General features: G+C 32.7%; 8 protein-coding genes across 9 annotated transcripts in view; 3 read left to right on the top strand and 5 right to left on the bottom strand.

Moving 5' to 3' along the window:
* The first annotated feature begins 1773 nt into the window (after window positions 1-1773).
* On the top strand, window positions 1774-6569 carry LOC111697738 (uncharacterized). The gene is made up of 6 exons (XM_023467842.1): window positions 1774-1890; window positions 2867-2940; window positions 3145-3184; window positions 4620-4694; window positions 5889-5973; window positions 6227-6569. Exons 1-6 carry the CDS (start codon window positions 1774-1776, stop codon window positions 6526-6528), a joined length of 693 nt encoding a protein of 230 aa, XP_023323610.1. The 3' UTR covers window positions 6529-6569.
* A 6316-nt stretch (window positions 6570-12885) lies between these two features.
* On the top strand, window positions 12886-17162 carry LOC111697748 (uncharacterized). The gene is made up of 4 exons (XM_023467855.1): window positions 12886-13411; window positions 13625-13672; window positions 14139-14304; window positions 16908-17162. Exons 1-3 carry the CDS (start codon window positions 13081-13083, stop codon window positions 14273-14275), a joined length of 516 nt encoding a protein of 171 aa, XP_023323623.1. The 5' UTR covers window positions 12886-13080; the 3' UTR covers window positions 14276-14304; window positions 16908-17162.
* A 4194-nt stretch (window positions 17163-21356) lies between these two features.
* On the bottom strand, window positions 21357-28176 carry LOC111697709 (uncharacterized). Its single transcript, XM_023467801.1, has 6 exons — window positions 28083-28176; window positions 24309-24390; window positions 22981-23063; window positions 22150-22218; window positions 21853-21913; window positions 21357-21550 (listed from the first exon to the last, which is right to left on the bottom strand). The coding sequence occupies exons 1-6, from the start codon at window positions 28120-28122 to the stop codon at window positions 21469-21471; spliced, it is 417 nt and encodes a 138-aa protein (XP_023323569.1). The 5' UTR covers window positions 28123-28176; the 3' UTR covers window positions 21357-21468.
* Window positions 28177-44443: 16267 nt separating this feature from the next.
* On the bottom strand, window positions 44444-48907 carry LOC111697714 (complex III assembly factor LYRM7). The gene is made up of 6 exons (XM_023467807.1): window positions 48823-48907; window positions 48192-48253; window positions 47474-47506; window positions 46929-47013; window positions 46129-46205; window positions 44444-44662 (listed from the first exon to the last, which is right to left on the bottom strand). The coding sequence occupies exons 1-6, from the start codon at window positions 48853-48855 to the stop codon at window positions 44569-44571; spliced, it is 384 nt and encodes a 127-aa protein (XP_023323575.1). The 5' UTR covers window positions 48856-48907; the 3' UTR covers window positions 44444-44568.
* LOC111697713 (39S ribosomal protein L41, mitochondrial) lies at window positions 48872-54410 on the bottom strand. Its single transcript, XM_023467806.1, has 8 exons — window positions 54239-54410; window positions 54043-54112; window positions 53445-53492; window positions 52969-53049; window positions 51124-51153; window positions 50088-50169; window positions 49502-49547; window positions 48872-49246 (listed from the first exon to the last, which is right to left on the bottom strand). Exons 1-8 carry the CDS (start codon window positions 54373-54375, stop codon window positions 49159-49161), a joined length of 582 nt encoding a protein of 193 aa, XP_023323574.1. The 5' UTR covers window positions 54376-54410; the 3' UTR covers window positions 48872-49158.
* A 42-nt stretch (window positions 54411-54452) lies between these two features.
* Window positions 54453-62390, bottom strand: LOC111697712 (cyclin-K). 2 transcript variants are annotated; one of them, XM_023467804.1, is made up of 11 exons: window positions 62325-62390; window positions 62081-62160; window positions 61482-61556; window positions 60127-60166; window positions 59574-59696; window positions 59043-59108; window positions 58814-58861; window positions 58136-58219; window positions 57438-57535; window positions 56732-56795; window positions 54453-55590 (listed from the first exon to the last, which is right to left on the bottom strand). In XM_023467804.1, exons 1-11 carry the CDS (start codon window positions 62349-62351, stop codon window positions 54655-54657), a joined length of 1641 nt encoding a protein of 546 aa, XP_023323572.1. In that variant the 5' UTR covers window positions 62352-62390; the 3' UTR covers window positions 54453-54654. The 2 variants fall into 2 exon arrangements, with proteins under 2 accessions (XP_023323572.1, XP_023323573.1); XM_023467805.1 differs by having other exon boundaries at window positions 62081-62157; window positions 62325-62372.
* On the bottom strand, window positions 62369-84217 carry LOC111697722 (splicing factor 3B subunit 2). Its single transcript, XM_023467817.1, has 21 exons — window positions 84197-84217; window positions 75313-75398; window positions 74939-75013; window positions 74040-74612; window positions 73346-73479; window positions 72808-72921; window positions 72210-72270; window positions 71668-71778; window positions 69991-70118; window positions 69670-69777; window positions 68547-68598; window positions 68111-68215; window positions 67561-67718; window positions 67143-67224; window positions 66575-66739; window positions 66165-66248; window positions 65578-65664; window positions 64801-64963; window positions 64090-64215; window positions 63395-63551; window positions 62369-62639 (listed from the first exon to the last, which is right to left on the bottom strand). Exons 2-21 carry the CDS (start codon window positions 75376-75378, stop codon window positions 62498-62500), a joined length of 2691 nt encoding a protein of 896 aa, XP_023323585.1. The 5' UTR covers window positions 75379-75398; window positions 84197-84217; the 3' UTR covers window positions 62369-62497.
* Window positions 84218-98925: 14708 nt separating this feature from the next.
* Window positions 98926-106673, top strand: part of LOC111697754 (uncharacterized) — a 16951-nt gene continuing 9203 nt past the window's right edge. The window contains exon 1 of the mRNA XM_023467859.1: window positions 98926-99233. Coding sequence (XP_023323627.1) covers window positions 99131-99233 — 103 coding nt within the window. The 5' untranslated portion in view covers window positions 98926-99130. The remainder of the gene's footprint in view (window positions 99234-106673) is intronic.

Genomic DNA, 106673 nt, shown 5'->3' with positions numbered 1-106673 from the left:
ATGTAAGTGAGAGAAAAAGAAAATGCTCTAATACTTTTATGTACTTTCATTTCTTGAGAGTAAATAATTTTATTTCAAAGGAATAAATATTTAAATAAACATAAAAGGCTGAAACCAAAGTTAGGCATAGATAGGCCTACACACGACAGAGATAGGCAACATCTTGGTTAGTTTTTAAATACAGGGTGTCCAACGAAACATAACAGTTGGTGAATAGTTTGAAATGTCTTCTTCCATGATTTTTTAACTTGTTTTTTAAGTTGTTAAGAGACTAATAAAAAATAGTAAATGTCAGTCGTATTATAGTAAAATTGATTTCAAGTAAAATATATTTTAATAACAGATTTTTGAACTAAATAAACTGCACATTCAAAACTATTCACCACTGTCATGTTTCGTGGAGCACCCTGTATTTTAAGGTAAACGGACTGTTGAAATGTACTACAGAAATATGTGAAAGTTCATATATTTCATAACTGTATCTATATATATTAAGTTGTTATCTCTGTACTTGTCTGTTTGTTTGTCCGATCATAACTCAGGATTCCTGGACCGATTTGCCGAAAAATTTTATTGGGGAACTCGGAAGACCCACGGGAATTTTCTTAGCTTGGTTTTGAGATTCTAAGTTGAGTGCGTCGACTTTAATAGCGAACATTTAGTTTCCCGGTAAAATCGTTCAAGTGCGGGTAAACGGCGGGAGTAACTTTTAGAAACCTGGGCAGAGCGCTGGGTTCCAAAGCTAGTTTAATATAAGATTGCTTTAACTGAATTATAATTCCAAAATTCTTAAGAAGATAAAAGTTTATGAAAAGAACCAATGTATATACCATAAACCATAAACATGGACCGACTAGTGTCAATACCTATTTTATATAAATTATTCAGTGATTAGAATTCCTATAAAGCATTGTTTATCATGTGTGTTGCCACAAAATGTTTTAGCCAAAAATGTACAAAAAGCGCCCTCCTTCAGAAAAAAAAAATTTTGCGCTTACATGTTGCCTTTTATTCCCAGTCATTGTAAAACTCAAAAATTTGCGGATTTTCTGAAACATTTTAAAAAATCAACATTTTTCTCCAGAATGTAAATTTTCTGGGGATATGTGAGTTGTCACATAAAAATGTTTGGTTCAGCCGTGTTAACGTCTTATTTTATAAAAGCAGACAGCACGTATATACCTCAATGGAATTTGAAATGTTCAAATGTTAAGTTCGTATCAAAATCAAGGTGGGGCAAAGACAACCAACCATCTTTATCTCTGAACCGTCCATTATCTAAATTTGTTTTTGTTAGTTTTACCGAGGTACATTTTGAATGATCTAACATCTATGTTTAATAGGAGAAAAATACAGTAATAGATTTCAATAGTAGAGGTGGGTGGGTGGGGGGTTCATATTCAGGATTGGTCAAGAGGACAGAGGGAGGGATAAATCAAAAGGAAAGAGAGCATTTCATGATTTGAAATAAACTCATCATTGATTTTAATTTAACAGATTGATGGTATCGATTTCCATCTCTTAAACACAACATTTTACTATAATTATATATCGTATCTAAAAAATATTTAAAATAATGTTTAAGCTACGCTATATTTGAGATGAGACCTTTCCGAGATCACTTCGAATTTACGAACCTTTTGTTCAAAATTGCGAACAGAATACTAGGAATGTAAGAAGATATTCTTAACGTTTTCTTTATTATTTTGGAGAAAAATTTCGTCATTTTGAAGAAAAAGTTCTTAATTTCGAACAACAAAATTTGTTTTTTAAATGTTTATTAATTTAAAGGTGGTTTCGAATATATGGGAAGAGGAAAGAGTTTGGCTGAATGTATGTTTGAATGGTGTTCAACCCATCCTTGGTTTAGCCGTGGACCCACCCACTCAGGTATACTTCAGTACATAGGTCCAATAGTTCATAGGTCATACAGTATATAGGTCAAATAATACATAGGTCAAACAGTTCATATTCAAACAGTATAAAGGTCAAACAATATATAGTTCAAATAGTACACATTCCAAACAGTACACAGTTCTAATAATACACAATTGCACAGTTCAAACAATGCACAGTTCAAACATTACACAGTTCAAACAGTACATAGGTCCTCCATTAGATAGCTCAAACAGAACTTAAGTCTAAACTCGAACCTAGTTCAAACAGAACATAGTTCAAACAGTACATATTTTAAACAGTACATAGTTAAAACAGTACTAAGTTCAAACAGAACATAGGTCATACAGTACATAGTTCAAGTAGTACATAGTTTAAATAGTACAAAGTTTTAACAGTACATAGATCTAACAGTACATAGATCTAACAGTACATAGTTCAAACAGTACAAATTTCAAATTATACATAAGTTCAAACAGTACATAGAGTTCAAAGAGTACAATTACATAGTTCAAACAGTACATATGTGGTTCAAACAGTTCATATTGGAAAAAATACTTAGTCATTTCATATTCAAAAAATACAGTATAGTTCAAACTTTACATAGTTCATGCTGTACATATTTGAAACAGTACATCATTTTTTAAAAGTACATTGCATAATTAAAATTGTGGAGCTTAAATTGTAAACAATATCAACAGTGCAATAGTTTGCAATTGCATTTCATTTATTTAGATAAAGCAGGGTAAAAGTTTTTTTCAAAAGTTCATCAATGTAGAAAAATTAAAATTTCAATACGTATTGTTCAGAAAAATAAATTGTTAAAATGTTACACAATTGTTAAACAGTATCCACAATCGTTAAAAAAGTCGGATTTCGTGTGAAACTAAGTATATAAACGTCATCAATTGTCGGCTGCCATGAACATAATCATGCAAAAAATACTAAAATATGTTTTTAATATTTTTAGAATATATTTTATATACTGGAGGGCGAATGTATTCCTATGAAAGAATATTTACAAAAACTTCCATCGTATGAAAGGTATTTTTTTAAATTAAAGATTTATAATTTGTCTTGAAGAAGAACTTTTTAAAGTTAATCCAAGCATGAAATATGATTTTTTTCAAAAAAAATTTTAAGTTTTTTGTCTATAGTAATTTTTGAACTGTAATTTTAGGATTTTTATCGATCAGCAAAATTGCAAAATAGATTCAAAAGTTGGTAAAAAAAAAAATTTTATTTTAGAAAATGTTTATCCAAGAAGGTATGCAAGTCGATAAGCCAGGTATAGAACTAAAGAGTAAAAACTATTTTCCTCATCCCTCAAAGATTAAAAAGGATATATATTATATATAGAATAGCGGCTAGTGGGTCGATCTGTACTCTGTAGATTGAATAAATTTTCATTCAGTGGTTGGCGTTTATAATAATAAAGACGATTTTTTTATTTAAAATGTGATTTCTATCAAGGTTTTTTCAAATTACAAGTTTACAAGTAAACATTTAAAGAATCTGTTAATCGACAGCTTCTCTTTAATTCCATTTTAAAGGGTACCACTACCCAAGCTGTTTGTAAGTTGGGAGTAATCAAAATGGAACTAGAAAGTCGTCTTCATTGTATTAATATATATATAGTTCAATAGAAAACTACAGACCCTTGAGCAACATTTCATAATAGCGTACTTTCAAGAAACCTTCCAGTTATTCCAGGGATATTTCCGATTCACAACAGTACCCCCTAAACTCAAAGAGATAGAATATATATTAGAGGGGAATTTAGACAATCCCTCGGCATGAATTTTGTCAATCTCTTTCAGCCTGAAAGGGAGTTCAAAGTGTACAAATCATGTAAATGTTCACAAATTATATGCAGTAGAGTACAATAAGACAGAATGCTCCCTAGATTATTCATTTCAATTTCGAATTTTTTAAAGCTGTTAAATAAACTTTATAAAATGAATTAGGTGAATAAAAAACATCATCGTTTACAAAGTGAAAGGCATAGAATCTATGTGAAATGATCATTGGTCAATTATGAAACCAGCCTATTTCATAATTTGGTTTTCTTTTAACAATAATTTTAGATTTTCTATAAAATGATGTTCCAGGGCCCAAAATGTTATATAGCATAAATATGTGAAGTACACCTACAGTATGGAAACAGCACAACAAGACGGCTGTTTTACACTTTTTTCTAGTAAATTACACTATCTATATATAAATTTGGCTTGTCTGTCTGTTTGTCTGTCAAAACGGCTGAACCGATCGGGCCCAAATTTTTTGTGGGACATCATGTGACCACAAGGAAGGTTTATGAATGATAAAAAAAAAATTTTAAAAATGTGTTTTAAAGGTTTTTAATTTTGTGAAGAAATTTAATTTCTTGAAAATCTGCGAATTCTTTTTTAAAATCCGCACAAATTTCTTCTTCTTTTTTTGAAATGTAAACAAAAAGAACATGTTCACAATTTAAATAGAAGATGGGCGCGAAGCGCCCTAAAAGCCTAGTAATATATATTCTATTCTCTTTACCTAAACCATACGATCATGGTCTCTTAAATGATATGTAAAAAGCTATAAAATTGGAGTGCACGCTAGCGTACTGTGTGAAATTACACTTACAGTCCCTTTATAAAAAGCCGATGAAAATTTCACTCTTTTATGGCTTGCACTGTAGGCTCACTTTAAATTGCATTATGAAAAAATATTTTTTATTCTAGACCCTTGTTGATCTTTTCAAGATAAACTTAACGATAAACCAGCTGGAGATAGAGAATATATTAATAAATAAAAAGGTAAAGAACTTTCAAATCTTTTTTTATACTCTAACTAATTCTAAAAGGCATACACTTACACTTAAACTTTGTTGGTTCTAAAAGTAAGTGTATTTATATATAGAAAACTCTCCAAGCTTATGAAAGATAAATTCGTTTATTCTCAAAGCTTTTAAATTTTTAATGTTTAATAGGAATATTTAATGTAATTGTAAATGAATCTAAACCTATTAGCAGGTGTGTCCTTTAAAGTTACTAAAAATAAGTTTATCTGCTAATTTCTGAAAATCTTGACCTCAACAGAGCATAGAAAAATAAATAAATAAATAAAAATGGCGATTGGATGACTTAAAGGGACCGTTCACTTATTTGGGTAATTTCAGGGTAAACTAAACAGCCTATTTGCTGTTGATTAGTAATAGTCTTACTTTTCAAAGACAACTGTGGCAGGAGAAAAAGCCGATTTTTCGTTCAGAATTCGAGCGCAAAGGGACGGTCCCTCTCTATAGACACTAATTGATGTTTTTTTCAGTATGTTGTGGATCAAAATAAATTTCGAATATAAAATTAAACTGTAGTATCTAATCGTTTATTGTTAATGTCATTATTTTTTTATTTTTGTTGTTTTTTAACTTTCTATTTCTAAAATAACACTATTTTATCGCATTCAAAATTGTGTATTGCCTGTGTAAAAAGCTGAATTGAACGCGGCATGACAAATGAAAAGTTGTGCACATGCGGGAAAAAATTTACAAAATCTACGAACCTAAATACGAGTAATGATTAATTGATTGTCGTAGAGACGTCGTCTTTGTAAACACATTTTACATGTTTTAATACGAAAAATGTAATTTTCTTGCTAACTCAAATATCAAAAGTTTTCATATTTTAGTACATAATAACGAACACATAATGACATTCAAATATAATAAATTTAAATGTTATTGGGCTGCTGTTACTGAAAAAAAAAACATCAAATAGTGTCTATAGAGAGGGACCGTCCCTTTCCGCTCAAATTCTGAACGAAAAATCGGCTTTTTCTCCGGCCACAGTTGTCTTTGAAAAGTAAGACTATTACCAATCAAGAGCGAATAGGCTGTTTAGTTTACCCTGAAATTACCCAAATAAGTGAACGGTCCCTTTAAGTTCAAGATGTTTGCTTTACAGATATGTCTGCAAAAAAAATCTATGAAAAATAAAAAAACACGTTTTTAGGGTAATGTGTTGTTAGAAAACAAATTATTGATGAAGAACAAACCCTTTCTACAGTCTTGCCAACAAACAAGATTCCAAGTTGGAGGTAAGGCTATGTAATATTCTGTTAATAAACGGTATTTTTTGGAAAAAAAAACTTCGTTTAAGAATGGCAAAATTATTAGTTTTGAGATCATTAACAAACAGATATGGAAAGTAGGTCTGGTTGAATTAACTGATAAGGACCATTTAAAAAAAAAGTCACAAAGCCCAGCTCTAGTTGGACGATATATACATAACCCCAATGATGTAAACCCACAAACAAGCTTGTTGAGACTAAAATAGATTTAAATTTTTAGATTCTGAAGACCTTAGATTAAATTCAATCTGCTGTTCTCTAGAAAAGAAATATTGCACAACCTTGAATCCTGGAAATCCGCAAACAGAAGACTGTGAGAACCGGTTTTCAAATGAAGATTTGAACAGCTCTTTTAAAACAGCTGATTCTGGGAATTACTGTAGACAAAAATCAGCTGTCAAGAACACAGACGCCGAATTGTATTTAGACGAATTAAGTCTTCAACAAATTTTCCCCGAACTAATTTTAAACCGCTATCATAAATTTATCAAAAATATTGTAAGCAGTATACTTGAAGTTTAGAGCTAGAGTTATATTATTTATGAATATATTTATTAAAATTATTATTATTATTATTTTAAAATTATTAAAATTATTAAATGATCATGATTTTTTGTATGTTTTCAAATTAAAAATTAAATAAATTTAAACTTTACTTTTATGTTAGAGAACAAATTCGAACTCTGATCTTGTTAAATTTCATATTAAAGTTTTATTATGCAATTTTTTCTCTAAAAGTAAATTTTTATCGTTTAAAAGGACAGCGAAAAATTTGTTTTACAAATTGTAGAGAGTTATTAAAACAAAAATAAGAAATATTAGACCGAGAACGGGTCTAAATTACGATTTTCGGGACTAATTAGAAAATTTCATTAGAATGAATCATTTTGAAAAATAACATAAGGCTTATATAAGAACTTTCTTGCGAAAAATGATTAGTTTTTCGAGTATTAAGGGTTTATTTTGGTGTTAAAGATTGGAGGCAATCTAATATGATATGGGACGCTCTGTAGAATTTTTTAATTTTTATACAGCCCAAACAAATTATCAAGTACCATAGGTGGCCACCGAAAAATGAACCATTTATGCATGACGTCACAAATGTCAAATATTACAAAGAAGACAAAATTTTCTCCGGGCCGTTAGTTGACATGTCAGATTAAATGAAATATTGTAAAAACAGAAAATAAAGAACACAAAATTGCACTTATTTCACTGTAAGATAATCACTTAATCATCACTATTATTAATAATTTTTTAGGACACAAAAAACTGTTGATACTTGTGACGTAAGAATAAATAACCCTGGGACAAAATGATTTTTTTCTTAAAAAATACCAACACCCAGCAACATTGTTCAATTAAACTTACAAAAATAAATTTTTTTTTGATTTAAAAAAAATGGGTCAGCGCAAGAACTTTTAAAAATCAACAATCACATATAGGTCGATTTTTCAATTATTTCAAAACATGGCGATTGGGGTGTCTAAAGTTGCGCCTCTAACCACTGAATATTGCCCAGTTGTTGGTCTTTTTTAAATTGTTTAAATTGGTTGATTTAGGACCAAAAACTATTATTTTTGGAAGACTGTCAAATTTCCGCTGAAAAGTTGTTTTTTTTTGCCTAAACTTAATTAATTTTTAATCGATTTTACGATTTTAACATTTTTGAATATATATAATATATTTGTAATTGCACTTAGAGTAACTTATTATTTACAAAATCGTGATGCGCTGCAAAAATTTAAAAGTGAGAAGAAAAAATTTACATTAATGGAACTATCCAATCTGAGTTTAGCTCCGGGTTCGTATGAGAATTGAAGGGGTTACATCAATGGAACTATCCCTATTCCGAGCTATTGAGCTCACTGTTACACTTTTTGATTAAGCCTATTACTTTTCTCTTGCAATTTATTTATGAAAATGCTTAACTTTCCTTTAACAATGAGGCAGTTGTATTAGCAAAAATAAAGTTGGCTGCCTGAAGGTAATAATTTTCTTTTCCACTATATTAATAGGCCAATTAGGGCTGGACAAAGTTCCGTTTACAAAACGAAGGATTTTGAAATAAACAGAAGATTCTGTTAATGAACAACCGAAACGTTAGTTTCTAAACGAATTAGCAAAGCCGTGTTTTAAAAAAATAACGGTTAAAAACGTAAACGAGTCGGATTTTTTCAAACATAGTGAATTTTTGAATAGTTGAATTTTTTCTGCTTAAAATTGCATTAAACTTGTAAAAAAAAAGTTATATAATTTTACATGTTTTTATGTTTTAAATTTTTTTTCATGTGCTAATTGAGCTGTCAACACCGTTAACGCCGTTAACGCCACCATTAATGGCGCAGAACTGCTGCCCATTTGACGATTTCATCAACTAACAGTGATTTTTAAAAAACGAAAAATGTTATTAACGAAACGAAGTTTCTTTCTTTCCCTCTAAAACTATAAGCGTCTACCTGAGATTTTATTTTAAAACGGTTGGAACGAACCGAAAACGAAATGGCTTGAAAAAGTTTGAACGTGTCAAGCCCTATTGAAATGTATGTCAAAAAGATGTAAACTGTGTTTGAATAGCCTAATTCATGGAGTATATAAAAATGGATAGGAAGTGGTGCAGATCCTGGAATAGCTCATATTGGAGAGGAAATTTACTGTATCATACATTTTTTACATTTTTTGTCTCTGTAGGACATGGAAGGCAATATAAAATAGATTTGTCTTATCTTATGATCTTGTTTTTTAAATTTGGCTGCCGCGTCACGGATTTTGACACGTCACTTGGCTGCTATGCTACAGATTTGGACATGTCACTTGGCCGCCATGCTACAGATTTGGACACGTCACTTGGCTGCCATGTTACAGATTTGGATACGTCACTTGGCTGCCATGTTACAGATTTGGATACGTCACTTGGCTGCCATGTTACTTAGGGTCAACCCAGACCGAAATATATTTTCAATAAATGTGGAACTAACATCTACTTTTTTACTCTACAGAGGTTTGGTCCATCACCATCACTAAATTTTAAATTTACTTCTAGGGTAGGTTAGGTTGCGCCGCAGGCTATGGAGGGGGCCGAGCGCTGCGGCTAGGATGGGCTAGGGGGATGAGTGCTGTGACTAGGACAGGCTAGGGGGCCGTGAGCTGCGGCTAGAACAGGCTAGGAGGCCGAGCGCTGCGGCCATGGCTTTGAATCGTTAGAATATAGTCTTTTTAATTTTAAGTTGAGAGAAGACGACATTAAATTAGTTTTATGATTCTGTTTTTTTTTAGGCATTTCCATGTTGAGGCGTTTCTGTGTTGATGTGTTTCCATGTCACCCAGACAGTAGAACCTACATTGAGAACTAAAACCAGTGGGATAGGAAGCCAACTTTTAGGTTGTGATTTTTAATAGTCCAATGATGAGACAGAGCAGTTCTCCTGTTTGCCCAGACTAATTTCACATAATACTTTTAAGCTAGATATAAGTTTTTTACTTTTTAGTAACATAAAATACAATAAATAAAGTTTTAATGTCGTCTTCCAATTGCCAGATTTCCGGATTCCACAGTAGTCAATTGTATTTCTTCTAATAAAGATTACTTAAGAATGTGTTTTGACTTGCACTTAAAAATATTTGTATTTCATTTTTTGGTTGAACACACTGCACTTGGCAAAGAAAGGAAAGAACTTTAAATTCATGTTTACTTTTGTAATCAATATCTTTTCTTTATTGTTCAAAGTTTTAGTTGGAGTCTGTAAGTCATGAACGCGAGCACTATTATTCTCGTTCTTATTAAATTGAGACTGCTTCCCTTAAAAGTAGAGGGGGAGGAGATCAAATTCAGTTTAGGATTTATATTTTGGAGTATTGCAATCTTTGGATCAATTGGTGTTTGTACTTGGAGCTGGTGGAGTTTAGTCCCAACCAGTAGTGACAAGGTTCTCTGGCTTGTTCTTAACGTGAACATGTTAGGATCAGGAGGCCTTTTCCTTTTTGTCATAGGCAAGAATTTGTGTCATTAATGTTAAAAATTCTGTTCTCATAATTTAGATCGTGCCCATCCATTTAACGAATTATCAAGCTGTCGCCAATGCTGGACACGTTCCAACTTTTTTCTATCCGTTTCGTTAACAGTAATTTCAAATTGGTATAAAAGAAAAATTTACCGCTAGTTAACGATCTCAATTTTATGAACAGCAAGTATTATTATTACAGTAATAACGGTGCGAACACAGAAAATGAAATTTAAAAACATCAAAACACATAAAAAAATTTTAGTTTAATGTAATTTTGAGCAGCAAAAAAACCGTTTCGTTTTCGTTTTCAACTGTTAATAATTTTTTCAAAAACGGCTTATCTGTTTCGTTAACGATTTAAAAATTAACCGTTTTTCCCATTCGTTAATGGACTCATCCGCTTATTTTTGAAAACCTCCGTTTCTTTAACGAAACTTTGCCCAGTCCTATAGGCGCCACTTGTAATTACTTGAACAGCCCCATTAACAGCTCTGGAAGCGTATTTTAAAGAGACCTTACATGAACAGATGGAAATACCCGATTCGCAACAGATAGGGATACATCGTTTTCACTTTTTGAAAAGCAATAATCATTTCGTTTTGTTATCCACGATAAACAAAAAAGTCGTTTTTTAAAGTTTTAGTACGTCGTTCCATTAAAAAATTCAGGTTGTTTCTTATTTTGATGATCGTTAACGACCGTTAACGACCACCCTTTGTTAAAAAAATTTTAAGACAAAATACAGTTTTTAGTTAAAAAACCCTTGGATCAGAAAACATCAGATAATTTTTCTCAATAAAAAAAAACATATAAGACAGCCTGCAAAAACTTTTCTTATTGTAAAATAAATTAAAAATAAATGTTAAAAACTCATAAATTTCTGTGAAACTTTTTCAAAAACGTTTTTTTTTCAAGAAAAAAGCAGTATCGTTGTTTCGTTTTTAGTTTTCTAAAAGTTCAAAACGAATGCATTGTTATTGGATGTCACCACAGGCGTATTCAGGGGTGGGGCTATGGGGGCTCAGCCTGGAAAAGTGGTGGCTTTGATTTTCAGGGGGGTTTCGCCCCCCCCCCCCCTTGTTAAGAAGTGGCCAATTAGCACAGCCCCCCCCCCCGTATATTCATGAATGACAGAGCATAGATTAACTGATTTGGCGAGAATGCACATTCATCCTGAAAGACTGTCTAAGGTGTCAGACACGAGATTTTTAAGCCTCGAAGACAGGAGACTAAACGTCTTCAGGATTTTGTCGGTAGAAATAACAACTTTTTCTTCTTAAGCCATCAAAGAATTTTTTAAATTTTTTTTAAAACATGATCTCAAAAAGTATGTATCTTATACATTCTAAGTACGCCTGAAGAAGTAAATCATCTTAGTCTCAATCTTCCTATTCATTAACTTTGGTCCCTGGACTCTGGAGTTAAAACTAATGAGAAATTATTTTTTTTGCATTTGCTAGTTTATTGCATTCACAATTAAACTCATTTTATATTTTTGAGTTACATTTATAGGAGAAACTGTTGTTATTTTTAAAGGTTAAAGGGAGTGTTCGCGAAAAATGAAAGGGGGTATAGGCTTAATGCGATAAAAAATCGCTTTTGATCGCTACTAATCTTACTTCTAGCTGTTGCGTCTATGAGGAGAAAATTGTTAAAAACGACTTATACCGTAAAACGTAGTGGCCATACAAATTCAGAAAGATGATCTTATTTTTTAAAATAATATTTAGCTTACAACTTGTTTTCGAACATTCCTGGAAAATATGAAAATGTTGTCTTCATTACCAAAAATACTTGAAACAGGAATAAATGTTTTTAGAAGTAACTCTCAGATCATAACAATTAAAACATATTATGAAAAATCAACTATATACAAATGTGGCGAAAGATAATCGATAACTATAGGTTGTAATATCTGAATGATTTGTTTGTAATTAAATAGATTTTTTTATGGTCTATGTCATGTTGCATATTTCTGAATTTGTATGGACACTATAACGTTCTTCGGTATTAGTCCTTTTTAACAATTTTCTCCTTATAGACGCAACAGATAGAAGTAAGTTTAGTAGCGATCAAAAGCGCCTTTTTATCGCATTAAGCCTATACCCCCTTTCATTTTTAAATATCTAATTTTCTTAATTCGATATGTAGTATTATCATGATCTGTATTCTGTGATATATATAAATTAACTAAATTTGTAATTTCTTATTTTTTAAATATCAAAATGTCAAAAATCTTTCAGAAAATTCATTGTGGTACTTAATTTTCAGAAAACATCTGCAGTTTTAGGTTAGTTTTAGCAATTCAGGGGGGGGCTAACCCAAAATTTTTTTGGCCATTCGGCCAAAATTTTTAAGTCCCCCTGGACAAAAACCTGAATACGCCCTGGATGTCACCCATCTTTTTTTCTAAAAAGAATATGATTGTTTTAAGAATAACGAAAACAAATGTTTTTTCGATCGTTTTTAAAAACGATTTACAATCCTAACACAGTACCCTTAAAAGCTATGTCTGATTAAGTGTCACTGTAAACTGCTGTTAATTCTAAGTACAGTACAGGACCAACTTTTAATTAGCTAGTGCACTTTGTACAGTACAAATTCAGACTGTGAAAGGCAAAACGGGACGATAAGGCAAATGAATGATCCCGTTTTAGTGATAATAAAAGTAGAATAATCCGAACTATACACTTTTAAACCTAGAAAGCGAAAAAAACTTTAACATTATTGAACAGATAAAGGTTAAAATTGATACAGTTGAGAATCTTCGCATGAAGGTTCACTATATGCTAACAGTCCACTGAAGATGTTTTCTGAACTAGGATAACTTTTTTATTTCGTGTCAACAATCCTTTATTTAGGTATATCTGTGAAAAGGGCCGGAGACTTAGCTGTGAGTGATACATGCTGTCCAATAACTATTGGGTTTATCATTCGGAAGACCGTTACTATATTTCTCTTCCTCTCTGGAATATTCTTGACAAATATAGACTATTTAACAAAACTGGATCCAATTAAAGATTGTATTACAATTATATCCATCATTTTAACTATTCTTTTCAATTTCATAATGTTTATTGCAATCTTTAGTCATCAGGAATCTTGCATTGGAAATTTTCAGTACAAATGCAAGAAGGCGCTAGCTTCGACAGTTCTTACCGTAGTTGATCTTGAAGAAGTTTCAGAGCAGTATAAACTATTAAAGCTTGGAATAGAGCTGGTCGCATTTTTTTCCATCACATTTTGTCAAACAGCAATCACTCTCACCATTTTCTTCTTGGTAAAGGATCATAGGAAATGGACCATTGGATTGGGAACTTCAGGACTGATTTTGCTTGTTTACGATTTAGTCGAGAGCTTTGAAGGTGTTTATGAGTTGGTGGCTAAGGTTGCAGCTAAAGGTAAGGGTTTATGTTTTCAAAGAATGTCTATTTTACCATGCCTCTACATAAATTAGATTCTTCTCAAAGCACAACTTGTAATTTTTTGTTCTTAGCACAAGCCCAATTCGAATGAATCATTTTTAAGGGAATATGCATATTCCAAATATCTAAATTAAAAGTATAAATTCTCTCTGTATATATAAGTATTAATGGAAAACATAAACCCAACAGGAAAAGATGATGCTTACTTCAATACCAAGTTAGAAGATGTTCTGAAAGGTATTTTCACAATTATTTGTAATCCACAAATTTGCAATGTCCAACTTTAACTGGTTTTCTTCGTCAAATCTTTTATATACAATTTAGTATAAGACAGTGTTTTTCATAGATTAATTAAAATAACAGATAGGACACTAGATGTTGTCTTTTCAAGATGTCTTCGTGTTTCGTTCACAATAACCCTGGAGCAGAAGCCCAAAGGAGTTACGTGTAATCGGCGTAGAACAAAGACAGAGATTGAGCCTGTTCTACGCCGACTACACGTAACTCCTTTGGGCTTCTGCATCAGGGTTATTGTACATAAAACACAGAAATCTTGAAAAGACGACATCTACCGTCCTATCTGTTATTTCAATTAATATGGTGTTCTTGTTTATTTTGGAATTAAATTGAATTAGTTTCAGTTAATTGAAATGATAATATTTTGTTTAAAAAACTTAAGAAATATTAACAATATTGTGAAAAGTCCGAGATGCTGCTGATGAACTGCAAACTAGCAAACCTCTCACTGGTGCCGGATATTTCAATGTAGAGAAGACGACATTGACTGCAATGGTTTCCACAACAGCAACATATGCTGTCATTCTTTACCAAATGGCATAGGCTTTGAATGGAAAATGACGTGAAACCAAGTAACAATCTATCTATATGGTGTTAGGTATTCTCCCAACGGATTTTCCAAGTGGACAATTTCTGAATTGGCAACTAAACTTCCTAAATGTTTAATTTCCTAAGCAGCCACTTCCGAAATGGACATCTGATGCACATAAGGCTGCAATAAGGGCCAAGCACTGTGGATAGGATGGGCTAGCTACATCCTAGCCACAGCGCTCATGGAAGTTTTTCCTTAGGAAAATGCACATTCAGGAAGATGCCCTTTGGGAAAATGCCATACGCAAAATCACCAAGAATTGTTCAGTCCGCAAACTCATACTTCTAGGGGTCAAAGTGTACTTCAAAGCGGGGTGGTTTGGTGTTTTAATGGATTTCATAATAGAGTGTAAAATAACTTCGGTAATGGAACTATTTAAACAACAATATTTCACTGAGCAATATATCATATTGACGAGAACTGAAGAAGGACATGAGAAGGACTAAACTAACTTAAATTTCTCTCTACAGAACTCATGTACACCACAATGACATAAGAATAGCCAAGGAGAATTAAATACAAGGAGGGGGCAATAGGGTTTCCGTACACTTTGCTGTGACGTTTTTGGACTGCTGGAGAACTAGTTTTTGAGATAATAAAGGCAGCCGATTAATGTAAACAAACATGAGTTTATACGGTGAATCTTCATCTAACGCCAGAGATGCACCAAATGTCTGTTTATCAGTTGTGTTATTGTTTACAATCTTTATTATTGTTGTTACGCAAAACTAGTTCTCCAGCAGTCCAAAAACGTCACAGCAAAGTGTACGGAAACCCTATTGCCCCCTCCTTGTATTCAATTCTCCTTGAGAACATCCAATGTTCACAACCGACCTAGTTAATCTATATAATAGGAATATCTTTAAAACATCTCTGTGAGTCTGTACATTTATATCGTTCAAGATGAAAAATGTCGTCTTATGCGCAATCTATCTTTATCTATGGAAAATGCCCGTGGGAAAGTGCCGCTTAGGAAAATGTTTTTGGGAAAGTACCTAACATCATTTACATATATATAGATTATGGGCAGAAGAAAATATGAGGCTAAGAATATAACCACCAAAAATATCAAAGTGAATAAATACAAAAGTTGAACAGACAGAATAATTACGACTAGTTGGGCCATACACAATTATTTGGTTTGGTATAATTTAAAATTATTGTTTCGGGGCCCAATTTATGATGTTAAGACTAGAAATATTTTACAATTATTAATGTCATCATTACAAAAACTTTAAATTTAACTAATTGAAAAAAAAATCTAATCAAACTTCACAATATGATATACAAGTTTCATTCTTAGCTACAGATATTACCATGTTACTCATTAGTTTGATATCTTTTAACCCGTTTCATAAAGCTTCATCTTCTGAAATTCTACTTTCAACTTTAGAAGACTGAACAATTGGTTTCATAAAAACTTTACAAATTCAAGATTTTCTCCCTAACTACAACAAACATGTAAATTAGGAGTTTAAAAAGCATTTATTATTAATATATATTTATTTCATTTGTGATGAACATATAGATGTTTATTTCAAACTTAAAAGCAGAAGACTGTAAAAGTAGTCGTCTATTAGAAAGTTAATAACAATTGTCTTATAGTCATGCAGAAATTATTATATAAAGATATAATTTTTTAGCAAAGATAAGTCTAATTAAGAAAACTTCTGTTAATTGCCGGTCACTAAAATCACATTTATATTATATGGATCATCTGGATCATCAGCTCAGGCGTTTGTGTTTGTGTCTGTCTCTCTAACAGTTTGCTTATTTGTATCACAAGAAATTATGCATTCTTCGGTTAATAATTGTGCAGAAGGCAAAACAGACATATTATGCACTATTATTTATTGGCACTGTTTTTGTACTTTCGTGTTTCATAATTTCACGTAAGTGCTAGAATAAAGTTTATATAACAAATGGAGTTCATGGAGTACAAACAGATTATAAGGGCCCCGCAATATTATTCTAAAATACTTGGGACATAAAATGATGATGAGATGATGATGATGATGAAGATGATGATGATGAACGGACTAGTAAATGATATTTTAAAACCGGAGTACGCCAGATAATAGTAGGGCTGGGTAAAGCTCCGTTAACGAAAAAAAGGTTTTCAAAAATTAACGGAAAAGTCCGTTAACGGATGGCAAAAACTTGCAATATTTTAATTGTAAACTAAAAGGATTGGCCGTTTTTGAAAGAAAAAGAAAAGAAATGGAATATGTTTTTATTGTAATAAATATAATATTATCTTGATATATCTTTGTACCCTGAGTATGCTAATCTATATAGTTGTAGGCAATAAATCACATTTGAGACCTTGTCCATGAAATGTAGTCTTTACCAGCCGAGTCCAAACCAAACCCAAATAACTCTGCAATCCATAGTAAATTCCACATAAGCAATCGGGTATATATTTTCAGAAGTATTATAAATGTTTTAAACTACACCACCAAACCCTCTGACCCTTAACCACTCCTTTTCACTCAGACACGAAATAATAGTAAACTATTTATCTAAAATTTTAACTATATTGAATCATTGTAATTCATGTTTGACACCTATAATTTATTCTAGGTTTGAAATAAATCTACTTAATGATTATTGGAGACTACTGTGTCCGAGTTGAGGAGCCTCACCAATGAACCAACCTAACCAATGAACCAACCTGACCAACCAAAATAACCTAAGCAACGAACCAATTAGCCAATTAACCAACCATACTATTAGTCTAGTAACCACTGACGCCTGTATATTGTTTTGCAGTAGTACCATGATGATTATATCGGTCAGTTTATTTTTACCTGTACCATTATACCTAGTTAGCTGGAGATATATACTCTGAATACAAAAGGGTGTGTTAATTATTGATCGGTAGAGAAATAGATTCAGATAGCTTTTAGTGTAAGTTAGAGAATACTTGAAAAACACTTTTGGAGTTTTGGCATCGTTACATTTTAAAACAACAATTTTCGTTCTTTTTTTTCTGGTAACTTTTTCTAGCTTTAAAGGGATAGATCGGCATGGGCGTACGAGGGAGGCCAAAGAGGGGGGGCACCCGGCACCCATGGGGGTGTAGGCTCTTTTAATATTACATCTGCTTGCATTTACCTTCCTCAGGCAATCTACATTCTACATTGCATTGCATTGCACTCACCCAAACTAAAAGATTTAGAAAAGAAATAAAATATATTCTGATTCACGACAATACCCTTCAAAGCTTTGTCTGGTCAAGTATAGTATTAAATATCCATGTTTCCCATTTTGAAAACTGAATATTTTTTCTTGTGGTTTCTCTACAAAAGTGACTCGTGCATTTCTAGCTTCAGAAACGTTGGAGAAGTGAAGGTTTCAAAGGTACATCGGACATGCCACTCTATAAATGGAGGGTTACTTGAAATTACGCATTTATTCCATTTTTAAGTAAAATTACATTATATAAAAAAATACTTTAAAATCTCACTTTTGCCTTTAACTAAAAAAGTTTCATTAAAAAGCTTTAATCAATATTGCCTATAGTGTAAATACATATTTGATATCATAATTTATAAAACAATATGTTTCGATCCTATGAAATTATAGAGGTTTTTTTAGAAACTTTTCCATCTCTATTTTTCATCCCTTGAAGCTTACTCCACAGTATTAAGAGGGATTATCTGATGAGTCCACTTAAGAAAATTGCATAAATAATTTATTAACACTTGTAATATGGAAGTGTGTATATAATCGAATAGTTTACAAAGTTAAGAAGGTATCAATATTTTTTTCAAAAAAGGGGTTTTTAATAGAGAGCACAATGTTCTAAGGAGGGGGGGTACAACACACGCGCGCAAAATATGCCCCCCCCCCCCTACACAAATGCTCTCGTACGCCCCATCAGACCGGCTATGTAAGGTATGTTAAACTGATTATGCAGTGTTGTGGACAAATTCTTTAGAATTCATTTGATCGTGTATAATTACTGAGTTTGATTGCATAGTCGACGTTCAAATCATGAATTTGGGTTTTCAGAATCGGTTTTTTTTAAATTAAATTAAATAAAGACGACGAAAAATAAAGTAAAAATTATACAGTAAACTAATCAGATGTTTAGGAACATATTTCTCGAAAGTTTGTCAATAAATCAATGCTAAAATCAATTATTTCGTTTTCATCATTATATTGAATTTCTTATTTTCTATGAATTTATTCCCAGATTTCTACAAATTCTTAAAATGTCGTCTTCTATCTATATATAAATTTGGCTTGTCTGTCTGTTTGTCTGTCTGTTTGTTTGTATCCAAACGTCAAAACAGCTGAACCGATCGGGCCCAAATTTTTTGTGGGACGGAGCCCCAGGGAAGGTTTATGAATGATCAAAATTTCAAATATTTGTCTCCATCAAAATTCGACTTCATTAAATTTTTGAACATTTTGAAAATCCACGAAATATTTTGTGAAAATCCGCGATTTATTTTGATTTTGTTTTACGATGTACACAAAGAGAACATGGTCACAATTAATTTAGAAGATGGGCGCGAAGCGCCCTCTAAGGCTAGTTTCAATAAAATTCCAGAAAATCTGCAAAAAATATTTGTGAATAATGAGAGATTATAGAAACTAATAATTGAATGAGAATATTTATTTTCGAATAGTTTTTATTTTCTCAATCTGTTCCTAACTAGTTTACTGTAGAATTTTGCTAATATTTTATGTCGTCGTTATTTAATAATTAAAAAAAAATCTGAAAACCTTTCCACCCAAAAGTACGATTTTGAACCTCGACTTTGCGCTCAAACTCAGGATTTACAGATCTTTAAAAAGTTTTATATGTCTCAAATAAATCCTAAAAAATTTGTCGACAGCACTGCATACTGAGTTCAACTACTTACATAGCCGGTTTATCCCTTTAAAAGTGCTAGAATTGATAGTTTTATCTAGTTATACCTACAGCAGAAATGTGCAGGTCACTTCACACATTTGAAAACAGAGATTTTGAAAGAGTATCGGATGATGGATATCTCATTAGTTCTTTATAGCAAACCGTTAACGCCTATGATACCACGATTTGACAAACTATTAACGAAAAAAAATTTTCTTAATGACAATAGGAAAAATTAATTGAATCTCATTTAAATTAAATTAAATAACAGCCGTTAACGGCTGGCTACGTTAACATTTTTTGGAATGTCTTCCGTTTACACCGTTAATAAAATTAATATTGTGAACTACCGGTAACTTAAAAAAAAATAGAAAATATGGTAAAAGCTAACGGCTACCTGAGATATTTTTTTAACAGATAGTTCTCAGCCTTAGAAGTAAAATTCGTTTTTACGCTTTAAATGAATATTCTGACTGTGGCTTCCTTAAGTATCAAGGGAGCATGATTTTTAAAATAGATTTAGAAAATATATAATAAGCTGAATAATTTGCGGATATTAAAACAGGGATATTAAATTTCTTGAAAACCATAAATAATTGTACTATTTATATAATTCTGAATTTCAGATGGATTAAGTCCTTTGCAGAACAATGGTAGTTTTCCCACGCTAGTATACAATGAAGTTCCGAACTCACACAATAAAATGATTTGGCATAATTAGTATATTACAGAATTCTGTTTAATTTTCTAATCAATTATACTGTCCGTGTAATACAGTGTCAGGCTGGGCTTAAAGGGACTGTAAGCATAATTAAGGTGACTCTCCAAGCAAAGATAACAATGCCCGATTTACAACGATACCCCTCCAACCTTTGTGTGTTTGTCTAGCACAGAGATTCGTTCGTGTAAACTTATCGAAACCTGGTTGTATTTAGCTGCAATTTATAGTTTGCGTTACCACCACAAACTGAACACAGGGCACACTGGAAATACAGTTCACACTGGTAATACAGGCTGGAAATACCATGGTTTCGGTAAGTGAATTAAAGGGAGTGTTTTCTATTTAATATCACATAGTGTATACCCATATTATTTAATATAGTGTATACCCATATTATTTTTTTGCAACCTTGATTATCATGAAATCAGTCCACTTTGTTTTTTCTTAAACTGAGAGTGAAGTATTGTACAAGAAAATTTTCAGGATTCATTTGAGACATTTTTATGGTGTATAGCTGTTTAGCAACACCTCAAATTCAATCCTTTTATTCGTCCTGGATGTTCAAACCCGCGCGCCGGTAGGCTTTCCACGCCATAACACAGATCTATATCCTTAATCTATAATACTACACTCTCAGCTTAACTATTATGCCTAGCCAGTTTCTCCCTTTACAGAGATCATATTCGTAATTTTAAGTAACCTTCCAATTAGAAAGCGGCATGTCCAATTCACAATGGTACCCCTGAAATCTAAATCTGATCAAGAAATGTGAAAGAAAACAACATTTTTCTGGGTTGAAAAGTGCTCAGTTTTGATAATTCCCCAATTGTTTCTGAAGCAATAAATGTGAAAAATATAAACGGAATTATCTAGGTTTAAAAATATTTTCAAAAATTCTAAATTTTGTTTAATTACATGATTAAACTCCTAGTATTCTACTCCAAATATTCATCTTTAATTAAAAATATTAGGTCCAAGAAATAGAGATCTATTCTACGTGAATATTTAAAGTTAAATATATAAGTTAAAACTTTAAACTCTTAACATCAATACAGAGAGGGGGGGGCAGAAGTGCCCTCACCTTCCATAAAATTTTTATTTTCCTATTCTACCATTCATGAAACAAGCCCACCCCCATCCCCTAGGTTTGATTTTACACGCCCTCATTTTTTATAAAAATGGTTTTAAACAAAAACTGACTTTTCGTCGAATTAGTTATTCCGTATATCTTTAAATCCTGATGTTCACAACCTTTGATATTTCAAACGTTGACTTTTTGATCTAACAGATTTTTTAGTTTGAAATTAATTTGGAACATTCCAAATATTTTTGTTCCAAGTTTTAGCTTAAAATTTTACTAGAAACTAAATAATTATTTTGGCATATTTTATTTTATTCTTATTTTTAATATTTAAAAGGAAGAAGGGTTCAAACATCTAAATTGCGTGAACGCTAATTTGATAGATCGTGTATTCCCCAAATCGCTGATTTTTCAATCATAACAGTTTTATTATGTAAAATAAATATTACAAAAATACAATATTTTTTGTAAACAATTAATTAACTAATTCTGAATATACTTGATGAGCTCTCTCTAATAACTCAGGTATTTTCTCCAACCAACCATTCGTATCAAGACTAAATGATAATAATTATTATGATAATAATAACTAGCTACAATGCCCGGCATTGCCCGTGGAAAAAAACATATCAATTATTGAAGGAAAAAATTTGAATTTGTTTAGCCTATGTTATCCCCGGGTTAAGGGTTCCCGTTTGTTCAGCTATAGCTAACATACAAATATAAATATATATATGAGCGAAGAGCTTTATTATATAGATAATAATGATAAAAATAGTAAGAAGAATAATTATCAGTGAATTAATAATAATAATGATAATAATAATGATTACAAAAAAGAATAATATTTTTAAATCACCTTTTATATCCGTCCAGTTTGTTTTGTAACGAATTTCCTGTAAAGAGTTGTGACACCCTTTCTGTAATAAATTAATTGAACCATAATTCTTGAATATAACTTTTTTAAAAGGGAGTGTTTGCGAAAAATAAAAGAGGGTATAGGTGGAATCCGAAATAAATTTGCATTTAATCGCTACTAATTTTGCTTGGATCTATATCTTCTATAACCAATTTTATTTTTAGCCCTGTAGCCGTTTGAAGGCCTTTACATTTAGATTTGCTAATTTCAGATTCAGTTTCAAAGTATTATATTTACCTATGATTGGCGCATTAATCCTTCCTCCAGCATTCTGTATACCAGCGTACACAAGGAACCCCAGGGGTACTGCAATATAATAGAGTTATAAAATATAGAGTATACATGTAGTAGAGTACACTAGTAACCACAGGGGTTCTGCAATATAATAGAGTTATAAAGTATAGAGTAAACATGTAGTAAAGTACACTAGTAACCACAGGGGTACTGCAATATAATAGAGTTATAAAATATAGAGTAAACATGTAGTATAGTACACTAGAAACCACAGGGGTACTGCAATATAATAGAGTTATAAAATTATGAGTATACATGTAGTATAGTACACTAGTAACCACAGGGGTACTACAATATAATAGAGTTATAAAGCATAGAGTATACATGTAGTATAGTACACTAGTAACCACAGGGGTACTACAATATAATAGAGTTATAAAGTATAGAGTATACATGTAATGACTACACAAGGAACCCAAGGGGTACTGCAATATAATAGAGTTATAAAGTATAGAGTTAATATAAAGTTAAGTTAAGAAACCAATTAAAAAGAGTTACTGATAGAGCTATTTTGAAATAATAAAGAGAATAAAGATAACCACATTCATTCATCTGTAGAATATCAATACAATAAAGACGACTTTCGACTTCAATTTCAATTTCTACCAAACTTTAGAACACTAAAATATTTAAGCCAAGAGAAGTTGTCAATTTACAGCTTCTCTTTGTTTATTTGTAAACTTGTAAGTTGAAAAATCTTTGTTGGGATCAAATCGTTATTAGCAAAAAGTTGTCGTTATTGTATTTATATAATCTCCGAATACTGTAACTTACTGAGAAATACTAGGTATAAAATCGCAGTTCCTCCAGCCGATATAAGAGCAGGGGTAGCCACTGTGCCATTTGTGTAAAATTGTCTAGAATAAAAATATCAATAATATTTGTAATCAATAATGATAATAATGATAGTTATGACGATATATTATTTTATATTAATAATAACATTTTGTTGATGATATTTTAAATTTTCGTAATGATATTTCTAATCCTGACTGGCCATAAACCACAAAGATCCAGACAGCTCTTAAAAATTCCTTCAAATTTCAAGACGGCGCGGTGTCGACTTTGAAGTATCATAATGCCTGACATTTACATTTTAGAAATTTAACTTGTATAATGCTTTTATCTTATTTAAGAGTATCTAGTTCAAATCAAATTAAACAATACATAAAAAAAAATAAAAAGATAATTAAAATTCTCGTAAATTTTTGCTTCAGAGCATGCAACCTTTAGATCACCGTGAAACCATCCGGCCCTGGAGGCATGTCCAGCAAGTATAATTTCGGCTGGATCGGTTCACCGGTTTATTAGAAACAGACATAAAGCATAAAGGAATTGATTCTTAGCCACAAACCAGCTATATCTTTGTAACCCAATGTCAGAGAATAAATAATCTAGGTTTAAAATATCAAAGATTTACAACATCAGTCTTAAAGATATAGGAATTAGATAATTTGAGTTTGATACAAAGGCTCAATTATTTTGTATCTATTGTAAATATTAAACAATCCATGATGACCTTCCAGATCTATCTATGTATCTATCTTTGCGACATTTATATATGTATCTATATATAAATAGCAGGCGAGCATGTATATACATATATAAGTAGCGCAAAGACTGCGATTCGTAAACATTCTTTCAAAAGAAGCGCCATAAATGGACGGGCAAAGGAAAGCAAGAAAAAGAAAAACTGCGCACGTGCAGATGGAGAAAGGAGAAAAAAGATGAACATTTGAAATTATTTACCATGCCTTAAACCTTTTTATTTTACAAAATTATGAAAAATAAAATATAAAAACATTATGTATCTATAAATCATTCAGTATTCCTAATTATTCTTGGCAATTTTTCAAATATAACTTATTTTTCATGCTTTTCAATCTACAATAAACAAGAAACAAATATAAAAATATTTGAGTGTTTGAACAAAATATCTAATAAATAAGATTTTTGAAGAAAAAAATGTTGCCCCCCCCCCCCCCATTTTTGATGGTATGTATATATGAAAAATGTAAAACATGTTTTAATTTAGTTGCACATTTTGAAAACAAAATGTTTAAAAAAAGGTTTAAGTCGCGCCATCATTATCTGATAATTACCTGTACTGCGAAAGGTCGTCTTCAAAAACAGCTGTTTCGTAATCTTCCAGTAAAATTTCAGTGGCAATTTGTCCAATGAATGCTAAAAACATTTCAATTCGTGTATAAATTAGAAACTTGCAGACTTCACATTTCATCGCACAAACACATTTATCATTTTTGCAGAGTCATTTTAAGAAACATATCAAATGTTTCAGGCGAAACGAAAATAGGAGAAATATCAATATTGTATCAAACCAAAATTAACAAAACATCGACCAAATAATAAGAAAAAAAAAATATTTTCCTTTTAATTTAGAAATATCGCTAAGGAGTTTGTAACATACAATTTTTGCAACTAATGCAAGTTTTAAAATTGTGTTAACAAAATAGAAAATATAACCAAAATGATTACACTGAACTATGAGAAAATAAACCATTAGAAACTAAACTATGAGAAATGAACTATGAGAAATTAAACCATGAGAAACTAAACCATGAGAAACTAAACCATTAGAAACTAAACCATGAGAAACTAAGCCATGAGAAACTAAACCATGAGAAACTAAGCCATTAGAAACTAAACCATGAGAAATGAACTTGAGAAACTAAATCATGAGAAATTAAACCATGAGAAATTAACCATGAGAAACTAAACCATGAGAAACTAAACCATCAGAAACTAAACCATCAGAAACTAAACCATGAGAAACTAAGCCATGAGAAACTAAACCTTGAGAAATGAACTATAAGAAACTAAATCATGAGAAATTAAACCATGAGAAACTGAACCATGAGAAACTAAACCATCAGAAACTAAACCATGAGAAACTAAGCCATGAGAAACTAAACCTTGAGAAATGAACTAAAAGAAACTAAACCACGAGAAACTAAACCATTAGAAACTAAACCATGAGAAACTAAGCCATGAGAAACCAAGCTATGAGAAACAAAACCATGAGAAACTAAACCATGAGAAACTAAACCATGAGAAACTAAGCCATGAGAAACCAAACTATTAGAAACTAAACTATGAGAAACTAAACCTTGAGAAGTAAAACCATGCAAAATTAAACTACCATAAAAAAAAACATTACAATATAAACAATAATTATCCCAACTCCTTTCCCCACTTGNAAAATAATAAGACGCCATATGGAATTCATTCTTAAAGGGTTTTTGTCTTCTTTTTCTTGCATCACTTTAACTCGTTCACTTTAGAGAGTAATTAGCTGTGTACGTGACTCCTATTACTCATGACAGATTCAACAGATGTCAACTAGGAGGGGGGAGGAGGGGTTGAAACTGTTACTTTAGCCTCCAAACTTTTGACTAAAGCACGTTAGATAATAAATGGTTGACCTTCAGTCTTTTAATATACATGGGTGTTCCATCCATGTTGTCCTATTCCTGGGTGTCCTATTTATACATGATTGTCCTAAACCTTGTTGTCCTATACCTGGTTGTCGGTTGTTCTATACCTGGTTGTCCTATGCCTTGTTGTCCTATGCCTGGGTGTCCTATACCTGGTTGTCCTAAACCTGGTTGTCCTAAACCTGGTTGTCCTATACCTGGTTGTAATATACCTGGTTGTTCTATACCTGGTTGTCCTAAACCTGGATGTGGTTTACCTGGTTTTAATATACCTGGTTGTCCTATACCTGGGTGTCCTAAACCTTGTTTTCCTAATCCTGGTTGTCCTATACCTGGTTGTCCTATACCTGGTTGTCCCATACCTGGATGTCATACACCTGGTTGTCCTAAACCTGGGTGTCCTATACCTGGTTTTCCTATACCTGGTTGTCCTATACCTGGATGTCATACACCTTGTTTTCCTAAACCTGGTTGTCCTATACCAGGTTGTCCTATACCTGGATTTCATACACCTGGTTTTCCTAAACCTGGATGTCATACACCTGGTTGTCCTAAACCTGGGTGTCCTATACCTGGTTGTCTTTTACCTGGTTTTCCTATACTGTGGTGTCCTATAACTGTTTGTCCTAATCCTGGCTGCCCCTTTTTTAATGTTTCCAATCCAATATTAAGATTTGATTATTCGGATGAATTGTAAGAGTTTTGTGATATGTAAGAACATGAATAGAATGTGTGCAAATCCAGTTCTAATTTCCTTCTTTCAAGGTATCTATCTTCAATACAACCTAACACATAATAGGGTTTTCTCAAACAACCCAGATTTTGATATCAATATTATAATTTGGCTTGTCCAGGAAAGCATTAAGCTAAGGTTAAAAAATCTTGTATATTTTTCTATATGTGTGTCAGGATCCAAGCCACTGAACTTGATCCAAGCAAACGCTTTCCTGGATAAACGTCATTAAATGTTTGAACCGATCTGGCCCAAAATTTGCAAGATAAGTCATGTGACCCCATGCAAGGTTTATGAACTTTCAAAGTTTAACTATTTAGCACGGAAAAAAACTTTGAATTTTATTATTCTCGAGAATGCACGAATTTTAACAGAAAAATCCATTTAAATTTCAGAATCTGAAATTGTTAATAAAAGATCCTTGTGGTATTAATATTCTTTTTAAAGGGACAGACCGGCAATGTAAGGTGGTTAAACTGAGTATGCAGTGTTGTGGACAAATTTTTTAGGATTCATTTGAGACATATGAAACGTTTCCAAGATGTATAATCACTGAGTTTGAGTGCATAGTCAACGTTCAAAATCATGAATTTGGGTGGGTACGTTTTAAGAATCTTTTTATTTTAATTATTAAATAACGACGACGAAAAATAAAGTAGAAATTATGCAGTAAACTAATTAGATGGTTAGGAACATATTTCTCAAATGAAATTTGTCAATAAATCAATGCGAGAATCAATTATTTTGCTTTCATAATTATATTGAATTTTTAATTTTCTATGAATTTACTCGCAGATTTCTACAAATTCTTAAAATGTTGCCTTTTTAATAAAAATTCCAGAAAATCTGCAGAAAATCTTTGTAAATAATTGAGAGATTATAGAAACTAATAATTGAATAAGATTACATATTTTCGATGATAAGATAAATTTTTATTTTCTAGACCTGTTCCTAAACAACTAACAAGTTTACTGAAGAATTTTGTTTACATCGTTTTTTGTCGTCGTTATTTAATAATTTTAAAAACAAATCTGAAAACGTATCCACCCAAAAGTACGATTTTGAACATCGACTTTGCGCTCAAACTCAGGATTTAAAGATCTTTAAAAAAGTTGTATATGTCTCAAATGAATCCTAAAGAATTTGTTCACAACACTGCATACTCAGTTCAACTACTTTACATAGCCGGTCTGTCCCTTTAATCGTTAGCATTTGTGTATCGTGCATTGTGAAATGTTTAAATTTTTAAAAAACTCAACAATTCAGTTATCAATATTGGAATTGAGTCAACCGCCCACCGGAGGTCGCTGCGTTTTAACTTAAAAAAAATATAGCAATTCAAAAAAAATTCAAAATCGTCCATAGGATAGGGTTGCAATTTGACAATTTGATATCGGAAAAGTCACAGTAAAGCCACAAAAAAAATTTTATTTTGATGTATCATTATTCATTTTTAGTTTTTTTTTGAAATATCCTTTTAAGGCTTTACGGCGATTTCTCCAATATTAAATCGTTAATTTGCAATCCTTTGCAATCCTATGGACGATTTTGAAATTTTTTTGATTACAATATTTTTTTATAGTAAAAACGCAGCGACCTCAGGTGGGTGGCTGGCTGATTTCAAAAAAAAAGTCACAAATCATCATCCTTAATGGATACAGCCATTTAAAAAAACAATCTTTATTTACCAGCTACGATGAAAAAAAACGATATGCAGCGAACCAACATGTTTTTTCGCCCTTATGACACAGATCTGAAAGAAGAAAAAATGGTAAATATTCTTGATGTTTCAAATCAGTTATGGAATTGAAACAATTTTAGATTACACAAAGATAAAAATTATATAGATAAAGTTTAAAATTTGTAAATGCACTTTTGCATTAACAACATGACTTAATCATTATTTTAGCAGAGTCTGAATTTCCATGAGAAAATAGTTCTTATATTCTCCCAAAATAAGGACGTTGAAATTGAAATCTTCAACACTATTTGTTATAACACTTGAAGATCAAATTAAAGAGTTAAACAACTGTTGAATAAAGAAAGTAAAAAATAAATATTAAAAGAACAGCTTTCCGTAGTTGAAGTTCTAATGCATCTTTAACAATAAAAGAAGTGTATTGTTTTTCAATCTATGAAATTTCTTTCCAAGAAATTTTCTATCTTTAAAATGTTCTAACTTTTAATTGTCCTTTATATGAAATATCCTATCTTTGAAATGTCAAATCTGTGAAATGTCCTATATACGAAATTTCTTATCTACAAAATGTCCTATCTATTAAATATCCTAGATATGAAATGTCCTAACTTTGAAATGTCCTTTCATTAAATATCTATAGATGAAATGTCCAATCCATAAAATGTACCATCCATAAAGTTTACCATACATAAAATGTACTATCTATAAAATGTCATATCTTTGAAATGTCTAAAATTTCAAATGTCCTTTATATGAAATATCATATATATAAAATGTCCTATCTATGAAATGTCCTATCTATAAAATGTCCTATCTATGAAATGTCTTAGCTATGAAATGTTCTGTTTATGAAATGTCCTATATCTATAAAATGTGCTATCTATGAAATGTCCTGCCTATGAAATGTCCTGTCTGTATAACCCTTCTCCTAAGTTATATTCTCAATGTAGTGTAACCAAAACTAATCATTGACATAAATTGTTATTTCCATGGTAGACGGCTACTTTCCTATTTTTATCTTACGCCGAGCATTAAATGATTTGGTTAAAGGTTTAGCTTTGTAAAACAAATCTTCAAATGATTTAGTTGATTTTTAATTCTTAAAATAATAAAAAAAAATCTTACAGTAAAGTTATCGAATATATTTAGACATAGTCGGCAAAACGGCTGGACCGATTGTACTAATTTTTTTGTGGACACTCATGAGTAGCCGGGAGGTGTTATAGGCTAAAAAATTTCGAAATTTTTTTAAAACGTTTTTTTCAATTTTTTTTTTTTATTTTCCAAGGGCAACGCCGGGCCCTTCAGTAGTATCTTTCAATAAGAATTAGCATTTGATTTAATTTTTAAATAATTCCGTCAATATAAAAACTCGTTCCATGCTGTACCCTTCGCATCCCTACCTGGTGAACGGATTATTATAATTGTTCGATCTTGAAAAGACAAAAATTCTCATAATTTCCTTAATTTTCTTTACTGCATAAATGCGCAAGTTTTTTTACAGAAAGCTGTAATAAAAAATTATCAATTTTCAGATAGAATACAGGAATATCTTCATTTTTTGCGTTAACAAAATTTTAAATTTGAAAGGGTATCATGATCAATGGAAGTTCCTTTAGATTCAAAATCAAATAAAGTGAATTAAGAATCAAGTTTTGTAAACTTTTTTGTTAGTTTTTACTGTTGTATAATTTGACATGCTTAATAAAGAGAAAAAAGTACAAATTGATTTTTTCCAAAATTTATAGCAAACTATTAATCTTTCTGAATCTGAATTCAAATTAAAATTGTAATTTTAAAAAAATTCTGTCCTAACTTTGGCGTAGAATACAGGGTGTCCCACATTAAATTAGACCGCGTCAATGGGTCTAAATTAGGATTGTGGAGGGCAAATCGGAAAATTTAAGAAGAATAAATCATTTGGAAAATTTAATGAGGCTAACAGAAATTTTTTTGCAGAAAATGCTAGGTTTTTCGAGTATTATGTGTTTTTTTTCACGTTAAAGTTTATATGTATTCTAATATGATATGGAACGCTCTGTATGATATGCGTGCATGGAGCGTGAGTTGAAGTGTACTACACGGAGTTCACATGACAACTGTAGTAAATAACAAGGTATTGGTTTGTAAAATTTATTATGTTTATTAGAACTACGCAAAGATGCCTGCGGGAGTGGGAGGGGGGGGTACTTCACATATTTATGCTATATAACCTTTTGGGCCCTGGAATATCATTATATAGAAAATCTAAAATTAATATTAAAAGAAAACCAAATTATGAAATAGGCTGGTTTCATAATTGACCAATGACCATTTCGCATAAATCAAATGATGTTTTTTATTCACCTAAATCATTATAAAGTTTATTTAACAGCTTTAAAAAATTCGAAATTAAAATGGATAGTCTAGAGAACATACTGTATTAATGTACTCTACTGCATATAAATTGTGAACATTTACATGTACATTTGTACACTTTGAACTAGACTCTGGTACAACATTGTGATAGCTTTCTAATTTTGATTTTATGCACAACTATGAGAAAAGAAAATTTATCCGGACAAAGCAAAAAGATTATCAAGTGAGGTAGCAACAGATAAATTGACCAATTATACACGACGTCACAAGTGTCAAAGGAAAATGAAATTTTATCACATTAGCCGACATGTTTTCCGAGATTAAATAAAAAACTGTAAAACAGGATAAAAAGAACACATAAAATTGCACCTATTTTACTGTAAGATAATCACTTTATTCTAGAATTATAACTATTATTGACAATTTTGTCGGATACAAAAACTGAATTGACAATTGTGACGTCAGAATACAGCTGTACTGAGAGTGTACAAATTCTACGTTGCCATGTATTGTACTAGAATCTATTTGGGACAAATATTAGAAATTCAAAATATATTAGTTCTTGAAAAAGAGGTAGCTATGATTAAGAGCAAATAAGATTTCAATCTTATGGTAAACATGCGCTATATCATCCCTGAAGAGGGCCTATAATTTAACATTTAAATAATCATTTCTAAATAGATTTAAAGTTTCAACCGTTGTGGGTAACCAGCTATATATTATTTTTATATTTATAATTAGAGGGTTTTTAGATATAATAGCGGGGAGAGTCCTTGTCACACGAAATCAGGATATTAGTTTCTAAACACTTTAATTAACACGTAAGTTCAAGCATTTTCATAATATTCTAATAATAGTATCAGCATACATGTTTATTTGTATTGATCTCGATTATAAGTAAAAAATATATTTCGATCTCCAATGACTTTTTCTTAGTAAAGACCCTGTATCACATATTTGTGCGTAAAATCACATACTTGTGCGTAAAATCACACTTTTGCGTAATATCACATATGTGTGCGTAAAATCACATACTTGTGCGTAAAATCACATACATGTGCGTAAAATCACATACTTGTGCGTAAAATCACATACATGTGCGTAAAATCACATACTTGTGCGTAAAATCACATACCTATGCGTAAAATCACATACCTATGCGTAAAATCACATACTTGTGCGTAAAATCATATACATCGTATTGGTTTGACCTTCTCCTTCTGTATATAGTTCACTTAAAGGGACTATTCTGTTAAAATAAAAAGGGGTAAAGTCTAAAGCCTAAACATTTTAGGAGTTGATCGCGACCAACATTAGTTCTATTTTATGTCCCTGTCTCGAGAAATTGATATAAAACTGTGTCAAAGTATTAATAAAACTCCCTTTATTGTTAAATAAGTTTTTTGTCTTGAATATAGTATTTTACTGGTTTACTCAATGAATTGACATATAAAGAAACAAGTTTAAAATTGAAGGTCAGTATAAACATAAGTAAACAGACAGTATACATTCTGTAGAGTCGTCTTTGAAGTCTCATCCTTTATAGGTAATCCAGTGTGAATGCCATACCCCAATAAAAGCTTTCAGACCCGTATCAATCCAGGTACAACTCAATCCCGCTCGTTAATCCAGGTGACATAAGAACTATTCCATTCAATAATACTTTTCTATCAATGTCAATCCGGACATGACTTTATTTGTGTAAAGAATCAATCCCTCTCGCTTCTCCACGAGGCATAAGAACTATTCCGTTCAATTACTATTAATGTCTGTATTAATCTGCATCAATTCCTAATCTATATCTATCTTTCAAGAAAGTGATTCAGGACGCTCCTTGATCGCTAATCAAGAAGTAATTACTCTCACACTGTAATCAAAGCAGCGTATTTTCCAACTGATGTTTATTTAGATTTCTATGTTACAGATTAAGTTAATAGACGTAATTACAAGTTTTGCGTTGTTAGATATTTACAGACGTAGCTAGGTTAGGATAATCGCGATACAAAATTTGCGTAGTTATTGATAAGTACATTTAGATTTACAGACAATGTACAATGTAATTTATCAACGTGTAATTATGGGATTTGCTAAAGTATGTATTACAATCCTGTACAATCACGTTTTTATCCATTGTTCAAACACTCATACGCTGTACTTGAACTATCGAAATATGGACTGAAGACAGTTTGATTTTGACAGTTTCAAATTCAGGTTTAAATTAAGTAAGAAGTGACATTTAAGCTAAAACTTAAAATTTAAGTCGGAACTTTTCGTTCTTTAGTTTTAGACTCAGAGTGAGAAACTTAAAAATGTATTAAACAGTCACAATGGTATGTTTTTAAACATCATGACATTTTTTAGCTGTCATGCTAAAACTAATCTTAAACTATACAGTGGTGAGCAGAAAAGAGTTGGATAGATAAATTACATCAATTGTTTTCCACTTTTAACCAATAAAATAGGAAATCTGCTACGTTTATTTTTTTTAATGGGGAATTACAGTGAAAATCATTAAGAAGGCCATTTTCATATGTTTATTTCTTTTTCATTTTGTCTGCAGTGGTCGACGTTTATATCAATACGATGAAATCGACTTTTCTATATATGTTTTGTTAGGTTTTTTTCATTTTACAAGTTTGCAAGTAAACGAGGAGGCCTGAGAAGCTGTTAATTGACAGCTCCACTTTATTTCAACATTTATATGCATCATATGCTGTTTGAAAGCTTGGTAAACATTAAAAATTGAATCATTGTATTGATAAATACGAAGACGAAAGAAAATAAATTGTATAATGATTATGGGATATTATCAAATTTAATGCCGTTTTTTATTTGCAAATTTACTGCTGTTTTCTATTTGCAAATTTACTGCTGTTTTCTATTTGCAAATTTACTGCTGTTTTCTATTTGCAAATTTACTGATTTGCAAATTTACTGCTGTTTTCTATTTGCAAATTTACTGCTGTTTTCTATTTACAAATTTACTGCTGTTTTCTATTTGCAAATTTACTGCTGTTTTCTATTTACAAATGTACTGCTGTTTTCTATTTGCAAATTTACTTCTGTTTTCTATTTGCAAATTTAATGTCGTTTTCTATTTGCAAATTTTTCATTTGATAAATTGTCTCTGCGTGTAACATTTTTTCGTAAGAATTAGCTCTTCAGATTTCTTACCATTTATCATTTTTTAACATTTCACAATTTTGCAAGTCACATATTTATTATATTATATTATTTCTGATATAATTTCACGGTTTTTTCCCTGGAAACAAAGGGCTGAAATTAGGTATTTAATAAAAAAGGATTGTTCATGTTTTTAAAATTTATTTTCCTCTGACCTTCAAACTTTAAAGGGATCGTTACCGTTATTTAATGGGATCTTTCTTCCATTTCACCCTAAAAATTACATGATTTACATGATTTTCTAAGTTAACCCTATTCCTGCTGGGGAAGGGGGGTCAACTTGACCCCCCTCCCTGTAGGTTTTTTTACATAACTCAAAAAGTATTGGTATGAGGCTGTTGAAATTTTCTGACTTTTCCTACATACCCAAAGCCCTCTCTTTAGGCCTAAAACGGGGCTTTAATACTAGCTACCTGAGTCCTCAGGCACACTGCCTGTATGACTGCAAATTTGTTTGCAGATTCTAAAAGTAGAGCACAAGAGCTTTCCAATGATGTATCATTTGTCATATTTGGACATCAAACATGGGATTTAGAGGGGGGGGGGGTCAACTTTACATTTTTTATTTATATTTTCGGTAAGCGTCGAATGTTTCAGGAATGAAATGTTTACTGTATGATTTCCAATGATTCACTGTAACCCTTGGTTTCCTTGAAATTATAATTCCCCGCAGCAGCTTAAAATGATTAACTATGAGAATTTATAAATTCGCAAATTATTCATTCTGCACAATGCACAACTAAATAAGCTGTTGTTTTTGGCAATGGATTAATCTTGTTTGGATTTGAAGATGACATTAATAGTTTCAAGGATAAAATTAATCAATTAACTCCAAAGACGTTGGTAATCCAACTTTTTCTAGCCGTTTCGTTAACGGTTAGTTCCAACAGGTAAAAAATAAATTACCGTTAGTTAACGATCTCAATTTTATTAACGACGTTAATGGAAAATTTTCAACAATCGTTAAGGGTCTATTGGCGTGAAAAAAATCATGCACGGTTATAAAATCGTTAACAGTGCAGCCGTTAACGGTCTTTTGTAGTATTAACGGCATTAACGGTTTGTTAAAGCGAGCTTTTTTGGGAAAAAAACAAAACAAATATTTTATAGCAAAAGTACAAGAAAGCGGCGCCGGCGCCTGCAGCAAGCCAAAACCTTGATTTAGTCAGACTAGAGTGCTAAACATTTGTTTGTGATGCATTGGGTAGGGTGGAGGGAGGACAGTCAAACGGCGGGTCGGTGTTACAAAAATCAGAAATTGTTAATAACTTTTTTATTTATTATGCTAGAGGGCTAAAATTTATAGTTTTGAAAAGCCCTTGAAAAATTGATCTGAAATAACGTGTGTGTGTCACATGTTAGTATTTTTATTAAAAGTAAAAACAGAAATTTTTAAACATTTCCTAACGTATCTTTTTTTTTACTTTTTAAAATCCTCCTAGGTTTATTTTTTTAATGATTAGGCCTTGTAAAGTTTGATTTGGGACATGTAGAGTAAAGTGTGTTATTGGGTTATATTTAAAAAATTGCTGAATTTGGTTAAACACATCTTTCAACCCTAATATCTATTGCAAGTAGAAATGTTAGCCTAACCAAAATTACTTCTTACTAAAATAGTATTATCAGGTTTGTATATCTTTAGTCGCGAACTATTTTTCTTCACTCATTTTAACATTTACAGGACGTTGAAAAATAAATATGCAAAATAATGCATTTATGAAATTTTAGAGCTAAGAAATGCAATTCAAGAACTAAGCTTTGCAGGGTTTATTGATTGTTTTTGAATATTTTTTTTTGGCTCCAGTAGTTGCTCCATATAAATCTTCAGTAGCTCCTATTGTGTCAATGTTGTTAGTATTGCATATCAAAAGTTATGCATATACTTCAAAACACTATTAAAATATTTTCGTAAGTTGCGGTATTTTGTTATACTTAAAATTGCGGATTTTGGTTTTAGTTTTACATTAATATAAAACAGAACTAAGGTTGAATTAAAACATCTTGTATAGGATTTTCAAACCAAAATTGAACAATCTCCTAACAAACTTAGGAACTGTTTTCTAGAGGACTGAACACCCTGAGCAGCTTGATGATCCTCTCCTCGCTGAGCAGTTTGATGATCCTCCCCTCGCTGAGAAGCTTCATGATCCTCTCTTTGTTGACCATCTTGATGATCCTCTCTTCGCTGAAAACTTGATGATCCTCAATAATAAGAGGAAGAAAGATTTATTTCAGAGAAAAGGTTTTCAACGTTTATTGATGCTTGGGGTGAAATATATCAAGATCAAATAATTTAATTTTTTTCTAAAGTTCATTCTTTTCGGATTTGGGTGTTTACTTTTTTCGTGTTTTTTTAAGTGAAAAATAATTTAATCGTTTTTCGTTAGGAATAGACTCATGAAAAATAGTGTTGTTATAAACATTTTTACTGTACAAGCTTGAACGAGTGTAAAATTATAACGTTTAACGCTATAAATAACGCAAATAACGTAATTAATAACCAACCTACGTGAAATATATTATCAAATACAGCAATTTGATATGTTTTAAAGCACACTCACACTCCCCTATCTCAACTCTAAGGAAAAATCAATTCATATTAGACAAAAATATCCTAATTGGGATTGGGAGGGTTTAGTCAGTTCCATTTCCTTCCTTATGTATTGAACTGCTCACGATTTTGAACAAGTATGAACAAGTGAAAGAAAATCAAAAATTTTAATTTTATTAGACAAAGACTGTTTTTAACATGAATTGTGTCATAATATAATGTTAATACATAAATCACAAAAGCTCACCAATAAATCCTGCGCCTTTAACTAATTCAATGCCGCAAATGATTCACATTGGTCTACAATCAATAGACGCGTAAATGCGAGAAATTGTTCCTCAGGAAAACCAAAATTTAGCCAGCGGCATTGTATGATTATACACATAACAACAATTGTATATTTATTGTAACCCCGTGAAGTCCAATAATATCAGATCTATAACATTTCTAATTGAATTGTGTAATGTGTACAAGTTATTTTTGCATGCTTGCTCTTTTCACATGCAATTTTACTTATTTCTACAACTTTCATTTGAATCTGCTTTAGAACAGTGTTTCTGAAATTTCAATTATCTGATCTTAACCGTCTTTGTAATTTCATGGGACCTCCAGTTATTCAAATAACAGAAAGGACAGTAGATGTCGTCTTTTTTAGATCTTGATGAAACTCGTTCACAATAACCCTGAGGCAGTAGCCCAGATGAGTTTCGCGCAGTCGGCATAGAACTTTCTGTCTTGTAATTCTACGCCGACTGCTCGAAACTCATCTCCAGACTTCTGTCTCAGGGTTATTGTGAACGAGTTTCATACAAATCTTGAAAAGACGACATCTAGTGTATCCTAACCGGTAGTCTAATTAATCTATGATTTAAACCTTCATCTCGATCAACTCTGAGAAATATATTGTCGGTTTTCATGTATTTAAGGTAAATAAATTTACCAATTTCCTCAATTCCTGCTTTAATATTGTTTCAAATATATAGTTTAAAGTTTTATAATGAACTCATATTGTTTCGTATAGATCTGATTTAACATTTCCATATAAAGCGTCACAAAAATAATTGCGTATATATTGCGTATATTGTCCTACTTATTATGTTGGTGCTGAAGGCAGGTCTTAACTTGTCATTATTTTCAGATCAATTAGGTCAGTAATACATGTTTCACACAAACAATATTTAATTTTGTACAGTTTCAAAAGAAATAAAGAAGGGCGTAAAAAATATTAATATCATATTATGAACAATTTATGAAGAAATAAAGAAGAAAAGACGTAAAAAAGGTATTAATTCAGGTTGTGAACAAATTTATAAAGGAATTAACAAGAAATGGCGTAACGATATTATAACGTAAGATTTTTGACAACTTATAAAGAAATAAAGAAGAAATCGCATGAAAAAAGATATTAAAATGTACGATTTTTAACATTTAAATTAAATAAAGAGGAAATCGCGCCAAACTTACTTTAAAGATGAGTTGTTCTCATCAATCAAAACTGTTTATGTTGAATGTGAATCGGACTAACTTTCAAGCATCTAAGCATGCTGAGTTAGGTGTAAACTGTACATGTTATTCCAAATAGGATGTCAAGTACAATAGATGGCAGCTCAGAAAGATGTACACTTTTATTACAACTGTTTCTATGTCATAAGTGTCAACTCAAATTCTATGTCTGAAAAAAAACTATAAATAAAAGTGATATTGTTGGAGTTTACTTGACAATCTATTTGATGTTATTGTTATTGTAAAATTACTGTACCCGACATTTGAATTGGCCGCTACATGATGGTCTCTCTTAACGACCCTGTACCCACAGTAGAAAGTTGTTCTTTGCGGCTGACAAAAGCTGAGATTGACAGCTTTCAAAAATGTATTTTGAATTTTCTGTATATTCTCAGATACCTTTTTTATAATAAAACCCGATCAAAAAGTAATAAGTCACTGACTGGTTTATATGAAAGGCCTAAGGATAAATTAAGATAAAGAGCCGTCATTTAGAGCAGGATTAACAAAAATCATATAATTTTAAATACTGACATCCTAGAATCCCTATGATATTAATTTTATTATGATCAGGTTAAATTTAACCCTTTGAGAGAAAAAAGTGTATGGTGCTTTTCAACATCCTTCAGGTGATGGGACCCGAGTCCGACCTGAAAAACCTGGCCCACAGCATGCCCAGGAGGATCCTGGAGGACAAATAGAGGGATGGCTCTAGATACTAGCCCCATTGTATTTTTGTATTTGAAATAAATATCATTACATTTATTCATTCACAATCATTTATTTCACCGGCCAATTCAAATGTCGGGTACTGTAGATTGCGACTGTAAGATTTGTTTAAGGCTTTAATTGGTTCTAATATAAATAAATTATCATTTACACCAACCCCCCCCCCTCCCCCCTCCCCCCAAATACATTCACAGTATTAAATCACTGTGAGAACTTAGTTACCAAATTATAAATGATAAAAGTATTTAAAGCTTCATAGAACGTATAATTATTGTAATATATATGAGAATACAACCAATTAATAACAATACACCATCGGATCTATAACTAGAGAGTTTCTTTAAAAAGAGGTTGCTGTGAAATTAACCAATTAACAACAGTACTCAATTGAAAGCTTTGTCTGTTGGTATTAATTATGTATCAATGTTTTTGTTTCTTTAAGCTGGTTAGTTTTGTTTGTGCTTCTCTTGTTTAAAAGAAGCAACGGAGAAACCGAAAGAAATTTAATAAACACTTTCGAATAAGAAAAACGACTTTGCATAGAGGGTTCCTTGAAATTATGCTTACAAGTCCCTTTAATGAATAACGTTAAGTAGTTAAACTAAGTACTGCCGGTTGAACTACCTCTAGTTTTTCATTAATTGCGACTTCGAGAGAGTTTTTGAAGGGATCGATAACTTACTAAACTCTTATATACAGTGAGAACCAGAAAACTGTGGAATTGGAAGACGACATTAAGGCATAAAAATGAAAATCTATTGTTCTCGTTGTATTAAGAATCATGAATTCTAAATGATTAAATGCTCAAAGTTGTAAACATCAAAGGTTTGCACCACCAGGTTTGAAAGACTTAAAGATTGATTTAGAAAACTTAAGTTTACATTAGTTTATATAAGTTTATGGCAATAATTACAATAAAATGTGAACGCAAGCCAAAATAAAATCTGTAAGTTTTTGTACACGAAAAAAATATACCGATCATTAATTTAAAATCTTAATAATGGTGATTCAACTGTCCAAAGTTTACGGGTTTTTTCAAATAGCATGCGAGATATATATGTACTGAGTTCTACATAGCATGCGAGATATATATGTACTGAGTTCTACTTCTATGCGAGATATATATGTCGAACATTTTTGCACAAATAAACAGTGGATTTAAAAAATATATTTACTTTGATAAATAAAGCCATTGCTAAAAATTATGATGATAGTATAATTAACCCTTATTAGCCTGACGTCTTCTTTACTGACTGGTTGCATGGGGGGGGGGGAGGGTTAAATTGACCCCCCCTCTCTATTTTCTTTTTGTGATACAAATCCATAACATTTGATACGTTTTTGGAAAGTCCTTGGTCTCTACGTCAATAACCTTCAAAAAAATGGCAAATATGCAGAATTCCAAATATTTATTGCGAAATCTAGTTAAGTAAAAAATGTGCAAAAAATAAATTGCGAATTCAAATATGCAAAATATTTGCAAAATTTTTAGAACCTAAATGTGGATCCAAGAAAAACTGAAAATGTGAAAATTCTCTTTGAAGGCGTCTGTGCAAAAATCTTTGCAAAATTTCTTTGCAAAATTGTGCAATTTGCGTGCTTTTGTTGTAGGTTTTTTAAAGCTGTGGAATGTTAAAATTAAATGACTGGAAGTAGGTTTAAATATAGATTTGAGTATGGTGTAGGTAAAATAAGGCATTTAGGCAGTATGCCTGAGGAGGCAATAGGTTTAAAAGCCCAGCTTTCAGCCTTAAGTGAGGGGAATGTGTTAGTTAGAAAAGCCAGAAATATTGAGCTCAAATACTTTTTGAGTTATCGCAAAAAAAACGATCCTCGGATCTGAATTGATGAATAGTAGTTTAACTTTCTGTGCCTAGTTTACCTTTTTAGAAACAGTTTCTTGCTATTTATTAAAGGGAGTGACCGGCTATGTCAGGTAGTTGAACTGAGTACGCAGTGTTATGGAAAACTTCTTTTGGATTCATTTGAGACATATTAAACTTTGCAAAGATCTGTAAATCCTGAGTTTGAGCGCAAATTCGACGTTCAAAACTCCTACTTTGGGGGTGGATACGTTTTCGGAATTATTTTTTTAATTATTAAATAACGACGACATAAAATGTAAAAAAGTCCTACAATAAACTACAGATATAGGAACATGTTGAGAAAATAAAAATTAATCTTATCATCGAAAATAAGTAAAATTGTTTAATTATTAGTTTGTATTTTCTCATTATTCTGGTTTCTCATTATTCACAAAGATTTTCGCAGATTTTCTAGAATTATCATTGAAAAGACGACATTTGAAGAATTTAAAGAAATCAGCAAATAAATTCAAAGAAAATTAGAAATTCAATTGATTCAATAATCGATTTTAGCATTGATTTATTGACAAATTTCTTTTGAGAAATATTTTCCTAACCATCTAATAAGATTGCTTTATAATTTTTTCTTTACTTCTCGTTGTCGTTATTTAATCATTAAAAGAACTAATTCTGAAAACGTATCAACCCCCAAAGTAGGAGTTTTGAACGTCGAATTTGCGCTCAAACTCAGGATTTATAGATCTTTAAAAAGTTTAAGTTGTCCCAAATGAATCCGAAAGAAGCAGCTTTCCACAACACTGCATACTCAGTTCAATTACCTTACATAGCCGGTCACTCCCTTTAATTCCGACCATTTTTAACGAATCTCCCTGGTAGATAGAGGTAGGTTCTCGCTTTTTCATTTGGTTCGTTCATTGTTTGTGAATTTGACCTATTTCGTTAGAATTTTAAAACGTTCAAAAAAATTTATTTCGTTTGTTCTTAAAATTCTCGTTTTTTATGAATGATTGTTTCTGGCGTCTTTTTGTAGGATTATCCATTAATTATTTTCAAATAACCATTTTTACAGAGAAATTATAGGTAACTCATTCATATAAATGAATCAGTCTCTTTAAAATGCAATAAATTACNCCCCCCATATAGATTCAGCCTGCTTATAAAAAGTCTCATCAATTTAAAGAGGGGTCGAGACTTTGAAGTGTTGCATCGCCTTGTGCTTTCATTTTTCCGCTATAACTCATTTATGCCTTTCTGAAGCCCTTGACATTTTAGCATAACAGCGCAATCGTTGTTTGCTCTGGTTTTTAAGAAGTAATTAGCAAAATTCTCAAAAATTTTTCCTTGAAAGCTTCAGACTTTAAAACGAAGAGAATAGAATATTGGAATTTGGACAATCCCTCGGTATGACTTTTTTCAGTCCCTTTCAGCCTGAAAGGTAGTTCAAAGTGTACAAATCATGTAAATGTTCACAAATTATATGCAGTAGAGTATGTTCCCTAGGCTATCCATTTCAATTTAGAATTCATAGTTATAACGGAAAATCATCGTTTGTAAAGTGAAAGACATAGAGTCTATGTGAAATGTATAATACATATTTCTAGTTGGCAGTATCATGATGCATTATATAATACATATTTCTAGTTTAACGGACCTACTTATGTGTACTATAATACAACACAGATTTTTCCAACAGTGTAGTCTAAACTTAATTTCAAATGATCATCAATATTTAAGACAGGACTGTCCAATTAACTAGGATACCCTTTAAACCTTTGTCTTATGAAAATAGTTGTGTTATACTTGTTTTAAAGGAATACTCAAAAAATGTCTACAGTTATTTTAGATTTGATACATGGAAGCAAATAAACAAATTTTTAGTTTTAAGTCATCAATCAGTTATGTGAATTTTGAAGAAAGTTCACTGGAAGAACTGCAAAGCGTGATGTCAAGCGGCCCTCCATGCAAAGATGTAATGTCGGATTCACAACAGTACCTTTAATAGCATCGTCTGGTAAAGTGTATAATATTTTAATGTTATTAAATTTATAAACTGATTGTTGTTTTTCAACTGTGGTTTCTCTTGTAACGTTTATCGTCATATATCAGATAAATGTTACAAGGGTTCTGTTGAGAATCTTTGCATGAAGGGTCCAAATACAGTCCCTTCAACTTGACCTCTGATAATAACATCTGCTAGTTGATGATGAATTATAATTTATATTTGTGGTTTAGTGTGTCCATAATTATCTTAAATATCAATCAATTTTCCGCCTTGATCAAAACTATAAAGGAAACCAACAAGGTGGGGGAGGGGGCGGACGNTTTAAACAAAAAATAAAAACAACAAGCGGAGACCAAAATGCGGGGCGTGGAGACAGAATGGCGGAAGGCTTGGTGACGTCACTGAGGCTGGGAGACCAGTTTTGCGGGGCCTGGAGGTAATTCTGCAAATCCTGAGGCTCGGAGGTCATTTTTGCGGGGATCATGGCGCCTCTGCACCCCCTCCCTCGGCGGACATGTCTGTTAAGGCTTAAATAAGGAACCGAATAGTTTTACTGTAGGTTTATAAAGTACAGAAGAATCTCGGCATTTGTAGACAGTACAGTACACATTTGTGTATTGTTAATTGTTCCATTACAACTAAGTTTAATATATATATTTAAGTCAACACTATAAGCGACATTTTCATGCAATGAATTAAATTGAATAAAATTCATAATAAACTAACCGGGATTCAAGCTATAATATAATTAACGATCTGTTATTGATCCAAACTACAATAGATGGCAGCGTAGTGTTTGTACACTTTCAGTACAGCTGTATTCTTACATCACAAGTGTCAACTTAGTATTGTGTCCGACAAATTATTAATAACAGTGATAATTTTAGAATGAATCTGACAGTGAAATAGGTACAATTGTATGCGTTGTTTATTTTCAATTTTTAAACTTTTTTACTTAATCTTGAAAAACTTGTCAACTAATGAGAGTAAATTTCGTTTTCCTTGTCATATTTGACCAGGGGCGGATACAGGATTTAAGTGAGGGGGAAAGATTTTTTAGGAACAAACAAATTCATAATTAGGAACAAAAAATCGCGCCGCAGACGAAATTTTTTTTTGGCTTAAAAGACTCAATAAGAGTCAAAATTTATGACTAAAGACTAAAAAACTAGATTTTTAACTTTTCACGCATATTATAGTTTTTAAGACAGATATTTTTCCTGTTTTGCACTAGGGTTTCTTTCCCTTAAAATTCACTTTTTAATACAAAATGTTAATGTATCATTCTGAACTAGTTCATCATGTTGAGAATTTTTAAAAAAAGGTTCTTGGTGGAAATAAAAGCCAAATATTTTTTTATTGGAGCCAAAATGCGGGGCGTGGAGACAGAATGGCGGGAGGCTTGGTGACGTCACTGAGGCTGGGAGACCAGTTTTCCGGGCCTGGAGGTAATTCTGCAAATCCTGAGGCTCGGAGGTCATTTTTGCGGGGATCATGGCGCCTCTGCACCCCCTCCCTCGGCATGTTATCTGTTCGACTTCATCTTGCATGTTATTGGCCTTTATATACGTAAAATTATTACTATTGCTTCCTATAATCTATGATACACCTTGTTTTGGGTTATAACAATAATCTCCGACATTCGACATTGTGCCAGAATACCAGTTTGAGGATCTGATCAACGATTAAAACGCATTTGCTTGTCAGATCATTGATTGGACGAATTGGACACTGCCCTTCTGGTTTTTGAATATGAATTAGGAATAAGATCCAAGGAATGTGAATCGAGTGAAATTTTAAATTCTTGATAGGAGTTGGTAATTTTAAATAAATTTAAACTTTCAGATAAACATTAATTAAGGGGTTGGGTAATAATTGAAGAAAAAATGGGAAAAGAGAATGAGGGGGGGGGGAATATGGAGTCTCAGAACTGAAATACACACCTTTGAAGAAAGGTTAAGAGAGGTAACAAGTTCAGACATAAAGTCTCATGAAGGAAAAATTGTAAATCCTTATTTACCCGCTAAATATTATCCCTGCAAAAAAATATGCTCAAGAGACAGTTAAACATAATTCAGCACTATTACATTGAAAAAAAGACATGAATTTCTTATTAGGACCGAGGTAGAGGTTTAAAGTGCAACAATGTGAATTGCACATGCCACTCTTCATAGTACATTTAAGTTGAATTAAACAAGTTTCAAATAATATTTGGTTTTATTGAGATACAATATAAATTTATGACTAAACATCTAAGTAACTATTCACAAAATTCATCACACCCTAGTACGGTTATAAATCTGTGAACTGTATTTTTAATTAATTATTTCTTCTGTTGACTAGGAGACTCTTCGCACACACCACTTTTTCTTTTTCTTCTGTTGGCATTTTTATATTCTTCTTCAGTAATATCTTCTCTAAAAACAAACAAATTATAAATATTAAATATCAGTAACTATTTAGTCAAGAAATATAACAAAAACATTTGTAATAAAGTGTTTCAGAAGAAAATATTTTAAAACCTCAAAAAAGAGATTGTGGGAATACCCCCCCCCCCCACAATTATAAAAAAGGAAAGGAAAATTACTTATTTATTGTTTACTAACATTTAATTTAACTTTTTAATTCACGCCGATTTTTATGATCCTTAATGTTTAATTATATCTTTTACTCTTTTCAACCTTTTTAGTCTTTTCTTTGCAAAATCGTCTTTGCTTTCTTTGATTCTTCTGCAAACACAGCAGTAATAAGCATAATTTAAGATGATTAATTTTCTCTGTTTAAATTGTTTGAATTTTGACAAATAAAATAATTATACATTTCTTTTAAGAAATCACAATGTAAAATGGGAATGTATGGTATTTCCCCAGATTCCCATTTGTAGGCAAAACTTTTGACAGTCAAATTAATTTGTAGTTAATCTGTACACTGACGGTTTACTGTGTACACTGTACAATATTAAGTGAAGTCAAACCTTTGTATTATAAATCTAGGAATAACGCATTGATCTCTAATCTTATGCAGACTTATGAAAATAATCTAATTCTTAATCAATATCCAGTAGTAGTCATACCTTTAAGGGATAATTAAATGGAAGAGATAGGGGATCAAGCATGGATCTGGGAGTAAGCATTGATCGTTAAATTAAGAGTGCCTATATTTGGATATCAAGATCAAACGTTCAACATTATAGATACTCCACACAAGAGTTCCAACCTCCAAGCAGTAGGATGGGAACCCCCTGGCGGCCATGAGCCTCCACTATACACCATGAGAGCCTCCCAGATTTTAAGTGCTATTTAAAAAAATTTGCATGAAAAAGAAAATATTTACAGGCAAAAAATATGAATTTAATTTCATTTTATCTTTTATAATCTTTGATTTAATCGATGATTTTGTAATTCTTTATAATTCTAGAAAGTTTTGATAATTTTTTAATCTTTCTTTATAATTCTAGAAAGTTTTGATAATTTTTTTAATCTTAATTTTTTTCGAATTGCTTAACTTAAATCAAAGATTACAACAAAACAAATCAAGTTTACTCCAGAAATATTTCCCCAAATATCTTCCTTTCTGAAATGTTTAAAGATTTAGTGTAAATCTTATATAACACTTTATGAGTGCATATAGGTTTCTAATCATGAAAATCAATACATAACTATAATCTTAAGTGAAATTATTATGCCACTATGTCAAAAAATGTTAGAAATTCTTCATTATACATCAAGATTAACAAAACGCTGCACTGTATGACGAAAGCCCGTTTACTGCATAGACTCGATCTGTATAGCGGAGGCTCATGACGGATTCCTCCCTCTGTACAGTGTACTGTGAAACTAGCTCTATTAGTTTCTTTATCAATCAATTACTCAATCAGATTTACCTAAAAGGATTATTCTCGAACATATGCGTTTCTTCTCTAATTTTCATTTGATACCGTTCAGTGTCAACCTTTTTAATCTAAAAAAGGAAAGTTTAAAGTTTCAATAAATAAACACAATGAAACCAACTCTTCAATGACACACGACCTACCCTTTACACCTTTTTCTATATAATCGCCGTTTTTGCATTGCTATATATCTGCTTAAAAAATTTTAAAAATCGGCAAATCGCTTTAAGCAAACCAAATTATCTTCAGAATTTCTCTTCAGAAGAAATTAGGAAAGCAACCCTGTAAGTAGGTGTCGCTAGAAATTCTTAGACACTCTACCTAAAGTGTTTAAAATAAGTGATTATTTACTGTTTTGATTGATATCTTAAAAGGGTGGCTAGGAATCTAAATGAGAATTGTTAATTTTAAGAAATGAAAGGATCCATTTTTTTTAGATGTGGGTCCAGATCCTGGATCCAAACTGAAAAATATATCCGGATCCAAAAACAGTTTCGGATCCAGGTTATGAACTTTAATTTAGATTTACTGGTTATTTTTAACAACAACAACAATATTATCCTTTATATTCTGTTTTGTTTGCTAGCAATTAATGAATCATTCAGGTTTTAAAAATTGACTAATTAGTTAACAGTTAAGATTTGCGTTTTGAGAGAAAGAATTCATGTTTTGGAAGGTTTCTGTTGATATTTTGCCTCTTGGATCAGGATCCAGGAAGCCAACAATTTGCGGATTCAACGGATCCAGATCCGGATCCTGAGCATTGTAGAAAATATGATATAATATTAACTGACCTGAATTACTGTTTCTCTAAGTATTTGATTGACCTCCCGGCCATGATTAACAAGTTCAGATATTGAAGTTTCGGAACTAACTTTTCTAACAAACAACACCTTTCTCAAAATGTACACAACAAAAAAGGATTTTGATCTTGTGGTTTTAAAATAGTAACCGAGGCCGAATTTAAAGAATTCGAGATGCGGCTCAAATTCATTAAATTCGGACTTCGAAAGAACTTTTGTGATAAAAATCTCTAGATCAAGCATTGATCTCCATATTTTACAGATCTACAGATTTATTATTTATTTCCGCTTCAACATCCCGTGGTGGTAATAAACGAAAGAGATCAAGAATTTGTTCTCCAATTTTAAAGTTCTCACTTTGGATATCGAAATCAAGGATTCAAGATTAATAATACTACAAACAAAAGTTCAGACAGAAAAGTATTTTCACTATAGCATCTTAAATCAGGTTTAACTAGCTCTGCAGATTAATCCCAAAAGAGTTTTTAGTTTTAATTTTATATTTCTCAATTCAATTGCTGATTAAGGAACTGTTCCTGTTTTTGTTGAATTCATCACAAATTTTATCCCTGAAAAAAGTAAAATCTAATGAATAATACAAAAAAAAATATATTTTTCACAATTATTTGAAAAAACAGAAAAAAAATAAAACTTGAGATATCTTATGAATTTGAAGTTAATCTAATTATTAACAAGTTTAAAAATCTGATTCACACCAGTGCCGGTACCCTTTAAATCTTTGCCTGAATAATAATGATATTCTTGATTTTCTTTCTTAAAAGTAGCATTTTTAAACTGCGGGTTTTCAATACAAGAGACTTCTGGATTTCTGAAGAGAAATAACAAGGAAGGAAACTGACAGAATCTTCTCAAAATAGAAAACGACGATGTTCTCTTTCTTATTATTCCGATAAAAGATTAAAGAGTACCGTTGTGTATTGGACATGATCAGCCAAAATGAAAAAAATCTGTACAGTGGTCCACGTTTATATCAATACAATCTAGACAATGAAGACGACTTTCTATTGAAGTTTTGATTAAAAACAATCTATTTCCAAATTACAAGTTTGCAAGTAAACAGAGAAAGGCTCTTAATTAACAACTTCTGTGTTTTTACAGGTTTATGTTTATCCATACTGTTCTAAAAATTGAGATCAAAAGTCGTCTTCATGGTATAGATTTAAGACTGATGAAAAACGAATAGGAAAATTATTTTCCCAATCTCAATCTCAATGGAATGATTTTAAATATTACCTAGCAGCACACATAGCTGGTATATCCCCTTTAAACACAGATTGTACTGTTCTATGCAAACCCTGGATCAAATTTGACATTTTCCGTTTTTAAACTTGAGATTTTTTAAACGTCACAAATTGGCCGAGTTCCTCTTGATGTTACAAAGACAAAAGGCTTCACATACGGTGGTAAGTGATTATATAACTACAATAAGACGACTTTTTAATTTAAATTTAGATTGTTTACAAGCTTTTTTGAATTACAAGTTTACAAATAATAAAAGTTTTTTTAATCGACAAATTCTGTTGACTTTCTATGTGTTTGTGTATCCATGCTGATTAACAGCTTATATTAATTCAAAATTGAATTCGAAAGTCGTCTTCATTGTATTGACATCATCGCCTTCAACTAAAGCTCTAATTTACACCATCTTAACTAATTTCCACAGTGAAAACTTTTTATATGTGGACAGAAGGGGTGGTTAAACGACNCCCCCCCCTCCTTTCGACGAATTAAATCATTATAAGTTAACTCTCATCTATTTTAAGCTGTCACAAGAGATGACAAATATGTAACATTTTCTAAAACTTCCAAAATTTTGCAACTTACGAACCCATCAATGTTATCCAGGATCAATATCAAATTTTCCCTTGTATAGTTTTAACACTTCTCTCTTGGACATTTTGTTAATAAATTAATCTGAAATCAAATATTTCTCTGTATTTAATATTAAACCGGAGATATTAGGATATTTGAACATATTTGCTGGGTAAGTGTGTTCTTAAATATCAGTTTATTACATTTTCTAAGAACAGAACCAGTGGAGATCAAAATATCTACAAATAGACATGCATTCTGTACCGGAGGGGGGGGGGGGGGGTTGAACTCCGCGGCTTTGGAGAAAACTTGATGAATTTAAAAGTAAAATTCAAGAGTACAACTTTTAAGTACTGAAGTCCTCCTGGGGTACCGTACAGTACATTGTTTAAATTTTGCCAACTGGAATATCTAATTTGTAAGTTTTGTTCGGAACTTCGCCGCCTTGAAATATATCAGAACCAGTTTGTCGGGCCCTAAACAAAAAACAAAATTTCATTTTTTTAATGATAAAAACAAAAAATTTAAATAGTTTATGTACAATCAATTTTTGGAGTTTATTCCGACTTGCACCGAGTACAAAAATAATTGAAGATAAAACTGAAGAAGCAAAATCATGTAATTAACTTAATCATTATTAACGTTAATAAGGCGTTTTTATAAATCGAATTAAGTTTTTTAGGATCAAATAGAATCATGATAACAACTTGAATACGAGTAATATTACAAACCTAATATAAGCCTGCTCTGAGGTTAGTTTCTCAACAGGACTAGGTTCTAAACATTAATCATGAAAGGGACTGTGGACTATATTTCACGTGGCCCTTCATTTATAGAGTGACATGTCCGATTCACAACGGTAACCTTAAAAGGTTTGCATTATAAACCGTCGCATGTTTTTAATTTGGAAAACTGATTATTTTCAATTGTGGTTCTCCTATTAAGATGGCTTGTTCACTTTTGCTGCAGGAAAACATTGTAGGAATTACCAGAACTGAACATTTTCACGCTAGAAAAACGACGTTATCTTCCACATCATTATTCAGATAAACGTTTGAAGGATACCGGTGAGAATCTGACACACCACTTTATAAATTCCGGTTTTTAAGGTTTCCATGAAATTGTACTGCTGCGCCTATGAGGAATGCAAACAGAACTAGAAGCTATTTGTTTGTTTACATCCCTGTACACTGTACAGTACAGTTCAGTAAAGGTAATGGCAAAATTTGTACATACAACTTTATCTGACACAATTAATATTTTTGTATCATAATCGATATTTTTTTGATCAGTTTTGTTTAATTTCCAATATCCTACCTAACGGTCTACCCTCCGAGTCTAGTTTTCCTGTTTTAAAATCTTGAATAATTTTCTGACCGTAGATTACATTGAACAAATCCTAACAATTCAAGTGTTCAAAATTTATCCATGGCTTAATTTACTAAAATATCAAAAAAAATTATTTTTAATTAAAAATAAAATTTTATTAACAGATTGGGAACCAAGGCACGAAAATTTTAAATTTAGAAGCAAAAAAATCATGATAAAATCTAATTTTTCAGCTAATATTACCACCAGTTTGGTCCCGCGTTTTGCCAGCTATGTATATCTTATAAATAACATACAGGGCTAACCACAAAGGATGAGACTTCAGAGACGACTTAACGAGAAGACGCGACTTGACGAAACGTATACCGTCTCTATCCTTATATTTATGATTCCTGTTAACTTGTTTTTTTTTTACAAAATCCTTAAATAAAACATTTTATGACAATATTTAGGACAGAAGACATATATTAACATTGAACTTGTCATATTTTTAGAGTTTCAAGTCGTATTTAAAGTCTCATCCTTTGAGCGTAACCCTGCATAATATAAGCAAAGATCTTTACTATGTAGATGTAACTTTTGACTTCTACTGTATTTTTTGTTCGAGGGGGGGGGGGAGAGTATTTTTATTCTTCCTTTTTTTGACGTTTGTTTTTTATTTTAACAACATTAAAAACTAAATAATATGGAAAAACTTGGATAAATCTAATTTTACTATATTTGCAAGACAAAAAATCTTTCAATTTGATTTAATTTCAACTTTTAATCGCGAGCATCTTTTCTTTTTGTACAGTATAAAAAGAAAAAACTAAAAAAAGTTTGCGGATTTTAATAATTCACAAACCTTCCCTGGGGTCAGGTGAAGTCCCACACAAAATTTGGGCCCGATGGGTTAAACCGTTTTGACGTTTATTGGATACAAACGGACAGACATCCAAACAGACAAGCAAAGTATGTATAGATTTAGAATAAAGGACCAAATCCACCATTTTTGTCAAAAATATCATTCATTGATACACTTTTCCTTGCTGGTGAGTTCTTCTTGATAAATATCCTAAAATCCTTCCAGGTAAAATAAAATATCATACGAGGTGTGTTTTATCAAAATGCTAATTATATTGCAAATTATTTATTTATTGTAGAATTTCCGTGATTAATAGCTTGTTGGAAAGGTATTGTTGTTACCGTTTGAATGTATTATAAAAAATATACTAATTAAAAACTCTGTCTTCCACCGGTAATCGATTAGAACCAAATCAGGGTACACCGTTTAACAAGTGCAAGAGCCAAGCCAGCAGTTTTTTTAAGATGCTTATTGGTCGGCCATTTCTGAAGATATATGAATAAATAAGCACATTTTAGAAACATTACACCATACAGAAAACAGAAGAGATTAAAAAATTTTGTTTTATTGCCGAGGTGCCAGTCTTTAGGTGTATGGACGTAGCGGAAAAATCGACGATTTTGCAGCTAAATTTGCTAATCAAATTGGCGAATTTTCAAACAATGTAATTTTTTTAAAGTTTGTCTTTTAGAAGATTATTTGGGATTTCCAAAATGATATAAAACATCATTTTTAATTAAAAACTGAGGATTTATCGAACATTTTAAACACTCAAATTAAAAAATGTCAAAAAATGACGTTTTTCTGGCGGCTGCAGAAATAATGGTAAAATAAAACTTTGGATTTTTCTTAGTTTCCTATATATCTATTCAAAAGAAAAAGAGCATCTCTGAAAAATTTTTACAGGGCCCCTTATCGGGTCTGGCTCTTGAACTTGTTGGACGGGGTACCATGATTTGGTTCTACTCAATTGCCGGTAAAAGAAAGAGTTTTTTTTCTCAGCAGATTTTATTATAACGCAATCGAACGGTAAATAAAGAAATTCTACAATAAATAAAGAAATTCTCCAATAAATAAAGAAATTCTCCAATAAATAAAGAAACTCTCCAATAAATAAAGAAACTCTCAAATAAATAAAGAAATTCTCCAATAAATAAAGAAATTCTCCAATAAATAAAGAAACTCTCAAATAAATAAAGAAATTCTCCAATAAATAAAGAAATTCTCCAATAAATAAAGAAACTCTCCAATAAATATAAAGAAATTCTCAAATAAAAAAGAAATTACAATAAAATTCCCATTCTTGATCTAACACACCTCCTACTTAAAGGGACATTAGCCGTAATTGTAAGTGACCTTCAATTTAAAGAGTGCCATCCCCGATTCACACAGGTACCCTTTAGACTTTAGACTAATCCAGAGTACGAATTTAATGAATTTGAGCTGAATCTCAAATCCGCCAAAAAACCGGTTTCAATTGAGCGCCGGCTTAAATTTAGAAAAATTAAAAAAGATTTTAAGTGGAACCAACCATATTTGAGCCGCGTCTCAAATTTAAACTGCGATTTAAATTCTTTAAATTTGGCGTAAGGATTACTTTTCCTGGTTAATACAAAAACGGTAGTAAATGTTTATCACTTTGTATTCACGATGTCTCATATTTATGGAATATTAATATTTACTGAAGAGTATAAAGCTTCACTTTCAAATTTTTGAAAACCGCATTGGAAAATGGACATACAATAATCTAGATTTTCGGCATAAATTTGACGTCATCCGCGTTGAGTTCACAAAGTACGCTAGCATACATTCCAATTTAATGGCTTTTAAACATTTAAGAGATATATACACTGAGTTCTCTGTCCTCGATATCAGTAAAAAGTTAAAAGGGTACTGTTATAAATCGGACATTCCGTTCATAGTGGGCCCTTTTAAGGATCACTTAAGAGCTTCTTCATTCTGCAATTTAATTTTTTTAACTTTAATTTTCACTTGTTTTAAGGATTTGATTTTCTGGAGAATTTCCTTAGTAGCGTAGGATACGTAGGGTTTAAGTTTACAATCTTCTAAATCAGGAACTATTAATTCAGGAATCATCTCTGGAACCTGCAAGCACAACGCGCGTTAAGATGATGATCAGAATTCACGTCAAAATCAACATAACATCAAGATCGCCATTAAAAATAAACAACATCAAAATCAACAATCAAGAATCAACATCGACATCACTAACAGCATTAAAATCATGGCGGGAAAAAATTAACCTGATGTCGTATAGCTTTGATATTACAAATTAATAGTTTCTACCAACATCAAATAATCTAATTTTTAAAAATAAGGAGGTTGCAAAGATAAAGAAAATGGCTGTAAAGAAAATGATCAAACCGATAGTAACATCAAACTAGCTTTGCTTGCCTTAATTCTCCTTCCCCCCCCCCAAAAAAAAAAGATAAACCCTCCGTTTCTGGAGAGGGGGGGGGCGGAAGTCTAACCCTGCTTACCGTTTCACCGCCTGAGAAGTGATCAATACCGGTTGGACGTGCGCCATACTAAAAAAATAATAATATGAAAATATAATTATACAAAAATCAATTGTAAGGTTCTAAAAAGTGATGAAAAAATTTTTACTTCTAAATTCCTTTTTTTATATTTTTTAAATAAAACAGCGTACATGCCTTTTTGTCGCGCTTGAACGTTTTTTACATTTTAGATTTTATTCTTATTTAACAACCAAACAAAGTATGAAACTGTGAAGCACAATATTGATAAAGCTGTTCAGATTCTTGCATTATAATACAATTGAGAAGAAATTTAGAATTTTGACCATCTAAACAATATTCAAATTTAAAAACAAAGACATTTGGAAAGCATTCATATTCAAGGGTTCGAGGCGCATTTTAAAATAACAAAATTAAAACACAGCATGTGCTTATTTTTAGTTTTTGATTATCGATTTTGATGTTGCAAACGCAACTGTATATTTCGAAATGAAACTTAATAAAAGTGAGATAGATTTAAACAAGAGTTGAAAAGTAAAATATTTCATACTTTTGGTAATGTATTTCTTTTATTTGGTGAAAAAATATCATAAATATTTACCCTATGAATGGGAACATCATATGTAGGGTTTCCTATTCTAAACTGAGCTTTTTTAAACTCTCTCGATCCTCTGAACAATATTTCTTTCAAAGAAAAAAAATCAAATTTTTGTTGAAAATTCAAATTTCCTGACAAAAATAACTACTGTAGACTTTTCATTCTCATTTAGTATTAGGTTAGATTTTGAAAAATGTTCCTTTTATTCCAGATATTGAAATTTTTAATATTTTTCGTCGAATGTGGACTGGAAACCGAGAGTTGACGAATTGTTGTAACGGCCAGCCGATTAGACGAGGAGGACACAAGGGACGAGACGGCCGGCAGCCGAAACATTTTTTCTGCAACAAAAACACTGTTTCGTATCACGCCAAATAATCAGCGCTTTTCTCCAGTTAGTTATTTTTTTCTTATTTGTCATTTTATGAAAGATTAAACAATTAGGAGTAAAATAAACAAGGATATTGAACAATGTGAACAACATCAAAAGAAAATGAAGAGCTAAAAATATAAAAGTATTCAAAACTATGTTTTCTGTGTTAAAACAGGATTTAACAAATCTGGGAAGAGGATTGAAATGATTTATGTGTAAAGAAAACTGTTAATATTCAATCATCATCTAGACCACTGGCCCCCGGGCCGAGGGGGCCGGGAGTAGGGAGACGGGCGGCTAGGAGGAGGTCCACCCCGACCTCTGAAAGGAATGTGACCTGGAGGGCCTCGAGGAGGGGCGCCTCCCAAGGGATTAGAGGACATATGTGGGAGTCGGGGAGAGGGGGTCATACCCAAGGGGGGTCTGGGCATATTGTCTCTAACTGGTGTTCCTGAGTTTCTAAAGAATTTGTCTCCCATAGGAGTAGTTGGCCCGCCCCTGAGCCCGGGGTCCCGACTCCCATGATTACGGAAGTCGTTTTGAGCACCCCTGGGCTCTGGTTTCCCGCCACGGAACTCAGGCGGAGGGCCTCTTAGATCTGGAGGCGGACCACGGATATCATGTGGCGGAACCCTTGCTTCTGAATGGTATCCTCGGTCCAGTGGCGGCGGACCCCTGGCATCTATTAGCGGAGGTGCTCGATTGTCCGGCGGAGGGCCGCGAGTGTCCGGAGGTAAACGTGATGGAGGATGATTGTTTCTGTATTCAGGAGGAGGACCGTTAGCTGGCGGACGACTTGGAGGCGGACCAGCTGCAGGCGGAGGATAAGAAGTTGGAGGTGGGGCAGTATAAGATGCAGCAGCAACAGATGCATAGGATTGTCCCTGCATTGCAAATCCACCGGATTGCTGATAAAACGACTGGTATCCGGCAATTTGTGAGGCAGTTAACTGGAACTGTGGCGGAACTGCGGGCGGTGCGGCGGATGGTGGGAGACCACTGGGTGGGTTGGGTTTGGGTTGCGGGGGTTTAACTGGTAGAGCCGGACTGGCCACGGCAGGTGTGGAGCGTGTGGATGGGCGGGGTTGAGGTGGAGGTTGGTATACTCTTGTTCCAGGGGGCGGAGAAGGCGGAGCATCACGAGCACATGTGGCAGGTGTGGAATACAGATCTAGCACCTAGAATTGTAAAACTAGCGAATCATCAAGTTTCAATTAAATGTGGAAAAAAGGTAAAACAGAAAAAAGATTTGTCGGGATACTTTGAGAAAAGAAAACGAAATGGGGAAACTGGCAAGCAGTACAATTTGTCAGGAAAATGAGTGGTCAGAAAGGTTAGGTGGAAAGGTTGAGAAAGGTTGGTGGAGAGGAGGGATAGGAAAGGAATGGGATATGAAAGGAAAATGTCCAGTGTATGGAGGAGGGATGGGGTAAAAAACAGGCCGGAGAAAGGGTTCAAGCAGTGAAGGGAGTATGAGAGAAAGGCATACGGAAGGGTGGGTTGGTTGGTAGAAAGGAGGGAAGATTGGTAAAAAGGAGGGAAGGGGATAGATAAATAAGGTAGGTAGAAGTGTGGGGTAAAGTGAGATTGATGGACACAGGAAAGGATTAGGAAAGGAAGATGTCTTGTGGGGTAGGGTAAAGTAAGATTGATGGAAAGGAATAAGAAAGGAAGATGTCTTGAGGGGTGGGGTAAAGAAAGGTTGATGGAAAGGAATAAGAAAGGAAGATGTATTGAGGGGTGGGGTAAAGTAAGATTGATGGAAAGGAATAGGAAATGAATGTGTATTGAGGGGTGGGATAAAGAAAGGTTGATGGAAAGGAGTAAGAAAGGAAGATGTGTTGAGGGGTGGGGTAAAGAAAGGTAGATGGAAAGGAATAAGAAAGGAAGATGTATTGAGGGGTGGGGTAAAGAAAGGTTGATGGAAAGGAATAAGAAATGAATGTCTATTGAGGGGTGGGGTAAAGTAAGATTGATGGAAAGGAATAGGAAATGAATGTGTATTGAGGGGTAGGTTAAAAAAGGTTGATGGAAAGGAGTAAGAAATGAATGTGTATTGAGGGGTGGGGTAAAGTAAGATTGATGGAAAGGAATAGGAAATGAATGTGTATTGAGGGGTGGGTTAAAGAAAGGTTGATGGAAAGGAATAGGAAATGAATGTGCATTGAGGGGTGGGGTAAAGAAAGGATGATGGAAAGGAATAGGAAATAAATGTGTATTGAGGGGTGGGGTAAAGAAAGGTTGATGGAAAGGAATAGGAAATGAATGTGTTTTGAGGGGTGGGGTAAAGAAAGGTTGATAGAAAGGATGGTTTGTTACCTGATGGCAGATGTCCTCTAGAATATCTTGACTCACATCCTTGACGTATTGATCCCACCAGTACCTAGATACAACAACTTTAATTTGAGGACTTTTGAACGTTAGTCTTAATAAACATTAATCGTAAGCTTACGTTCGTTCAATCGATCATAAGTTAAATGATATAGCACCACAATTGCGGAAAAACCAAAAACCGGTTTTTCAAAAGTTACCAGTTTTTCAAAAGTTTAAGAGCGCATCTCATAATCTCTAGAAATTAATCTAAAGATTAAATTAATCTTAAGATAGAATAAATAAGAGAGGATCTAGCATTGATCTCGATAGCCACCATTCTAAAGTTTTCAGCTCAGTTAACAAATGTAATCTTTCCAAGATAACAATAAGATAAATTAAACTTATTTATAGGTTTACTGATATCAATAAATGTAATGAGCTGATGTCATTTACTCTTTCCAGTAACTTAAACTCATAATAATCAATCGACATTAGTAAAGTCCACTCGGTTCCCAATTTACCAGCTTTTGCAAAATTTCAATAAATCTGCACTAGACTCCCCCACCCCCCTCTCCTTTAATGAAAAGCGAAAAAAATGTCTGATTTTGGGTTTGGAACTTTGGACCCTAATAAGAATAAAAGATCAATTTAAGCGCTACAAACCCTCTTTCCAAATATGGTAAACACTCCCTTTAAAATGTTGAAATGTTACCTATGATCTGATGTCCTTGAGTTCCAGTCTCTAACCTCAAATTTGCTGAGTTTAGCTGCCAGGTACATCAGTGCTATTGCTATAACCTCTGGTTCCCACTAGAGAAACAAAATATTTGCTTAAAGAGACAGTAAGCATATTTTCAAGTAACCCTCCAACCTCCAATGCAAAGATTGCAATGCCCGATTCATAACAGTACCATTGAAAGTTTAATATGTCTCAAATGAATCCGAAAGAAGTTTTCCACAACACTGCATACTCAGTTCAACTGCCTTACATAGCCGCTCACTCCCTTTAAAAGCTTTGCCAGATCAAGTTTTAGTAAGATGTGACAAACAAACTTTCTTAATTATGAAGACCTATAGTTTTCAATTGTGGGTTCTCAACAAAATCGACTTGCGCATTTCTCCAAAAGGAAAAAATAAAGGAAAAATAAAAATGTATTACTTTTGAAGCTAGAAAAACGACGATATCTTCTACATTATTAATTAGAAAAAAGTTTCAAGGCTACCGTTGTGAAAAGGGCATTGCCATATTTGAATAGAGGAGGGTCACTTAAAATTACAATTAACAGTCTCATTAAATGAAATTTTGAAGAAAAAAAAATCATATTTGGACATTGTTCAATCTTGATAATTTTTGTTAAAAACTATCCTTTGTTGTCAGAGAGGTGCTCTATTGAGTCCAAAATTGCAAACCTGTAAGCATAGCGTTGTGCATAAAGAATCATTCACAAAGGTCCAGCTCATCTGAACCATTTTCTGCAGTTTAGATTGGTCACCCTGCAACATTAGAAACTAAGTAAACCAAATAACTGTCTTCAGATTAGATTGGTCACCCTGCAACATTAGAAACTAAGTAAACCAAATAATTGTCTGCAGTTTAGATTGGTCATCCTGCAACATTAGAAACTAAGTAAACCAAATAATTGGCTTCAGATTAGATTGGTCACCCTGCAACATTAGAAACTAAGTAAACCAAATAATTGTCTTCAGATTAGATTGGTCACCCTGCAACATTAGAAACTAAGTAAACCAAATAATTGTCTTCAGATTAGCTTGGTCACCCTGGAACATAAGAAACTAAGTAAACCAAATAATTGGCTTCAGATTAGATTGGTCACCCTGCAACATTAGAAACTAAGTAAACCAAAATAACTTTCTTGTAGCTTTGATTGGTCACCCTGCGGCATTAGAAACTTAATAAGAAAAATTATTGTCTTCAGTTTAGATGGGTGTCAGTAGTCACCCTGCAAGTAGCAACATTAGAAACTATGTAAACCAAATCATTTCTGCAGTTAAGTTTGGTCTCCCTAGAACAATCATTGCAAAGCATGTCGTTAAAAGTGTAAAAATTTGTTCAAAGAAAAATTTTACCTTTAAGCACTTTGCATATTTAAGTATTGAGGGGTAAGGATGATCCACCTAAAATATATATTTATCAAATTTTTGTCACATTTAATTATTAAAATATTTTCAAATTTTGTTAAATCAAGCACAAAATATCGTTTAATCAAAATCAATGGAATATTTAAAAAAAATCAAACCGAGTGTTCTGAAATAACTTAACTTATAAAATAAATTAATGAATCAGTGGAAAACGAACCTGGAGATCAAATTTAATTGTTTGTAAAAGAACCCGTTCTAATGTCATCACTTCCTCCCTTGGATCCTAAAATACATGAAAATTAAGAAGATTGTTAACGATGTTTTAAGATAATCCATTAACCATTTACAAATAAAGTAAAATAAAATCATTTTTTTGTGTTTTCAGCCGATCTTTTTCTTTAAAATTTTTAATGGTTAAAGTCTTCTAGGTTTCTTCGCGAAATAGATTTTTGAATTCGAAATTATTACTCTTGTTATAAAGATCACAACTATACACTTAAAAGGGAGTGACCTAAAGGAGAGCCGGTATTTGAGCTGAGAGCGCAGTAGTATATGTAGGTAGGCTGTGAAAAAATATTCTTCATAATAGTGAAATAGAAATGATATTAAAATAGAATTGATTCGTTATTTTTATTAAAGGAATCAAGCATCTTAATTTCTAAAAATGTGTTTACATATTTTATCAATGGCAATTTCATTTTATTTTTCATTTTTATTGTTTCATCAAAATGAGTTTAGAGCCCCCTACCTGTCCGAAAGTGCTGAATTGATTAGGGTTCAGAAGTTCCTTCACAGTTTTTATAATATCTCGACCTTTCTTCGGTGTTTCCTCAGCCTTTCCGGCCAGGAACAGGGCACAGGTAGCTGTCACCTACAATCAATCAATCAATCAATCAATCAATCAATCAATCAATCAATCAACCAACCAACCAACCAACCAATCAATCTAGTTTTTCAATGAACTATTCGGTCAAAAAATCAATCCAACCATCAATCGTACAACCAACGAATTAATAAATGAAAGCAAGAATGAATCTGCTTATCAATCAATCAATTAATGAGTCGATCCAATCGTCCATCAATCCAAAGAAAGAATAAATCAATCAATCAAACAAAAACCAACCAATTAATCAATCAATCAATAAATCAATCGATTAGTCGTACTTTCAACCAATAGATCGTACAACCAATCAATCAATCATTTGTACACCCATCTAACCTAAATGTCATTGTTTTAATAAAATCTTTATTATTCTCCCTTAATAATTCTTTTTCTCATTGAAAAATATAAATATACTTACATATCTTGGAAACTCGATGAAAGAGTGAAACATGTAAAACCTGGTGTAAAATTCCGCATAAAATAGAATCAATATTGAATCAACTGAAGAAAAAAAAATGGAAGGGCTCGCTTTTATTAAGGGGGGTGGGCGATAACTGAATGAAGTGGCTAAGCATTCATCCTCAAATTGCCCACAGAGGATATATCGAGATCCAACGATAGAGATTATGAGTATCCATGACAAAAGTTCACAGCTTTCTGAATGGGTCCTGAGCACTACGGGAAAGGTGCATAGACGATAACAAAGTAACAAATGCTAATGCTAAAACGGAACAAATAATGCAGATATGATACCCTCTTTCAAACAAAAAAGATCACATTATCATATTTTAAAATTTGTAATTGCTTAAATAAATAAATAAATAAATAAAAGATCAACCATCATGTGATGTCTGTAAGATCTGATTGAAGGGGTTTCTAGTGCTTAACAGTGAAGCTTAAAGGGACAGTAAAGGAAAAATGAAAGGGGGTATAGGCTGAAAGCTAATCACTTTAGCTCTTGATCGCGACCCATGAAAGTTTTATCTGATGTTACTATCTCGAGAAATTGATATAAAACTGTGTTAAAATCATACGAAAGTTCATATATGTAAAATTTAGAAAATCTTAAACTTAAATCACGTGACCAGAACTATCACCAATGGCAGAGCAGTATACTGATCACGTGTCTCTGCCTGTATCACGTGACAACTTTACTGCACTGTCATTGGTGGATTTTCTGGTCAAGCAATTCGGACGTGTAAATAATATTATGAATTAAATCTATTAAAAATAGAAATCACAAATATAAAATTAGAATTGGAGTAAACCTAAGTAATAATTAGCTTTCTCGGGGATATTAACGTTTTCAGATTGGTTGCTTATTGGCTGAATTTGATCTATTTAAACCCACTACTTTTATACAAAATTGTATATATATTAATTTTCGTATAAATTTGACACAGTTGTAAATCAATTTCTCGAGATAGGAACATCAGATAAAACTTTCATGGGTCACGATCGAGAGCTAAAGTGATTAGCTTTCAGCCTATACCCCCTTTCATTTTTCCTTTACTGTCCCTTTCAGGGCGGGCAGTGGGGGGGGGGAAGAAATACATCCCATTTCCCCTCTCCCGCCCCCGGCTGTTCCAGGGTTATGATATAAAATTGCCCAGAAATCCTATAAAAATTTCATGGACAGGGGGAAAATTTTAGCGAGGGAGGAAAAAACTTCCGTCAATATGATCTGTTTCCCTTGAATATGTCATTAATTAAGTCATATGCTTTCAACGTTAATATAATCTGTAACATGTATATTATAAATGCGGAATATTCCTGTGAAAGTAAACTGCAGCTGTCGCCATAGTGTCATGCCGTAATCCTAACGCTTTACCCAGCTCTTGAATAAATCTAAACAAAAAGAAAAAGTTTTACAATAGTCACGTGACGTGGTCACGTCACGTCACGTCACGTCACGTCACGTCACGTCACGTCACGTCACGTCACGTCACGTCACGTCACGTCACGTCACGTCACGTCACGTCACGTCACGTCACGTCACGTCACGTCAAGGGAACACTATTTGATGCCAAGAAAAGTGGAAAATTCTTTGACTTTTCTTTTAACTAGTTTTAATAAAATATAACGGGAAAACAGATTTTCTCAAATCTGGCGATTTTTAAAAACATTTTCTAAAAAGCAGTGTTTATTTTAAAAGGCCAAAACTTTGAAATCGTGTTGAACTTGCATAATTAAAAATACGAAAGACAATCCCAGATTTGAAAGGATAAATTGTTTCTGGGGAAAAAAATTCAACATTTTTTCTCTTGGAATTTAATCCCAAATAAAAAAATTGGTCCAGTTTAAACCAATTAGACCCCCCCCCCCCCATTTTCCTCCTCTATATTTTTTTTTGGGGGGGGGGATGTCAATACCTAGCTCCTTCTCTTCTATATCTAGTTTCATCCTCATATGAGAGACCAGATAGTGTAGAAGGAGAATTCTTCAACTCCTGCTGTTAAAATAAAATGAAAAATTAATAAAAACTCGTGAAAATTTTAACATGTTGAAATTTATCTTTAAAGTAAAGACATAAAATGAAAAAGATCTGTCTTAAATTTTGAAACTTAATTTTCATAAAAATTTTATATTTAAAAACTATTTAAAAGTTCTAAATACCTTTTTATCATAATACCAGACCGGCATTGTTTATTAGTCTAATATTCTGAAATGGTTAATTCAATATAACAGTGAGGTGTGAGAGAGGGAGAAATGCGTAATAACATTTAGAACAAAATCTCAAAATCAAATTAACAAAAAATCCGCAAGTTCTTGATTTTGTATTGACACGACTAAAACTTGAACTCCTTGTACTTCTTGGCCTTATCCTTGTCTTCTCTCGTCTCCTGTCTCTTCCTCTTGTTCTTCTGCTTCGCTGCGTGCTCGGCTACCATGTCTGACAAGTCCTCCTTGGCCAAACTAGCCTGCTGCTCCCTGTAAAATGGTTCAAATTACAAGTTGTTCTAAGATAAAGAACTATTTTACTCGTCCCACACTTGAATTATTTATTTCCTTATTTCTTAAAGTAAACCCTGGTAGTGTCTTAAATCTTTAATTGAAAAATGAAAGGTCTGAGACATTAATTTAATGAATCTATTTATCGTTGCAACACCGGTTCAAATTGTTAAAGATTGAGAAAAAATTTGAATCGGTGATTCAGCGACCAGGTTGCAACGATAAATAGATAATAATTACAAATGTCAACTTCAGTGCTTAGGATCCAGATCCGTTGAATCCGCAAGATTTTGGCTTCCCGTAACCGGATCCGGATCCGTAAAAACATGCGAATCCACGTATCCTGGGGCAGAATATCAACCAAAAACTGCAATAATAAAAAAACTTTTTTACGCTCTACCTACACCTACATTTGTACTATTGAAGAAAGAGAAATTATAAAAGTTTCCTGATTTCCAAATGGTTCATCAAGTTTTAGAAAAAAAATAAACGAAGAAAATAAGACAAAAAATAAAGAAATGACCTGGATCCGGATCCATTTTTTTAAGTGCTGATCCAGGATCCGGATCCGCATCAAAATCCGGATCCACACAGTCTTCCCTTGCCAAATTGACTTCAGGGGTTAAGGCATACTATTTTCAAATCCTCAAGACTATTGCTTGAACATAGAAGGGGAAGGGGAGGAAGGGGGGGATTTCTGCAGATTTAATTTAAAATTTTTAATCCTTAAATACCTGAGAGCAGCCTCTGCCTTGAGCGCCATAGTTTCACTGTCCATTAGATCAAGATCCTCCGGGTTCAAGGCCATCTCTACAGCAGCCTCTTTACCCTTGACGGGGGCTCGGCCCTTACCGATCTCGTAGGTGTGGGTGCTGCCCATCATACTTGCACCTGGAATAGAGAGAATAAAGGGATAGTTTACCAAGTTTTAAATATCTTAACAACTTTCTTTGCCAAAATGAGAATTCCTCCCCCTTGATAAAAATGATTTTTCCCATGAAATTTAACCCCCCCCCCCCTCCACACACTTCTTAAAACTTATTTTTTCTCCAAAATGAGAATTTTCCAATTTGCCTTCTTAAAAATCATTTTTCACCCCTTTATTATGATTGTTTGGGGTTTTACGCGAAATAGGCGAAAACAAAGAATCATAAAAGAAAAATAATATTTTTTAGTAAAGTGGGGAAACGTTTCCTGTAAAATCCAAATTTCCATATTTCTCCTGAAATCATTTACCCATGGCTTTGTACAAGGGTGTATATTTTCTTTCAAATAACACTTCCAGACCCCCCCCCCCCCCCCTTCCTTTCGAAAATAATTTTTCTATGAACTTTTTCAAGGCTTTATTAATTGGCCAAGGATAACAAACAATCAAGGTTGAAAAAACATTTAAAAAATATACTCCTTGCTTTGTATTTAACGTATTTACCAATTCGTTCGTTCTTCCTCTCAGGTATAATGGTGTAGGGTAGACTAGGCGTATCTCCGCCTTCCATATCCGCCTCAATCCGCCGTTTTCTCAACTCAATCATATCCGGTGTTTCCAGACCAGCACCTCAAATATTAAAATCATCTTATATAAGTTTTAATCTTCAGTCATACAAAGTTATAAAAAAACTTATGTGAAAGGTAAAAAATGAAACAAGTGTTAGGATTAAAACAACATAAAGAAACAAAATGGTGGCTTATATCAATATTATTAGTGCATTCAATCTGACATTGGACAAAAACGTTTTGACTAAAAACATAGCAAAACATTTAAAGATATTGATAAAAGTTATGAATGAGCTGAATCAGGACCCAAATCAAAATAAAAAAGCACGGAAAGTATCCGAATCCTTATCCTCAATATAGAATGTGCCCTTAGCTCTGGTTATAAATATAATAAAGCTCTTCGCTCATATATATATATATATATATATATTTATATGTCAGCTAAAGCTGGCCAATCGGCTGGACCGAAGTGGCTGAAATCTAGTTAGGGAACCCCTGGGTACCCTGAGCGAAATTTAGGCTAAACCAATTCTAAATCTTTTTCTTCAAATTGATTTTTTTTCAAAATTTTTGTTTTTTTAATTCTACGGGCAACGCCGGGCACTTTAACTAGTTATTATCATTAAGAAATTGAAAAATCTTTTACCTCCAACACTGGTAGTTCCACTAGGAGTAGCAAGACCAGGTTCAACTACTGGAGTCTGGAGTCCTGAATCTACTCCCTCCTCCTCTTCCTCCTCATCCTCCTCATCACTGTCACTCTCCTCCTCACTCTCACTTTCCATTTCACCCCACAAGGTCTGATCAATCTAAGCAATTATTTAATTAATTAAAAACAATCAATCAAAGCTAAAGCAACCAATCATTCAAATCCAAAAACAATCAATCAAAAAATCTATTTTTTTATGCATAACGTAGGGTGGAGATCAGATAAACCAATTCATCAATCCTTTAATGCTTCAATCCTTCAATGCTTATCAATCCTTCAATGCTTATCAATCTATCAATCCAAAAATCTATGCATCCATCAATAAATAAATCCATCCATCCGTCAATCTATCAATCAATTAATCCTTCAATCCATCAATCCATCAATTCATCAATCCATCAATCTATCAATCCATCAATAAATCAATCTATAAATCAAATAATACATCAGTCCATCAATCCATCTATGCTTCAATCCATGTATCCATTTATCCATACATCCAAAACTCAATGCATCCATCAATAAATAAATCCATCCATCCGTCAATCCATTAATCAATTAATCCTTCAATCCATTAATCCAACGATCTATCAATTTATCAATAAATCAATCCATCACATCAATCTATCAATCTATCAATAAAAAGTCCATCAATCTTTCAATTCATCAATCCATCCATAAATTCACCAATAATCAATCCATCCATCAGCTTACATCCTCTGCAGGTGTTGTCGGAAAGTTTCTACTATCACTGGTACCGAACACATCTCCATACAGAGGTTTACCGGCCTCATCTACTATCTTTAAAAAGTTTAATATGTCTCAAATGAATCCGAAAGAAGTTTTCCACAACACTGCATACTCAGTTCAACTGCCTTACATAGCCGCTCACTCCCTTTAAAAGCTTTGCCAGATCAAGTTTTAGTAAGATGTGACAAACAAACTTTCTTAATTATGAAGACCTATAGTTTTCAATTGTGGGTTCTCAACAAAATCGACTTGCGCATTTCTCCAAAAGGAAAAAATAAAGGAAAAATAAAAATGTATTACTTTTGAAGCTAGAAAAACGACGATATCTTCTACATTATTAATTAGAAAAAAGTTTCAAGGCTACCGTTGTGAAAAGGGCATTGCCATATTTGAATAGAGGAGGGTCACTTAAAATTACAATTAACAGTCTCATTAAATGAAATTTTGAAGAAAAAAAAATCATATTTGGACATTGTTCAATCTTGATAATTTTTGTTAAAAACTATCCTTTGTTGTCAGAGAGGTGCTCTATTGAGTCCAAAATTGCAAACCTGTAAGCATAGCGTTGTGCATAAAGAATCATTCACAAAGGTCCAGCTCATCTGAACCATTTTCTGCAGTTTAGATTGGTCACCCTGCAACATTAGAAACTAAGTAAACCAAATAACTGTCTTCAGATTAGATTGGTCACCCTGCAACATTAGAAACTAAGTAAACCAAATAATTGTCTGCAGTTTAGATTGGTCATCCTGCAACATTAGAAACTTAATAATTTCAGATTAAAAGATTTCAGACTTGAGCTTCCTTCCACCTAAGTTCAAAGCTGAGTGTAAATCCAGGGGTGAGAGTCAAGCCTATGACGGTCTGCCATAAGCCCTTCCTATCCGTCCTGTCAGTACCACTAGCATGTTCAGATGTTCAAGATGGTTGATTTTTTGTTTTTGTATGTGACTTAAAAATTAGAAATTACGATTACAACCCCGTTAAGACGGGTATGAGACAAACCTGCATGATATCCAAAGGAGCACCCGTCTGGGATTGGAGCGTTTAGTCCCGCAATCTTGAGGTTAGGGTAGGAGGGAGGAGGTCCATATCTCTGCATTGCAATCAACCACGGAGCTGGAACCTGGATTTAAAAAAATTAACAAAATATGTCAATTTTTTATTAAAACAAATTTTGTTAAATTACATTTATTCAGATCTTATCAGCAGTAGCATCAAGGCCAGGCCCTTTTTAGAGCTTGGCTCAAGAGTATCTTTGGATTACATCATTTAAAAAAATAGACCAATTATCATGCACTAATTATCACCAAATGGCCAGTTTTTTACCCCTGTAAACCTTTTACCCACATATTATTTCAGTTCCCAAAAAATCATACATTTTCTCAAATTACCTTAAAAAAACTTTTTAATTGGGCTTTGCGCAGAAACACCCTCCCCGCCACCTCCCCCCCCCTAAAATTTACATTTTTTTCAATAAGTTTTGGGGGACGGGAGAGGGGGGGGGCTTGACAGTGGGTAGTGGGTACCTTGTGTGCATTAGGACCAACAGGCATTCCAAGAGCTGTCCTCAGATCATCCGTCAAATCACCAGGTTTCTTCTCTTTTAATCTAATTTAATTTGAATTAATTAACCATTTGCAACTAACTTTCAGCTGTGCAACCATACAATTTAAATCCTAACATGAACTAATAGGTTTGTTTGTGCCCCGGGGCCCGAAAAGGTTATTTTCTGTCTGGTTATAACTATGGATAAAAATTGTTATCACTGAATTGAAAAATACATTTCTGTGAGAAAGGTAAATAAAGTGCTAAAAAAGGTACTAAAAAGGAAAAAAGGGTAGCACAACGTGTTTTAAGTTAAATAGAAACTGTCATTTCTCTAAAACTTCTAGCCCCGACAAGTGTTGGAAATTTTGCAAAAATTCGTTTTTTGGCGGATTTTACCTGATTTCAAACTCTTTCCCCTCGTAGTACAGATCTCCGTGCATTGTCATCCTTGGCTTAGTCTGCCACTTGAAGAAAGCGTCGTGAAGCTTCTGATAATCGATATCAATCTTCCCCAGCTTAGGTCGGACCTTCTCCCTCTGTTTAGACTTCATCCCCTGCTCCCAACATTCATATTCTTAGTTTCCATCGTAGTTATTCATTCCCCGAAACTAGAAACAACAGTTTTAAATGACAGCGGGGGAAAAAAGACTGACTGCAATTACAATTCATAGAAAACCTACTTTCGTAGTCGACCCTAGAAATAATTTTCATCAAGACATTTTTAAAATTTTAGCTTTATAATTTTTAGAGACTGTCTAAGTTATTAAAAAAAAAACACTCACCACTGGCTATTCAAAAGTCCAACTTTGCAAAATTGTTTGATTTTTAATTTGCAATTTTTATCAACCTTTACAAATCAGTTGCTGAAAAAAATTCCATGTGATTAAAAAATAAAATTAAAATCTTAAATTTTATTTTTCTTGAATTTTCCAGAATATTTTTGTTCCTTGGCGTCTTCTTTCTCCTGGAGTGCTTCCCGCATCTCCATAATTCCAGTTTTCTTGATGAAGTCTGGCAGATCGAAGGGAGGTTTCTCAATACCTCTCTTACCCTAAACAACACACAGAATTTAGAATATTGTACTTGACCGTGTGAATACAAGGGTTGTGTTTAACATTATCAAAAAAATTAAAATAAACTAAAAAAGTTCAACAGGCACGTCCTTCCTCCCTCCGAAAGAAAAGAAGTTCCCATAAAAAAAATTATTTTGGAAATATAACTTGATTCCATCAAAAAAATTAGATTGTGTCAAATTTTATATTCTAATGTAAATTGTGCAATTGTCAAATTATCCCCCCCCCCCTCCCACCACTCTTTAGAACAAGAGCATTACTATGGTACCCCCCCCCCCCTAATAGAGTTTATTTCAACCAAATACAAACCTGCAAATATTTTCTCTTGAAACACCAATGCCTCGGAACTGGAACAGTGTTCCTGAGAGAAAAAACATATTTATTTATACATTTTCTTTAAGTTTGAAAATAAACAAATATTTTGAATCATCCTGTGATTTATCTTTAAGGGACAGTGTAATTAATTTCAAGTGACCGTCCATGCAAATATGACAATATTTTTGAACAAAAATTTAGAACGCTTTCCGTCCGCAATGTTTCCTAAATTGTGGAATGAAATTGAAATTGACATTAATGAAACTAAATCTGCAAAAATATTTTAAAAAAGAGTAATCAATATTTATCTTGAGAATTATGAGAGGTTTAAATGCGAAAAACCTAGCTGTATATCGTGTGAATAAATTTTATATAAAAAAACTAAAATAACTGAAACTTTATTAGCTTATTTCTGTTTCTGTAGCTATTAACACCCTGTATTTTAATTTATCTCTACAAAAAAATCCCTCTGATCTCACCCTGTCACAGATCACCTGACAATCTCCTTCCTTCCAATCAACTCCTTACCTATCCAAAAACATATCTTGATATGTGTAACCAATTATATTCAGTATCGTTAATTAACTTCGGGCCAAACAATCAAAACAACCAACCCTGGTTAGGCGGGTCCAAACTGCATAGTAAATTGTGATTGCTTATTTGTAATATTTCATGCTTTGTGGTTGAATAAATATATGAAATTTACACCAGTATCCGTAAAACCTTAAAATGATCAGAAATGTGAGAGATAACTTCGTTTTTCTGACTCGACAATAGTTTCTTTCTGTAGATATCTTCATTGTTTAATATCAGCCAGAAATCTTAAATAAATAAAAACATGGATATCTAATTCATACTTGATCAGAAAAAGCCTTTAAGGGTACTGTTGTAAATCGGGCTCGGGATTGATTCTTAACAAAGAGGAAATGAGTGCCAAATAGAAAAATGACACAAAATCGATTAGCACGTGGATGAAATGATTTGATCCAACTTTTAGTAAATTTTGTTTCCTGTGATATTGTAAGAGTTGATAAATGTTAAAAGGTGTTGAAATCTGAAGTAGATTTTTTTGCTCATTAAAGGAAATTTTCTCGCTATTTTGTAAATAAATATATTCCTGGTGGATTTGAGATGGACAAGAAGACGAGGATCCCGGGCAGTTACATCATGCATCTCAACAACATCAGGTCGGGATACTAGCTGCTTCAGTTCAGCTACACTTAATCTAGATAGATAGATGGAAAAAATTTGAGAGATCTCGAGCACCAGTTCAGTATCAATCTTAGCTGTGCATATAACGCACTTCTATTCAACAAATGAACCAAAAAAAACTTTCAGAGTACATTTTTGACTAAGGTTATTTAATTGACTTCTTTGTGTGTTTATTTTGACTTGACGTAACCTTTTATTCATCGATTTTTTGGGATGAAAAACAAACCTTGAGAGTTTTTTAAGTTTTCTTTTGCTGACTTTATCCTCTCCGTCCTTCTCCTCCTCCTCCAACATATCATCCTCCTCCAGCATCTTGGGAACCTTCTTGTACTCCTCCGCATGCTTCCGCTCTTCCTACAAATATCAACTATTTAAAATGTATTATAACTTTAAATGAAAAAAGGTTTCAGTTACAGTTAAAAAAGACCACTGTCCTTTTGAGAGTGCCATACCCGATTCACAACCGTACCCTTGAAACCGTAATCTGATAAATGATGTGGATATGTGTTCAACTCTGATAATTTCTCAATGATTTTCCTGCAGTAGAAATGAGGAAGTTAATTTTGTATAAATACCCACAGTTGGAAATAACTAATTTTCAAACTTATTAGAAACATGGAGCTCAGTCTAATATTTGATCAAACAATACTTTTAATTTACGGGTAAATCCGGCATGCAACTCTTTAAAATAAAAGGTAACTTAAATAACGGTTACAGTTCCTTTAGAGGATTACAAACACTCGAAAACGCTGCAGACATGTAAAAAAGAAGCAACTTTTTAACGTATCATCAAACACATTAAATAAAATCCGGCATGCAACTCTTTAAAATAAAAGGTAACTTAAATAACGGTTACAGTTCCTTTAGAGGATTACAAACACTCGAAAACGCTGCAGACATGTAAAAAAGAAGCAACTTTTTAACGTATCATCAAACACATTAAATAAAATTTTATACTTGTTCTGACTTGAAACCGAATTTGAAGTGTGAAGTTTTTTACCTACAAATATCAACTATTTAAAATGTATTATAACTTTAAATGAAAAAAGGTTTCAGTTACAGTTAAAAAAGACCACTGTCCTTTTGAGAGTGCCATACCCGATTCACAACCGTACCCTTGAAACCGTAATCTGATAAATGATGTGGATATGTGTTCAACTCTGATAATTTCTCAATGATTTTCCTGCAGTAGAAATGAGGAAGTTAATTTTGTATAAATACCCACAGTTGGAAATAACTAATTTTCAAACTTATTAGAAACATGGAGCTCAGTCTAATATTTGATCAAACAATACTTTTAATTTACGGGTAACATTGTGAATCCGGCATGCAACTCTTTAAAATAAAAGGTAACTTAAATAACGGTTACAGTTCCTTTAGAGGATTACAAACACTCGAAAACGCTGCAGACATGTAAAAAAGAAGCAACTTTTTAACGTATCATCAAACACATTAAATAAAATTTTATACTTGTTCTGACTTGAAACCGAATTTGAAGTGTGAAGTTTTTTACCTTTTAGCGGGGCTTTAAAGGGACTGAAAGCGTAATTTCAAGTGTCCATCCATGCAAAGATGGCAGTGTCTGATTTATAAAGGTACCATTGAAAGGTTTGTCTGCTCAAGAATAAATTAGACATCAATGTTTTTGTTCCTTTAAAACTTTTATTTTCATTTGCGGTTTCTCTGCGGAAGTTACTTACGCATTTAATGTTTATGGACAGCAATGAAATAAACACTTTTTAATCAGAAAAATAACGGTATCTTCAACATTTTTATCAGATTAGGTTTCAAGGGTACCATTGTAAATCGGACACATCGGATCATTTGAAATTACGCTTCCAGTCCCTTCAGCTTAACTTAGAGAGTCGCTAAATCGCTTAACTTAATCTCCCTGATTGTTTACCTCCTCCTTCTCCTTTATTTTCTCAAGTGGATCCTCGACAATCTTGAAAGCTTGAAATATTTTGTTAAATGTTCGATACATCGGGTCAGAGGGGTCCAGGTCCAGTTCATCCTATACAAAATTGTTTCTTAATCATTACAAACAAACAAACAAACACCCGCCCAAACAAACAAACAACAATCATTCCGTAGAAGCCACGGGTATGTATTTTCTTGAAAAATGACAGTTATGGGACATTTGTGAAACATATCAATTGACTTCTTTCATGTTTTCTTAAAGCTTAAGCAGACTCTTCTCAAAATGATTAAAATATTGCCATATCTATCAGATAATCATTAATTATTGCAACGTAATAAGTTACTCTTGCAAGCAAGATTCATAAAACAAGGAAGCCATTTTGTCACACGGTTCTATTTGATGCTCGCTCATTTCCTTATTTATAATTATCAGATTTTATCAGCAATAGCATCAAGGCTAAACCCTTTCTCAAGAGTATCTTGTGTTATCATCATAACGTGTAGGGGGGGGGGNGGTAGTTGTACCTGAATATATTCAACTTCTACTTCAGTTTCAGTTTTCTTACGCTCCTCTTCCATCCTTTGCCTACAAATTTCAAATTACAAATTTTCTTAATTTAAGATTTGAATCCTTTTTAATTTTAAGATTCATTCCTCTTTAATCCGGATCCTGGATCGGCTTAAAAAAAAAACATGTTTTCGGGTCCAGATCATAAATGTTTCTACAAGTTAACAATAATTTTGGAATAAAAAATACCAAATAGTTAAATCTTTATTTGCTGAAACAGGGTTTACAAATCAACAGCAACGAAAACTTGGAATTTGCGTTTAAAATAATTAAGATTCTTTATAATTTGGTCGTTAGTGTATGAAGTGAATCCGCAAAAAATAAATAATAAATAAATAAAAGATCCGGTGTCCGAATTTAATGGATTTTTAAGCCACGTCTTAAATCCCCCAAAAACCAGTTTTAACTGACCGGCGGCTTAAATCTTGAAAAATTTAATACAAATTTAAGTTAAACCAACCATATTTGTGTCGTGGCTTAAATTTAAACCGCGGCTCAAATTCTTTAAATTCCGCCTCGGAAACCAAGAGCTTCGTTCTATTTCCTATTTCTTACCTTTGTGCTAAAATAGCTTCCATGGCCCACTGTTCCGGTCTATTCTTCTTCTTTTTCTTCTTCTTATTCTTCTGTTTTTTTCCCTTTTTATTCTCTTTACCAGAATCATCGTCACTGAAGGAAAAAGTTCTTGAAGTAATTAGAACCAGGAAATTCCAGTCTACAAAGATTTTCTGTTTCTCCAACAATGGTCGGCGTAAATATGAATACAATACGACTTTTCTCTTTGTTTCGATTCATAACAAGCTTTTTTCAAGTTTTCAAGTAAACAAAGAGAAGCTTTTAATTGACAGCCTTTCCTGATTCCATGTGTATCATGCATGCTGTTTGAATATTGTATTGGTAGAAATCAAAATAGTCGTCTTCATTGTATTGGTATATACGTCCACTACTGTACAATGAGTGTGACCAATTTTAACAAATTTACAGCTGTCCTTTATGTCGCCTATTATTTAAAGTGTACAATTGTGAATTATTTATTGCACTTTTAAAAATTTAATTCAGTGACGATTTTTAAAGGAAACATTGTCATTTTTACCCATTTTCTTGTTCGTCTTTTTCCATATTGCCATCGTCTGTTTGTTTTCCCAAATTTTGATCTTGTCCGCCGTATTCTTGATCTTGTCCCTCGTATTCTTGTTTTCCACCTCCATACTCATTATCCTCTTCTTCCTAAATAAAAAAAAAATAATCTTGATCAGCATCTACATCAAATTGTCATGTAAAATAATTATCTGTACTCACACGAGCTATACAAGTAAAGATCTGAAAGTATCCCCATTTCTAACAAACAATTTTCGAAAATCTGGGGGAGGGGAGGGGGGTTACAAAATGTACATTAACTTTATTCCCAAAGATTAACCCGTTTTTTATGAAATCATTTATTTTCCCCTTGAAATTAATTCTTTTCCTCATTTAATATCCTTTACTTTCTCTAAAATCATTTATTTTCACTTGAAATTACTTATTTTCTCCTTGAAACAAATTTTTTTATAACTTCATATCATTTATTATCGAATCCCATAAAATATATTAATTCTAACCTTAAAATCACACATGCTACCCTTAAATTATTGAAATCATTAATTTTCCTTCTAGTAACACTTATTTTAACTCAAAGTCATTTGATTCTCCCTTAACATCCTTTATTTGCCCCATTTAACAATATAAAAACCCTGAGGGAGGGCGGGGGGGATATCTTCACACAAAATTTATACCCCTGAATATTATACCTGAGGTTCTGGTGTCTGCTCCCGCTGAAATCTTGGAGCTTCCTCGTCATGTAGTTCAGGGGCAGAGCTAGTTGGGGCGGGCACTGCAGGTGCAACCACAGCAGGATGCACTTTAGGGGGACCAAACTGCAGGGACAGTTTTGGACAGGGGGTTTCTTCCTCCATGGGTTCGGGAGAAGGTTCCTTGGCAGGTTCAGGGGTTGGTTCCTTGACCGGTTCCGGGGTTGGTTCCCTTGCTGGTTCCGGAGTTGGTTCCCTTGCTGGTTCCGGTGTAGGTTCCCTTGCAGGTTCGGGAGTAGGTTCCTTAGTTGGTTCTCTAGGGGGTTCCGGGATTGGTTCCCTTACTGGTTCAGGTGTTAGGTCTCGCATCGGCTCCGGTGATGGTTCTTTTACTGGTTCTGGTGAAGGAACTTTGGCAGGTTCCGGTGTAGGGTCTCTAGTAGATTCTTTAGTTGGTTCCAAGGATGGTTCCTTGGATTGTTCCGGGGAAGGTTCCAAGGATGGTTCCTTGGATTGTTCCGGAGTAGGTTCCTCAGACTGATCTGGAGTTTCCTCTGTTTGAGCAACTTTTTCCTTGAAATAACCATTTTTAATAGATCTCATCAGGGGATGAGCTTAGGCGAAAACTTTACGTGTCTTGGTAAAACAGAACAAAAAAGTGCAAAACCTCTTCCAAAGACTCAAATTTACTTTAATTTAAGCCAAATAAATGTTTCCGTTGATTCTAACTTTTCTAGTTGATAATGATATTCATTTGATAGTTTTAACATGGCCGGACCTGAATGTATGAAGTTTTTAACAATCGAGTAAGTTTTGAAGGATACAAATTACAACAGGGTCTTAATTGAATCTTTTTTGTCCAAGGATTATAATGATTTAATACAAATCAGTGATTTAACCTGATAATGCTGGAATATACGCTGAACCAGATCGGCCTTCACTCCACCTTGAGCTAGCCCTAATCTACCCAACTCCTGAAATTATATTTCTTTTCAATTATTTTCGAAATACCTACTATTATGATATTTGTTGTATCCATGATAGGAAATGTGATATTAAAACTACATTACAAAGAGACATTTTTCCAATTCACATCTAGCTTATTTACTAACGGTTATATTTGAATAATTTACTAGGGAAAGATACAAAATGAAGTATTAAAATAATATTAATGTTAGTTTTAGAATTGTCCAAAGGAAAAATAAATATAGAATATATTATAATATGTAATTAAAGAACACATTTAATTATATTATGTTGAGCGTATGTTTACCTTCTTTAGATCGACAACTCGTAATTTGGTCAGATCTTCAACCGACGGTGACTCTTCGTCCGACATTTTAGCAGATATCTCTAAAACTGAAAATATTTTCAAATAACTTATATTTCCAAAGGTTCAAAGGGACCATTAATAAAATCTTTAATCTTATTTAAAGACAGGGGCAAACTCTTCTTCTTTCTTATCTTAAAATGTTGGAACTGAATCACAGTGAAAGCTGTTGCGGTAGCGTAAACTTCGCTATCAAGAGAATTCTAGTCATGCAAGAGATAGACACTTAGAGATTTTGGTAATTTCCTAGTAAACGATTTTTGGTCGACTCTCCTCAAGAACAGTCAAAGGTCCTTATAACCGTTGTAAATCGGATATTGCCATTTTTCCCATGGAGGATCACTTGAAATTACGCTTTCAACCCGGTTTTTATTCATACCCATACATAAATCATAAAACTAGCTAAAATGCCAGTGGAATCTCAAAAATCATCCATTGCTACTAAAAAAACAAATTAATGCGCCGAAACAGTTACTCTACGGGACATAATTCTACCTTCTATTTCCGAAATGCGATTTTCTTAGATTTTGCTTTTTATCTCTAATGGTTAGATGTTACAAACATACACAAACATACACAAACATACACAGAAGTCTTGAAATTTCGACGATCTCCAAATAGAGTAAAGAGGGAGGATATTAGGTATCATGGAATTATTATTTTGATAATTCATCAACCAAAAATGTATTGAGATGTACAATGTTTATCCAGATTTCCTCCATAAAACCCTGCTTTAACGGGTTAGAAAAAGATGTGGTATATATAAATGAGGAATTGTGTACTTAAAATGCTAGCGAGGAGAGCAAGGGGGGTACCAACTTCAGTAATTATATCTTATGACGGGAATCTAAACATGCGACCTAATTAACCAGTGGTGAAACACCCATTTTATTTAAACTTTATTTTGGTTTAGACTTTGTTCCTAAAGTTTATATTTTGTTGATTTGTCCTTGCCGTTTTAAAAGAACTTTGAAACTTTATTTCAAACTGTTTCCAAGTTTTAGGTTTTGTTTTGTTTTCTTTTATCATTTTTCATTTTGTAATACTTATTCACCCGTAATTTGAATACGAGTAAATAAGTGATTAATTCTATGCGAAACTCATATATCGCTTCTTAGAACCAATAAAGACTTGAATAATAAACTTAGCCAGTGTTATTTTTAGCTTTATCCTATGTAAAAAGGAGTTGATTCGTCTTTCACCTTTATAATATGTTCAGCAAAGTATTCACTCTTGAAAACTACGTTCACTTCTATTTGTTTCAACCTAGTAAACGCTTTGTACGTCCAATTTGTTTCATAAATTTTGTTTCTGTTTCAGAAAAATGCCGTATTATTAATAACGTTGCGTGGCATAGAGTACTCTGAACAAAGACGACTTGGAATGATTTAGTGAAATAGTAGGTGACCTACGGTCCCTACGGGTGTATACGCATTTGAACTACTGCCGTTTGAACTATTGATTATTTGAACTATTGATTGTTTTAACTATTGTTCATTCTAACTACTGATAATGACGTCATTTCCTGTAGTTCAAACAACACTTTATTTACTCAGTTGAACATTAAATATGCAGTTCAATATTTATATTTCATGAAAAAATACAAGTCAAACAATCATTACAAAATAGTTACATGATCAAAACATATTTTACATATGGACATAAAAATAATTCAAATGACCAAAAAATAGTTCAAATGAGAAAAAAGTAGTTCAAAAGGTCATAATGACGTCCTAATTGACATAAAAGTGGGTACGATTTTATAATTTGATGTGTTTTCTTATGGCAAAATGGCTTTACTACATTCTGAAAAGATGTCAGTTTGGTGCTAATTTAATGTCCATTGTCTTGCTAGGATATATTTTTCGGCTCAATTGAACTTTTGTTTTCAATAGTTCAAATAAGCAAAATAAATAGTTCAAACGCGTATAGAATAATTGGTCGTTTGAACTACTACAATAGTTGAAAAACTCAATATAGTTCAAACGGCAGTAGTTAAAACTAAAAAGCACCCGACCGCATATATATTACTAGAACTCTGTGACAGTCGTGACAGTGAAATATCGGAAAGCGATGGTATTAATTTTATCCAGCATGTATTAAGTTTAATGATTATCATTTTGGGGATTTTGATGTTATAAACACAACTGCAACTTATTTTATATTGTATTCAGGGGATTCAGGGGCGTTCGAAGCTTTTGTTTAGGGGGGGGGCACAAGTTGCGCGCGTAAGCGCTCAAAAAAAAAATTTTGGCCCCCCCCCTTGGCAACATTGTGCCCCCCCTTAAAAACCCCTTTATTGAAAAAATATTACAACCTTTTTTAAATTATTTTTGACCCGGGGGGGTCAAAAAGTCCCACCTGAACTTGTTTTGTTCATCATAAAAATACACCAAAAAGACTACATTTTTGGGTGACTGACCTTGGAGTCTAAAAATTATTCCTTTGCTTGAAAAACTAACTTTTTGACTTTATAAATTTATCACTTAACTCTATCACAGCTAACTAAATCAATAATCACAGCACCAACTCTTTTAAGCTACAATTTTCTGGGATTTGCTTCCACAAATATTTCAATGATTTTTTTCAGTAGAGAGCTCAGACAGCCTTATAGTGTGTAAAGCTATAAATGCAAGATCGTTAAGTCTGCTCTCCGTCAGTACATCTTGTGTAATGAAGTATTCTCTTTAGAAGGCTAAAACTTTTCTCTCCTTGTTTTAACAGTGAATTTAGACAAATCCTTAGTCTTTGTCATTGTCAGGTGTTACTTTCTAAACGTAGTTTCCTTTTAATTTTGTATTTTTGGAACTCCCAGTTGGGAAAGAGGACTACTGCCCCCCCCCCTAGGTACACCACTGTGCCTGACCTGAGGAAGGGAAATGCAAGCAGATGTAATATTAAAAGAGCCTCCCCCATGGGTGCCCCCCCCCCTTAGCGTCTCAGGGGGGGCACGCGTAGAGGGGGGCGGGGGCGCGGCCCCCCCTCGTACGCCCCTGAATTTGTATTAAAACTCTGGGGCGTACGAGGGGGTGGGGCCTTGATCATTATAAAAGCCTTAATCCTATGCCTGTCATTTACAAAGCCTTAATCAATACTGCCTTCAGTGTAAATATATCTTTGATATCATTATTTATACTATTATTTATACATATTATTATACAAAATCTATTGTTTCTATGAAAATATAGATATTTTTTAAAAAACGTTCCCATCTCAATTTTTTACCCATTGAACACCACAGTATGAAGAGGAAGTGTGAATATGATCGAATTGTTTACATAGTTAAAAAAGGTATCAATATTTTTTTCAAAAAAGGGGTTTTTGAGGGGGGGGGGGCACAAAACGGTTTACAGGGCTGTCACATTTAACAGGAAATTGGGTTTTTAAGATTGAGACAATTTATAATGTCAAATTTACACCTGTTTGCTGAAGTCAATTTTTAGACTATGTTATAAACAATTCTCTAGAAACCTTAAGTTTCCAACTAACACAAGTACAGGTACTGAATTTTTCCACAAAGTCTAATGTTGTAGTCCTTGTATTACTTTATCCCGATGTGATAGACATTAGATATTTCAAACTTTGAATTCTGTCAGATCAAATATTCTAGTTTGAAATATCAAAGGTTTATACTATCAGGTTGCAACGGTATAGTGATTAGAAAAATTCAATTTCTTTGAAAACAAATAACCTCTGGTTTAAAATTGTTGTGAATTATTTGTTATAACTTTATTGATATTTGGGAAACCGTTGGGTCTAAGGTTTCCATTCGCAAAACTTTTGCGCAATTTTTACCAAAGAAAGCGAAAATTTTTGCTTTCGTAGCGCTACATTTTTGCGAAAAAAAAACACTGTGCGCAATCATTCGCAAACTTAATTTGCGCAAAATTGTACTTTTAGCCCTCTTGCGTTATTCTGTTTTGCGCAATTTTTGGGAACATATTTTCATTAAAAGGTTGATTAAAGGTGTAAACTTTATGCATTATTAGATATCTTTGAGATTGCACTTTTTGGCATATAATTGCAATGCTCATAAAGGGAACTGATTGCTTGCCTAAAACTCTACTAATTGCCACCTGATGCATAATGGCACTGCGATCAAGATGTGCACGATCTCACACCAAAAATTTACATTATTTTGCCAACTTAAGCTAGAAACAGACATAAAGTATCTTAAAAATGTATATGTATAAGCCTAAAAACAAAGGTTTAATGATTTGTGAGGTATAAACCAAAGGCCAAGGCGTTGAGACACTTCAAAGTTGAGGCTATATAGAAATTTAATAACTCAGGGTAGTCTATAACTCAGTGGGCATGAACCCTTTGATATTTCAATCATATACATTCGACTAGATCAGTAGTCAACATTTGAAATATCTAAGGTTGCCACCACACAAAGATTGAGACACCTAAAAGATGACTATAATATGCATAAATTTTCAATTTTCTAATTTCTATTTTATTGATTTTTGTCCCTTAATTTGAAATTTTGAATAAACATTCAGTTGATTAATTGTGCACTGAAACTTGACCGAAACTCTCAATTTTAGTCAATTTGCTGAAAAATTTTATTTGTTGCGTAAAAATCTACGTTTTTTATATTTCCGCGAAAATTGAGCAAATTTTGCGCAAAAAATATGGTCATTTCGTGGAAACCCTAGTTGGGTCCAGGGGGCAGCTATTTCTCTCCAATTGCAAATGAGGCTACCAATGTAAACTTTTGATTTTAACCTTTTAAAGTTTCTTAAATCAAAGTGGGTGCAGGACCTGCCTGCCCTCTACAAAGTTTACATTACACAATGGCGGATACAGCCCCCCCAGCTTGTATTATAGTTTATAGTTTAATTTTACAATATACAATTTACTAGCATTAAACTTAAAATATAAAGAAAATTTGTATTTATCTTAAGGAATAATATTGTTTAAAAAAAAATTAAATTAAAAAATTTTAAATAAACGGAAAGGGACCATAAGCTTTAATCCTGTATTACTGTAATATATAATGACCTTAAAGGCCTCCCCTCAAGATTTTTCAACAGTTAAAGGTCGTCATTAAAGTCTCCTCCTTAGTGGGTGACCCTGCATATATTCGTGAATTTTAGCAAATTTGAAAAACAAAATAATTTATTAGTTAATAGTTATTAAAAAAGTTATAACTTCTAGAACATTCAAACAATTTTAGTTGTAAACAAATAGATAAGATTGTGAATATTTTTTGGGGCTCGAATAATATAGAGAAACACTTGAAATTATGATAAAATTCCCTTTTGCTTATAAACATGCATTTATATTTTATTCAGACTTGCCATTATTATTTTAATTATAATTTGTTTATGATCCATTTCATTAATTTAATAGGATATAAACATTAATTACGTAGAATTGTTTAAATTATTTAAATACACAATAATTTTACAATATTAGCAAAAATAATATTTGAACAGTTATACATTATACATAGCCGTTAATTTAATTTAAACTCTCCATGGAAGTTTTAAAAAATAAATTTGTTGATTTATTTGTTGATTTTTAAACGAACTGTATATTCGCCAACAACTTATATATATATTTGCAAATTGATTGTGCAAACCTTTGATATTAAAAACTTTGCCAATTTGGACCATGAACAATTTAAAGGTTAAAATATCACGGATCTACATCATCAGGATTCAATAATATAAGAAATAGAAAGATAGAGTTGGGGATGAGTAATCAGTTCCTTTGCCATCAATTTTAAAATCAAATACATTAACTAGCTTGAGGGAACACAACTTTGCCTGTAAATTAAACTTTTTCTGTAAAAGCCGTTCAACTAGAATGTTTCGCATTTCGATTGCTCGCGAAAATTGCGAAAATTTTCGCTTTTTGCCAAATTTCGCTTCAATCTGTTTCGCGAAAAAATGCGAAAATTTCGCGAAAAAAAATGAAAAATGTCTGCGAAGAACTACGGTATTAAAAAATGGAAAATTTTTGTAAAATTTACAAAAAAGACCAAATTTTAGAACATAAAATGCATATTCCGCAAATAAAAAGTTTTCTATGGATTTATCCTGCTCGAAATATAAAGTGATGTAATGTATAGATTTAAGAACTACTAGGAGACGATTCTTAGATTTGCTTGTAAGTTATCAATACTTTCTTAACCGTTTGAATCTCTTTCTTAAACACAAAATAAAATTTATTACGGGAAGAACAAAAATAATTCGGAACATGTTTTAAATTCAGCCTGTAAAATTACTATCTGGCTGGCTGGCTCATGTATAGCTGGATTTGGGTGAATGTACGTGTACGCGGACGGACAGAAACTCAGACAGGTAGAGAAATCAAATTCATTTCATTAAACATTTATAAAAGTAAATGAAGAGAAATTATGAATAAAGTACTATAAAACTTCATAATGTTGAGTTCTCAGAACAGCGAATTCCACAAGTTTTTTTTGCTCAATTAATTGTTTTTCGCGAAAACTTTCGCAAACAGTTTTTTTGCAAAATATTTTCGCGAAATGTGAAATTTTCGCGAAAATATTTCGCGCCACTGTTCTCATATTTCGCGGCATTGTGCTGAATACGCAGGTTTGCACGTGAGACTGGGCCCGCAAAAGTAAAATCCATCTTACATTGGCAACCCTAATGAGTTATGATTTTTTTGTTAGAGACCACGTGACATAGAATTGGATTCAAGCGAAAATATAAAGATGCATTTGTTAAACTATTGCAAAAACATTGCAAAATTATTGGCAGACAGGATCAAAACTTGGACTAATAATTCAGTTTCATCCTTTAATAATGGACAGGACAAGAAAAGGATAATGGTGCAACAAATTGATAAGGATAAGGATAAGGATAAGGATAAGGATAAGGATAAGGATAAGGATGAGGATAAGGATAAGGATAAGGATAAGGATAAGGATAATAAAGGACAAGGACAAAAGGACAAGGACAAAAGGACAAGGACAAAAGAACAAGGACAAAAGGACAAGGACAAAAGGACAAGGACAAAAGGACAAGGCCAAAAGGACAAGGACAAAAGGACAAGGACAAAAGGACAAGGACAAAAGGACAAGGACAAAAGGACAAGGACAAAAGGACAAGAACAAAAGGACAAGGAAAAAAGGACAAGGAAAAAAGGACAAGACAAAAGGACAAGGAAAAAAGGACAAGGCCAAAAGGACAAGGACAAAAGGACAAGGAAAAAAGGACAAGACAAAAGGAAAAGGCCAAAAGGACAAGGCCAAAAGGAAAAGGCCAAAAGGACAAGGACAAAGGGCAAAATTTGGTTAAGTCCAAGAGTTTGAAATATTTAAAAACTATGTTTTGAAAATTGTAAAAAATTAGATAATTTGTTGTTTTTAATTAAGTTTAATTTAAACACTACTATACTTTTTAATAACAATCCTGTCAAATCTATTTAAATCACTCGTCTGAAAATACTTTTAAACCTTTCTGCCATTTTATTACATAGTTTACTAAATTGCATTTGGTTTGCTCTGCAAGCTGTATGTACTTTAGGCTGCAAATCTTGCATATCTAAGTTCTGCATCATTAACAGTATACCTCGAGGCTCTCCTAGTTCTATATGTATTAGTTTGTAGTTTTTTTATTGATTTTTTATGCCAAAATCCCAAAAAAAAGTGAAAACGATTTAGAAATTTTTTTTGTGGGACCTCAATTGAATAAAATAACATGTTGGAGATTTTTGTTTCTCACAGTTTCTCTCTGTTTTGTTTTTTATGTTCTTCATAAACTAGTTTAAATAAACTGCATTAAAAAAATCATTTTCATAAATGAGAATATTGATAGATAAATTAACAAACAGAAGCAAATTTTTTTTGTTAAATTTCTGTTACCTTGTTCTTTCATGAAGTTAATACTGGTATGACTTTGTGGCCTCGTCGCTCATTTCATTGTTATACGCATGCATGTGTTATGAAGAGAACCTAAGCTGGGAACACTTGTATTGGACACCCATGATACAGATAGCTTGATCTCAATAACCGCAGTGGGCACATCTGAATTTCACGATCAAAATGTCTCATGTCTTTTTTCGAATATCTGCAATTGATCTGTGCTCTCATTGGTTGGACTCAAAATTCCGTGGCTTAAATTAATCTGAAGATTAACAAAATATTGGGATCAAACATTGATCTCGATATCCACAATACACGAGTTCCCGGCTCAGAGTATTGACGGCCCGAGTGTTGAATCTCAGTAATTATCAAAATAATTTTTAATTAACTTTGAACTTGACTTGCTGATTTCCCCTGGTTCCTGCAACTCATTTGCAGAACTTGTTTTGCACCAACTTTGGCGGATTTTTGCTGGAGCAAATGCCCCGTCAGAAATCCAAGAATAATTTCAATATTCTGCGAAATATGTTGTCTCTGCCGCCGATTTATTTAATTAATAAATAAAACTTTGAACGGAATGTAGAAGTATTTTTAAGTAACCCTCCATATTTGTGGAAATATTGATGTTTAATTTCCAGAAGTCACAACAAAAAAATATTTTATTCAAATATTTTTAAACCGCATCATCGTGGGTTGGGCAGAGATTATCCGGAATTTTCGAGAAATATTTATATAAAGTCAGCTGCGGCGTTACGAGTTAATGCTGTACGCTAGCGTACACTCCAGCTTCTAGAAACTTGAAAACCATTTTAGAGATAAACAGTAAACACATGACGGAGTTATCGGCCGCCGTCGACGATCAGTCGATCATGTTTATAGGTACACTTGAAAACTAGAAAACCCCCTCTTTCAGTTTTCGTAAAAAATATCAAAACTTTGCGAAAACAACTTACAATGTGTGGCCCCCATTCAAAAAAGTACCTGTTTTAGAAAAAAAATGAAACTATTGCTTGGACACATCTTTCTGCAGTGCAAAACATTTTTTTATATGATAATATATTTCACACACATATCGAATATATGAAATGTAATAGGTTTAAGGTTTAACAATATCTATATTCCGAGCATTCCTAGTATTCCGTTTGATCTAAAAGGTTTTCATTTCTCTGAAATGTCATATCTTTGAAATGCCCTATCTATGAAATGACCTCTCCGTGAAATTTCCTATCCATGAAATTTCATCTGAATAATGTCTATAACACCATCTATAAAATGTCCTATTTAGGAAATCTATGAAATGTCCTATTCATGAACCATAAATGAAGCCAGGGACCCCCATCCCCATGGGAAGCCAAATTTATATATAATAGATGGCAAATCAATTATTTTGTTATCTATAAAATGTCCCAAGTCTATTTTAATTCATCTAATGGCAATGACCAACCAATTATTGAAATGACTACAGGACATGCAATGAATTAAAAAAATAAGCTAAAAGTTGATTCAACAAAATGAAAACAAAAGACAAAAATTAGAAACTATTAGTTTAACAAATTTAAGATATTAATCTAGTAATAGTATGTTATGCAGGGGCGTAAATAAGGATTTTCTAGGAGGGTGGGTAAATTTTAACGTTTTCGACTTTTGTTTAACCTCCCTAAGAATGTTATGTCCCCCCCCCCCTCCCCTCTAGACCATGTATGTACTTTGAACAACCTCCTTCATGAAGTATATCAAATTATTGGTTTTAGCTGGGTTTGATTTAAATTTACCAATCATTTCTGAGATTACCAAACTCTATCAAATAAAAGGCTTTCAGCTTTCAGCTTTCACCTTTCTTAATTTGTACCCTAAAGGTTGTCCACTAAATAAATTGAGACTTTTTAAACAGTTTATAAAATAGCAAATCCACCAATATGAAAAATCCGAGATGATCAGCCACCCATGCTATGGGAACAAGTCAGTTGCAGTGTTTTGAATAATATTCATCATAAAGAATTTCTGAATACCTTATTTTACCTAAACCAGACTAAATCTATATTTAGACCTACCTCCAGTCATTGGATTTCAACATTTTATAGCTCTTTGGAAAGCCTATAACGAAATGAAGCAGATTGCAGAATTTCTGCAAATAAATTTTACTTAGATTTTTGCACAGACGTCATTAAAGGGAATTTGCGCAAATATTTTTTAATACACATTTAGTTTTTGAAAATTTGCATATTTGAATTCGCTGGGTCAAGGGCTTTTCAAATATGTGTAATTTGTCATATTTCGCAAATTTTTGTTTTTTACACACTTTTTGCTAAATAACTAGATTTGGAAGTAAATATATAAATTTTGCAAATTTGCAATTTTTATCTTCAGATTATTATTGAAGTAGAATCCAATAGTTTTCAAAAAATGTATTAAACGTTATAGTTTTGTATCACAAGATTGAAATAGAAAAGGGGGTGGGGTTACAGTTACACCCCCTCCCCCTGGTCTATTTTGGGTAAACCAGACGTCAGTCGGAATAGTTTTGTAAAAATCAAATAACTCTTTCAGATTCAGGTATTCTCGTGAGATATTTAAATTCACGAAACCTCTCACCATTGTTTCTCTTGTTGGTTAAAGTCTAAGTGAACCATTTGTCATTGTCATGCATTTCTCTTTTTTTTAATTTTTGTTTACATTAAACTGAACTCAAACCATTTCTTATCAAATAAATATGTTAAAACACAAAATAAAAATATATACTTTTAGTGCTAGGTTCTCATATTTTGTAATTTACCCGTACTTCGAACATTTTCAATATTTTTCAAATCTTTAGATTTGAACTCAAAATTTACATTTTTATGTTTGTACGAGATCTGAGCTGGGAACGTTAGAATGGTGGATATCGAGATTAAGGCTTAATCCTCTCTTTTTCTTAATCTCGAGACCAACTTAATCTTGTACTTGAATCCTGAAAAGTGTAAAAAATTCAACCAATTAGAGTCGCGTATCAGAAGCCGGTAAATTTCAAATTTTGAGCGCCATTTAAGATTAATATAAAGAAACGGGAAGGACTTTTAATTTCAAAAAACCGGTTTTTGATTTTTCTGTGCTATATCCAAAAAAGGGTGAATTAAGCAAGATATCAAAAGTGTCCACATTGGATATTAGGATTAAGCCGTCGGGATAAATGGTATCCCATTCTAAAGTTCCCAGCTCTGGTGCATGTATATAGGCTCAAAACAATCGAAAAGGTTAATTACCTCTTTGTAAAATCTCACATAGGCCAAATTCATAAGTAAAACGTAAACCCTTAGAAAAAGGAATTGGGTTAAATTTTAAAAGTTTCTTTAATTTAAAAACATTTGTAATTGTAGGAAATTGAAAGAAATTGAGATTTACATAAATCATATGCTTTTCATGCTTTGACGCTAATATCTAGATCTATACTTCAGATCTTTATGTGGCTAGAGATTGGAAATTTCTATTTTTTGAAAAACCATCGTTTTTTAAAATTTTTTTTTAAATAAAAAAACGTAGTAGTATTTTTTTTTATTTTTCATTTTGTCGTTTTGTCAAAGAAGGTTGGATGTTTTTGATTTTTGACGATCGTTAACGACATACCTTCGTTAACGATCATTAAATGTGGTTAAATCAATAAAAACGATGTCCAAAACATTACGTCATGGTTTTCATTGTCATGGCTAATAGATGATAGTTTTAAATAAAAAAGATTCCAAACGATCAAAACGCCATTTTTTATGACATTCTCAAACATTATTAAAATCTAAAATTTAAAAATTTAAAACTTTGTTCATTATTCTAAAGCAAAACTTTGTTTCTAAAACCATTTTTTTAAAATTAATACAAATACTTAATTTGTAAATCTGTTACGTTAAAATTACCCTTGAACAAACGAATACTATTCATTCATTCCCCTTCATAATAAAATTACATTGTTTAACATTTTAACATAAACAAACACTGTAGAGTACTTTGTATAATATATAATGAATAATTTGGAAAACATGATCACATGCAACACAATTGACGATTTTATTCGTAAAATTATTAAACTTTTCTAGAAGTTAGATTTCGGACTAACCATTGCAAACTAGAAGAAAGCTTTGTGATCTCCTAGCTCCTCTGGTTCTAAATTTACACACAAGCATTAAAGGGACAGTTTGCGAAAAATGACAGGGGGTATAAATTTACGAAGTTGCTTTATTTCACTCAGATTGTAAATAATTCTATTGAATTTAAAACTAATTATTCAGATGTGTATATATATAATTATGTAAAAAATATAGATTTCCATATTCTATTTGTTAAATAAGTAAGTGAATTTAAACAAGCAATTTTCCGTATTTCTAAAAGCAAAATTAATATTAATATTAGAATTTCTCAATGCCATAAATCTATATAATAAAATATGCAAGACATTCGTGTATGTGTTCCCTCTGGCCGGCCAAACGGCTGGACCGAATGGGCTGAATTTTTTTTGCGGACACTCATGGTTACCCTGGGGGTAATATAGGCTAAAAAAGATTCTAAAATTTGTGCTTTTCTAAAATCTTTTTTTTTCAAAAATCTAATTTTGTTTGTTAATTCCACGGGCAAGGTGGGCCCTTCAGCTATTAATTTATAATTGTAAAGCTGAAATGCGCCTTATCAGTTTAAAGTTGGCATTTCTTGTTTCAATACACATTTATTACCCGTTTTTTATAAATATGTTCTGCAGTTTTGTTCTACTCGGCTTGGATTGAAATATTTAGACATACGACGCTTGAAAAAGATAACTTTGCAGTTTGGCCCATTTTAAACACTTAGTGTTTATAGAAATGTCAAAATTTCGTTTTGGAACTAAATTTCTCTGTATTTATTTGTATATTTTTTTCAAAATATTTGAGTGAGGTGGTGATAGTGTGTGGGTCGAAAACTGGTGTTGTTGTAACCTTACAGGGGGTGGGGTGTCATGGTTTAATTGAGCTATTTACTTCTAATTACTCAAATTTTGCATTTACGCAATAATTGTAAAACTGTGACTTGTAAATTTGTTGAGAAGGAGAGAGGTATACTCTAAACACTTGGTGTTGCAAACTTTCAGAAGACTACAAGGAGAAATAAGAAGATAATATGGAAGGTAACATGGTAACATGGTAACCATGGAAGGTGGGATATATATGGGGTTGGGAGGTAACACAGGAGCATGTAAGTTAACATTGACGTGCTAGAGGTAACATTAGGGCCTTAAAGGTAACATCGTAACACTCAAGTAACATCGGGGGTAGACGTAGTATAGGTGAATATCTTGAGGTAAAATAAAGATTGAAGGTAACAAGACTTGGGTACTCTATAAGAGTGGATGGATAGGGGATACAGCTTGGACGTGGAAAGGGTATACAGGGTAGGAGGGATGAAAAGGAGGGTAATGGAGGGGAGGAGGGATGAAAAGGAGGGTATGGAGGGAATGAGGGAAGGAAAGGAGGGATGGAAAGGAAGTATGGAGGGGAGGAGGGATAAAAAGGAGGGTATGGAGAGAGGAGGGATAAAAGGAGTGTTTGGGGGGAGGAGGGATAAAAAGGATCGGGTATGGAGGGGAGGAAGGATGAAAAGGAGGGTATGGAGGGGAGGAGTCATGAAAAGGANATAAAAAGGAGGGTATGGAGAGAGGAGGGATAAAAGGAGTGTTTGGGGGGAGTAGGGATGGATAGAAGGGCATGGAGGAATGTAAAGGAAGGTATACGAGAGTATAAATGGTAGGAGGGATGGAAAGGAAGGTATGGAGAATGGAAGGAAATAACGAAGGTATGCAGAATAACGGATGGTATTACAGCAAAGTGGGGATCTAGGCAGACAGTATAAGGAAGAAAGAAACTGAACTGGGATTATAGAAAATAGAAACAGAGGCAAAAGGAAAATTGATAAACCATAATAAGGAGAGAAGAAGAGGAGAGAGAGTGGTGTGTGGTGTGTGCAAGAGAGAGTGTATAAGACGATAAAAAAATACATGCAGTTGTTGTATGCGATGTATGATAATGTTATTCTAATTCTTGTATGAAATTGTAATTCAAGCAGCCAAACATATCACTTGATAATATTTATCTTTTCCTCTTTATTTGAAATAAATTTTACAAAGAAGAATACACTCTTTCTGTAGAACACAATTTTAGATAAACTCACTGACAGGGGGGGTAGGGAGGAGAGGTCACTTTTCAAAGGGCCATAAAGTAAAGTGCTTGAAACGGGGTGGACCCTATATATTGTATCTAGTTGGGTGGTTGACCCCCCCCCCCTTGAATTTTATCAACCGTTTATATTTATTTTCTAAATTGTCATCTTGGTGAACCCTGGCAGTGCAGGGACCATATTTTCTATAGGATTATTTAACTGAGTAATTGTAAAATATTTCTTTTCAAACCTTTCAGCAGATCTCACCCTTTTTCTTACCCCCCCCCAGCAGCCCCCCGCACCCTTCCTCGTCTTATTCTATGCTTCTTGTTAGAATATTTAAAGGGAGGGGTGAGGGGGGGATTAAAGCAAGAAAAGAAGAATGTAAGCGAGAATTAGCTCAAATGAGCACGATTCAATTCAGATTCTAAGAGAAAGATCAAAGCGTCTATATCTATCTGTCTAGCCCTCTATGTAGGTCTATCTATATATCAACATATATTTTTAAACTGTTTTTATCTTAAATCTCAATCGCACTTTTAAACAAAATAATAGCAAAATCCGTTGATAATTAATCACGATTTTTCCGCTTTTTTCCTGTCTGTACATTTTCTATGTTTTTATCATCAACAATTTTCCTTTAAGAAAAATAACATATTTTCATACGCTAACTAGTAAATGTCATTTTAATGATGTTTTAACGGATGGAAACCAGTATTTAGTTCCTAATTAATTTAGATTTATAGTTTACTTAAATATATTATAGTTTTATTAAAATAGTTTATAGTCTACTAAATAAATTACAGTTTACTTAAATATATTATGGTTTACTTAAATATATTATATTTTGTTTTACTTAAATATATTATATTTTGTTTTACTTAAATATATAATAGTTTGTTTTACTTAAATATAATATAGTTTACTTAAATATATTATAGTTTGTATTACTTTAACATATTATAGCTTACTTAAATATATTATAGTTTACTTAAATATATTATAGTTTGTTTTACTTAAATATATTATAGTTTTACTTAAATATATTATAGTTTTACTTAAATATATTATAGTTTTACTTAAATATATTATAGTTTTACTGAAATACACCATATTTAGATATAAAGTTTATTTAGTATTTTTACTAGAGGGAATTTATTTATTTATTTGTCAAGAAAACCGCGTTAAATAGGTTATCAAAATACAAAATGTGATATGACAACCCCCCCTCCACCCTCACCTAGCCCCTTTAACTATAATTTACAATAAAACCCGGCCACAATCAATATTTGACATTTGATTAAGTTCAAATTATAAAATGAAGATTTTCCCAATGTTCTTTTATGTTTTCTTTCTGTTCATTTTCCGTCCTTCCGTTATTCTTTTCTTCTTCTTTTTTCATTATTTTTCTTTCTCTTGTACTAATTTCTGTTCTCTCTGCTACCTCCCCCCTCCTACTCCTCCTGCCCCCCCCCTGCACTGCACTTTGTTGTTCCTATCTGTTATGTTTTTATATTCTTGTTATTTAAAGAATTGATTAGCAATGAATAGGATTGAGCACGCGTCTCGAGGGCGAGGGCCGGGGCGCACTTTTTATGCGCTATAAAAATATTTTTACTGCCGCTAATATTTTAAAGATATAATTTTACCAAGTTTATGTACACAGTTCAAAACTTGGTATATTTATAATTCGATATTTTTTATCGAGAATCAAGTACAACTTTAGTGCTTTAAAGGGGGGGGGGAGTATATCACCTTGGTTTGAAAGGGGGGAGGGGTGAGGGGGGGATTAAAGCAAGAAAAGAAGAATGTAAGCGAGAATTAGCTCAAATGAGCACGATTCAATTCAGATTCTAAGAGAAAGATCAAAGCGTCTATATCTATCTGTCTAGCCCTCTATGTAGGTCTATCTATATATCAACATATATTTTTAAACTGTTTTTATCTTAAATCTCAATCGCACTTTTAAACAAAATAATAGCAAAATCCGTTGATAATTAATCACGATTTTTCCGCTTTTTTCCTGTCTGTACATTTTCTATGTTTTTATCATCAACAATTTTCCTTTAAGAAAAATAACATATTTTCATACGCTAACTAGTAAATGTCATTTTANGTTTCAGTGCCCCCCCCCCCCTCCCGCTCTCTCAAATATATTTCTGGACAAATGTCAACGCTATAAAGATTCGTGTTGATGGTCTCCAACTATCCAGTAATACAAGGAAAACACACACAGGCAAATTTTCAGAGAAATTAAAAAGATATATATTGACAACTTGAAAACAGTTAGTTAGTTAGTTAGTTATAGGTAGGTAGTTAGGTAGGTAGGTATAGTTAGTTAGTTACAAGAAAGTTAGTTATAGGTAGTTGGTGGGAAGGTAGTTTTTTTAGTTAGATAGATAGATAGATAGATAGATAGATAGATAGATAGATAGATAGATAGATAGATAGATAGATAGATAGATAGATAGATAGATAGATAGATAGATAGATAGATAGATAGATAGATAGATAGATAGATAGATAGATAGATAGATAGATAGATAGATAGATAGATAGATAGATAGATAGATAGATAGATAGATAGATAGATAGATAGATAGATAGATAGATAGATAGATAGATAGATAGATAGATAGATAGATAGATAGATAGATAGATAGATAGATAGATAGATAGATAGATAGATAGATCTTGTTTGTAAACACTAAGATAGTTAATGTATTGAAGTACACACAAGGGATTAACTAACATCAGTTATCTATCCTTCATAAATCTTAAATCAGCATAAAAGGGGGGGGTTGAACATGTAAGGGGGGATGTTAACATGGGGTTGGGGGGAGTAAATAGTATTTATGTTACAATTACGAGCTTTGATAGCGCCAGTAAATGTAACTCTAACAATACCAGAATGGGTTCAGAGAAGTGCTGCCATTTAACTTTATCAGTTTTTTATTATTTCAAACACCAACCATATTTGTTCTACCAATTATAATACGTTTAAGAAAACCTCTAACTATTCCCCCCCCCCCCTCCTTCTCGTTAATAGAAAGCAACCAAGAGATAACATAATATTTACCTTAATTTACCTGTACATTTAATCAATATATTGATTAGAGTAGGGTTCGATTCTCGGGGTTCCGGTTGAAGACCCCCCTCCCTGGTTGCATGTTCGCTAAAATGATCATCAACGCTTTTTCTCACTTTTTTTTTACACAACATCAATTCCTGAGATACTAGGGTAGATAGAGTGGAACGCTTGAGAAAATAAGTTTTTACTAGATTTACTATGTACATTTTTCTTTTCCCGGATTTTTTCGAAATTATCAGATCGAGCTTGGTTTGGTCAGTATAAGTGTAAACTGTACCGCAAACATTGTACAGTAGTTATTGCACAGTGTACGTTGTACAATGGGTAATGTACAGTCTTATACGTACATATTCACTATGTAAGTACATACAATGTTTATATTAATGGATAAAATTATTGAGCTATGTAATGGTATTGTTATGTATATAATGTTATAATTTTTACCTCACCTGTACNAACCTTCTCCTATCCAACCTAACCTTCTCCTATCCAACCTAACCTTCTCCTATCCATCCTAACCTTCTCCTATCCATCCTAACCTTCTCCTATCCAACCTAACCTTCTCCTATCCAACCTAACCTTCTCCTATCCATCCTAACCTTCTCCTATCCATCCTAACCTTCTCCTATCCAACCTAACCTTCTCCTATCCAACCTAACCTTCTCCTATCCATCCTAACCTTCTCCTATCCATCCTAACCTTCTCCTATCCAACCTAACCTTCTCCTATCCAACCTAACCTTCTCCTATCCATCCTAACCTTCTCCTATCCATCCTAACCTTCTCCTATCCAACCTAACCTTCTCCTATCCAACCTAACCTTCTCCTATCCATCCTAACCTTCTCCTATCCATCCTAACCTTCTCCTATCCAACCTAACCTTCTCCTATCCAACCTAACCTTCTCCTATCCATCCTAACCTTCTCCTATCCATCCTAACCTTCTCCTATCCAACCTAACCTTCTCCTATCCAACCTAACCTTCTCCTATCCATCCTAACCTTCTCCTATCCATCCTAACCTTCTCCTATCCAACCTAACCTTCTCCTATCCAACCTAACCTTCTCCTATCCATCCTAACCTTCTCCTATCCATCCTAACCTTCTCCTATCCAACCTAACCTTCTCCTATCCAACCTAACCTTCTCCTATCCATCCTAATCTTCTCCTATCCATCCTAACCTTCTCCTATCCACCCCAACCATCTCCTATCCAACCCAAATGTCTCCTATCTATCCCAGCCTTCTCTTTTCTAACCCAACCATCTCCTATCCAATTCTTTTAACCAACCTAATCGCATCCTAACCTCCTTTCTTAACTCCCTTTTCCCCCAGAACATCGAATCTACCCTTTTCTTTTCTAGGGTATGGTTGAGCCTATATAAGGAAACATGAAGTTACAACATAAAAACTAGATTTGCATACTATAGCAAGGTGTGTTTAGATAGACCCCTCACACAACCCTACACACAACTTTACACACATACACAGCGTGTAGCTTATACACTCTACATGCTACATTTAGGCATACACCCTGGCTCCACCCCATTCAACCCTCACTTCAAACAATAATAGAAATTGACATTTTGAAAATATGCGAAAAGAAAATCAAATGTGACGTAACTGTACACCATGTTTTATCTTTATTAATGCGCAAAAAATAGAAAAGTGAGAATTGGGCTAAAAGCCACCAAGACAAATTACTTGCGTCGACATTTCCATTTCCTTTTCTTGATGCCTGCGTGTCACATTTTTTCTTGATAAAATTTAAATATAATTACCTCCCGAGGTATGAGTGGTGACATTTTACGGAATTCTTCTGTTCCCGTCAACTTTCTGTCTGTGTGCACTGTCAGACTCGTCAGACCATTCTGTTAAGCGCGCATTTATCCTGGTTTTTCTCGTGCATTTCCTTGTGGTTCCTTGATGGTTGTTTGCCGGGTTGTAGTAAAGGCCTATATAGGTGTAAAGCCTATTAAGCCTATAGCCATGAGCTTGATAACCCTGTGCATACTAGACCGTATGTATGAAGTGAGAGGCTTGTTCATTAATTTTTACACAATGTCTAAACCTCTAAACATTTTGTTTTTCTGTCTAAAAAGTGTAAAAGTTGTTATAGGTATAACCTACACCGGATGAATGTTTACATACGTTTACATGAGGGGGGGGGGGGCATATTTTTATCACTGTCCTGCTTGTGTGGTCTTTGCATAGGTCGTGATACGCGGCAAGCAGTGCTATTCTGTCGTCTTTCAGTTCAAAATAAAAAATGGCGATGGGTCGGGTGCGCTTTTCTGAAAATTTTACTGAATCTATTCACAGTTAGACGTTTAGAAGATAAATATTTTGAGATATTGAGAAAAGGAGTGGATGCATTTCTGAGGGTTATAACTGTTAAGGTGTATTAAATGTACAGATTCTTTACGTTTTCTGAATGAATTTAAACCTTCGGTTTTCTACACAAATTATTCACGTTAAATGGAAAATGTATAACGAGTAAAAAATACCGTACAGTGAGTAATAAGAAAGTTGTGAGCTTTGCCTTATCTTTCAAAGCCTATATTTGCGAGGCCATTCAAGCTTTGAATAAACAATACACTGCCTGATTCATCGGCCTGGTTTTCGGCTGTAAATCCCACCAACTCATGCTGCAAGTAGAGAAGAAGGAAGTTTTAGATTCACGTGAAAGCGTAGGTTGGTTGCAATTTAACAGTTTTATACAGTTTGGTTTACACTTCATTATCTCATAGACACATTCTTCGCCCTTCTTTAAATGGTTAAGTAGATAATTGTTACCAAAAATATAAACATTGCATCCTCCCCCTCGACCCCTTGANACAGTATACGAACCAGTGATTAAGATCTATCGAAAACTTGGGTGGGAAGGAAGGAGAGGGGGGGGTTTGATGGGGATGCTACGTACGAGTACAGAGGAAGGAAAGAAGGATGTATGTGGGAAGAGAAAGGGGGAAGGGGCGGGGGGAAAATGTCATCGTGAATTTCTCTTTTTCTATCTTAGAATTTTCTTCAATCTTTAGCTAACCATGATTGGTCACAACGTTAGGACTTGTAATTAGTACAGAAATTTATAGAAGAAAAAAATGGTTGATTATTTCAAACTACATGGATGGAATAGAAAAGGATAAAAAGAGGGGCGGGTTCATTTTTTCCGTAAAATTCACATTTACTTCCAAATTAACGAGCTAAAGAATTATTATATGGATGAGATTCCCAGATAGATAGATAGATAGATAGATAGATAGATAGATAGATAGATAGATAAGAATAAAGCTTGAGAACACCATCTGGTCTATATGAAATCCATGTCATCAAAAAAGCAACCAACGGTTTTAGAAGGGTCAAAACCTTAATGGACAAAACACCGTAAAATGTAGACATTTTAATCTCCAAATAATGGACTTGCGATCTATTAAAAACAATAAATCTTCAAAATTTGCTTAATACAGAAATGTATTTGACAATAGTGGAGTGTGGAGCAGGATTTCACTATCGAATCTGTATGGTTTTCAAGCCAAGCACCCATGACTTCATCACCATAGACGTGTACTGTTAAAGGAAAAGCTTATAAAAAAAATGTTTTATCAAAGTTCATATTAGCCGTACACTTTTCGAAGATTTTATTCTTTACATTTCGTAGATTTGTTACTTTTCCAGAATTTGACATTTCTTTCTGCATCGAGAATTAAAATAACTTCAAGGGAACGAGTGAGCTAGGGGGTTTAAGGCTTCGTGGGTCATTTGTTTTGAATCATAAGAAGTCCAGCAGGTGCGGGGGGGAAGGAGGTCTCTTAAGTGTACTGTTTAGCATGAAAGGATTAAAGAAGGGGGGTGGGGGAGGAGGGGTAGGGTAATAGCCTAGCGGGGTTTATGCCCCAAAAAGTTTAGTTTGTTCAACACAGTTTTAATGGCTCAATTTGGGCTGTTTCCTTGCATCGAGAAGCAAATACAAATATTTGGAGGTTTTTTTCTTAGAGTAGAGGAGACATTTTCATGGGAAATGAGGCATTGCAATTTTGAAGGGTAGAATTTTTTTCAGTTTGCCGTGAACAATTAAATTCAGTAAAAGATATTTTTGACCGAGACGTTTTTTTTGTTTGTTTATATTTTGATTGTAGAAATGTTAAGGGCGTGGTTTATAAAAGTAATCTGATAATAGTTTTCAATGACGCTGGATTTTATCTATTTTCACGCGAGGCTAGGCGTGTAAACTGAATGCACTACAATGCACATTTTTAAACAATTAAAAGTAGAATTATATCAAGAATAATTAGATTTTCTCGCCCTAGTATATTTAGTATATTGTACAAAGTGTATTGTAAACAAAATTATAAAACATATCGAAAACTTATTACTCTATTAGTATAGAATCTCGTATTGTAACTTTTATTTATCAAATTCTATCAAATGCTATAAATGAAAATCGGAATGATAGAAATAGCTGAAAAGTTTTTATCAGGGTAAAGCATAATTTGATGATAAACGTATAACAGAATTATGTACTTATTTGATAGGCATAGTGCATACAAAAAAAATACTTGTTACAATTGCTATTTTACGAACTTACAGGTCGAAAATACACATTTTTACATTGTACAGTTTTCTATTATTAGTTTTCAAATAATAACAGGTCGAAAATACACATTTTACATTGTACAGTTTTCTATTATTATTATTATTCAAATAATAACAGGTCGAAAATACGCATTTTACATTGTACAGTTTTCTATTATTATTATTTAGATCAAAACAGGTCAAAAATACACATTTTTCATTGTACAGTTTTCTATTATTATTATTCAAATAATAACAGGTCGAAAATACGCATTTTACATTGTACAGTTTTCTATTATTATTATTTAGATAATAACAGGTCAAAAATACACATTTTTCATTGTACAGTTTTCTATTATTATTATTAAAAAAATAACAGGTCAAAAATACATGTTTTACATTGTACAGTTTTCTATTATTATTATTCAAATAATAACAGGTCGAAAATGCACATTTTACATTGAACAGTTTTCTATTATTATTATTATTCAAATAATAACAGGTCGAAAATACGCATTTACATTGTACAGTTTTCTATTATTATTATTTAGATCAAAACAGGTCAAAAATACACATTTTTCATTGTACAGTTTTCTATTATTATTATTTAGATAATAACAGGTCAAAAAAACACATTTTTCATTGTACACTTTTCTATTATTATTATTCAAATAATAACAGGTCAAAAATACACATTTTTCATCGTACAGTTTTCATTATTTTTATTCAAATAATAACAGGTCAAAAATACATGTTTTACATTGTACAGTTTTCTATTATTATTATTCAAATAATAAAAGGTCAAAAACACATATTTTAATTTGTACAGTTTTCTATTATTATTATTCAAAAAATAACAGGTCGAAAATACACATTTTTACATTGTACAGTTTTCTATTATTATTATTTAGATAATAACAGGTCAAAAATACACATTTTTCATTGTACAGTTTTCTATTATTATTATTCAAATAATAAAAGGTCAAAAATACATATTTTACATTGTACAGTTTTCTGTTATTATTATTCAAATAATAAAAGGTCAAAAATACATGTTTTACATTGTACAGTTTTGTATTATTATTATTCAAAAAATAACAGGTAAAAAATACACATTTTTCATTGTACAGTTTTCTATTATTATTATTCAAATAATAACAGGTCAAAAATACACATTTTACATTGTACAGTTTTCTATAGATCCTAGTTATATAATTGTATATTGATTATACACAATAAACACAACTTTTCATAAATTGAATGTAATATTATTATAAAATCAACTTGTAACCTAACTTTACACCCGCTGTTTAATAAACATTATTATTCTTGTTAAAAAAATTGCAAATCATATTTTCTTTATTTTCTTTTGTATTTTCCGAAACTTAAGTTGGAAAGAATAAGTTTTGTGTAATAGTTGTTAAATATTCTGAATAATGATTCATAACTATATCAGCTGTTTTGTAAAACACTTGTTAAAAAAATAATATCATTCATTCTTTTAATTGTTATGACTAAACATCAAGCAAATGGAAAAAAAGTTCTAACTTTTAGTTAAACTATTATTGGTTAAATAAATTATTTTTCTTGATATATTTTTTAAAAATTTCAAAAGTTAGCCTTAATCGTTTGCGCCTTTTTAACCATTTCGGCTGATTTAGAAAAATAGGAAACCCTTAGTTAGACCCTAGTATTAAGAAAAAACATGTGGTAAATTTAATTTTAAGGTTAATATGCTGCAGCCATTGTTTTCTGTCAAACTCCATGTTTAACTGCTCTGTACACACGTGCAATCGGAGGAATATTTTAAACTTTTTAAAATTATACTTTTCATAGATATTTCCGTTACCTTTCACACCACCCCGTTTATAATATTTTCGTTAAAAATAATTTAATTTATTTTCAGGTTCGGCAAACTTTGACGAGTCTCAAAAACTAGGAGGCACTAAACCGAATGTTCGTCGGAGAAAATCGTCATTCGTCCATTCCGTGTGCTGTGATACTTGTTCCTTATGTTCCAAATGTCCTTGTTCGTCCCCTGCCGCCCCCCGCCGGCCAGGGGCATTTAGAGACTCAGGGGGTACATCACCTCATATCAGTGAGCCTTACATGGCCCCCGATAAAAGTTGGGGTAGAGCCCCAGAGAAATTATTTAGTCAGAGAAATGTTCTGCTTTTGTCATTCTTCCTAGTCATCCTCGCTTCAAATACAGGTACAGCATATAACACTACAGTACAGTGTACTTCAATCGTATTACAATATTTCCCGCATTTCTTAATAACTATCTTGGCGGATTTTTAGAAGGATTGGACTCGTGTACCACTATATACACCTTGCTTTAACAATATTAAAATAAATTTGTATCTTATACATGGACTAAAAGCTGATAACCCACAAAGTTTGATCGATATTTCAATTTTTTAGATTTTAGTTTTTTATCTTTTTTATTGTATGTCTGGGGTGAGTGGTGAGGATCGTATGGAACGGTTTTTAGAGAATTACAAAGAATATTCTGGTTTTTTGTGCCATTTCCCCTTGTTTTGTTATGTTGAAGATGGGTGAGAGGATGAGTAGAGAATGTAGTCTAACCGCGCACAAAAACTCGACAAATAAACAAACAAGCATGAAACCTTTAAAATTATGTTCGTAACAAATAATATTGATAAAAAGTTTATTTTCATCCAGAATTTTAGGTCGTAAATTTCAAACCGAGTGTTGAACTAAAAAATGTTGTAAAACTATTTTACATTGATACCTTGTCCTGATTAATCTCCGGCTTATGTCGATCAATAGAGTATTGACAATTAAAAAATTGTCCATGATGAAAGATGATTTTAAAACTTTAAATTTGTTTGATTTCAATTAATCCCCAATCAATTTCTCTGTAGCTACAGAGTTCTGCATTTACTGAAATGAGCAGATGTATTTCAGCTGCTTTTATAGTAAACAGTGGTCATTAGTATTGGTAGAACTGGACTCAACAACTGACACCCTCCCCTTATTAGGTTGGTCCTTATGTCTCCTAAGATATCATCAAGGCTATAAGGGTGTAAAAACTACTTTAGTAAAACGCCACCCAAGTTCAGTATTGAGTATTTTATCCGCCTGGCTTGCCCTGTGCCCACTATTCGCCGTCAATATCCTTGAATTGTGTCCGCCGTGAGATGAATTCAGAGCAATTTGTTCATATAGATCCACTGAAATTGTATACGTCTCCGCCGTGGGTACATTATGGTTAACTTTGCCATGTTCTGATTTCTGGCATCGTGCGTCCATATATCCGCCGTTTATCTTATATCCGACGTGGACCCATTTACTCATATATCCGCCGTGTACCTATATATCCGCCGTATACCTATATCCACTGTGTATTCGTGGTGTTTAACTAGTAAGTGTGTCTTCTGTCTATGTTTAGATTTTGTTATTATTTTGACATGTGGTGTTCCCCATAGAGGTGGAGGTAGCATAGTGGATAGATTCAACACCCAGAAAATATAATATAGTTTACTTAAATATATTATAGTTTTACTGAAATATATTAGAGGAGGGGGGAGGTGGGGAGGGTACCGGTGTACCGTCACCAACTCTATTCTATTCTAAACTAAACTCCAGTACTCAATACACCTTCTAACAGGGAAGATGACGCCAGAGTGATACATTAACATGGATACCCTGCATCCCGCCTCCAGGGGGTACCACGCCCCCTTCATGTGCCCCGCCCACCGTGGCAGAAACAGTGCTAATGAACGCGATGTTAACAGTGAATTTCTAACGTGGATATCATCTATTTTTGATTACAAATATGCCGGTAAGTAAAAAAATATTTTGTTTATTTAAAATTTTCTTTAACATAAAAAAAACTTTTTTCACATGATATTAAACAGATATGTTTGCCCTATCTTGCAAACATTTGATGAAAGTAAAACAAGTCACAAACATGCTTTTTTTCTCACACAATAGACAGATATATAGACAGACAGATGGACAGATAGACAGATAGACAGAAAGCCAGATAGACAGAGAGACAGATAGACAGATAGAAAGAGAGACAGATAGACAGATAGACAGATAGACAGATAGACAGATAGAAAGAGAGAGAGATAAACAGATAGACAGATAGATAGACAGACAGACAGACATGTAGAAAGACAAACAGACTGAGAAACAGACAGACAGACAGACAGACGTAAAAACTAAAAGATTGTCAAGCATCAATTGGATCGTGACGGACAAAACTAAAGTTAAGATTAACTAAGTATGAGTCAAAAATTTTTTATCTAATTTTAAAACGGTCAAAGTTTCGGAATAGATTAGCTGGCTCGCCCCCTATCTACAGGTTTACAGATAAGACGACTTTTCCTGTTTCTTCAACTAATTGGTTAATAAATTCAGTTAAACCCAGTTCTTATAAATCTTTCTTTAACATGATTTTGGATGCGCTAATGGGACACTTAAATTCAAACGTATATGAGTAAAAAAAAACTCCATTTTGTTTTATATGGGACAACACAGTTTCCTAATCTTAATTTATATATGACAAAGGTGGCCGTTGGGTATTTAGTATTGTACATTTCAGAGGGGGGGGGGGGTTGTAAGGAAGGTGGTCTTTCATCCTTAAACCAATAGCCATGGCGGTTTAACAAAAGCAAACTAAGACTCGAATTTATGACTCTTTTTGTGCTAAGTGCGCTCTCCTTTAGTTCAAATTAGGTTTAACAAATACCTAACATTCACAGGACCCACACACAGACAAAACAAATTGTCAAAAAAATTAGAATTTTCAACAGAAACTTGGGAGATTTCGCGCTTGTTAAGAAAATCCAATATGGTGTCGGGTTAAAGATTACAATTCGCGGATTTGTTGAATTAAGCTCCGTGTTGGTATTGAACCTGCCTGGTTAATACTTTATTAGAATTGAACTTTTACCCGCATTCTTGAAGAGGAGGGGTGGAAGAGGGGGTAATCAAATAGTTTAACAACGGATAACCATACAAACCGACTTCAAAAATACCCGTAAAAAAAAAACAAAGTACTTTGAGCCAAAAGAAAAGGAAAGACAGAAATATTTAAATTTTTTAATAATCCGAAGAGGAGGAATTTGTAATGGAAAAAAATGATCAAATCTTCATTGAACTGGAGCCTCGTGGACCATTTACTGCAGACCTGCATACCATTATATAGACTTAATAATTTAATTCATTAATTTAAATTGGAAATATTTTTACCATTGAGAACCATTAGGACTTTGATCCAAGCCGATTCAAGTTTAAAATGTCCTATTTCGTGTTCATAGACCCAGCATGAAACAGACATTAAGACAAACACAGGCTGACAAAACAGACAAGACATGCAAAGATTTTGAATTTTTTAAATATTTAACTTTTATGTTGAGATGTTCACAACAACATATTCATTTTTGGACAGTTTTTTATTATAATTATTAATATTATTATTGTTATTGTTATTTTTATTGTTATTGCTATTTTTATTGTTATTGTTATTGTTATTGTAATTGTTATTGTTATTGTTATTGTTATTGTTATTGTTATTGTTATTGTTACTGTTATTGTTATTGTTATTGTTATTGTTATTGTTATTGTTATTGTTATTGTTATTGTTATTGTTATTGTTATTGTTATTGTTATTGTTATTGTTATTGTTATTGTTATTGTTATTGTTATTGTTATTGTTATTGTTATTGTTATTGTTATTGTTATTGTTATTGTTATTGTTATTGTTATTGTTATTGTTATTGTTATTGTTATTGTTATTGTTATTGTTATTGTTATTGTTATTGTTATTGTTATTGTTATTGTTATTGTNGTTATTTGTATTATTGTTATTATTATTATCATTATTTTGTCCCCAGTTTTTTCTTTCGTGATTTTCTGTGTATAAACAGTACAAATAAACAGTAGTAGAAAGGATAAACTTCTCCAAACTTGAACAAAAATAGATATTATACCGATCATGATCCAATAAAAGTTGGAAGGAAACTGAGAAAAAAATCTATTTGTGGCTGGACTATAAATACTTTGAAGGAAAAAAAGAAAGAAAAATATTACATTATTTAGAGGGGAAATATTTAGGATATACATAATATTTTAATAATAATAGGATCTATCTGGGAATATTTAGGATATACATAATATTTTAATAATGATATGATCTTTCTGGGAATATTTAGGATATACATAATATTTTAATAATGATATGATCTTTCTGGGAATAATCATGACTTTTTCGCTTGAACTATATTTAAGCCTTTTAACATTTAAAAAAAATAACAAATTTTTCAGATTTGCCAGTTTTCACCATTTATTTAGATATTCATTTATTCATTTAAACACTTTTCCTTCATTCATTCCGGCATTCTTTAATTTATTTATTCTCCTACTTTCAAAAGTTCATGATACCTCTAAAACGAACATTGACCCCCCCCCCCCTCATTGAGAGCTATCTCTATTCACAGATTTAGTTCCCCCCTCCCACGCAAAACTGCTGTGACGTCATATATCCTTCATTCAAATCTTATTTGAGTTTTAAACTAGCAATTTAGCTTTAATTACCTGGTTTAAGTAGCTCAAATGGCTACATTTACATCTATATTTAGACAAGTTTGAATTTTTAAATGATCTAAAAGGTTTCACAATTTTTGTAGACTTCTTCGTATCTTACTGGGGTCGAAATTAATGAATAGCTAAAAGTTGAACTAGTTACAAATAGTTAATCCACTTCTTTATAAAGAAGAAAATTAAATCAGACAACCATTTAATTTTCTAAATATTTCCACCCTGAAGTTGCAAAAATAAATTCAAATGGTTTTTAATTTTGCGAGGAAAGTTTTCAGACAAATTATTTTCCCATTTCAAAATTAGTCTCCACTTTGCCAGTTGTTCAATTAATACCATTGACGTGGCAAAAATAAAGTTTTAAAAATGAAATTGCAACTTTTCCATGAAATGTTTTAAACAGTTGGAAAAGTTAAACTTGTTTTTGATAATAATAAAATATTTTTTAAACTATATTAATAACGATTTAACACTTTAACTAAAATAAAATTTAACTCCTTCACGAAAAATTTGATGAAATGTTTTAGAGAAACTTCTCATATTTTGAACTACCCCCCCCCCTTGAATCAGATTTCTTATGATTTTAATATTTATCCTGGAACTTCAAGTGTTTATGTCTATTCACACATAAAGCTGAGTAAATAATTTGCCAATCAAAACCCACCGGTTTAATTCCTGATTTCCCCTTATATTCCCCACACCACACTCCCGCCCCGCCCCACCCTCTTTTTAAGTTGAAAGTGTCCGTCAATTATCTATCTATCTATCTATCTGTCTGTCTATTTATTTATCTTTAACTTCTAAAATATGCATGGTTTAGAAAGCCGATAAAAAATCCGCTTTGTGGTCTGGTTGTCTAATGTTTAATTTGTGTCTCTGTCTAATTTATGTTGTCTGTCTAATTTTGTTGTTTGTTCAGTTTATGTTGTCTCTGTCTGTCTAATTTTGTTGTTTGTTCAGTTTATGTTGTCTCTGTCTGTCTAATTTTGTTGTTTGTTCAGTTTATGTTGACTCTGTCTGTCTAATTTTGTATGTTTGTTCAGTTTATGTTGTCTCTGTCTGTCTAATTTTGTAAGTTTATGTTGACTCTGTCTGTCTAATTTTGTATGTTTGTTCAGTTTATGTTGTCTCTGTCTGTCTAATTTTGTATGTCTGTTCAGTTTATGTTGTCTCTATCTGTCTAATATTGTATGTCTGTTTATTTTTTGTTGTCTGCCCAATTTATGTGGTTGTTTAGTTAATGTTGTCTGTCTTATTTATGAAGTACATTTTATGTTGACCCTTTTTTAACACTTTAACCCGCCCGGCCATATCTATTTAACTAAAATACTTTTAAATTCTGTTCAATACCTCCACCCTTTCCAAGTAACGGAGACAAATCTACTAAACAAAACTTTTCTTTTTTCAAATTTTTCTATTTCCATAATCGGAGTTCATGAGAATATTTCGCTGTTTCACTACAATAAATATATTCTTTCTTGATTTTAAACTTTAAACGCTGAATATTTAAATGTTTTATAGATTTAAAGGTTTAAGGTTATTTAAGGTTTAAAGTTTTGAAGGTTTAAAGTTTTGAAGGTTTAAAGTTTTGAAGGTTTAAAGTTTTGAAGGTTTTAAGTTTTGAAGGTTCAAAGGTTTAAATGTGTGAAGGTTTAAAGGTGTGAAGGTTTAAAGTTTTGAAGGTTTAAAGGTTTAAAGGCTTGAAAAGGGTTGTGAGAGAGCTTCCATAGCTTATTCAGGTGTGTCATACCACAGGGGCGTAGCCTGCAATGGTTATTAGAAGGGCAGACCCGGAAGGGGGCATTTAATTTCTTACTTTTAAACCTATAACACGGATAAGCAAGGTTGTCGATGGGTGGGGATGGGGGGGGGGTGGTAACGTCTATATTCCATTAAATAGACTTATTAAATTCATATCGGAATTAAGTTTAAATTTTGTCCAAATTGTTAAATTTTCTAGGATTTATAAATTTGTGAATAACGATATATACTGATAGGTTTATATATATAATGGGGATATTCATACCCCCCTCCCCTTAAATACCAGCTGCCCCCCCAAGACGTTGGTTAGTAAAGGGCTGGGGTGTAGCATGAATTATATTAAGGACTCTAATTATTCTTAATAATCTCCAGATGTAGAAATTTCAATATTTCTTCTCTGGTTCACTTAAAAGTCCGGCTGCAAAGCTAAATTATAACTTATCAAACCTTCTGCTTTACATGCATATTTCTTTATGAAAGAAATACAGAGAATCCTTTAAAAACTTCTTAAATCCATATCATTCGTTCTAATTAACAGTGCTTATCTAACTTTGACCATTCTCTCTCAGACCCCCCCTCCTCCTACCCGCAGTGTAAAGGGGGGGGGATGCCCGTCTAAAGCCTAATTTCCGTATTGTTCTCCACATAACTGGTAAGAGGGGGGTTTATACAGGGGGCGCATAACTACACTGTGCGTACACGTACCTAAAGGATTTCCCGTTTTCCGTGCACCCTGCAGGTGGCGCTATGCTCTGTTGATCTCACCTGCGCGGTGCGCGCCACCTGCTCCCTTCTATCCTCTCCTGTGCGCCCTGTGCACCTTGTAAAATCATCTCTGATGTTCATTTAAGAGACATGACGTAATGGTTCTACACTTGATACAGACACTGCGCTAAAACATGATAGATATACCTAACAATATACTTCTCACAATATGTTGTATATCTGTAATGAAATGATAAACTAATTTTTTTAACTCTGAGAGTAGTACTTAGCTATAATTTACATGTCAGACACTTATGACAGCAAAACCTTGAATTTAGAAGACCATGTCAATGAACGCCCCCCCCCCCCTGGTTCGTGTCAGGAAACGCCTACACTCGATGTTATTTATGCAGCAGACTAGGAAAGGGGCGGAGTAGCAAACTTTGCTGCCACAAGAACAGGGGAAATTAAAAACCTGTTAAATATTAATTAACAAATTAAAAAAATGACCTAATTGGATTTGTTTTCCCCTTTGAATTAAACACCACGATGCCCTTTTCCCCTACCCTAAACAGAGCTAACCCCTTTCCCCTACTCCCCCTCCTTTCCCCTC

Source organism: Eurytemora carolleeae, unplaced genomic scaffold (assembly GCF_000591075.1).
Source record: "Eurytemora carolleeae unplaced genomic scaffold, Eaff_2.0 scaffold4, whole genome shotgun sequence".
NCBI classification, from domain to species: Eukaryota; Metazoa; Arthropoda; class Copepoda; order Calanoida; family Temoridae; genus Eurytemora; species Eurytemora carolleeae.
Note: the sequence above shows the minus strand (reverse complement) of the source record. Positions and strands in the feature narration are given on the sequence as shown.

Bases quoted from the DNA above. Each gene is read 5' to 3' on its own strand.
- LOC111697738 (XM_023467842.1), top strand. From the start codon at position 1,774: ATGTTTATTAATTTAAAGGTGGTTTCGAATATATGGGAAGAGGAAAGA. The intron at 1,891-2,866 runs GTATACTTCAGT...TAATATTTTTAG, and splicing joins CCGTGGACCCACCCACTCAG to AATATATTTTATATACTGGA. The intron at 2,941-3,144 runs GTATTTTTTTAA...ATTTTATTTTAG, and splicing joins AAACTTCCATCGTATGAAAG to AAAATGTTTATCCAAGAAGG.
- LOC111697748 (XM_023467855.1), top strand. From the start codon at position 13,081: ATGTTTATTGCAATCTTTAGTCATCAGGAATCTTGCATTGGAAATTTT. The intron at 13,412-13,624 runs GTAAGGGTTTAT...TAAACCCAACAG, and splicing joins GGCTAAGGTTGCAGCTAAAG to GAAAAGATGATGCTTACTTC. The intron at 13,673-14,138 runs GTATTTTCACAA...TATTGTGAAAAG, and splicing joins GTTAGAAGATGTTCTGAAAG to TCCGAGATGCTGCTGATGAA.
- LOC111697709 (XM_023467801.1), bottom strand. From the start codon at position 28,122: ATGTTGGTTCGCTGCATATCGTTTTTTTTCATCGTAGCTG. The intron at 24,391-28,082 runs GTAAATAAAGAT...AAATGTTTTTAG, and splicing joins GTTTTTTTTCATCGTAGCTG to CATTCATTGGACAAATTGCC. The intron at 23,064-24,308 runs GTAATTATCAGA...TTTTTATTCTAG, and splicing joins GACGACCTTTCGCAGTACAG to ACAATTTTACACAAATGGCA.
- LOC111697714 (XM_023467807.1), bottom strand. From the start codon at position 48,855: ATGTCCAAGAGAGAAGTGTTAAAACTATACAAG. The intron at 47,014-47,473 runs GAACAGTTCCTT...GTTGTTTGTTAG, and splicing joins GATGAATTCAACAAAAACAG to AAAAGTTAGTTCCGAAACTT. The intron at 44,663-46,128 runs GTAAATCTGATT...GTTTGTTTTTAG, and splicing joins TTCGAGAATAATCCTTTTAG to AGAAGATATTACTGAAGAAG.
- LOC111697713 (XM_023467806.1), bottom strand. From the start codon at position 54,375: ATGTTTCGGCTGCCGGCCGTCTCGTCCCTTGTGTCCTCCTCGTCTAAT. The intron at 53,493-54,042 runs GTAAATATTTAT...TTATTTTTTTAG, and splicing joins ATGATGTTCCCATTCATAGG to TATGGCGCACGTCCAACCGG. The intron at 49,548-50,087 runs GTAGGATATTGG...ATTAATGTTTAG, and splicing joins CTCGGAGGGTAGACCGTTAG to AACCTAGTCCTGTTGAGAAA.
- LOC111697712 (XM_023467804.1), bottom strand. From the start codon at position 62,351: ATGCCGGTCTGGTATTATGATAAAAAG. The intron at 60,167-61,481 runs GAATATTCCGCA...ATTTTACACCAG, and splicing joins GCTGCAGTTTACTTTCACAG to GTTTTACATGTTTCACTCTT. The intron at 59,109-59,573 runs GTAGGGGGCTCT...CATGTATTTTAG, and splicing joins AATTCAGCACTTTCGGACAG to GATCCAAGGGAGGAAGTGAT.
- LOC111697722 (XM_023467817.1), bottom strand. From the start codon at position 75,378: ATGTCGGACGAAGAGTCACCGTCGGTTGAAGATCTGACCAAATTACGA. The intron at 74,613-74,938 runs GTTAAATCACTG...GGTTATTTCAAG, and splicing joins GTATATTCCAGCATTATCAG to GAAAAAGTTGCTCAAACAGA. The intron at 67,225-67,560 runs GTAAAATCCGCC...AAATTAAATTAG, and splicing joins GGGAAAGAGTTTGAAATCAG to ATTAAAAGAGAAGAAACCTG.